This window comes from Hibiscus syriacus, unplaced genomic scaffold (genome assembly GCF_006381635.1).
Source record: "Hibiscus syriacus cultivar Baekdansim isolate YM2019G1 unplaced genomic scaffold, ASM638163v2 tig00110065_pilon, whole genome shotgun sequence".
NCBI classification, from domain to species: domain Eukaryota; kingdom Viridiplantae; phylum Streptophyta; class Magnoliopsida; order Malvales; family Malvaceae; genus Hibiscus; species Hibiscus syriacus.
The window spans coordinates 2,360,461-2,504,042 of record NW_024062585.1 but is presented as its reverse complement, the minus strand read 5'-3'; the positions used below and the strand labels follow the sequence as shown (position 1 = coordinate 2,504,042).

The window sequence follows — 143,582 nt, the reverse complement described above, 5'->3', positions numbered from 1 at the left end:
CACCAACGCCAAGGTCTTAGCTCCGAAATTGATATCTAATTCAGGACCACCTGAGAATCGGATTCCATGATAAGGCTCGTCTTTCCCACCCAAGGAGGTTCTTGGATACTTTTTTGGCCCTATAATGGTTGCATATAATTCAGTATAAACCGATCCAACACCTGCAGCAAGACTGAAACACACTGCATGCTGCTGCTAATCGAACAATTGCTCCATGGATCAACACAAACGACCAAACTTGTACCCAAACGAAAAAACCAGATCCACTTGATTAACCCCAGCAACCTTAAACGCAATTACACATTTGTTAAGAAATAGAAAATACCTCCACACCCCAGAAAAACATTAACCAGAGCAACCTTAGAAAATAACCCAGCAAGAATTGTGTCAAGCAACATCAATGCCCCAGACCTACCGATTGCGTAAGCCACCCATAAATGAACGAAAAAATTGTTATAATATTAGAACGATGATTATTGACAAATAAATAAACACGATCGAAAAGAAAAAAAACAAAGAATATCAGGATTTACGTGTAAAACCCAAAAGGAAAAACCACGGGCAGAGGAGAAGAATTTTACTAATATGAGTGAAGAAAATACAAGAGGATATTGGTGAAATAAAAGAACATGATTTCTAACTCTGACCCTTAGTATCTATTTATAGAAGTAGATATTTGATTACAAAGAAAAACTAAATAAAGTATAAATCTACTTTAATAAAATTTTCCACTTTTAATCAAAATGGGTTTCCTTCTTTCCTAATATTTATATATTAATTAATTTGTTCCAATTTGAATTCAAGCCAAACTCTATCAAATCTCCACCTTGACACGAATTCTGAAAGTGCAAAGGTTTCAAGACAAAACACTCAAATTCGATGTGACACCAAACTCAACAAAAATAATTCTTCACTTAAACGAACAAGTTTCCCACCTCTTCCACAACAACCCTCAAAGGGGTAATGTTCAGTAATGGACACCGATCAAGTCCAAGCTTTTTCTAGGATTGGATTTAGTCTTCACATCGACATGGTTATCATAAGTACCAACTTTGCTAAAAAATGTTTCACCACGAGCAATATCATGCACAACACGATCCTGATCATCAATGATAGTTCTATCTTCAAATTCATTATGCTCACGAAATTGAACTCTTTTGTGCTTCACATAACCGTTATTTGACATGGTGGATGAAAGAGCAACTGCATTATCTAAAACTGTTGAACCATGTAGAACATAAAACTTGGTTGTCTTGCTCTGCCCTTTCAACACAACAAGAGAGTCATTGTAAATTTTCATAGCTCCACCTTCACTGGGAGAATTTGTACCCTTTTGAATCTTGAGTACCTAATGAAATTAGATTTCTACTCAAATATAGAACATGTCTCACATTACCAAGTGTTCGAACAATCCCATCGAACATCTTAATCTTGATTATGCCAATACCTACGACTTTACAAGAGACATTATTTCCTAAAGAATAAATCACCTGTTGATACAACTTCATACATCGCAAAACAGTCACGGTTAGGACTCATATAAAAACTACTACTAGAGCCAAGTATCAACTCATCACTTGTTATAAAGTTATCTTCAGCCGTAATTAGGATTTCTCCATCATCGTACTCCTATACTATACACACCTCACCATATTTCCCAAAGTTATGCTCTTCAGCTTCTCTTTTGATTTTATTTTGCAACTTGTAACACTCTAATTAACATGACATTTCTTTTTACAATAGTGACAAATTTTACCTTGGTTGGAAAATTTTGATCTACCCCTTCCAATATTATCAGAAGAACGTTCGCATTTTCTCCCACTGTATGAGGTAGTCGATTCATGCATCACTAGAGAACCTGCCCGGGGCTTCGAAACCATATACAAGATGTTTTATTGTCTAACGAGTGCAAGCCATTGTAAACTTCTTCAAGAGTGAGTGTTTCGTGACTGTACAATATTGTATTTCTAAAAAAGACGAGTAGGAAGGAGGCAACACACATAGGAGGATCAGTCCTAAGTCATTTTTATCATAATTCACTTCTAAAGTCTCTAGATCAAAGACGATTTCCTTGAATGTGGTCAGGTTCTCTTCAAGAGACGAACCTTCCACCAACTTAAGCGAATAAAGACGTTTCTTTAGGTGCAACTTGTTGGTCAATGATTTCTGCATGCAAAGTTTCTCCAATTTTGCCCACAAAGATGCAACTGCTTTTTCTTTCAAGACATCCTGTAAAATTTGATTTGATAAGTGTAAACAAATTTGAGAAATAGCTCTACGATCCTTACGCTTTTCCTCATTCGTCCATTGTGTTACCAGCTTCTCATCAAATCCTTCTATTGCATCGTCGAGATCTAACTGTGAAAGAACATCCCAAATCTTCTCCTGCTTTGAGAACCTGGTGTTTCGATCCAACAACGGAATATCATACTTCATTGTTGTCATAATCTTAACCCGAAGCTCTGATACTAATTTGTTATAATATCGGAACGATGATTATCGGGAAAAAATAAACACAATCGAAAAGGAAAAACAAAGAACATCAGGATTTAAGTGGAAATCCCAAAAGGAAAAACCACGGCAGAGGAGAAGAATTTCACTAATATGAAGGAAGAAAATACAAGAGAATTTTGATGAAAGAAAAGAACTTGATTTCTAACACTAACCCTTAGTATCTATTTATAAGGATATATACTTGATTACAAAGAAAAACTAAATAAAGTAGAAATATAATTTAATAAAGTTTTCTACTTTTAACCAAACTGAGTTTCCTACTTTCCCAATACTTATATATTTAATTAATTTGTGTCAATTTGAATTCGAGTCAAACTCTAACAAAAACTAAAAATCAACATCAAACAGAGCAACTTACTTCAACTCCAGCAGCAAACACAAGAGTTCGCTCCAAAAGAAATGAGCTTCATATACCCAGCGTTAAAATTTAAAACCAGACCTACAAATTCCAGACTAATTACGAGCAGTGACACAAACTCCTCAAGGAACTTTAATTCATTCCCAAAAATATGAATCCCCAGTTTTTTTCCAAACTAAATTTTAACTCTGCCTCCCTAATCGTTGCTTGCCTCTTTGCCCTAAGATCTAAATGAGAAAGAGACCTCCTCGAAAGTTTCAAAGTCTCCAAATATTTTTTCTTCAGCTTTTTTTTTCAGAACTCGATTTCTTTTCCTAACCTCCGCTTTCGAAAGAACTTTTTCCAGAAGCTTCAAAAGAGACTTGTATTTCCTAACTTTTTTTATTCTTTTCAATTTATTTAAGTTAGGAAACGAAAATTTCTTGCCATTCTCCACCAAACTATACTTACTGGTTTCCCTCTTAGACAGATCCAAACTTAACTATTCATTTTGTGGAATAGATAAATTATCAAACCTCTCTACTACCTCATCCCAAAATGTAGTTTTCTTCTTGGGATCGATCCAATAAAAGGCCCAATTACACCAAATTACCCAATATCACAACGAAAAAGCTTAACTCCTTAGGGTAATCCTCCTTGCTAATAATATCATAAAAATGTGCTTCAAGCCTAAGGGGACTCGATCCATCAAAGCCTTCTACTCCTTCCAACCATTTTGGACTTACCACTTTCTCCCTTATGTCTACTAGCTCGTCACATTTTTCACTAATATTCTAAACTACTTCAAAACTAGTTCTAATGAAGCCTACCGTTCTCGGCACTTGGAACGCTTTGTCCTTACTTTCTAGGATGCTAGAGTCCACAATGGGATTTCCAATAATAAGTGCATTTAATTCCTCTATCACAAGATTATTTTCTCTTGTCGTTTCAAATTTCGACCATTCAACCTGGCTCTCATCCGATAAGGATTTCGATGAGTTTTCTGACATCACCGTTTTCTTCTCAATGGTCTTATCCTTTTTTTCACTACAATAGAAAGATTATCATAGAATCCTCTTTCTAATACTCGAACTAGATGAATTTTATCATCTAATTCAATCTTTACCACTTCCTCAATTCTTATTTCATGGTTCGTAGTGATTAGAATTGATAATTTTTCAAAGTCTAACGAATGGAAAGCATTCTCACCAAGAGCTTTAAAGTAGCCCTATAGCTCAACAAGCCTTGTACATGTTGCTTAAGTCCAACAATGTAGGGGTAATCTATGAATTTTAGTCTACATCTTTCTTTCTATCTGCATCAGTGAATCTTTCCACAAACTAACTTCTGTAAAATTCTCCTTCAAATAGGACCAGTCAAGATCCTCTAGCAACAAGGACGGAGCCAGAACTAGATCTCAATAGAGGCTTAATCTTTTTAACAACTTTAAGTTATATATATATAATTTTACCTTTATTATTTGTTTATTTCAAAATAATATAAATGATAACATCAAATATGCATAGTATATATATTTATGAAATAACAAATTAATAATTAAATTAAAGTAAATAATAAAAAATACAATTTTAAAAAGTGCAAAAGACATAACTATCACATAATCACAATAAAACGTGTCATTCCTTCAAGTCTCGAAATGCATCCACGAGCGATGTTGTACTAAAGCTCATTGCAATATCTCTTTCAATGTTGATAAGCATGCAACTCTAAAAAAAATCATCCTCCATTTTGTTGCGAAGTGTTGTCTTGATGATATTTATTGTAGAAAAAACTCTTTCAACACTTGTTGTAGAAACTGGGAGAGTGAATAGAAGTTTCACCGTTCGGAATATATATGGATAAGTGTTCACTTTTCTAGTATCCACCAACCACTGACTTGGTCAGAGATTTTCAACAATTTTCTTAGACCAAAATTCCAAGATAGCACCACTTCATAATGACAAAATTCTATTCGTAAATCATTCTTTTCAACTTTCGTGAAATCCTCCGGATAAATTTTATTCACAAGATTGTAAATGTCTTTAACCTTGAAAATTTTGTCACCATCTCTTGGCTCCAAAGCACAACCAAGAGTTAATAACTCGATCAACTTCTCATTAATATATTGTTTAACTCTTGTAGTTGAAAATCAACTGTAGCATAAAAAGATTCTACTTGATAATGATGTTCAACTGTAAAATGATCTTGTTGGCGACTAGCACGACCTACTCTGTCTATAAACAGAACTCATATATGGGATATCTATGTTGCAACTTTCACAAAATGAGATAACCTCTACAAAAAGATTATTCCATCCATCATCTCTAAATTTCTGCAAAAGAATCTTTGAACTCTCAACAAGATGTAGTGAATTCAAAATAACTTGAGATTTTCATTGTAATGATTGAGAAAGTGAATAATTGATTTCTAATATTTTCTTCATAAGATGTAAAATGAAGAAAAAGTTAAAGGAAGTCAAAGTATCTAAAGATGTCGCCGCTTCTCCATGTTCAGAAGATGTACTTCCTTCATTAATGATTTTATATAGAACAACACAAGTGGTACTAAACATTTTTATCAAGCTTGAAATTGATCTCAAGTAAGAACCCCATCGAGTATTACCTTCCCTCTACAAATTACTTGTTTGATTCAAACCATTTCTAGTTTCAAGTTGTTCTTCTTCAATTAAATGATTTATCTCGTCAGAATACACATTTTTTAGCTCATCGATGTGCTTATATTAGGCAATAACAATATTGATAATAAAGGATAACTTGAAAAAAATTGATAAACATGTATGACCTCTTTCGTTGCAGCTACTAGTACCAATTGTAAACGATGGGCAAAACAATGCACATAGTAAGCAAAATGACACTCATTGCTAACTAATGTTACTTGCACCGTCATAACCTTGGCCTCAAATATTCTTTATGTCAAAGAAATAATGAGAAAGAAAGAAAAATATATCATCTTTTAAAGTCATGTTGAAGTATTAGGAACATGAATAATGCTAAAAAAATGTTCCTTTACTAGACCAAAATTATCAACATACCGTAAAATAATAGCCACTTGTTGTTTATTGATACATCCCTGGTTTCATCAATAATAGCACAAAATTTTTCTTCACTAATTTCTTCACGAATTGCTCTCTTAATTTTCTCTGCAAGAATATGTAAAATATCCTTTTGTATCTCAGGCGAAGTGTAAGAAGCATTTTTTGGAGCATTTTCTAATACAACTTTTTCAACATCTTTATTATAAGAGACTAATTGTTTCACGAGTTCAGGAAAATTTCCTCGGTTAGATCAAGATTCACTCTCGTCACGATCTCTCATTGATAGCCCTTGTAAAGCTAGCCAACATAATGCATCTATAGAGTTTTAAAGTCTAAGCCTATTATTATAAATTTGTAATAATGTTTGCTTATGCAACACTTTTGGCAGGTGTCTAGACTGGTTGAGAAAATCCTCCAATTCTTGCTCAACAATTTTATGAGGTGAGTTAGGTTCTGAACCTACATGCATATTCAAATAACAACTTTTTCCGTTTACTTTCTTCCAATTTTGGAACCCATTCATAGTGAAAGTATTCTGTGATGGATAACTATCTGGTTTGTTTAAAAGAAAGCAAATAAAACAGAAGGCAACACCATTTTTAGGAGAATATTCTAACCATGAACAAAAGTTTTTGTACGAGGAAACTTGAAATCAGCGAGGGTGAGAAACATTTCCATATTTTTTGAATTCAGAGAGTACTGGTTGATATAAACCCTCAACAATATAAGCTCTTTGAATTACATTTCTTTCTTGTTCAGAAGGATTCCCATATTTGCTTGTGCTTACCAGGATCTCGCTCCAAGTAATTAGAGTTGGTACTTGGTTTCTGATTTCTAGCTATCTTTAAAGGTCTATATTCCAAAGGTGAAACATCAATAGGTGTACTAGTTGAAGTTTTAGTATTTTTACTTGTATTTTTCAAAGTTTCCCTGCTTTTTCTCTTTAAAAGCTCAATAATTGTTGGATTTTTTTCCAATGACAAGCTGCATTATATAAAATTAATCCACAAACATAAAAAAAATCAAATTTAGTAATCACCATTCACCTTAACAATTACTAGATTAACTAAAGAAATATTAAAGTTAAATATAAGATCAAATAATTATAATTAAAAAATTAAATATAATATTATTTAATTACGTACCTTAAAAAATTGAGTGTCGAACAATGGAGAATCAGATTAAAGCAATATTGGAGGAGCTTTAGTCGATGGGAGGGTGATTAACTCTAAGTTTTTCTATGAAATATTTTAATATTTTACTCTATTTATAAGCCTTTTGTCGGCTTCTATAATTATATTAATACTAGGGTAAAAAAAACATAAATATGGAGCCGGGGGCCCTTAGGCCCAAGGGCCCTCAGTCTCTATCTAGCAATATGAATAACGCATCATCTTCAATGGATATCAAGAACGTCTTCCCACCAATTCTAAATACTTTTATTTCGCCAGGATCCCAATTATTTAATCTCTCCAATATGCTACCGGTACTGCAAACCTTTTCCATCTCATGATCAAACATCTCTTTACTTTAATAGCTCTTCGGCATCAACAAAGCATGATATTTATTTCTTCTTGGTCCATTAAAAATGAATAACACTTTTCTTCCCTTATTTGATTTCTGCTATAGTGAGTAGCCGGTTGTTTCCTTCTAGATCTTTTCTCCTCTGTTCTCCACTCTCCAACTCAATCCTCCATTGATCTTATCTAGGTTTTCTCTAGTATGTCGTCCTAGCATTAAACTTTGCTAATGACACAAATAATCAAAATCCAAAGAGTGTAAAGCTATTCAATCTCTCTATCTCTCTAAATGTATATGTTCTGTTTGAAAATCGAACGAAACCAAACCGTTTCCCAACTTTATCCAACTTTCTTGTTATAAATGAATCAACCACATCACCATTTCTTCCAAAGTTTTGTCTCAATCTACTCCAATGGAGCTTTACTATAATGTTTGATCAAATAAGTCACCCTTGATAGCTTCACAGCAATATATGTTGTCTATGTAAATCTTAAATGTGAAAATAGGCGTAATTCGATCATGGAATGAAAAGAAGAAGAATATATATGAAAAGGGGGATAGGTTGGATGTCAAAAAAATTGATATGCTAAAATAAAATTCGAAATGAGATAGAAATAAGGCTAATGAGCTCAAAACAAGGAATCATCAATAAAGTAGTGAATTAATAAAATAATAAATACATAAAATAAATACAATAATAGATAAAACGAAATGTGACTTCCCTTACATATTTTATACTCTCCTACAAACAACCTTGTAATGCCTACTCCATTTGTATTTCCATCGTTTACTCACCTATAAAAAATGAGTTAGTTCGGTCAATCCTCTTATACCTTTTGTTAAGAATATAGAATAAAACGTATCTATGTAACTACAATTATATGACCAATCCTATATCAAATATATTATTTAATCCAAGAAAATACTTTTAGGATCATTTTTTGCAAATGAATTTAATAAGTTCAAATTTTGTTATATCTAATGTATTATTGTTACAAGTATAACAATTCGAGATGAAAAAAAGGAAAATAAAGAGATTTTTATTAATAAATAAAGAATACAATTTAGAATAAAAAAACACATGTATGAACAATCGTATAACAAGTAATATTATTTTATCTAGACATTTGCGTTGCCCACATCATACTAATGTGCCCTAACCCCGATTGGTTTGACGAGCTTTGATTTGCACCCCTTACACCTGTGCACAAGGCATAATCTCAACCCAAGTCATTCAGTTACTAGCAAGTGGGTTGGTGTATATAAACTATTCCCATGCTTATTATCACAACAATGTGGGATATGAGTTTTTCCATTTTTCTTACACAACACGATTAACACGTACCCTACTTTGAGTATCAATTTCTCATCCATTACTCATCCATTTTGAGCATATGAGATACTGTTGTAAAGATCTCATAGAGTAGAATATGAATCAGTAAATTCATTATTTGAATCATCACATTCTCCTTAGAAAATATGCCTCAAATTTGCTAGTTTATCACAACTTTTAAATAACCCCACATGAATGAAATTGATTATTTCATCAAAACATTTTGAATCGATGTGGTGATAGACCCTATAAACGATAGTTGCAAGGGATATATAGGTGTCCCCATTTGAACCTTCTCTTGTGACAGTATATTTACTTTATTGGCTAACCAGTAGACGTGATGTCCTAGAACTGTTCTATCATTTGTATAAATGATAATATACTTCACACATATGTCTTTCTAAAAAGTATATTAGTTCTCATGGGTATGTCCATATAGTCGTGAACATCGTTAGGTTCTACAAGAGTTTGAAAGAATTATAAGCTATAGTCTTATTGAAGCGACCCTTTTTCACTCTCATGTATGTGAATTATATTAATTGACTCACCGAAGCACATAATGGTCATTAAAAGCCTTGCTTAGTCTATACCACTTTTATCATTATTTACATCATAAGAATGAACTTGGGATTAGTAACCCTTACTATGACCGTACACAATTTATGTAATTCCAAGGATATCCTATCGAACAAGATAGGCTTTTTTTTTTACATAAAACCTTTAATTTTCATGGGCTTTAGTCCCATTCCTTTATATATTTTTTCTCAATTTGCTATCGATTTAAACCTTTGGTTGGCGGATCTGCGTTGTTTTCCTTTGATCTTATAAAATCAACAGAGATAACTCCATTTGAGATTAATATTATAATGATATTATGTTGACAATGAATATTTATTTACAATTATACATGAAATTTTGTGCTAAAAAATTATTAGTTGATTTTCACTGTATATACATATCGTGGGAACATGTTTCGACCATATATGCTCAAGAAAATATTGAATCCATTATGCTTATTCTCCATATTTCTATAGAACTACAAAATCATATTCCATTATAGATCGAGTTATAATAATTTATCTTGAGGATTTACATGAAACAACCCTTCTTCCCAAGTTAATACATATCTACTTTAATCATTGGTATGTTGATTATTAGATATCCAATTGGCATCGGAGTATTCTTCTAGGATAACAGGATCTTTGGAATAATGCAATCCATAACCTCAAGCATATCTTAGATATCCCAATATCCTTGTTTTCACTTTCCAGTGGTTTTCCCCTAGATTGCTTGTAAATATGCTTAGACTGCTCATAGTAAAAGTGATGTCCAATCTAATACAACTCATGAGATACATTAGGCTACCTATGACCCTTGCATATTCCACTTGGTGAACACTTTCACCATGATTTTTATATAAATGTGAACAAGAATCTATTATATTTATGACTATACATAAACCATTCTTGTTAATTTTCTCAAGAATCTTGTCCACATAGCGTGACTGAGTTAGTATGAGGCCTTCATATAACCTTTTAATTTGGATGTCCAAAATCATACCAGCCAATCCCATATCTTTCATGTCAAATATTGAATTTGACATGTCCTTGGTATATTTTACCATTTCAATTTTACTTCCAACAATGAGTATGTCATCGACATACCAACATAGAATCAAAAAGTCAATATTTATGGTTTTAACGTATACACATTTATCACACTCATTTATCTTGAATTCGTTTGTCATCAAGACACCTTCAAGGTTCTCATACCATTGTTTTGATACTTGTTTAATTCCATACAAAGACATCACCAATCTACAAACTTTCCTTTCTAGACCTGAAACTACATGACCCTCAAGTTTTTCCATGTATATTTTTTCACCAAGATCTCCATTTAGGAAAGCTATTTTAATATCCATTCGATGTACTTATATATTGAAAACATCAATTACAAGCACCATCTTATTGATTTCATTCTTGATATAAGAGAGTATGTATCAAAATAATCAAGGAATTTATTTTTTTATAACATTTTATAACCAATCTAGCCTTACACTTATCAATTATTCCATCTACTTTCATTTTTCATTTGAAAATCAATTTTAAACTTAGTGGCCTAATTCATAGATGAAGATCCACTAATCCTCATGTATAATTTTTCATTATAAAATCGATTTCACTTTTATTGGTTTCCTCCCATAAGGTTCCTTCTGAAGATCACATAAAATTACTATACGTTTGAAGTTCAATCACCAACATAAAGGTTAGGAAATCTGATCCAAAGGATCTTTGAACTCTTACTTGTTTACTCTTTCTTGGTTCTATTTCATTTTAAGCCTCTTATTGATTATTTGAAATATCTCAGGATTCTTTGATTCATACACAAGAAATCAATATGAATTGATATGTTCTGAATAACAATTAAAAATACAATCCATAGTTTTAGGACCTATTTTTATTTGCTTTGGTGATGAGGCCATTAACTTGACAGTCCACATTTTCAAGTGTTTGAATGAAAATTTTTAACCTTTTCCATAACTCACATGGTATCTTATCCATTTTTTGGTATGTTATTTAAAAGATAATTAAATGAGTGAACAACTTCCTTTTACATGTTCTATGATAACCCACAACTTCATAACAAAGCATTCATCATTTATAGTTCAATTTTTTCACTCGGCTACTCTATTAGATTAAGGAGAATATGGTGGAGTTACTTTATGAACAATACCATGTTGTGAACAAAAATTCTCCAAATGGTTTAACATATTCATCACCATGATCTCTACTCATCATCTTAATCCTTTTATTAAGTTAATTTTCAACTTCCTGCTTATAGAATTTAAATTTGTCTTTACCTTCACCTTTGCTCTTAAGAAAATACACATAGTAGTACTATGTACTATCGTGATGTAAGGCATTTGTACCTTAACAAATTGATTGTGGATCTAGGAAGGAAGAAAACAACCTGCACAAGTGAATGGCTCAAAGAGATGGCTAAGGTGGTAAACGTATGGGTGAAATAAGTAGGCTATTTAAATAATAAATGATGGAAGCGGAAGATGGTTGATATGGCTATGGTTATGGCGATGAAACAAAGGGATGGAAGTGAGGATAATATCTTGAAGAAGTCTCAAAGAAGAACCAATGCTATAGAGAGAAAAGACCCATACTTTATATTGCTTGTTCAAGGGGTGGTGTTAAGGACTTTAACCCCCTAGTTATAAGAACTAGGAACCAGAAGTATCAAGGTGAAAAGGGGTTGACGCCACAAGTATAAAATACTTGATAAGTCGATAAAAGTCACCAGGACTTAAGGAAGAGAATAATCTCACTTATATTATTCAAAAGGTATGATTACAAATGATATATGTTTTCCTATTTATAGGAAATAGAGAGGCATGGCCGAATAGTTACAAGTGGATTTGGCCAGACTTGTACCTTCCTATAGAGACATAATTTAATTACAAAATAGAGATGATGGTTCATTTTAAATGGAGGGTAATAACCCTTGGCCAAATAACTCTTGTGTCCTTTCATATTGGCGCCAAATTGGATGGGAGATGATGCTTGGCCGAATATGGAGAGGGCTCTTCATCTTGGCGCCTAAATGAGACCACATGCAAGGCACATGGGGGCTGGTCATATGTCACACACATGGGTCTTCTAGGGAACCTTGTGGTGCAGCCTTGTGCATGGAATGATTGATGGTCATGTGCTTCATCTTGGGCGTGCATGTGTCTCCTTTCAAGCTAGCTTGATTGTGGAACTAGCTAGCAAGCATGGGCTGTTTGTGAACAAGCTTCCTAGCTAAATCCTTGTGAGCTCCATAACAACATGTTCATCTACATTCAACTACCTTTGACATCACTTTTGGCAACTCAGTTCCAAATAGTCCAACTAGCTGAGTTTAGCTAGCCTTAAGCTCCTCCAGCTGAATCGAGCTTTCCTTAGTGTTCCATGAGCTGCCTTGTACTTTGTGAGCTGTTTGTGAGCTGCATATGACGTCTAAATCATCCACCAAGCTACCTCATCGTGCATAACACTCCAATGTACCTATATGTGCAAGGAAACAAGGTAAGTCCATGATATTGGGCTGTTATGAGCTAAATACCTTGCTACCATGTATGATTATGGTGATGTGAGCTATGTTTGAAGGTCATGAGCTAATTATATCATCTCAAAATATGTGTAAGATAAAACATGAAGCTTAAGAGCTAATATGAATGCATATGAACTAATGAAATGAATTATAATGATGTTGCCTTGATGTATATATGATAATCATGCTTAATATGATTATAAGACTATCCTAACATGCTTAAATATCAATGTGCATGTTGTGTTCATACTAAGTTATTCTTTAACTATTAAAACATTATATAACATAACATAGGAGGGTATTAAGTTATCAAATGAATCAAAAGCTTCAAGACACTTAGTTAGGAGAACTTCCCTGAATTGTTTGGCCTTTGATCGAGTAATAAAACCTTGTGGCATGACTTCCGGATCTGAGGTAGGTGTGATCGTATCATCCCCCTTCTTTTAAGAGATTTGTCCCCAAATCGTGTCCATCCTCAAAAGATGATAAGTCGGTGACGTTGAATAAAGCACTGACGCCACCAAACTCACTGGGCAACTCGAGTTTATAGGCATTGTCGTTGATCTTTTACACAATATGAAATGGGCCATCTCCTCGGGATAGTTATTTAGACTTCCTTTGGTTTGGGAATCTTTCCTTCCTAAAGTGTACCCAAACCCAATCTCCCACGTCAAAAGTTACCTTTTTCCTTCCTTCGTTTGCTTGTTGTTCATATTGTCTCGTTCTCTTTTCAATATTGTCCTTGACTTGTTGATGGAGTCTTTTAATAAATTCTGCTTTATTATTTCCATCTTTGTTCACTATTTGATCACAAGGTAATGGAAATAAGTCCAAAGGAGTTAAAGGATTGAAACCATACACTACCTTAAATGGAGAATATTTGGTTACCGAGTGAATGGTTCGGTTGTATGCAAACTCCATGTGTGGTAGGCATTCTTCCCAAGTCTTGATGTTCTTCTGGATGATGGATCTTAGTAGTGTTGATAAAACTCTATTGACTACTTCCGTTTGTCCATCTGTTTGAGGATGGCATGTAGTAAAGAATAGTAGTTTCGTGCCAATTTTACTCCACAAAGTTCTCCAAAAATGGCTTAAGAATTTAATATCTCTATGTGACACAATGGTTCAAGGAAGTCCATGTAACCTTATCACTTCTCGGAAGAATAAATTAGCAACATGAATAGCATCATCGATCTTGTGACATGGTATAAAATGAGCTATTTTGGAAAATCGATCTACCACCACAAATATTGAATCCTTTACGCTCTTTTTTTTTTGTAATCCCAAAACAAAGTCCATTGAGATATCTATCTATGGCATGGTTGGTATTGGCAAGGGCATGTATAATCCATGAGGCATGACTCTTGATTTTGCCTTTTTACATACTAAACACCTTTCACATACCTTTTCAACATACCTTTTTCATCTTTGGCCAAAAGAGGTGTTCCTTCAAAATGCTAAGTGTCTTTTCAACAACAAAGTGTCCCATGAGTCCTCCTTCATGCGCTTCTTTGGTTAGCACTTCTCTTGTGGAGCCTTGTGGAATACATAGTCGTCCTTCTTTGAAAAGATATCCATCATACCGATAATATTTGTCATGAGCACCTGTTTCATATAACTTATACCTTTCTCTAAAGTCCAAATCAGTAGCATAATGTTCCTTAATGAATGAAAAACCAAGAAGTTTGGAATCCAAAGTGTTAAGTAAGACATACCTGCATAAAAGAGCATCTGCCACAATATTGCCCTTTCCTTTCTTATAGTGTATGACATAAGGAAAAAACTCAAGGAATTCAACCCATTTGGCATGTCTCCTGTTGAGTTTGTGTTGTCCTTTGATATGCTTTAATGCCACATGATCAGTGTGTATCACAAATTCTTTTGGCAATAAGTAGTGCTGCCAAGTCTCCAAGGTCCGATGAGTGTGTACATTTCTTTGTCATATGTTGGATAGTTCAAAGTTGCACCATTCAGTTTTTCACTAAAGTAGGCGATGAGCTTTCTTTCTTGACTTAAAACAGCACCGATCCCAATTCCAGAGGCATCACATTCAACTTCAAATGTTTTCTCAAAGTTCAACAATCCTAATAGTGGAGCCTTTGTTAAACAACCCTTGAGTTCGTTGAATGCTTCATTTTGTTCTTTGCCCCAAGAGAAGTTCGAATTCTTCTTAATGATCCATGTTAAGAGGGCGACAATAGAACTGAAATTTGGTACAAACCTTCTATAAAAGCTGGCTAATCCATGAAAACTACGGACATGGCTAACATTGACCGGCTTTGGCCATTCTTGTATTGCCTTAATCTTTTCTGGATCCACTGATAATCCCTGTGAACTTACAATGAAGCCTAAGAAAGTAACTTGATTAGTACAAAAAGCACACTTCTTGAGATTAGCATATAAGTGCTCTTCTCTCAAAGTGCTAAGAATAGAATGTAAATGTTCAACATGATCTTTCAGAGAATTACTGTATAGCAGAATATCATCAAAATAAACAACACAAAACTTACCAATGTAAGGTCGAAGGACATGGTTCATCAAATGCATAAAGGTGCTAGGGGCATTAGTTAGGCCAAAAGGCATGACTAACCATTCATACAAATCGTGTTTAGTCTTTAATGCAGTTTTCCACTTGTCACCTTCATTCATTCTAATCTGATGGTAGCCACTTTTCAAGTCAATTTTGGAGAAGATACTGGCTCCACTAAGTTCATCAAGCATGTCATCCAATCGAGGTATAGGGTGTCTATATTTGATAGTGATCTGGTTCACAGCCCTACAATCCACGCACATTCTCCAAGTTCCATCTTTCTTTGGCACCAACAAAACGGGTACAGCACAAGGGCTTAAACTTTCATCAATGTAACCTTTGTCTAGGAGTTCTTTGATTTGTCTTTGTAATTCCTTTGTTTCCTCGGGATTACTTCTGTATGCTGGTCTATTAGGAATAGTGGCTCTAGGAATGAAATCAATTTGATGTTCAATTCCTCTAATTGGTGGCAATCCATCAGGAATTTCTTCAGGGAACATATTCTCAAATTCCTGCAAAAGATTAGAAATAGAAGAAGGCAAGCCTTTAGGAGGGTTAGTAAGTAGAAAACTTTCCTTATACATAAGTATAAGTATAGCCTTCTTAGTTGATAAATGTTTCCGAAAATCTCCCCTGCTGGCATATATACTCATTTTCAGGGTATGAATTTCTTTGGCCTTCTTTTCTTTCTCCCATTCTTCTATGCGTGACTTAAGGGTCACTTGACATTCATGAACTTGGTTTGGTAACAAGGGTGCCAATATGATTTTCTTTCTTTGATGCTGTAAAGAGTACTTGTTAGAGAATCCGTCATGGGTAGCCTTCTTATCATATTGCCAAGGACGCCCGAGTATAAGGTGGCTTGCACTCATGGGCACCACGTCACAAAGGACTTCATCTTGGTATCTTCTAATTGAGAAAGGTACAACAACTTGTTTTCTTACCTTGGATTCACCCACATCGTTAAGCCATTGAAGTTTGTAAGGATGAGGATGCTTGGAAGTCTTGAGACCCAACTTTTCCACCATGTGAGTACTTGCTACGTTTGTACAACTTTCTCCATCAATGATCACCACACAAACTTTATCTCCCACATGAAATTTGATATGGAATATGTTATCTCTTTGTTCATCCTCTTGACTTTGAATGTTCAAATTCCTTTTGACTACAAGGATGTTGGATGGAAGAGACATGTTAGCAAATAAGGAAAAATGAAATGTGTGTAGGACCTTACCAGAATGTACTCTCACAAAGCCTCACGAGTCACTCTAAGGAAACTTGAATGTCACTCAATCCACTCATGTTTGTACTCTAGGACTTAATGGCTTTTACTTGTCCTCTTCTGATCTCACACACGCTCCAGCCTTTTTCCTCTCAATTCTCTTGTCTCAAGTTTTAGAGAACTTTACTTAAGACTGTATCAAATAAATTTTTACTTGTTTGACATCGGCTACAAAAAGGTTAGTAGGAAGGGAAAAATAAATATAATGAAAGGGTGGCTTAGAAATAGAAAGAAGAGAATAAAAAGGTTTACTTACACAAAGTCACTTTACAACCTTCTATCACCACAATCAATTTAAAAGGCTTACTTGAATGGCTTGGTAATGAGAATTGTTGATGAGTGCTTCAACTTTTTTTCTTTTTATTTTCTTCCTTTTTGAGTGCTTTCAATTTCTTCTTTTGAGTGCTTTGAATTTCTTTGCTGGATTTTTCTTGATTTCTTTCACTTTGCACTTCACTGGCACTTCTTTTTGTATTTTTGTTGTTGTTGTTGTTGTTGCACGTTGCTTTCTTCCACCAAAGCTCTGATTACCGCTTGATGTACGATATTTGTACCTTAACAAATTGATAGTGGATCTAGGAAGGAAGCAAACAACCTGCATAAGTGAATAGCTCAAAGAGATGGCTAAGGTGGTAAACGTATGAGTGAAATAAGTAGGCTATTTAAATAATAAATGATGGAAGCGGAAGATGGTTGATATGGTTATGGTTATGGTGATGAAACAAAGGGATGGAAGTGAGGATAGTATCTTGAAGAAGTCTCAAAGAAGAACCAATGCTATAGAGAGCAAAGACCCAGACTTTATATTACTTGTTCAAGGGGTGGTGTTAAGGACTTTGACCCACTAGTTATAAGAACTAGGAACCAGAAGTATCAAGGTGAAAAGGGGTTGACGCCACAAGTATAAAATACTTGATAAGTCAATAAAAGTCACCAGGACTTAAGGAAGAGAATAATCTCACTTATATTGATCAAAAGGTCTGATTACAAATGATATATGCTTTTCTATTTATAGGAAATGGAGAGGCATGGTCGAATGGTTACAAGGGGATTCGACCAGCCTTTTACTTTCCTATAGAGACATAATTTAATTACAAAATAGAGATGATGGTTCAGTTTAAATGGATGGTAATAACCCTTGGCCGAATAACTCTTGTGTCCTTTCATATTGGCACCAAATTGGATGGGAGATGATGCTTGGCCGAATTGGGAGAGGGCTCTTCATCTTGGTGCCTAAATGAGACCATATGCAAGGCACATGGGGGCTGGTCATATGGAACGCACATGGGTGTTCTAGGGAACCTTGTGGTGAAGCCTTGTGCATGGAATGATGGCTGATCATGTGCTCCATCTTGGGCGTGTATGTGTCTTCTTTCAAGCTAGGTTGAGTGTGGAGCTAGCTAGCAAGCATGGGTTGTTTATGAACAAGCTTCCTAGTCGAATCCTTGTGAGCTCCATAACAACATGTTCAGCTACATTCAGCTACCTTTGACATCACTTTTGGCAACTCAGCTCCAAATAGTCCAACTAGCTGAGTTTAGCTAGCCTTAAGCTCCTCCAACTGAATCGAGCTTTCCTTAGTGTTCCATGAGCTGCCTTGTACTTTGTGAGCTGCTTATCAAGTCCAAATCATCCACCAAGATACCTCATCATGCATCACACTCCAATGTATCTATATATTCAAGGAAACAAGGTAAGTCCATGATATTGGGCTGTTATGAGCTAAATACCTTGCTGTCATGTATGATTATGGTGATGTGAGTTTTGTTTGAAGGTTATGAGCTAATTATATCATCTCAAAATATGTGTAAGATAATGCATAAAGCTTAAGCGCTAATATGAATGTATATGAAATAATGAAATGAATTATAATGATGTTGCCTTGATGTATATATGATAATCATGCTTAATATGATTATAAGACTATCCTAACATGCTTAAATATCAATATGCATGTTGTGTTCATACTAAGTTATTCTTTAACTATTAAAACATTATATAACATAACATAGGAGGGTGTTAAGTTATCAAATGAATCAAAAGCTTCAAGACACTTAGTTAGGAGAACTTCCCTGAATTGTTTGGCCCTTGATCGAGTAGTGGGACCTTATAGAGCATTCATCTTCAAGACCACAATACCCTTCCCCTTGATATTGAAAGTAGCAACATTAACCATGTAGAGCTTTTCCCCATTGTTGCAAGGTATCATTTCAAAAAGGGAATCCTTGTCGCAATATATATGATGTGTTGATCTAGTATCAAACCATTATTCTCTTGGGTTAGAGTCAACCAGGTTGGGTTCAAAGATCAAAGCACACAAATCCAGGTCCTTAACGTTCTTGACAATTCCTTCCATAATATTTGCCTCGTGAGCTTTGACTTTCTTTGGATGTCTGCATTCAATAGTCTTCTACCTATTCTTTCCACAATTATAACACTTTCCTTGGATTCTTTCCTTCTTGGAACTTCCACCATTATGTACCAACTTTGACATATTATTGGATTGTTTTCCCTTCTTGAAGTCCTTAACTTTTACCACATTTGCCTTAGCCTCTTTGTTGGTTTCTTTGTTGAGCTTTTTTGCATCCATTCTATTGTCCTCTTCTATTTGAATCCTGATAATCAGTTCCTCCACGATCATTTCCTTCCTTTTATGCTTTAGGTAATTCTTGAAGGCATTCCATCTGGGAGGTAGTTTTTCAGTAATAGTTACCACCTTGAGTGATTTACCTATGACCATTTTTCAGCAAGAATTTCATTAATAATCAGTTAGAGTCCCTCCGCTTGATTTACTATTGGTTTGGATATTTCAAAATTCTGGCAACTAAAAACTTTTTAGATCTAACTTATTTGGATTGATAATTGTGGTCCAATGCCTCCGACAATTTCTTTGACGTTTAATAGTCAGAGCATATTGGATAGAGTGAGTCCTGTAAACTATGATATAGTTCTGACATATGAAATCAAAATACTACCAAGCTTAAACCATATTGAAGGCGGTAATATTATCTACATATCATTCTCTTTCTTTAAACATGTGAGGATCTTTCTTCAAGAACATGCAATAGTTCACTGTGGTCAAATGAAACAACATATTTTATTTTCATGTCTTAAAATTCTGCCTAAATATTTTCACAGGCCTCTCGTTGTGGTTAACTTTAATTGTCGATCAATTCATATTCAAATTTGTATTCTGAAATGGAATTATCATTCTAATATCCACGTTAGGTAACCCCATGTAGTCTATTATTTCCATTGTTCTGTAAAAGAAATAGAACCAGAATTAATAATAATTCCAATAAATAAAAAAATAATTCTCGTTTATTTACAATTTTGTGATCGAATAGAATCAACATAATCAGTAGCCAAAGTTACTTCAACGAAAATTTCTGTTAAAAAAGATTTATCCACTTAAAAGCAAACCCGTTAAAACAACATGATAAATCCGAAAAAAGAATTCATTTTCTTTTTGTGATTTTCTCAAGATTTCTAAATCTTCTCGGATGATTTCAGAAAGGTAGATGATAAAATATTCTGAAGATTTTTATAAGTATAACAATCTGAGATGAAAAGAAAAAAGGAAAATAAAAAGACTTTTATTAATAATTAAAGAGTATAATTTAGAATAAAAAAACTCAAATGTCGATAGAATAACGATCTAAAAACTAGTCGAGGCATGTCATTCCATAATTTCCTTAAGACATATATTTTGTCACTCCTTGATGCTTGAGATCATTGGTTGCCTTTCTCCCTGTATGCAACAACGAGATGATCAGTGTACAGTAGCACAACTACGAAGATCACAAACCATACCTTGCCTAAGGCTATCACCTAAAACTAGAGAAGAAGAAAAAGGTTTTTTGAGTTGTGTTTAACCTAGTAGGTTTACATGATATTTATAGAGTTTCTCATAGGAGAATAATTGGAAAAATATACTCTAAAAAGTAAGGTCCTTAATTAGTATCTAAATAAATTCGTGAACTACAAGATTTACCATATTAATATTCGAATTAAAGTAAATCATATAGTATATTTTTAATTCATATTATTCAAAATTATATGTCACATTTAAGGAAAAATATTTAATTCATAGTGAATAAAATTTCTACAAGCTCCTAGAAGGTCCAATAATTTAGACATTCACATCACCTACATGATGCAGGTGCACTCCAAACCCTATGGGTTCAAGGAGCTTCAATTTACACCCCCTTGATCAAGCCATTCAATAACCAAAAAGTGGGCTGGTGTATATAAATGAAACCCATGCTTATTATCCCACATGTGGGATATGAGTTTTCTTATTTTCCTTACATAACATAATTCTCTTGTATCCTACTTTGAGCATCAATTTCTCATCCATCACTCAACCGTTTTGAGCATATAAGATATTGTTATAAAGATCTCATGGAGTAGAATATGAATATGTAAATTCATTATTCAAATCTCCACCTTTACCCTTAGAAAATATGCCTCAAGGTTCCCGATTTATCACAACTTTTTGAACAATTATAAAAAATATAAAATTAGTTAAATTAGAATTCAATTGATAAAACTTCACAACATTTATCCCTCTTAATTTAGGGATTGTTAAAAAAAATTGTTTGATAAGAAATTTTACTGTTGAATTATTACTGGCGCCTAATGGGCTATTTTTAGGAGACATCACGATTATTATTTCTTAAACAACTTGGGAAATTAAATGCACAATATTTTGTTTTTTGGAAGGTGGAACGACATGTTTCGATCGTTGGGGTGAATTATTTCATCCAACTATGTAAGGAGGATTTCAAGTAGCAATCGTAAATCTTCTTGTTGATATATATTTGTTTAAAAACATTGAAGATGTGAGTGAGTGAGTGAGAGCGATAAAAATAGAGGGAATAAGAGATTTGGCCACGTGTCTCCCCATGATTAGTATATTAGGGTACATAAATTATGACTATTGATAGACTTTGGTCCCTCTTATACTTAATGGGTGAATTATGGTAACCTTTCACGTTCCTTTATTTTTGTTATTTTTTAGGTTTAGTCATTTTTGCTATGAGATTTTCATAAGAGCTTGTTTCTTGTCATAATGGATAAGGGTTTTTATCGGGATGGAAGATGAGGCTTGAACTAATAAGGTGGAAAAAAAAACATCGATAGAGAGTTTCGCATACATTAATTCAAAGGTTACCTCTTGTTAAGGATAATAATGAGGAACTAATTGATGAGTCCTTGGAAAAATTCTAGGTTTTGTTGATGAAGGAAATAAGCTCGAGCATAGCTAGGTTCATGTGTTTCAAATCGCCTTCCGTTCTCAAGATATATCGAATCAAACGCCATAAAATTTTGGGTATTTTTCTAACAGAAATTTATAGTTTGACCCCTTTAACATTGTCGGGGAAACCTAGGAGGTGTTTAAGAAATATTTTAACCTATATATGTTCTAGATGAAGTTGGTTTAGGATTTTCCTCGAATCTAAATGCGAATATTCCTTTACGCAAAGATTTGGATGGCCTTGTCACTAATTTAGAAGACTCTATTGGTAATCCTCTAATTTAGCATTTGTAACAGACGTTGTAGTAATAAAATTTTATTTTTACTATCTTGCCTTTTTAATTGTTTTATAAAACTCAAATACTTGAATTTGTAGCAAACCTAACTATTCTACATATTCAACTTTCTCGAGCTCTTTGGCCTAAAGGGTAGTTACACATATTGTTACAAACCATTTAAAAGTTATAAACCTACTGAAGCATTTCTAATTTAGTTCAAATCTAACCATATTAAAATATTCCAGACAGCTATTATATATATTCACTCCATCTAGCAATCAAAAATAGTAGTAGGATATCATTAATGATACTATAAAAATTCTTTGAAGATTGATGTCAATTTCAGCTCCTTACTCCATTCAATTTTCACTGAGTGAAGCATATAAAATAAGGTAAGTCATTTAGAACAATGAAAAGATTATAAACAAACATAGTGCTACCATTGTCTTATAAAAACAAATAAAACTGATAATTCAAACCTTTTTCCTTAAATTGTAGTTGTAACCCGTAAAATTATCCTTTAGCATATATAAGGCATATAATGCCAACTCAGAATACTCAGAAAAACATTAGATTTCTTTCGATTCAAACAACATATATAGACACTTTATCACATAAAAGGCATACAATGCCAAATCATAGCACTTGGCGAATTCTTTACTATCGTTTAATCAAATAACGTTTGATGTTTACATATTCATATCATATAACCTACACTTTTCAATTTCATATAAGTATAGCCCAATGTACATTAGATGAGAATACAAGCTACGTGAATCAGATGAGTGTGCGCAATATACACTCAGAAAAACATTAGATTTCTTTCGATTCATACAACCTATATAGACACTTTATCACATAAAAGGCATACAATGCCAAATCATAGCACTTGGCGAATTCTTTACTATCGTTTAATCAAATAACGTTTGATGTTTACATATTCATATCATATAACCTACACTTTTCAATTTCATATAAGTATAGCCCAATGTACATTAGATGAGAATACAAGCTACGTGAATCAGATGAGTGTGCGCAATATACACTCAGAAAAACATTAGATTTCTTTTGATTCATACAACATATATAGACACTTTATCACATAAAAGGCATACATGCCAAATCATAGCACTTGGCGAATTCTTTACTATCGTTTAATCAAATAACGTTTGATGTTTACATATTCATATCATATAACCTACACTTTTCAATTTCATATAAGTATAGCCCAATGTACATTAGATGAGAATACAAGCTACGTGAATCAGATGAGTGTGCGCAATATACACTCAGAAAAAACATTAGATTTCTTTCGATTCATACAACCTATATAGACACTTTATCACATAAAAGGCATACAATGCCAAATCATAGCACTTGGCGAATTCTTTACTATCGTTTAATCAAATAACGTTTGATGTTTACATATTCATATCATATAACCTACACTTTTCAATTTCATATAAGTATAGCCCAATGTACATTAGATGAGAATACAAGGTACGTGAATTAGATGAGTGTGCGCAATATACACTCTAGATGCCTCATATATCAATTGCACTCGAAAGTGCCTTATCAGTAAAATGCACTCGAAAGTGCCTATATAACTTGCACCAACTGTGCCACATGTAATGTACACAAATGTACCTCATATAATATATCCAATGGATATCATATCATATAATCAGTCCACCTCAAGGTATGCCAATTGTACCTATGACTCTCAATGCACATACAATGGGATTTTTATGATAAAATCATATTTCATTCATATATCCAACATATCCATGAATACGCTATCAACATATCTAAATATCATATATTAAGAATTAGTGTGTTAGGCAGTTCGTACCCGAAATCATCTATATCCATATCTCAAATATCATATAGAATTATTTGGGTAGTTCATACCATATAATCTTTTCAAAACCATTTTCAGAAATTATTCAAATATTATTTAACAAAATATCATATAAAAATGTAATGAGTAATTGATAATCAAATCTTCTGAATATCAATTTATAAACAGTATAAAAATACATCATAATATATTTTAAATATTTTTCTCTTTAAATCATTCGAGGTTGGCTTATCACAAGCCGTCCTCATATCATATACGATAGTATAAAAACAATAATGCACTCACCTAGTAATGACTCACTATTGAACCTCTATTTTCGGTATAAGCCTTATTATTGTACTTTTCCTTCGATTTAAGGTTACTTGTATCACAATCTCGAGTAAAATCTACATGAGAGTCAATTACACAAAATGCACATTTCAAAGCACATATTAGTATCCTTACTAACATGATAGGTGAACATTAGCATAAAATGGCTAAAATTGCAATTAATGCATATTCCGTATAAATTCCATTTCACATTATCAATATTAACTTTAACACTTAAAAATACAACCTTAACCTTCCTAGTATTTGTATCCATCCGTAGTTCTCATATTCATCTAAATTTCACATTCTTGATCAATAAAATAAATTCTTTTAGAATTCACCCTAACTTTTCCAATTTATTCCAAATGGTCCCTTTTCCATTTCATTTTAAATTCATTACTAATCACCAAATTCAATATTATAGCAATGTATTCAAAATAGTACCTCAATATTTGCATAATTACCAAATAATTCTTTAATTTTCAAATATTTGCAATTTATTCCCCAAACTTTGTCAACTTTCCAAAATGGTAAAACTTAACCTCTAACATCAAAATCAACATTCTAACATTAAATTCTAGAATAGTACAACTATCTCAAGTTTCCCAAAATATATGAATAGGTCCTATACTTTCACATGTCCAAATCACATTTCAAAGCATGTAGAATCATTCTAATACCATTTCTAAGCTTAGGGAAATTTTTCAATATTTCTTCCTAATTTTTTCTTCGTGGCCGAATATAATAAAGTGTATCTAGCTTGCTTTTCAACTTGATTCAAACATCAATTTATCTTCTAAACATCATTCCCATGCAATTTTAATTATTTCCATATCATATACAATCCAAAATAATATTTCCTTCAAACTCTATCCTTAGCCAGAACTTTATACATGTATTTCAAATTGATTTTATTCATCACACATGCTTGGAAACAACTCAACAACATCTACTAAATCAAAATCCATCCTTAAATCATTAAAATCCAACTTGTTCTTCATCCAACCTAATAACCAAACCAATTATCCAAGCAAGAAAACCATGAAATATTAATACTAAATGATATAGAATTCGATATAGATTAATTCTCTATTTCACACCTTGGTCCAAAAACCTAACAAAATGGCTTAAAAATGAAAAATCATTTTTTCTTACGTTAGCTATGAAGGCCACAATTTTGAGGAGGAAGAAGAGCAAATTTCTTGGTTTTTCCATCAAACTATCATGATACACTTGTCTGAAAACTAATTAATATGAATTAAATTCATTTTATGCCAAAAGACCATTTTACCATTAAAAATCATGATAATTACTATTATGTCATTATCATGACATAATACTTCTTACATCATCTAATCAAAGTCAAATATGAACAAAAATATTCATTCTTTCCAACTTTGTCCTTGTAGTTTTCCTGAATTTACAATCTAGTCACTATAATACAACAATCTCGGTTTAACATGGAAAATCAATTTAATTCCAATAATCCATGCCACAGTTTTGAGGAGGTCTCTATGCATTTCATAATTTTACGGTAGTTATTATTCATATTATTCACTGGATGTATTACTTGCTAGCCTGATACTTGACTTGGTTAATTACTGAGTAGCGATGTCCTTATAGTACATGAATCCTATATCCATAATCTGATTAGCTTATCGTAATGCTTGTCGATACACCCTCCACAATGATCCTTTGCTCTCAATTACTCGTTAGGTGTTCAAAAAATGATACTTGGATGTATTACGTAAAATATGGTTACTTAGATCATAACCCACTTTTAAGAGTATCTCTAGGCACTATGAACTAAGTTCCTCAATTACGGGTCATCCTTAACTCTTACGAGCCTTAACAAAGTCAAATTTAACCATCCAAAATGAGTAGTATTGATACGCAACTTGTATTACTGATACCCCTTAGTCAAGTATGAGTATCGATACTAGATTTTATTTGCTAAAAAGTGGCCTAGTATCGATACTGGTATTATCCAGTATCAGTACCCTTTTCCACTGTTGGTATTGGTACCCTTTTTCAATTCCGGTATCAATAACCTTTTCCAGTGTTGGTATCTATACCATATACCCTCAGTGTCAATACCAGAGGGGCAATATCGATACTCCCTACCAAAATTACCTAGACTTCATCCCAATTCATCCAGTATCAATATTGTTCATCCAGTATCGATATTTGAACCCATAATTGCCTTATTTAAGCTCAAGAAACACCCAAAAATCATCTTAAAGGTCTTATTTTGATCTTAAAACATTTTCTAAACCTTAAAGGGGTTACTTAGGGTCATAAAGTTCCATAAAAACACATGTTTTACACCATAAACATCATCTATAGCATTAACCAATCATAAACCCTAAAATACTCAAATACATAAACCTTAACAAATCTTCATGCTTATGGAAGCCTTAGCACCAAAAAGGATTAGAAATGCACTACCTTGATACTAGAATCCCAAATTGAAGCTCTTTTAGCTAGCTACCACTCTTGTTAAACATTTGGATGATAAAACCCCCCACATTCTCTAGCAAAATAGGAAACCCAAAGATGGAATCTTTAAAATAAGGTTGTTGGAGGATTAGGGAAAAATTTAAAGATTAAAGTGAGCATAAAAGGTCTCAAGAAACTTACCCTTAGATATGGCACTTGGAGCGGAAGATAATGGAAAAGGGAAATGAGAATGAAGAAAAATAAAGATAAAAATATGAAAGAATATATAAAAGATCTTATATGTTTTAAAGAAATGGGAAAATAATACTATTGGTCCCTCCTCATCTTTTTACTATGCAAAATCTCTTTTTCTTGATCATTTGGGCTCAACGACTTAAATTACAAACTCTACAAGATCCACATACCTCTTAGGTAAACCCAAAACTATTAGCCAATAATTTGGGGTGTTGCACACATTTATTACGCTATTCCTTGTATACACTTATTATCATTCTTACTTAATAAAACTCGTAAATTCACCACAAGCCTCACATTAAAGGAAGTTAGACTTGATCCACAAGTCCATGTCTTGAAAAAGAAGACTAAAACAACATTAGACTTCCAGTGACAATATGAACAGGATCTAGGTGTCATTTGGTCGACATGTCTTCTATAGCTATGATCGAGTGTCTCTTATCTTTATAATGGTACTTGAATCACACCAATCCAATGTCGAAAACTCAAGATACACCAATTTTAGTGAAAATAACACATTCAAAATTTCCCATACGAGATTAATACTAGATTTTGTAAATATTACATATTTTCAATATTTTTTTGATTATTTATAATATAATTTAATATAAGATGATGCACTATCTTTTAGGATTACATTTATTATTTTACTACAAGTTGAGATAGATTTATCTCTAGTTTATTATTGAATAATAATATAATGTGAGAACATTTTTGCAAGTGTTGATAGCCTTGTGCCTTTGAAGTATTCTTCATCATAAGGTTCTTTAAGTCATTTGTGAGGGAGATCTTTACACTCAGATTTACCTCTTCATTGTGATAAGGAGGTCTAGTTAGAGTCAATTATCATATTTATCTAGTAAATTATGGCTAGAAGGGTTTGTAGGACATTTGTCCATCATCTTTATCATCACCATCATCATCTCACGACAACTACATCACAATATCCATATTCACGCCAAACTTATATGTACTAGAGAGAATTTTTAATTTGAGTTCTTTCATAACTTTATTTATCTTTTTGTAATTCATCTTACATATTCATCATATCTATTTTACTATCTTTTTCTTATTTGATTTTGTGTTAGGAACGATTCTTTAGTTAAGAATGCTAATTTGGCTAAGTTTTCCTATCTTACTTATTTTGATTCTTTATTCATCATTTGTTCTTGTTTTTGTGTTCCTGATTCATCATAACCCTAAATTATCTTCTTAATTGATTTTCTTAAAAATCTCCTTTCTAGAAGCATAACTTACGTCAAATCTACAATCTAATCTAATCTCTTTATTTGATTGAGTCTAAATCCATAGGCTTTATTCATCAACTTCAAGTAACATTCAACTTCGAGCAACCATAACTTTGGTGCTTAGTCCCATTAAACAAAGCTTAATTGTGGGTTGCTTTCTTTATTATCTTTTTTTTAGGTCCTTCGCCATCGATGCACCCAAGTTTCACAATAGATGGCAAGTTGTTGATTGACGTCCATAAATAGATCATACTACTTTAGTCAATAAACAATCGATTAGCTGAGTCCTAGACTGCTAGAGTACATGTCTCAACCATACGATAAAAGTTATATACAAAGTGTATTCATTCATTCATTTGAAATTAAAGAAACTAGCAAAGAGAATATGAGAAGTATTTTAAAATGATAAATTGGTAGTTGGCTTGGGTATGGAATCAAAAGACCTTTAAGATTTGATCTGAAATTTTAAGATAAGCATGATAAAATAAATTTGAGGTAATTTCAACATTTCTCATAACTTTAAGATGTTATAATTAAATTATTAAACTATTAATATTGTTTATAGGAATAAATTTGTCCCGTTAGTCATTTGTCTCTTTACGATTTTTTTCATTTTTAGTTTGGATGAAGAGTTATAGCAGGTGGAGACTCAGTTGTTGGTCGTATTTCTCTATAAGAGAAATGAAAGTCAAAAAGTGGAAAATAAAAGTAAAGATGATGTGATCCTACTGAGCACTAAACACAAACAAAACAAACTCACAACTTTGAAGTTCTTCCAAGCTAATTCTAAGGAAGTTATTCCCTACTTCATTACTTACTCATTTATGCATTATGTGTTACATAAGTATGCCTTAAACACATTTAAACCATGCTTGAATATTCTTATGTTGTCACTTATTTGCATATTTAATGATATTCATACATATTACATCTTTAATTAAGCATATGAAATGGTTATGTTATCTCATGCATTCATTCTTAGCTTATCTTAGATCATTTGCATACCCTAGTTAGGCATGCATCATGATTGATTGTATTTCTAGCTCATTATCCATTTAGTCATTTGTTTTCTTGCTCTTTATAGGTACATTAGAAGCTGAGGCAACTTATGGCAGCTCATGGATTGAAAACACAAGCTTTAGCAACTCATGTAGCTCAAAAAAGGTGTTAAGCTAGCTCACTTAGTTTAAGGGAGATTAACAGAACACAAAAGTTAGCTAAAGTTAACTGAAGATTAGTTGAAAGGAGTAAAGGCAGCTAAAGTGTTAGCTAGAGTGACACTAGCAAGCTACACTCACCTAGCTAGCTCATTAAGCGCTCATCTTGGTTCCATGAATGAATCACATACCTAGAAAGAGCATCCACCACCTTTTGGACTGAAGGAGCTAAACACATTCAAGTGCACAATGTGAACACATTATCAAGGCAATCTAAGGGATAATTCACGTCAGTCAGATTGTTTGCCATTTTTAACAAGTTACAAGTATTTTTGGGTTATAAATATTCTTGAGATTTGATCCCCTATCTCTTAGCTTTCCAACGCACTTTGAATCGCATCAATATAACATCGGGAGCTCGAGATAGTTCTATATTACTAAAGATAGTGGAGGTTGGAAATTCATACGGGATTTACACCCATTCATCACTTTCCTTGAATTCATGATTCAAAATTATTATTAAAAGATGAATGAATCATTCATGAATCAATATTCATAAACCAAGTGCATGAAAGGAGCCAAGAGTCATGTTCACACATGGTGCATGCATTCTAAAGGGGGTCAAACCAACATGGATACATTTCTCCAAATGTATGTAAGGAAATGAACCAACATGTTCACAGTAAGGGAGGATTAATTTGTCCATAAAGAGATTTAATTCATCTAAGGATTATACATATTCATTCATTGAATTAAACTAGTTCACACTAGGCATGCAGTGTACTTACTTAGGGATTGAACATTCATCTATGAATATTCATTCATTAAACCCTTGTATCGACACCATGCGTGCATTGTATCCTAGGCATCTTTAGGCTTATAAATAGCTTAATAAATTTCACTTTGTAATCAACCAATTGAATTTGTTTAATCAAATACTTGTGAGAGTTTCTCTCTTTAGTTCTTAAGTGAACTTTATCGACTTATCAAGATTATGCTAGTAACATCACCCCCATCTATTTCTACCCTAGTACTTGTGGTTCTAATCTCCATTATAGATAGTTGGTTCAAGTCCGTTTATACCACCCCTTAAAGAAGCATATAAAGTATAGGTCTTTGTTCTTTAACATTGGTTTTTCTTTGAGTCTTCTTTGATATATTACCTTCAAAACTCCATCAAGATCACCATCATACTTCTTCATATATACCTTCCAAAGCCGTCTTTAATTATCCATTACTTTATTTCTATTTAACCTTATATTTTGAGTTTTCTTACTTGTACAGAATCCTTGTTGCCTTCCTAGATCAAAACAATCAAAGGGAAACCTTATCTTCAACAACAACATCCGTTGAAGCTAGGGTGATCTATGTAAAAAAAAAAAAAAAAAAAAAAAAGTGGAGATGATCTTTTCTTTCATCCTTTTCTTAGGATATAAATACCTCAACTATAGGGTGGTTGGTGTTAGACCTATGATGGCGATAACTATTTTTAGGCTAACTTAAACAGATGATTATAACTATTAAAACATGTTTGACTTTGGTAAATCATGTATTGTCATAGGTCTAATCACGGAGCAATAACCACCCAATTATGGAACTCTAGATGAATCATGGATGGAGATATTATTTCCAGAGGATATCTCCAAAGGTATAATATTTGTGCCCTCTTGGCCGTGAGAATATCATAAAGTGAATTGATCTGACTTATGGTGGAAAATATAATGTTTATCTCTGGATTTTGTTCAATAGAGAAGGTATCTCAACACTCTCATTCTTGGAACCAAAGAAACTCGTTTTCTTTTCTTAGAATATTTCAATTGATAGGCCAAATCATCTTTATGTAGACAAAGGCATCTCAACACTCAATTTCAAGAAGATGATAATACCACTGAGTGTGATGGTAAAGGATAAGTTCAACATTATATAATGGTAGTGGATAATTTTCTACTGCTAGAGTGGAGGTATCTCGACTCTCTTGATCAATGAGATGCAATCAAACAAATTCCTAAGAAATCTAGACAATGAGTGGAGGTGTCTTTACACCAACAAAGGGATAAGAGCATCTCAAAACTTTAAAAAATGGATGATAATAGTCCTAGTTTATAAGAGAAATTATGAAGAAAATATCTCTGAAAGACATATTTAAAGGCATAAATTCACTTAGAGGATACAAACTCTTGTATAGAATGACATTTCTCGCATATCATAACATCTTATACAGATGATGACTTCTCTCTCAAAGGATACCATTGCACGTAGAGGTTTGCATTTCGACGCTATGGAGGGTAAAAGAGACTCTCAAGTCTTTTCGGATAGACGTTGATGACATTGGTAGATTCCCTATATAGAAAGATAGGGTTGAGGATTCTCAAGACCCTCAATCAAAGAGAAGGAAATGAGGAAAGTTAACTTTTCCCTTTGCCAAGACAAATGCATATTGACATCATGGCAGATGCATCTAAACTATCTTTGAAGACAACCTTGAATTGTATCAACAAGAGTAAGAGATATCTTAACATCTATCGGGCTTTCGAAAGAAACGTTGACATAATTTTTAGGGTAAAGTATAATAATGGTCACTGAACTTTTCTAAAGCTTTCATTTAGGTCCCTCAACTTTTAAAACTTGCAATACAGTCCCCTAATATTTAGTCTGTTTGTAATATGGTCCCCAATAGTTATGTCAGGGACCATATTGCAAATAGACTAAATGTTGAGGGACCATATTGTAAATGGACTAAATGTTGGGGGATTATATTATAAGTTTTAAAAGTTGGGGGACCTAAATGAAAGCTTTAGAAAAGTTCAATGACCATTACTATACTTTACCCTTATTTAAATCTAGAAAATTATGAATTGGGTATATGTATTTAGAAAACTCTTATGCATTTATGTAATGGTTCTTTTAGGATTCATAGATCACCCTACTTATGAGGAATGATAGTTGTGTAGTTTATGTTTTTGAAAGTTGAGTTATTTTGACACTTCATTGTTGTTGATTACAGCAATGACGTTGTTTTCTTAAGGAGATGAGTGAGGCAATAATTTGTGTCTATTATTGATGTGTTACCACAAAAATGGGTTTGCATTGTGACTATCAACTAATACTAGAGCTAAAGATTTTTAAATTGGTACTTAGATTCCTTTTTCATTTTCCTTTTTACATAGCATTGGACTCCAAGAAGCAACAGAAACCTGGAGAGGATGATGAAGATGAAAGTGATCTGCTAAATCAGGGCAGAGGAAAGAGGTTTAGATCTTAGACTTTCCAAAGAGCCAATGCAGTGTGATAATTTGGGTACTTTCGTTGAGAGAATTGGAACTATGGTGAACCATTGTGATACATCAAGGGTTGTAGGAAATAGACGCAAATCACGAGCAGTTATTAGGCTCTCTCTTAAAGCTCACGTGGAAAAACAGAAACAAGCAATTTAAGTATATACTTTGGCAGTTGAGACAACCATCGAAAGGCCACTTGGAGAAGGATGAATCGGGAGAGGTAGTGGCTCCTCGAGGAATAACGAGGGTCAAATAAGAGGTCGGCGAAGAATTTTCATTACCCCCGAAGCCTGTCTACGTCAAGCTTCCCTTGTTTACTTATTAGTGTGGATTATTGAAGGTTTAAACCCCTTCTTAATAATGGTTGAGGTATTTATAATTATTCTTACTTAGTGGTGTTAGACATAGGGTAATTATGATTAACTCATAGTTAGTAGATTAAATAGATCTAGTAATAGATTTTAGATTTCATTCTGATATGTCACATGAACTTGTCAGAAATCTTATTTGAGTCATATATTTGACTCAAAGGTCTGTGTCTGGAGCATGTAACTCTTTGGAGATTTCGATAAACGGAGAATCTATCTGAAAGTCTTGATAACCTATAGATTATTCTCTAGATGCCTAATAATCTCTAAATAATTCAAAAAAATAATTAAACCTCCATATCACAACATTAAACATCTGCGTAGTTTTTCTTCCTAAAATTATTTAAAAGTTAAATCAAACATACTTTTAGGCCTCATTTGGTGTGGCTTTTATTAGGAAAGAACAAAATTAGTTGTAAAAGGTAACATTAGGAAAGAAATGATGATACTAACATAAATATGAATTTAGGTTTGGTTTTGTGAAATCTTGATTAGAAATGTTTGGGTATTGAGAAATTAAGAGAGAATTGAGAAAATTTGATGATAGTGAACAAAAAGAAAGAAATGAACCAAATGGGATAAAATAACCGTCGGATTATCTCCAAAATGCCATACTTAAATTTTGGTTTTATTTCTTCATAAAACCATCATATCTTCTCCCTTGTTTTGTTTAGTCCTCCCCTTTCCTTCTAATTCCACTTTTTATTCAATTTAATCCTTACTTCCACCTTCCTGCTGCCTTTGTTGCTAATCAGTCCCTCTAATACTAGGTACTAGACCCGGGTGATTAATTCCCACATATGATAATTAATCATATATAACTATTAAGGGGTTGTTTGTTTACTTCAGAATGATTAAGCGCTGAATGATTCAAATGTTAAATGATTCAAATGCTGAATGATTCAGATGTTATGTATGAATTAACTCTGAATGTGACATGTTGTTTGATAATGGCTCTGAATCATTCAGAATGTACTTCTGTGCTGAATCATTCAACACTGTTTTGATGAATCAGTCAGCACTGAATCAGTCAGCACTGTTAAAATTAAAGATGTTATATTAATTTTTTAATGATAATAACGAAGCGACGTTAACTTAATGAATGATATGAGATTTAACAACTACAAACGATAAAATAAATGAAATAAAAACAAAAGAGGAAATGAGGAAAAAACATAAACTATATTAATTTAAGTTGTAGGAATACATTGCTGAATAATTATAGTTTTTACTGTATTTAATTGGTTCATAAATATTCTACGTTATGTCTTTTAAGGAAAAGGTAAGAGAAATCACAATGTCCAAAATAACTTACAAAATTAGAATAGGATAAAATATGCATTTAGTCCTCCACTTATTTATATAGTTCAATTTTGATCACTTATTTCTTAATTACGGATAATCAAAATAGAATAGAAATATAATGTTTAATATAATATAGAAAATAATTAAATGATTAAAATGGAATCAGCATAGGTTACTAAATATGTAGTTTACCCATTAAAATAAGGGTAAAGTATAGTAATGGTCACTGAACTTTTCTAAAGCTTTCATTTAGATCCCCCAACTTTTAAAACTTTCAATACAATCCCCCAACATTTAGTCCGTTTGCAATATGGTCCCCCAACAGTTACGTCGGGGACCATATTGCAAATGAACTAAATGTTGAGGGACCATATTACAAACAAACTAAATGTTGGGGGATTATATTAGAAGTTTTAAAAGTTAGAGGACCTAAATGAAAGATTTAGAAAAATTTAGTGACCATTATTATACTTTACCCTAATTTTTATGTCCAGTGAAGTGAAATTTGGCATGTCGATAGTTGTACAACAACACTTGAATTTTTTATATTTTATTTTTTAGGTAATGAATAGAAGTATTTTTCTCTCAATATACTTTTATACTTATGTATACTTACAACAAATATTCAAAATTTCTGACTAAGTCAATTTTTTTAACCACAAACATTTCGAATTGATAACTAAATTTCAAGCTTTAGAAATTTAGATGTGACTTTAGAATTTTGCGTTATAAATTTTGGTGTACAATGAAATTGTGCTATTAAGAAGGTATGAATGTTTCAAAGCGTGGTGGTTATCATAAGTTTCGAGGTCGTTGTTAAGGGGCTTTCGATTCTGACGGGGTAGATTTGCGTTGTATCCTGTTTAGCATGTGGAGACTTGGTTCTGATGTTGCTGTTTAGTTTTCTCCTCGATTGTGATGTACTTTTTTCCTCCAGTTACGTTTAGGAATGTTTTTAATGAGGCTCACCGTTCGAGATTTAACATTGTTATGTTGAAATGAAAAAAAATAAATTTTGCCAAACAAAAAAAAATTGGAATAACCTTATAAACTTTGATAATATATTTTAAATTTTAGTGTATCGTAAAAATTATTATATTATTACTATCTAAAATATCTAATGTCTACCAAAATTCTAAAATTTTATCAACTTTCCTATCACTTTAGGAAGGAGCACTCAGAAAGCTTTCCTTCAAAAGCTTTCATTAGAATTTTTGTACTAAAATAGTTTGGCAGTAAATTCAATCACTACACTGTATTGTTTGTACTTTTAAATTTAAGTAGCCAAAAATTTCATGCAGCAATTAAATTCAAGTTACTACTAATTTGTATACCAACATAATCAAGGAAGCCTTTGAAGGTGCAAAATGGAACGATTGTGAACTTAATGCAAAATTGAAAAGAATAAAAGGGACTTTGAAGACGTGGAATATAATATCGTGTATAAATTTGATTCATTAGCTAAGATCTTAGAAGGCAAAATCAACGAAATTGAATAGGAGGTGATCATGGTAGTTTGAATGAAGATGAGTGGGAAAAATTATTTCTATGCAAAAAAAGGTTTTGGGATATTCTTAGAGCGAAAGAAGATTTATGGCGACAAAAATCTCAAATAAACTGGATCAGAAGTGGGGATGGAAATACTGCATTTTGTCAAAACTAGAAGCAATAGAAGAATGATCCTCGCTCCAAACTTAGGGGAGGGTAGAGATGTTGACCCGGAGAAATTAATATCTAAAGTTTTTGACCACTTTCTTAATCGTTTTAGCTGCAACAAGAGAGCTTGGCAAGCTGTTTTCAAATATGGATTCAAATGCTTTGGAAGATCCATTTTCTATGGAGAAAATTAAAGAAACCGTTTGGAGTTGCGATGATTCGAAGGCACCTGGACCTAACGGTTTTGATTTGTTGTTCTTTAAAAAATGTTGGGAGATGCTAAAAAAGGATTTATTAAGGGTATTCCAAATTTTTTATAGAAAATGAGGCTTGGAAAAATAAGAAAATTTTAATTTTATGGCTCTCATTCCAAAAGTAAATTGCCCTTCAGATGTTTATGAATACAGGCCATAGGCTTTGCGAGTTTGATGTACAAAATAATTACGAAAGTGTTGGCTAGAAGATTAAGGTGGTGTTTGTTTTTGCAGAGGTAAAAGGTATGCAGTCTGCGGACCATATCTGCAGGCATCTGCAGCAGAAGAGGTAGACCAAAAGTCTGCAGTCTGTAATAAGAAGATTATTTGTTTTTTAACGTCTGCAGACTGCTAAAATAAACTGAAATATAAATAAATTGATCTTTTAATAAATTTAATAAGTAATTTATAATTTTTTAAACTTATATTTTAATTCTCAATTATTATCGATTCACAAATATATCAATACTCGATTTTATAATATTATTTAAATCATCTTAATTTATTCGAGTGGTACAATCCGATTCTAGTAACATCAAAAAGTATATATAATAATATATACTCCATATAATATACATCAATTATTATTTTTCTATTTAGAAAAAATATATTATTTGTTTTTTTATTTATTTATTCTGTATAAAGGGATATTCGTACTTTACCAGAATTAAATGATAAGAATCAGATTTTTTAATAGTGTGAATATTTTTTTATTAAATCATTTATTTTGGCTATTAATGCTAATAATTGTATATCCCCGTGATTTTCTAAGTTTTTATATATAAAAAAAAGTTTACTAAGTTTAATTGTATAATATTTTTTACTAAGTTTAATATATTTTTTCAAATAAAGTATATTAGATATCGTTGAGTTATATACAAATGATCATTTTCGTCAATAAAGTTTAAAAAATTAAAAAATACTTATTAAATTTATTAAAAGATTATAAAATTATTAATAAATTTATCTAAATACTATAAAATAATTATTATATTATCATACTTTTATAATTTATTACAACATTATAGTGACTATTTTGTAATATTTCATTAAATTTAATGACATTTTATAATTTTTAAAAATTAATAGCAAAATTGGTTCTTTGAAGAGGTTAGAAGACGTCTGCAGACATAAGGCAACGTCTGCGCGGCGCAGACGTTAGAAGAGCTTTTGTCTTCTAAAAAACAAACGGTCTGCGAAGCCCAATGTCTGTGCGTGGTCTGCGCATCGTAGACATAAGAGCTTTGAAGACCTTAAACAGTGAAAACAAGTACCACCTAAGTCATTGAGAAATCAATTAACGATACTCAATGCGCCTTCTTGAAGGGAAGACAATTTTTTGACGTGATTCTCATTGCAAATGAAGTTCTACATACCATGAAAAGTGAAAGGAATATAAAAGGGGGAGTGGTACTCGAGTTGGACTTTTCAAAAGAATATGATTGTGTGCATTGGAAATTTTTAGACATGGTTCAACAGAGAGTGGGCTTTGGAAGTAAATGGCGATGATGGACTTGGGAGTGTGTATCAACAGTTTAGATGTGACACTATTTCTTTTCATTATGGTTACGGAAGTGTTACATCTACTCTTGGAAAATACATTATCAAAAGGGTTGATTGAATGAATTTGGAACGTGGCCTCAAATCATTCAATCTCTCACTTGCAGTTTGGTGATGATAAATCTTATTCCTTCGGCCTGAAGTACGATTCTTGAAGAATATTAAAAAAATTTGAGATGTTTCGAGATAAGCTCTGGCCTTGGTATAAATTTTAAAAAATCTTGTGTTTCTAGTGTGAGTATTAAGAACAGTATGTTAGAAGAGTTGGACATGGCTTGTGATTGTACTGTGAGCAAACTACCCATCACTTATTTAGGGATCCCTTTGGGTCCGAATTCAAGGAAAACTTTAACAGGGGATCTGGTGGTGGGAGATAGATTAAAACTAGCGGGTTGAAAAAGTAAAACGCTTTCTTTTGCTGGCAGGGTGGTGTTAATTAATTCGGTCTTGTCCACATTGTCACTATACATGTCAATTTTTGCTATCCCGAAACATCTAATTATGTTTATCTAAGAAGAAAGGAGGGGATTCCAAGAAGCTTGATTGAGTGAATTGGGGCAGATTATGTTTATCTAAGAAGAAAGGAGGCGGTGGAGTTATTGATCTAAAAGTAAATATGGTAACAATGATCTAAATTGTAAAGTGAACATTGTTGATTCAAGAGAAGCTTCTATTACATGGAGAGGTATAATTAACAATCTGTCTTGTGGCGAAGTGGATAAATGGATGAATACGGATTCGTTTCGATGGAAGCTTCTTGTTCTGGGAAGATTGTTGTTTTGGAGAAAGACCTTTGAGGACAGAATTTCCTCTTTTATATAGAGTAGTGATTAAGAAATTGAGAACCATAGTAGATATAATTGTTGCATGGGATTGGGAGCATTGGATGGGAAGAAATTTTTGACAAACCTCTTTCGGAGCGAGAGGAATCAATTTTGCAAGAACTAGTTTTGAACTTAGTTTCTTAATGATTTGAACTTAAGTAATCAAGCTGAATTCCACTGAAGAACAAGAAATTACAACAAATAAAGAAGATAGAATGAGGGGGGAAAAGAGAAAAATAGAGAGATCAGAAAATTTAATGTGGATGGTTCGTATTCAAAGGTGGTCGCTGGTTGTGGAGGAGTATTAAAGACTGAGTTTGAAAGTGTGGTAGCAATGTTCTCCGGGCCGTTTACTTGTTCAGGATCAGACTATGCGAAATTAATTGCGATTAAGACCACTATCGAGCTTTTTATGAAACATAATTGGCTGAAATAATGGAGCTTGTAATTGAATCTGACTCGCAAGTAGCTTTGAACTGGGTTTCTTCAATCCTTCGGAGACCTTGGAGATGGTGGGATATCTTTGAAGAGATCGATTGATTGGTGCGCCAATTACAAAAGTTGTACTTTGGTTATTCTCCAAGATAATGTAATAGGATGACAGATTTTCTAGCTAAGGCTTGATTGTTCCGAAGCTTGGTTATAATTCTGCACAGGAGTATGTGGCTTTTGAAGAGGTGATTACTTACAGTTTTGATGTTTTGGAATTGCACTATATTTTACCTAGTTATTTTAGCTTTGTTTGATTGAAGCTTGTTTAATTCTTTCTTGGTTTGTGGTGCATTCTTTTTCCTTCTAATTTGATAAGATTAGGGAGATTTTTACGAAACTCACCAATTAGGATTAATCATCTTTTATGATTTATGAATAAAATCTTTTTGCCTAACAAAAGAAAACATAAAATATATCTAAAATTATGTTAAGCCTTCTAGCTTAGTGTTTTTCAGGCTGAATTAGGTGCAAAACGCCCAATAGTGGTTTCGAAGCATCTAAGGCCACACGTTCCCAAGTTTAAGGCTCCAAAGACGTGACAAGTGGTATCAGAGCGAGTTTATTACGGTAAACGACAAGTTTTCATGCTGGTTTTAAGAGAGATGGCATCATAAAACCAAGAGGAGGTCCCAGTTTCTTTTGTGGGAGTCGAGACTCATGCTACTGTTAAGAAGATAGAGGAAAGTCTAGGGATGCTATTTCATCCTTGGAGAAAAGGATCACCGGGTTGGAGAAATTGAAAATCCAATCCTAGGGGGGAGATGCAAGAGCTTCTCAATGAGTTTAGTGACAAGACGATTCGTGAGTGTGAGTCAATTAAGGCCGAGGTGGAGACTCTAAGGCAAGAGATGAGTGAAGTCAAGAGCACCATGGAAGATATGTCTCAACGCATCCTAAGGTTGGAGGCTGTCGATGAGGGACTCGGTGCGAAGACTCAATGAGTCATTAATGACATGGCCGAGAAGGTTGATGAGTGGACTAGGGGTCTCGAGAACATGTTATTGGCCATGAAAGCGGACATGATGCGAGAGACGAAGGAGCTCCATAGTGTGGTGTTGGTTTACAAGGCCACCGTGATGAATGGGGCGCTAAGAGAAGCACCAATGGAAAAACCCAAGATCGATGTTCTGAAGCTGAAAGAGTTCAGGGGAACCCTCTCGGCACATGAAGTTGACAAATTTATTTGGAGTATCGAGCAATACTTTCGAGGTATGGGTGTCGATAATGAAGCCACTAAGGTAAATGCATCTTTCAATTACTTAACTGGTGTTGCTCTATTATGGTGGTGACGCAGATGCTCGGAGGAGACGAACCAAGAGATCACAATGAAGAAATAGAAGGAGTTCAAAGTGCAGTTCAAGGAACATTTCTACCCCAAGAAGGTCGAACTTGAGGCACGAAAAAAGCTATAACAACTGAAGCATGATGGTTCCATCTAGGAGTATGTGAAGTGATACGTAGAACTCAAATTGTAAATCCCGACCATGAGCGAAGATGAGGGATTCTACGCCTTCATGGCCGGACTACAACAATAGGCTGAGATTGAGATCCAACAAAGGGATGTCCACGGCCTTTCTAAAGCGCTAACCGTAGTCAAGACCATAGTACAGTTCGAGACTGTGAAGAGTGAGCCAAAGTTGAGATACAAGGGCAATGGTGGGGAGATAGAGATAAGTCATCCAAATATGAAATCGAAGAACATTAAAAGGGCGAGGAAATGCCAAGGAGTGGAGGATCTATATAATTTTGTATGAAAGACAAGTTCAGGTCATCTGGTGACATAGACAGAGAATGAGAGAGAAATAGAGAACATCTCACGTGCTACCTTTTTTGGGGATAAGCACATGGCAAGGGATTGCCCGAAGAGGAACAAGTTGGCTACCATATTGAGTTAGGAGGATGAACCAGAGGTAGCGACACTTGGCACAATTAGAAGCATCAAGGCTGCTAAGCCGAAAAGAGAAGTAGAGCAACTGAGGTACCACCAAGGTGAGGGGTCACATGGTGGTAGGGATCGAGCCAAGACGTCCAGAAGAGAGGACAAGCCCAAAGGTGATGAGGCTATAAGGCTTGGCATGATGGTAGTTAATTCTATGAAGGCAAGTGGAGGCCGAGAGTAGAAAGGGTTAATGTATTTAGACATCGTCATTGAGGAACGGCCGAGGAGTGCTGTAGTAGACACTAGGGCAACTGATTTGTTCATGTCAAAGAGAGTTGTCTACATTCTTGATCTCTTAGTGGAGAAAGAAAATGGGACCATCAAAACCATCAATTCAAAACCATTGTCGATTGTTGTAGTGGCAAGGATAGTAGAACTACAAAATTGGTGAATTGAGGGGCCTGGAAGATTTCAAGGTAATCCTATTGGATGACTTTGACTTTGTTTTCAGGTTGAGTTTTCTTGAGCGGAATCAAGCTCTTATCATTCCCTGTTAGAGTATACCCAAAGACCAATCATATGATGATTGTAATAATATATTTATTTAGCGATTTTATTGAATAAAGGCATTGCCATTATTATTTTCAATTATGTGTATGTGTTTAACATAAACTGAAAGATAATAAAGTCCATATAATAACATTATTAAAAGATCCATAGTCAAGTATTATTATGGACATGGACAATAATAATATGCTTAAGACTAACATGGTATTGATTAATGACAAGGAGTTGTCATTGACATAGAGATGTCAGAATTGATACATGATTATATTGTTAGAGAACAATGTATTGGATTGACCCATCATGAGCATATGTCTTGGATTATTATGTAATGGTCATAACATTGCTCATGGTGATAACTATATGTATGATCCTCAGACTTGAGATCAATGTCATCCCAACATATATTGTTATATGTTTTGATACAGTTAAACATGCTCCGTAACTGGTTGAACTATAAATACTGTTATTGAATATATTTCGATATATGTAGTGGGGTGTATATGGTTAAGATAGGATTTGTCCTTCCTACATAATAGGAAATATATCACAGACCACTTGATTGAGTGAGACTAGAAATGCATGGTCGTGCTCGAATAAGTTGATATGTGATATCATATTCATTAATTATAGTTTACTCTAGATATCAAGAAACAGTAGATGGGCTATACAAGTGTGACTATTCTAAGACTTGTGTCTATCTAGATATAAAGGACAAAAGGATGTAATACATAAAAGATATGTCGAATCATAATTTCTTGTAACTTAGGTGACAATGATATATTGCTAGATGTCACTCATTGTATGCAATATTAGAATTGTTCTAATAATTACTACTAACGTTACAAGAACCTACAGGGTCACAAAATGAGCAAAAATATACAATTTGTTGTATGTTACTAAAATATATCTAGAGTTATGATATGTATATTTGATATACATATGATTTTAATTATCCCGAATATAGTAAGTAAGCATTAAAAGAATGTAATTTAGATTACAACTCTTTTAATTGGTATATATAATTCAGAATAATTAAATAAGTTTTTAAATAAACATTAAAGATTATAATTCATATTATAAGTCTTTAATGTATATTTAATTGAATTAATTAAATAATATTTTATCGTTAATTCGAAATAACTTTGAAAACCCTAAGTTATTACGGTAATGGATATAAAAGGGTGTGTTAGGTCTAGCAGTCGTTTTTCTCTCAAAACAGTTTTGGGGAAAACAAATATTGATCTCAATCGGGTGAACTGAGTAGAGGCTGAGACGTGATTTCGTGCAGGCTTACGATTCGATCCGATCTACACCACCAGTATTCACTGTTGTTCTTGTTGTTTTTCAAGGAACCCGCTGTAAGTATTCACATCTCTTCCTCCCGATTTCGGTTTTACGTAGTTGGATCCCTGGTGAGTCCGATTGTCCCAACATTCCCCACCAAGACACCATATATATCTTGGATCCAAAATTGGATATGTGAAGTGCCAACATATCGAGACAAAGGAAAAGGGACCAAGGCACTGATGGCCATCCAGGTGAATGAGGATGTTCCAAAGGAGGCGGACATCAAGGAAAGGACGAAGGGACCCAAGCTCTCGAAGGACATGGAGAAACCACTGATGGGTGAGGTGGTAAAGGCATCAAACTCCAAGGTGAAAGAGTCGATGCAACAAGGGGCACTGAACTTCAAGGGAGAAGTGTCGATGCATAGAGCATCAAACTGTAAGGATAAATGAGGGCTTATGTATTTTTAGGTGAATGCAATCGAAAGGGACAAGGTAAATATCAAACACAACTCTTTTTTTGTTAAGTCTAAATTGCCATCTTCATTGAGTCTAGGTCGAGGAGGACCTAACCAGAAAATAGAGGCAGTCAAAGGTTGGAAGGGACCAGGGGAGTCATCCAAGCCTTTGCCAAAGGATCGAGGCAGTCTGTTCGGAGGCAAGTATAGACGAGTAGGAAAGGGTTTGTACAATTGAGGTGTATGAAATAAGGCAAAAGAGTACAAGGTTACATGGTGACAAAATCCAAGGCAAACAGTCTATACGGGGACCACAACAAGCCAAGGCATCGAGAAGGAACCGAGATGGGCAAGTCCAAGTACATTCCAATGGTGCGACGAGGGTGTCGCTAGATTCGGTGGGGGAGAATGTCACGCCCCTAGAGATTAGGCCCGAGACATGTGTTCTTGAGATCGGGACAGAGGTTCTCAAGATGGTCTTGGGCGTGACTAATCCATCAAACTTGGCCCAAAATGTGGAAAGGACAAAAGAGCCTGAGCCTGTTCACACTGACTGTACAAACAAGGAAAGTGGCACCTTATCAGATTATATACACATAGGCAATAAAGATATGGCATGAGACAGAAAATCAGAAGATATTGTGGGGGAATCTTACCATATCAAGTGTGATCAGCTATCCAAGGAAAGAATCAGACTAATTGATGTGATGAGATGGTGGTTTGGGTGTCTTCCCTTAAATAGGGGATTTTAATAGTGATTGATAGAGTTTCCTTAGCTACAAAGACTTTTAATTAATAGGGCTTATCGTAGCCATTGATCTAGATTGATCTTAGTCACCCATTGTAAGGGGATTCAACTATAAATAGTGGTCTTCCCCAGCTCATTTGTACTCACTTCACTTTTCATTTCATTTCATGGAATACAAAGAGCATTCACCCAACTCTCTCTTGTTTGTGTGAGTTATATCGTTTCCAAGTTCTTTTGTGCTTCCGTGTTGTACTAGCCTTCTAGCTTAGTGTTTTTTAGGCTGACTTAGGTGCAAAACGCCCAAGAGTGATTTTGAAGCATCTAAGGCCGCATGTTCCCGAGTTTAATGCTCCAAGGGTGTGACAATATGCTTTAACTTAGGTTACATGTAGGTTGAGTGAAACCTTAGAGGAAAGATACAATCGAAAGCTCTTACTCAAACTTTAGTGATCATTTATGTGAGTTCCCTTAGCGATGGTTACAGAGTCAATTCTTGTTGCTCGACTGCTTCATAATTCTTGCAATAGACAGAGAATCGTTTAATTTGTATTTTGAGGGTCAATGGTCGTGATAAAAGTGGAATCGTGGTGATAATTATGTTTTAGGAGAACAAAATCACATGCTCAACCCTTTAGCTACTCATGATTGGGGAAAACTAACTGAGATTGTAGAGGTCATCAGATCCTTACCACTACTTGATTATCGAGTCTTTATAGATTCTTATGTACAATTCCATTTAGTTTTTATGATGAATCATACATTGCATTAATAGTTTTGTTAATTAGGGTAACAAGTCATCAACTTAGTTTACTTGATCATGTGTTTATATATATATACATAGATTTGATCCTCAAAATACTTTCTTTAAGATTTGTTTCATCGTAATTATTATCTGAAAAATAATATTGTATGCTTGTAGTTATCGAGTAAATGAAATAATGTTTGTTTAACCCTTTTTTATAAAAGAATACATCTTTTCCTTCATTTCTTAACCTTTTCTTTTATTAAATACTCCTAGAAAGTATAAGAATCAATTTGAAAATTGAGTTATAATTTAGGGATGTTGATTTAATTAACTCATTCAAAATATGATACGACAATTAGTTTATACATCAATTCCACAGCTTTCGTTCTCTTTCATTAAAATACTCCTAGAAAGTATAAGAATCAATTTCATGCTTTGATTAAAAAAGAATGCATGTATCATATATAGTTAAGCTTATAACACCTACAAAAAACGCATATATTGTAGAGAAGCATTTTCTCATTTTCCACTTCTTGCCTATGACACAAAATTTACAAGAAAAAGCTTTCTACCTTAAAAGTCGCTTTTTGCATAAAAATAGAATGTAGATGGAACAACAACAACAAAAAGGATGAATTGGGTTTCAGACTTGTTCTTCAAGAAACAATTGTGGGCTTCCTTCCCAAGTTACTCATCTTGTGGTTTGGTGCGTCGGAGCTTGGAACGAGCTTGTTGGAGCCTGGAGTTGCTTGGGGAATACGGGATCGAGTCGTCGTCGTTGTCGAACTCGTACGTCGACGGGCTATCCGGTTGCTGGCCGAACCTCGGTGAATCTACAAAGTTGACTCGGCTCAGTGTTGATGGCCCCCTGTTCCTCGCCATCGGACTCCGTAAACCGTTCGGAGAAGGTGGTGGCGGAATATTGAAACTTCGTTCCTCATACTTCTTACAGCTAGCTGGTTTTCCTTGATTGAACTTCGCAGTTTGGCCCGCAATGTATTGGAACATCTCGAAGAATTTTGCCAATCCCATTTCTGAGCAGTTTGCCCAGTAATGCGTAAAAACGTCCCATGCTCGAGCTCTCAGCTCCATGATCTTTCGATCCACTTCGGTTTCATGTTCCGCCATGTAAGGCCTCAAGAACGTGTCGTAAACAAAATTGGTTCCCTGCATTAGTGGAATACATTAATTTTTTGAGTCGAATCAAATAAAATAAACAGTGTTGTATGATTACCTTGGTTTTAGGGTACCATAGGTAGATAAATAATCCAAGCTTCATTTCGCCATACAAGGGCAACCAGGAAATGAATATATCTGTTATCCTCTCAATAACTGTAATGAAAGCAACGAGGATCCTGCAAAAATCCATAACCCACCATTGATTTTTTCCCCAAAATAAGAGTATTAGTGTTAATGTAATTAATGTAATGAAATGATAATGATTTTAATACCAATATTTACACCAAAATCTGAGTTCATCCATCTCAACTCTCTTCTTCTCCACCATTTTAAAGCATTCAAACGCTGGATATGCATATCCAAAGATCAACCTGAAATCGTAACACAATAAGATCATACTTGAGAAATATTATTTATTAGGACAAAAATGTACCTAAAACCCTAAAAAAGAGACTTACACAAGCAATCCGTTCAAGAAATCGCCCAACATCTTTTATTAATGAATTGTTCTTGCTTTGGATAAATGAAATAGTAAAGTGGCAAAAGCCTGCAAAAAAAGTAGAAGAAATGAATCGGAGGAAAAAAAAGAAACAGGAAATTTAAACAAAAGACGAGTTTTGTCGAAAAAAGATGAAAAACCTCTGAAACAAACTGATAAATAAAACTAAGAATGACCAGTTTGAATCCGAGGAGGAAAAAGAAAATGAAAGAACTATGAGAGAGTTTTCGATGAAAACTGGATCAGATAATGGATGGATTTATAGCAGTTTTTCATACCAAGTTTTTCTTTTCCTTGAATTCTTCCAACGTCTTCTTCCCGCTATTCTCGCCTCTTCATAAAATTACTACAAATTTGCAAACCCACATAATTATTCTCTTCAAAAAATAGTCGGGAGGGATTTTCTTAGGAAAAAAGTTAACATTTTTTTTAAAAAAAACATATTTCCCTCATAGTTTTGTCTTTGATATAAAAATTTAATTAATTATGAGTGAGCTGATGTCATTTTAAACTTAAAATAATCAAAAGTATTAATATCAGTATAGATTAGATAATAATAGTTAACCGTCTAGAAAATTAGTTTTTTTCCTTATTAATCTGGAGTAAGTGTAAAGTAATATTTGTTTAAAAATAATTTTCAATCATTTGACATTGAACGTTCACACCTCTGACATTCCGAATGCTCAAATCTAAGATCTTAAAAAATAACAGCAATTCTTTTACCAATAAGATTACTCGATTCGTGCATCTGGAAAATTAGTTAATCCTCCTACTTATGCTATCAATCATATATCTAAATATAATTATTAATATTTTTAATATATTTATCAAAATATTATTATGGAATTTTTTTAAAAGATTCGAAGAATTAATTACCTTAAATATTTTTTAATTACAGATATATTTTTTTTTTATATTTATTTGTTCACCATTTTTTTTTTTTTGGGTTACAAAGTTGGTCATTGGACTAGTGGTTAGTCATATCAGCTTGCAGTAGCTTAAGGATGGCATAAGAAGTTTCGAAAATCTTAGACAGCCTCGTAGACGCCTTCTTGCTCAACTTAGTTAAAGCATCAGTTTCTAGAGATTTAAATAGTGTTCGCGGTCACGTCGTGTTTCTCGTAATTACAGACATAACGGAAGTCATCACGGTCACTGCAGTGTCGCGGTTGTAAAATTTTTAAATTTCGCACAATTTATCCTAAAACATAATAATTATAATGTTAAGGAGTGACCAAAATAATAACAATCTGAAAGTTTATTGAGTAAGTTGAAAACTTTTAGAGTTCAATGAGTAAAATAAGAGATATAAGAAAGTTGATTGATGATTTAGATAATTTACCCTAATTAAAAGAATAGGAAATGAGAGTAACTAAGTAAGAGTTGAACGGCTTTTTCCCTATTCTCACTTGTCAGGGGTTTCTTACTCTTCTCAGGTAGGGTTTCATTTTTCTTCGATTTTTGACTCTTCGTCTCCTCCTTTGTTTCCTCTTTGGCCTCCACTCTTTAATCGCTTATTTTCCCAATGATTAAAGTTTAGTCGATTGAGCACATCTCTTTCTCTTTCTCTTTGGCCTCCTTTATTTTTGCTTGTTCTTTTTTTTAAGACTGTTGCATGGGAACAGCGTCCCATTCCCATTATCGACATTATTTACCGTTAAATGCTAAATTACGATCGCGATGAACCGTTGTTATCATGATTTCATTATTCACTGTGAATTTTCCAAATATCGGTTTCCAACGGTAATACTATCGCGAAATAACGCCGCTATTGCGGTTGCATTCCGCTATTGAACCCCTGTCAGCCACCTTATTGGCTTCCCTACGCACATGGGATATTTTAATACTCCGATTCCGTTGCACGAGCTCGCGTGTACACCGAATAACTTTTGGTTCGTGACGTTGGCCAGGGATAGTAAGAATTTTGACGACTTCGGAGATATCCGTCTCAAGTTCTCAACCTCAATTCTACGGATGTCGTGGTTCCAAGCATCATGAAGCCCATCCATCACTTACCAGAACTCAGCATGAAGGATCGAACATCGCCCAAGATAACGACTATAGCCCAGCAACCAATCTCCATTGGAATCACGAAGCACACCCCACACTCGAGGCCTCCATTGATGGGAGGTGAACAACGCCATCAGAATTTAGTTTAATAACTCCGGAGTCTCCATTTGCTGATCTTGGTAGCATATATCGTCGCTTTGTCGATGGTCTTAGGTCAGTTATGGAGCATCTGCGCCCAGGCTTTTGCCGAGTGAATAATGGCCTCCGTGGTCCAGATATTCCATTAAAATGAAACAACATCTTTGCTTCCAGAGTCTCCAAGCAAGAATCTCGAACAGATGTTTCCAGTGATAGAGATCGTTAGCCCGTGTAGGAAAAGAAAGATTAGATTGAAACTAATCCAAAAGATTATAGGAATAGAAACTCTGCATCTGTAATGGAATGAGTTGGTTCCAAACATTACAAGCAGCCGGGCAATTCCTCAAAGGATGGAGAATAGTTTCTTCACTGTTATCGCATGCGAGACACCTGGATCGATAGCAATGCCACGATGAGTTCGCTTCGAGTTTGCCATCAGACAATTCCTCAGCCGAGCCAAATAAAGCTTCGGATTCGTTGAGGGCCATCAAAGCGCCAAATAAGGTTCCAACGAGGCTGATGTCATTCCAACTATTCTGATGCACCATGTAATACACAGATTTCACAGTGCATCCATCTGAGGGGTCCAACGCCACATACGTTGGTCAGGTCTGTCACCAAACCGAAGAGGTGGAATGGCTATGATCTGTAGAACAAGCCCATCATCCAAAACCTGATGAACCTTCTTGGTATTCCAAGACCTGGAAGCAGTAACGAAATCACTGACGGGGGTATTAGAGTCGTACATCCCACTGTTAGTAAGCTGACTAATTAAGGGATTCTCCCCAGAAATCCAAGAATCCGACCAGAATCTTGTTTGTTTGACATCACCAAGGGACCAACTCACATTATTTTGGACAATATCCCTCAACTTAGAGAGGGACCTCCAAACAAATGAGTCGTTTCTACAATTAATGTGATCGTCTTAACCTTGTACTTAGAGCGACAAACACTTACCCCAATGCTTTTTGGGTTGCATAAGGAAGCTATAACCCAGCTTAATCAAAAAAGCTTCATTCTGGTGCTTAAGAGGACGCAACCCTTACCCTCGTATTGAGCCGACTGGCAATAGTCATTCCAATTAACAAGGCTAGCATTGGGGGATTCATTAGACCCACCCCAAATGAATCGGCTAGTTATGTTTTCAATTTGGTCGTAAATACCTTTCGGGATGGCCATAGTCTAATAAAGTAATTGGGAATAGCCATAAAAGTAGACTTACCCAACGTAATTCGACCGCGATGGAGAGCTTCAAAGCCATCCACCCGTTGAGCTTGGTACGAATTTTATCAAGCATGAATTGGAAGGTGTTCTTTGTGATTCTGTCATGGAAGAGAGGCATGCCCAAATACTTCCCAAGGTTCGAGGAATGCTGAAAGCCCAACGTAGCACAGAGATCGGTTATAATATTATCCAGGACATTCAAGGAAAAGAAGACCTTGGTCTTGCCGAATTAACCTTATGACTCGAGAACCAGTTGAATTTATCAAGAATAGCACGCATAAACCCTACTTTGTTTGCAGTAGCTTTACATAATAAGATCATGGCGTCAGCGGAAAAGAGATTGGAGAACGAGGGACCATCACGAGATAAAGTCATCGGTTCTCAAATGCCAAGGTTTAAGCCATAATGTATGCTCTGGCTCAGTTGCTCCATGAAAAGGACAAAGAGGTACGGGAAGAGGGGACATCCGTGACAGATACCTCTAGTGGGCTTGTACTCGTCAGACAGCGCACCATTCCACAGAATTTACATACTAGAAGATGACCAAGTTCATGATGATGCTATGTAAACGGGTAAGACAACCCATGTTCGTCAAGAATCTGACAGAAAATCCTAAGCCACACAATCACAATCCTAAGCGGTTTTAGATGCTGAGAACGTTAGGTAATGTGATACGATTATCGTGGACGTGATCTTTTTCTCAAAATTCATAATATCTAAAATATTATATTTATACATTTTATAATTATCTTTTAATATAACAATATTAATATACTCTTTTAATATTTTATTTTGAAAATAAAAATTTAATTTCATAGATAAAAATTTATTAAACAAATATAAACCATAGAGCTATCATACTGGATATGGATAATAATAATATAATGTTAATGAATAACATATAAACAATATCACTAAAATCATAACAATTTTTTTATATTGTAACATAAAAATGTTCATTTTACATAACTTAGAAAGAAAAAAAATACATAACTACAAATATAAAAATTTATACCTTACAGTTCACCACCAAAATAAATGGTGTGACGGAACTAAAGCATTTTCATCTTCGTCATTGTCTTGGTTTTGATTCATTCCTTTTCCAAGTGAAGAATACATCATATTATGTGCATCATAAGATGCATCATTGGTAGGAAACATGTTTTATGATAAATGATGATAAAAAAATCATAACTTGGATTTTGTTCAAGGTAAGGTGGATAACATGAAATTGATTGGTAAGAATGAGAATCATGAGATGATTCACTAATTTCATTATCATTTGTAGCTGAACTATATAGATGTACCTTGATCTCCATGAAAAACAGTAGAATAAATGTGTCCATATTCTGGTTGGTACGTACTTTCATTATCACCACCATGATCATCACAACCACCATTATCGCCGTCGTCGTCGTCATCATCATAACTTGACGTCGATAGTTGAATATTTTCCTCATTAGATGGAGTAGGTGAACTGTTCATATATTCACCTTGAGTTTCTTCACCAGTTTCATTAAGTAACTCCTCAAGTAACCATGAGAAATGTTGTTCACTATCAAGTGTAGCATTCTCTCTTTCTTCAATCCATGCATTTAGTTGGTCATCTTCTTCAAAAATATTTTCAAGATTAATCGTATTAAAATCCATTTCTAATTCTTATGCATTTTTTCTTTGCACGTGTCTCAGCTTCAACCTCATATTATAATGGACATAAACCAATTTTGAAGTTTTTTATGCTTGAGTCTATTTCTCTTCTTTGTGTGGATCAAACTACTAAAATACTTACTCTCACAATTTGAAGATAAAGTTGTTTGTCTCAAGCTTGACAATGATGCGTTAAAGTTGTGGTGCACAATTTCCATACTTAATCCACCATTCAGCTAAAAAAACATAAATATTAAGATATAATTCATAAAGTATTTATACAAATATCTTTATTATCTACAAAACTATAGAGGTAAATTCTTTTTCTTTACCATGATTAGTATTCAAAATTGCAGCTTCAGTTAATGTTGTTCCAAAAGAATTCATTTTATCTTGATATAGTAACAACTAAAAAATAAATGAATTAGTAATTTAAACATGATAATTTATTAGTTTTTTTCAAATAATTTAAGTATATAAAATACATACCTAGTTCATGCAGAATTTGATCATTCAAGTTGGGTTTTATCCTCTGTATGACATTTCTAACTCCATTCATAATTTCATGAATTTCACTTGTGGAATTGTCTCCGTATAGAAATTGTTGATTTAAAAAATATCCTACATAAAAAATAGCATAATAAATATCTAAACAAGGTATCACAATTTAAATTTAAAAGTTTTATAACGTACCAGCAGAATGTAAATCATTATGAAGTTGTTTACTTCATCGTCTACCAATTATTTCCCAATATAATAATAAATAAACATATAATTATGATACTTAATGTTAATATAAAAATTTATTTAAAATTAATCACTCAATTTATATGAGAAAATTTTAATTTAATTTAAATTATTTAATTTTAAAATAATGTTAATAAATAATTTAATTAATTCAAATTTAAGTAACTAATTTTAAACATAACTATTATGATTTTAATAATGATATATATTTATAATCAATTTTTAAGAATTAAATTAGAATAATTCATCTATGTAATTTTATATTTCAAATAATTTAAAGTTTGTTGCAGCGCAATTTATAGCATATTGCGGTGTTACGTAACGATTTTTGACGCAACAATCGTGATATGGTCCTTTATCGTGTTGCGCCGATATTACATCGCAATAACCTTAAAAAACGTTACGATGTGGGCGTTACGCTGCGTTGCGGCCACAATTTAGTACTATGGTCAAGAGCCTCTTTAATATTTGAGAGTTTCTTCTTCTTAATCTTCCGATTTTTCTGTATAATATGGCCAAGACATTCTTATTCCAAATTTTAAGGGCGTTTGAAAGATTACGTACAGTTCTGTGGATGTTGCCCTCATAAATCCAGTTCTCTTTCGTAAAAGTATTCAAGTTCGTGTGTTTAGTCCAGCCGGCAAGGAAACGAAAAGGGCGTTGGCCATAGCTGTAAGATGGCTCCGAGGTATGGAGGAGAAGAGGGCAATGATCCGATTTGATTCAGGGGAGGTGGTAAATTGAATAATAAGGGGCAAGAGTGCACCACTCATCATTAGCCACCATATGATCTAGGGCGCTCAAAGACACCCCAACAAGACCAGATAAATCGGGGTCCTTGAAATTCAAAATCTAAGAGTTTGTGACGATTAATAAAGTCCTAAAAAGGGTACAACCCACTCCACTTCGAGCTGCTCCTTTTATCCGAACCAGAAAGAATAGCATTGAAGTCTATTGCAAGACAACAAGGGGCCATTAACAACATGTAAATTAAGATCTCTCCAAAGCGCCTTCCTCTTAGTGGGGTGGGGTGGCCACAAATAGCAGTGAAGAAGAAGGGCGTCGAGGTAGAGCTTGTTGCGATTCTGACATGAATGAATAAAGGATGAGCAGCAAGAATCTTTACTGTGATGATCGAATTCCACAAAATCCAGCACATACTCTTTAAAAACTTTTGGAAATTTAATTCTACCACTGCCCTAACAATTCCAAGTTAAAAGCATAAATCCATAAGATAAAAAGAGGAAAAAGGTGAAGGAAGTCCTTACTGGTAAGGACCACTACCTTTCGTAGCTTGGTCATCTCCACCATAATAGAACTGAAATTGATTTTGGATGAAGGTAAGAACCCCTTCCATCGCAAGCTAAATGGGTTTCCTTGGAGTTGAAGAAGCTTTAATTTGAGGCCTTTATTACGAATAGATTATGGTGCTCCTCTCTCTTTGGAGTTTGGAACCCATTTGCTCTTATCATGCCCATGTAGGCCATTGGAAGCTGTAGCAGGGCCGTCTGGATTTTTGTTAAATCTAACTACCGCATGGATGTCGGGATTGAGGGAGGTTTTCACAATTCTTCCTTCAACACCCAAGATGTTATAAAAATGGGTTGGTCTTAGAAATAAATTTGAGCCATTAAGACTTACCAGTGTGGAGATTGTTGGATTTGCTACAGGAGAAGGGGATAGAACCGCGCTTGAACTGGGCTCGGAATTAGTAAACAAGAGAGGAGGGTTTGCATGAGAGTGGACGTGGCCATATTTTGCGTGGGGTTTTTTTCGACCTTGACGAGTGTCTTTACTTCGGATTTGAGGGTAAAAAAATCGTTTCGAATCTGGGATAGGAGAATCCTTAGTCATTTTTGTTGTTGGTAAATAGACTGTAAAACTACACTGTTAGTATTGACTGGAAATAAACAGTAATTAAGGACAGATTCGTAAACCGTGGGTATAACCACTGTCTTAGAAACGAATTTGCCCCGATGTGTGTAATCGCTGCAGTATGCGGACCGTCCCCCGAGGTTAATACAGTCGCTCGAATTCCGTACACCCGAAATCGGAGTGGACTGTCGGTGGTATGCTCTTCTTATCGGAAAGCACACAGAGAATATATAGAAAACACTTTGAGAGTGAATTCTGAATGTTGAGAGAGTGAGTTGAAAAGTTGAATATAACCCTCAATTTATAGGCTAGAAATAGGGTTAAAATCGTCTATAAAATTTCAGAATTAAATCTCTTCTTTTGTAACAGCTGAAACGTCTAGATGAACCTGACTAAAAAATAGTCCAGGTTCATTGCATCATTATTCAGCTGTTATAACTCCCGAAATTATATTATGTAACCCCTGGAATTAAATCAAATAACTCATGTACTCCTGATATTAACAGCTTGTCTCCTCTGTACAAAGCGGAAATCATTCAGATACATCTTACGTTTTTTATTTAATTTAGGAAAAGCTGTTTAATTTCTGATAACTCTCATAAACCAGTTGTTATCATTTGAATTTAAACAGTCCTCAGCAGCCTATAAATATCAGTTGAAATCTTTCACATTTTTCCATTTGTTTCTTTCAAAGAGAAATTCCTCAAGAATTTTCTCTAAAAAGATAGTATCCGCACGGACGTGTCGAAGACACGTATTACTACAACCACGAGCCGAGCCGAGTCGTGCCGTGCCGTGCCGTGTCGTGCCGAGCCGAGACGGACGGCGGCGGTGCGCGAGAGTCCCCCTTATTCTCTTTCACTCAACAAGGAAGTGGGAAATCCAAACCATAAATACCCATTCCCAATAGTATTTCCAATACTATGTGGGATTGAGCATTATCAACATTCCCCCACTAATGCGAAAGAATTCTTCTGAAACTCGAAAACAAACTTTCCAGAAGAGCAATAGCGAGATTAGTTACTTAAGCACTAGTGAACGTATCTGGAACTAGTACATAGTGATAATGAGCAATCCTTCTCTTAGATAAGTGAAACTAGTCTGGAACTTTCTAAGATGAGGGTAAACTCATAACACACAACTAACCCCTTCTACCTGAGTCCTCGATGTATAAGATATATATATATATATATATATACAAAAGTATGTATTTGGCCATCTTACCTCAGGATTCTAGTAAGTGTGCTAGAAAAAATGGCCCAACATTTTTCATAGAAGGCAGCTAACCCTTCTCACTTACATAGGTTATTTCATCAGTTTATCTTGATATAAACCACCCTTAACAGGGATATAAATATTAGAGCTTTTATAAAAGCTCAACCTCACAAAGAGTGTGGTGACTTCTTTAAGTTCATTATAAATGAACCACCCAAACTCTGGGCTAAGAAGTCATAAGAATAAATACTCAACCTCATTTCGGTAAATTCAATAAGTCCTTCTCACTAGAACCATCTAAATACTTGGATTTGAATTTATTAAGAGTTTAACAAACTCAACCTTTCTGTTGGTAAGTTCATATTTCCTCTCACTTAGGAATACCCATCAAATTGGGTTATGAACTTGTTAAGAATAGATTCAGCCAAAAGCGGTAAATTCATCAAGTCTTTCTCACTAAGACCACCCAAAGCCTGGGCTACGAATTTATTAAGAGCACTTAAGCTCATCCTGGGCATGCACATTATTCGTTATAGGGAGTAAGAATGTGCACTATGAGTCTTTCCATGGTTTCGTTGACCACATGGAACTTAGATAACTAAGTTGGGTATCCACCATGAATTCCACCAATGGGCTTGAGACACATCCCCTCGACGAATCTAGGACCAGCTTCCGACTTCCCTTTGGTAAGCGGATCTACTAGGTTCCTTTCCGACTTCACATACTCTAAAGAGAGCACTCCATTCTTTATTAGTGTCTAACTGATTCATGTCTTATGCGAATGTGTCTTTTCTTACCATTGTAATCTTGGTTCTTAGCCACACATATCGCAGCTTGTGAATCACACAATAATGAAACTGGAGGAGTCAGTCTTCCCTACAACAGAATATCTGCTAACAAGCTTCTGAGCCACTCGGCTTCTTTCCCAGGTAGGTCAAGAGCTATAAACTCTGACTCCATGGTAGAACGAGCAATACAAGTCTGCTTTGATGATTTCACGATGCTGCTCCACCCAAAGTAAAAACTACCCGCTCGTAGAGCTTACCTCATCATTATCAGAAACCCAGTTGGCATCACAATATTCCTATAGTACCGCAGGAAAGCCAACAAACTCAAGTTTCCAATCTAAACTACCCTTAAGATACTTCAGTAAGCGTTTAAGAGCAATCCAGTACTCACCACTCGAATTATGAGTATATCTACTCAGTCTACTCACAACATAAGCAATATCAGGCCGAGTATAGTTCATTAAGAACATTAAGCTCCCAATTAATTTATCATATTCAATTTGGGAAACGCTACTTCCTTTATTAACAACTAGATGTATGCTAGGGTCATAAGGAGGAACAGGGGACACATCAAAACTGTCAAATTTATTTAGCACTTTCTCTATATAATGTGCTTGACATAAAGAAAATCCCTTCTCATTTTTGGTAACTTTGACTCCTAAGATTACATCTACTTATCCCAAATCTGTCATCTCAAACTTAGTGGACAAGAAATTTTTAACTTTGTTAATGGACTCATTGTTAGAACTGAAAATCAACATGTCATCAACATAAACTTATGATAACACATTTAGTGTCAAACATCTTCGAATACACACAAGCATCCGAACCATTCATAACAAAACCAAAACTAAGAATAGTTTTATGAAATTTTTCATACCACTGTTTAGGAGCCTGCTTAAGTCCATAAAGTGAATTGTTGAGTCTACAGACTTTGCCTTCCATACCAGGTACTTCAAAACCTAGTGGTTGCTCCATGTAAATCTCCTCATCTATATCTCCATTCAAGAAAGCAGTCTTAACATCCATTTGATATACCTGCAACTTATGAATAGAGGCTACTGCAAATAATGCACGAATCGTTGAGATTTTTGTAACGGGAGAGTATGTATCAAAGTAGTCTAAACCAAACCTTTGAGTGAACCCTTTAACAACTAACCTTGCCTTGTACCGCTGAATCGAACCATCTGGCCTTAGTTTCTTCCAGAAGACCCAATTATTGGAGATTGGTTTGAATCCCTTAGGCAAGTCAACTAATTCTCAAGTATGATTAGACATTATCGATTCTAGTTCATCATTAACAGCGCTTTTCTGAAAACTAGCATCGATAGATTATAGCTTCTTCAAAAGTTTTAGGATCACATCTAAACATAAAAATTTGAGCTATAGGATCTGAAATGGAGTCTAAATCATTTATCTTAATAAAGGAAGTAATAAAGTCTGGTCCAAAAGAGGTTTCAACTCTTTGCCTTTTACTTCTTCTAGGCTCAAAATTAATTTGTTCAGAAGACCTAGCAGGATTACTAGAAGAAGTTGATGGAATATATTCTATTTGTGTTTCAATATTTATTCTTGGTTCCTTTAAAGGAAAAAGTATTTTCAAAGAAAACAACATCCCTTTACTCACAAATAGAATAATCTTGTAAAAGCATGAATCTGTATGCAGCACTATTCGTAGCATACCTATAAACACTGCATCAACAATTTTAGGTGATGGTGGACTTCTTAAAGTCTGGCAAACTCACTTTAGCCAGACACCCCCACACTTTCTAGTATTGTAAATTAGGAGCGTATCATTTCCACAATTCATATGGGTAGAATCTAATTTCTTATGAGGAACTCGGTTCAAGATATGAGTTGACGATATAATGGCTCCCCCCCCCACATGTTATCAGATAACCCTGAACTTATTAGTAAAGAATTCATCATCTCTTTTAAAGTTCTATTTTTCCTTTTGGATATACCATTCTGTTGAGGAAAATAGGGGGCTGAAGTTTCATGAATTATGTCATTCGTTTCACAAATATCTTTTAAGAAATTAGATCCATATTCACACCTCTATCATCTAACCCGTTTGATTCTCCTATCTAACTGTTTTCAACTTCTGCCTTATAAATAGAAAGAAGTTTTCAGCTTCATCTTTAGTCCTTATGAGATAAACTTTTGTATATCTTGAATAATCATCTACAAAAGTTATGTAGTAGTGTTTTCCTCTTTTACTTTCAGTGTTTCTAAAATCTGCTAGATCAGTATGAATAAGTTCTAACACTCAGTTTCTATTAGAAACAGTCTTAAGTGAGGTCTAGTATGCTTAGCTTCTACACAAATCTCACATTTGTTAAAGCTAGTTGTGTCTAGTTTAGGCAGAACATTCATATTTATTAATTTCTTTAAAGAATGAATATTCACATGTCCTAATCTAGCATGTCATATATCAATGGATTCAACAATATAAGCAGAAGTGGTAGCTTTATTTTCATTAAATTGAGTTTCTATGACAAATAAACCATTGCTTAAAAACCCTTTCCCAACATAATCACCATTTTGGGAAAGTACAAGTTTATCTGCCTCAAAAACTAACTTAATGTATGCCTTATTCAGAATCCACCACTTATCAAATTTCTACTCAAGGCATGTACATACAGAACATTATTTAAAGCCAGAGTTTTACCAGAGGTCAGCTTGAGTAGAACCTTGCCTTTGCCTAGCACTTCAGAGCTGCTAGAGTTCCCCATGTACACACGTACACCTACGTTCCCATCCTCGAATTCGGTGAAAAACTCCTTCCTTGCGCAGAAATACTTTGAAGCGCCAGTGTCAACAACCCATTTCGAACTGTTTTCCACCAGATTGACTTCTGAGACCACCGCAACAATGATCTCATCATCTTCTTCTACAACGTGCATCTATGGCTTGTTTTCATTCTGGCGGTCTGAGCGGTGTTGGCATTGGTAAGCTTTGTGGCCGGGTAAACTACAGACATAGCACTTGAGCGTCTTTCCTTCAGGTTTGGCCTTTCCTGACTTCTTGAAGTTGGTAGCCTTCTGAAGTTTCGTCTTCTTGTCTTGATTCCCACGTTTCATAATCTTCTTAAATTTAGACTCAACCAAGTTAGCTCTAAAAGATAAATTACTCATAGAATTAGTAAGCTTATCTTTTAAATGGTTGGCTTCTTTAATCTTCATATGGCCCACGTGCTCTTCAAGAGAAATTTCTCTCTTCTTATGCTTAAGAGAGTTGCGGTAGTCAGACCAAGACTTGGGCAGCTTCTCAATGAGAATATTGGCTTGCAGCACCTCGCACATTTGCATCCCTTCGATGATGATGTCAGCAACTAGGTTCTCATAGTCATGGACTTGATCCATTATCATCTTGTCATCAGTCATCTGGAATTTGAGCCATTCACCGACAACGTACTTCTTGATGCCAGCATCATCCGTACCATACTTTTTATCAAGAGTATCCCATATTACCTTGGCACTCCTTTCTCTAAGGAACATATCAAATAATTTATTTGACATGTGACTGAGCAGATGTCCTCGCATAGTTTTGTTTTCTTTTTCGTACTTCTTGTAGGTAGCGAGTGTAGTAGCGGCAGTTGCTAGGGCATCATCATTGAGGACCACATCAGTATCATTATCGGTAGCTGGGGTTGGTGGCATAGTAGGTGGTGGCTTGAGCAACACGTAGTCAAGATCAAGTTGCTCAAAGAATATCAGGATTCTTTGGGACCACCTTCTATAATTCTTTCCATCAAGTGCATCGAGCTTGGAAAGATCGGGTATCAGTTTGCTCAAAGGTGTTGACATGATTACAGTATATAGAATTCGTTTCTAAATTGTTGGTAAAATAGATTGCAAAACTACACCGTTAGCACTGACTGGAAATATAAACAGTAATGAAAAGGAATAGATTCGTAAACCATGTCGTGGTATAACCACTGCCTTAGAAATGAATTCGCCCCGATGTGTGTAATCGCTGCAGTAGGCGGACCGTCCCCCGAGGTTAACGGGGTAGCTCCGAATTTCGTACACCCGAAATCGAAGTGGACTGCCGGTGGTATTGCTCTTCTTATCGGAAAGCACACAGAGAGAATATTTAGAAAACACTTGGAGAGTGAATTCTGAATGTTGAGAGAGTGAGTTGAGAAGCTGAATATAACCCTCTATTTATAGGCTAGAAATAGGGTTAAAATCGTCTATAAAATTTCAGGATTAAATCTCTTCTTTTGTAACAGCTAAAACGTCTAGATGAACCTAACCCAAAAATAGTCCAGGTTCATTGCATCATTATTCAGCTGCTATAACTCCCGAAATTATATCATGTAACCCCTGGAATTAAATCAAATAACTCTTACAAAGCTGGAAAATCAGTCCATATACATCTTTCACATTTTTCCATTTGTTTCTTTCAAAGAGAAATTCCTCAAGAATTTTCTCTAAAAAAGATAGTATCCGCACATACGTGTCGAAGACACGTATTACCACGACCACGACCACGAGCCGAGCCGAGCCAAGACGGACGGCGGCGGCGGCGGTGCGCGAGAGTCCCCCTTGTTCTCTTTCACTCAACAATGAAGTGGGAAATCCAAACCATAAATACCCATTCCCAATAGTATTTCCAATAGTATTTTCAATAATACGTGATATTGAGCATTATCAACATTTGTAAATAAGGAAACATCACTGCTGGTGTTACCAACTCCATGATGAACTGACAGATGTAAATTGGGGTCATTCGAGTCTCCATTCAAAGCTGCAAAACGGGATCCTCAATTTTCAGTTTCCTTATCAGTGACAGTATATTTACCGTTATCTTTTTCGGTTGGTGAACTCCGATGACGTCGTTCGACGATCATCCAGGGGCCATAAAGATTGATTTTCGGGTTGTTCACTTCCACCATCGTGAGGTTGCTTCTCGTTGGATTGGTAGTATCTTCCTTGGGTTTATCGAGAGGGATCACCATAATGAGCTTCTTTTAGGTGGCCGAACCTTCCACAGGAAAAGCACATGAGGGGCAGGTTTTCGAACTCCACAGCCTGAACTTTGTTTCCACGCATAATCCGAGACACTAGGGGCTGCTTAAGATCTATGTAGGCAGCAACACGAGCAAAACATCTCCAGTTACTCGTATCTTTACGCCAATCAAGTTTCGAAACCCTGCCAATGAGATTACTAATACAAGTTAGAATTTTTTTGCTAAACATATATTCCGGTAAACCCGGAAAACGAATCCAAGCCATAACAGTAGTAGGAAAAGTTCGAGATGAGCTAAAATTTCTCGTCCATGACTGAACAGTGAGGTATTGGCCGTAGATAATCCAGGGCCCCTCAGTCAAGAATTTTTCATAGTCGTTTTCGTTTTGGAATTTCGCCAAGAAGTATACATTTTCCATATCAATGAGGTTGAAAGTTTGAGAAGGTTTCCAGAGTGCAAAGCTTTTGTTCGTAAGAGCATGCAACCCTATATTACGCCCCAAGCAGATTGAGAATGATCGTTTTGGACATGCTCTCTTCTATAATTTTATAGGCGCGTTTAGAGGATTGGATTGACAGTAAGCCCCCGCGCGTGCCAGTAATAATGTCCTCATCACTGAGATCAAAATCTCCTTCATCCTCCATCCTATTGTCAGGCGTTGTGGAACTGACGCGTAAGAAGTGGCAGTTTCATCTGGTTTATCTATCGTCATGTCGGCTTCATGATTAATGCTGATCAGGTAACGTATATGTATGGTCACTTAATTATTAGTAAAAAATTATTTTCTGTTCACTCAATTTTTAAAAATTTATAAAATAATCACTTATGTATTTGATCCATGGGATGATGTTGTAACATTCAAAACTGATACAATACCAAAATTATCTGAATTTGTTTTCAATAAATAATGCAACATATATTTTTATTATGCTTCTTAATTACAAGCCTAATTCAATATACATTTTATAAACAATTACCTAATTAAAAATGGGCTAACCACTAGTGGCACCATATACATCATTAATCAAGTCTCATTTCAAGAATACGTTGTAGACAGTGCCAAGAATATGGTCTAATTATTTTTAATATTATTAAGGTTTCAATTTCTTTTTCCTAATATTTATCATTATAGGCTTAGTTTTTTTTTTATTTTATTATTAGGGATATTCTTATAAATGATTTTTTCTAATATTGTATAAATTTCTAATTTTTTTCCAATATTTTTTCTAAAATTTTTCATTAAAAACTCAATTATTCAATACTTATTTTACAGGAGTTCAAATTTTTCAATATTTATTATTAGGGGTATTTTAAAATTTAATATATTTTTTAATATTTATTGTAACACCCAATTTAGGGGCTAAAATTTAGAAATTATAAAGTGGTGGATTTAACTGGTATTTTTGAAAGAAACGGTGGATTAAATTGTAAAATTTTAAAGTTGACAGACCGTTTTAAGAAATATATTAAATTCAGTAGCTAAACTTATGATTTGACCATTTTTCTTTATGAGTTAATATAAACCCCATTTCTCGTGCATTTTATGCAGAAAATGCTCATAATTCTTCTCTTCTCTCCCGGTTAACAAATTGCAACTCCGATCTACTCGTCGTCTGACCTCCGATCGACGAGCCGAAACCACCATCGTGTTCGTTGTCGACCAAGGAACAAAACCCCTCAAACCTTTCGTCGTTAATCGTCGCCGTTTGTCGTTAATTTGAGTCAGAAGTAGCGTCGGTAATAACTCGATTTCAGTTGGTTTTTCGTCGATTCACGACGATCTGATTATCCGTTTACGACACCTCCCGCACCATCGTGTTCCTTGCATCGTTCCGAGTCCGCCGGTGTCATCCTTGGTCTCCGTCGAAGGCGGCGCGTGAGGAGGTGAGACGGTCAAAGTTTCCGATTTGTTGAAATCGAGCTCTCCGCCGTTCAAAATTGTGAACCGAGCTTTGTAAGTATCTCGAAATCGCTCAAAATAATTTTTAGAAATTTTTACGTGATTTATAGGACATCGGAGGAGGTCCCACGCACCCCCACGCGTCGCCACTACGCGTGGGGATGGTCCAAATGACCGGTTTGACCGGGTTTTTTTACCAATTTTACCGGTTTGACCGGTTACAACCTGACCCGACCCGTTGACCGTTGATCGGCGTTGATTTTATTGACAAAAACTTTGACCGGCTTTGACCGGGCATTAAACAACCTTTGACTTTGACCGAGTATACCTATCTTGACATTTTTCGACGTTCCAAATCCGATTCTGCAGTCCGTTTTTCAAAATTCGGACCTGAAGGCCTCGAAATTTCCAGTAAAACCCATTGACTTTGATTTTTACCAAAAATTCCAAATTTTTGAAAAGTCATATTTTATGCTTTCGACGTCCTGAATCCGAATCCGAATTCCGTTTCGCCAAATTCAAACTCGGTAAGCTATTTTTCACTGATTTATCATCCGATTCGATCCGTTTATCTCAATTAAGCTCCGTTTCTGATATAATCTTTGTTGATATGGATCCGAGGAAATATTAGAAGATGATTTCAAGATTGAGGGCGTTCGAATGGAATATAATGGTCGATCAGTATATTGCATGGAAATCGAGGTAATACTTTACTACCTCTTTATGCTTTATGGAACATGTGAATATTGATAAATGCATGATTAAGATAATGTTAGTCTCATTGTGTAGTTAATTATTTTTTATACTCGATCTGAATACGGTAAAAAGGTTCAATAATTAATTATGGTTCAGATGACTTTTATAAGAAATTGAGGGATTGTTAGGATTAAATTACAAGTTATGTGCTTAGTGATAAAGAAATCAACATGGATCTATAACTTATAATTTATTTCATCAAAGGTTAAATGTTAAAGGTACTTGGATGAGAAATTATGAGAATACTCCGGTAGGGTAAAATTATGGAAATACCCTTATGTTATAAAAAGACAAGATTTGAATATGGAAGTTGGATAAGAGGTTTTTACAGACATATTGATCTGATAAAAATATTGATGTGCATAAGAAATGTTAGTTTTACTTGGAAATTATGGATAATCGGTTTTAATCCTAGGAGGGTTTGTGAAGGATAATAGAAGTCTGTTAAGAGAATCGTTTCAAGATCATATAGTGTTCAAGAAAGTAATTAATCATATGATCTCTAAATTATATTATTTTTCGTTAAGAGCTAATATCGAAATTATCTGGTTAAGAAATTACAAAAATGCCCTTCAGAGATAAAATAGTCTGAGTTGATCCTGAATGAGAAAGTACTTTGAGGATTTGTACTTAACTCGATTAAGTACGAATTTAATTGTTAAGTCCTGTCTTTGTACAGAAAAATTCATGATATTCTATTTGTAAAATTTGAGAAGGCACTTGACCCAAAAATATTCGAGTAATGAGTAAATACCTGAAGAATAATATATCGGGGGGGTATTTTGCTGTCAGAATTGTTCGAAATGACTGAAATAAATAATAAGATTGGATTTAATAGTAAGATCGGACGGAAGAAAAGTATTAAAATACACTGAATCTATAAAATGAACAAAATACCCCTGTAATGGAAATGACCAAGAATATCACCAAACTCAGGAATGAGTGGATATCTTCGAGCTCTGAAATGAATGGAATAAAACTGAATACCAAAATTACAAAAATACCTTTATGGCCTATACTAAGTAAATGCCTTGGATTAATTAAGGAATCCAAATAAGCATAGGTATTGGATTACCTTTAAAAGTCATGGAACACAGTTTAAGTGAGCCGATCAACCTTAATGATTTGGTAGTACCTGAACGGCATAGATATTACTTGAATGCGTGCTCGTCTACTCAAGTTTAACTCAATGATAATTTTGGAAGTATTCAGCTCAGCTCAACTCTAGATTGCATTCGGTACTAAGAATTGGATATTGTTCGACAAATCAACCACGAAGACCAAACTGAACTGAACGGAAGTACAATATGTATCCGAAATTCAGAAACGTCCAGAATTACTCTGGAAAATTCCGAAGTAACTGTAATAGACTTGACTGCTAAATGAACTAGGTAACCTCAAGGACTGAGGATTAAGTAAGAGATTGGAATAAGCCTGAAAAACTCGGATGAACTTACGTGATGTATCATCCCTATGGATTATGAACCATAAATCATGTACATCAGCATTTCCTGATACAGTTGAAACATAGAAATGAAATAAAGACCATTAGAATATATGTTCGTCTCCTTAAGATCTGTTCAGTGATGGCTCAGAAGATTATCTATGGATAAGAATATTTGGTATTAAAGAGTAAATACCTTGGAAGGTTATTGAATTTACAAGTAGACAATTATTAGTTTTGGAAGCTATTCATCTGGAGTTGTTCGATAAATTGATTAATCGACATAGATTGTAAAGGTCCTGAACCTTCATTTCTTCCCTATCAGCTCAAGTCACACTCTGAATAACTGATGATTCTGTCATTTATTGAACTCTTCCAATTGTGATTCTGAATTCCAATATTCTATCGGTATATTGAAGATCCGTGTTCCTCTACTTGTTAAGATTATCCAATATCTTTGAATACTATATGTAAATTCTGGTGTGTTCCCTACTCACATGAATATTTTACTTGATTTTTGATTTGATTACTGATCTGATACTTGACATGGATTCTGATATGATATCTTACATTGATTCTGATCTGATACTTGACTTGGATTCTGATCGAATACTTGACCTGGATTTTGATATGATACTTGATCTGGATTATGTTTTGATTTTTGATATATTCGTTTACGGACGGAACATGTTTTATTTGGGGGGTAATGTTGGAGGAAGTATACCTAGAGGCTCCTCGGCTGTGTGCTTAGGACCTTACTTACCGGCTCCTCGGCTGTGTGGTCAGGGCCATACTGGACTTGTTGGTGGGTGTATGGTTCTGGGGAACCTACATATTTTGGACTTGACGGATGGGGGTATATATATATGTTTTAAAAAGATCTGAAAAGTTACATGATTTTTGGGAACACACTAGAAAACCTATTCTGATCTCCTGAACCTAAACATCCGAAATATTCTCCATCAGAACTAAATATTATCTATTAATACCTGAAATATCAATGGGACCTCAGCTCAGCCAAAGAAATCTGTAGATATCTGAATCAATAATGAGATAAATGTTTATTTGTATCTGCACGTTCTTCAGCATCATCTGGTAGTTTTGTATTACTGAGCTTTCTGAAGCTCACTCTATTACTCACCATTGCAGGTTAAAAGAATTGTACCAGTGAAGTTATCGACATCAGTAAAGGAATTCTTCCGGCGTTGTTTCCAGAGAATGATACATGTGATTAGGGGACATGTAATTGTATTTTATTTTATATACAAGTCTGAAAATCTGTTTTATTTTTAAATAGTGACAAATGATTTTATAAGTTTACATGTTCTGATAATTTTTTTTAAAATTTCCGCTATTTTTACAGTGGGTAGCTCCGGTGGCCCTAATGTGACACTCGAGATTGGATCAGGTTACTCTTATCGATCTGAGGGGGTTACATTAATTTATTGTTATGTATTCATTTTGTTACCGGTTTTATCATATTTTTACCTGGTATATTGTTTTGGATCGATATATTTTTTAAAAGTATCGACACTTTTTAGGATTTAAAACTGCTTTTAAAGTTATGTAATTTATGTTTCAATTTATTTAATAGTGTTTCATGTTTTCCACCTACAATATTAATTTAATAATTTAATTTACACAAAATTTTATTTGATTGTTTTGATATTTTATAAAATATTATTTAGAATTTAAATTTAACAATATTAACCAAATAATTTAATAAATATGTTTTCAACAGTGAAATAAGTATGGACACTTTTATAAAAATGATATATACTTTTTTGAAAGTTATGTAATTTATGTTTCAATTTTTTTAATAGTGTTTCATGTTTTCCACCTACAATATTAATTTAATAATTAATTTACACAAAAATTATTTGATTGTTTTGATATTTTATAAAATATTATTTAGATTTTAAATTTAACAATATTAACTAAAGATAATAATAAATATATTTTCACAGTGAAATAAGTATGGACACTTTTATAAAAAGGATAGATAATTTACAATATAACAGGTAAAAATATGACAAAACCAGATTCATTATGACAAAACCCGGTAAATTTACTTGATATGTTAAACGTATGGACACTTTTATAAAAAGGATAGATACTTACCGATAACCAAAGTTTACCGGTTACCAAATTTTTTAATAGTTTTTCATATTTTCTACCTAAAACATTATTAGTTGTCAACATAATAGGTACCGCTAAACCAAATTTATTAAATACATTTTAATGTATCCGGTAATGCTGTATATTAGCCGTATATTAACCCGCCTTTCCTGAGACAATCCCTTGGGGAAAAGGAAGAGTTGCTGGAGCCGATTCCTCTGAACTCTAACTCTACTTCTAGTGATCTCCCCTTTGAGCTTTCCAGCGATGATTCCAGTGTCGCTATTTCTTCAGAAACCCGAAGCATTTTTTTTGGGGGATTTGAATTTATGAGATGTTCTTTATAATTGTTTCCTTTATTCTATTTAGTTCCTTGCACATTTTTTGTCAAAGTTAATAATTTTTTAACTTTTTTTTTCTGGCATTTTTCTTTTGTAAATTTTCTTTTTATTTATTTATGTTTAGGTTGCTCAACTGATCTGGCTATTGATGTCGATGTTAGCGACGGAGACAAGGGTTCTAAAGATTCAGGTTTGATATACTCACCTCTGATTGTTCTCATTTTCTTTGTCTGTGTTGTTATTAGTCATGTGGGGTGATAACAATGGGAGTAGTCTTCTGAATTAAACTAATTTTAAGTTATGGAATATGATTCTGACTTAAAAGTGATATCAAGTTTCTTGAAGTGACTTCTTCAGTGTTACAAGCATTAATGTGTTCCTATCGATACTGGAAACATGATCATTTTTAAATTCTTTATTGCATATAGGTAGGCACTAGGTTGGTGTGCTTAGGCAAGAATTCAAGAAGAGTACAATCCTTGATGACTAACAAGATTGTTGGATCATTGTCCTGGTTGAGCTCCTAGCTGCCATCTTTTTTTCTTTTGTTGCGAATTTGAGTTGAAACCTAGTTCGTACATTTTTCTTGATGTAGTATTAAGTGACTGTACATTGGTTGTTTCTTCAATTAGAACCCCTATTTTGGTAAGCATTAATATATTCTTAATGTTTTATCTTTATTCAAATTGATGTTCTATCATTTTTTGGTTTTGGAATTGGAATTCTAAAATTTTAAAATATTTATGTAGATCAAATTGTTGTTCTATCAGATTCTATATGATCTCAACACTGTGTGTTGATACTTGAAGATACTAATTTTTTTTACCCATTTTGATTTATTTATTATTATTATTACTATAATAATTATTATTATTATAATTATTATTATTATTATTATTAAATATATTAAATATATATATATAAATAATAATAAAAAATAAAAGCCCAAAAATCAAAGGCCCAATCAACCGGCCCAAACCAAACTAAAACCCTAAACATTTAGGGTTTCAGCTAGGGTTTCTAACCCTAGCGCCGCAGCCGCCTCTGCCTCCAGCCGCCCCACGTCGACGGTCAGCTGCCAGATGCTCGAATCCACTTCAGCCACGACGCCACCGCCTCGTTGAAGAATCTAGAAGCTTTGCTGCTTCAACACCCGCCGCCCACGTCGCAAGCTCTATGGGGTGAGTCACCACATAGCTCGGTGACTCACCGAACTCCACCTTTCGGATCGGTCCGAGATAAGCGCCGGTGATAGCTATAAAGCCATCACCCAACCTGCAAAGAAAGAGGACAGAGGTAGCCAACAGAAAAAAAAAAGAAGAAGAACGGAGAACAAAAAACAAAGAAAACCCCACAACACAGCAAGGAAAGGAAGAAGAGAGACTTACCGTGAAAGCCACCGCCTTGATCGGAGTCACCACCGGCCTCTAGACGTCACCAAAAACCTTCGAAAACCGAAGGTATTTTTTTTAGATTTACTCCGATCGGGAGCCGTTTAAAAGAAAAGACCATCGGAACCGTCATTAGGACGGTCCGATCTACGTTTTAATGTAAAAAAATTATTCCGGCCACCGAAGGCGGTGGCCGATGGCGGGATCAACGCCGGCGAGCGGCTGCCAGCCAGAGAGCTTCTCTCTGTTTTAGAGAGAAGCGAGAGAATTTTTTTCTCTCTTAGAGAAGAGAGAGAGAGGGAAGAGATGAGAAATGAACCTGGCCCTTCGGGCCAGCTGATTTTGGCTTTAAATAGCCCTTCCCGAACGACGCCGTTTCAGGGAGGGCTATTTGTGTAATTAAATAAAAGTTAAATCCTTTCCACAGTCATCCTAATTTATAAACTTTACATTTTAGTCACTAAATTGAGTTTATAATCCTTTTAATTCAGATCTTTAATTTTAATTTTATTTATTTTAGTCCTTTATATTAAAATAATATATTTAGGGTTTTATTTATTTTAGTCCTTTATATTAAAATAATATATTTAGGGTAAATAACATATTTAATTCTATAATTTTAATAATTAATATTTTAATCTGAATAGTATGTTTTAATTTATTTTATTCTAATATTTGAATTTTATATAATTTTATTTTAGTCACTAAATTAATAAATAATAAATAGCATGTTTAATCCCTATAATTTTGATTATTATGAATTAGGTATTTAATTTTAATTTTACTATAATTTAGTCACTAATTTTAAATCTTTTCATTTATTTTATTGCTTTTAAATATATAGTTCTAATTGTATTCTTATTGTTTTAATTTTACTTGTTTATATTTAAATATTTTTATTATTATTATGTAGTCATAAAATATATATAATAATATATTTATATTTTTTAAATTATTTTAACATTTATTTGTCAATATCGAAGAAAAGGGCAGTCTTAATATAACTGGATGTCCTATTATGATTTTTAAAATTAAATATTATAAAAAAATTATTATTTAATTTTATTCAAATTAATATTCATTAATCAAAGAAAAGAGCTGTCTTAAGGCACCTAGAAGTCATTTTCCGATATTTTTAAAATATTTTTTATATACTTTTAAATAATAGGATTATAAATTAAATATATTTTGAATTTTTAAATTTTTAATAATAGAGACAATTTATAATTAAAAGTACCAATTTTGGGCGTTGTAGGGGTGCTAATCTTCCCTAAACGTAACCGACCACGAATCCCTTTTTATTATTAAAAAGAACGAATTTTTGGTTATAAACGCAGATCAGTTCATTTTTAATTGATGTTTTCTTAAAACTCTTTTAAAAAAATAATTTTTTAGGTATTCGACCTACCTGACCCAAAAGGCCGATGGCGACTTCCAAATTATTTTCAAAACCATTATTCACCTCAATTTTCCCGCCAAATAAATATTTCGTACCGGACGAAACCGGTTACGACAGCTTGGCGACTCCGTTGGGGACTGGTCAACTTTAAAACCAATTATAAATTGTCTCTATCAGTTAGAAATTAAAATTCATGTATTTTAATTTTTAATTATTTTCTTTCAATTATTTTTTTATTTTATTTAGATTTTTTTATTTTATTTTTCTGTTTGTTGTTTGAACATTTCTCCTCACACACAACACTTGCATTGCATAACATAAAGCTCTAATTGAGTTTGTCCTTTTTAAGTGGGATTGAAAGCGACGTCTTCGTGAGAATTTATTCTCCGTGTCAGACCTAGCAAGTAACTTTCGGGGTTCATATGCTCTATGTCTTCGTGAGAATTTATTCTCCGTGTCAGTCATAGAGAAATGTGTCCCCTCGAATTGAACTCGATCCACTTTAGTCTGTGATGGATTAGGATTGAGGGTTAATAGCCCAAGGGGGCACTAACAAGGACAATTCGGGTACCTTTATTCTTAGAACTGAAACCTTACATATATAAACCCTAGAACTCTTCCGATTTGAAGCCATGCTGAAATTTTGTCCAAAATAGGTGTACACACAAGAGAAATGAATTCTAGCTTTCCTTTTAATTTATTTATTTTCTTACTGATTAATTACGTATATTAAATTATTTAAATTATGAAAAAGCATGTTTAAATAAAAATATTTATTAGATATTATTATTAAATTTCTTTATTATGTAAACTAATTCATTTCTTTTTGTGTGTTCTTTATTTTTTCTGTTTGCATAACATCATACAGGATAAAAGGCATTGATCCTCGTGTTAATTGTCTCATTGGAAAGCTTTCATCCATGGATAAAAAGTGTTCAATCAAATAATTCTAAACTCAGAAGTAAGACAGTGGCTGAGGACTTACAAAGACAAGGAGGAGACAGTCTGCAGGATGATTATGTATCTGACTTGGCCAGTTATGCTCCAGTTTCGCTAAAAAGAAATGATATGCAAGATTTGCGAAGCATTTGGGAAAGTTGGGATTCAAACAAAAAATTGCAGTTTTATCAGACTTACGGAGACATCCCATATTTGCTCTATGTCGAAGTTGATGATGAATTACTCAGAGCCCTAATTCAATTCTGGAATCCAGGGTACAATTGCTTCACTCTCAATAAGGAGGACTTGGTCCCTACTATTGAAGAGTACACAACTTTGCTACATATAGAAGGGGCTTTGGAGAATCGAATCTATTCAAGTCAATTAAACTCAACCCTTTCGAGTTAAATTAGCAAAGATTGCCGGGTACGAGAAGAATGGGTGGCATCCCGTACAAAACAAAAGGTGAAAGCGAAGGCATTGCTTGGACCAACATTAAAGAACTTATTCAGAGTCATCCAGACACTAAAGTACGATTCGATCTATTTGCTCTGAGTATGTATGGTATGGTCATCTTCCCAAAAGTATTGGGATATATTGAAGCTGCAGTAGTAGATTTGTTTGAACAACTACAAAAAAAGATTAATCCTGCCTCTGCAATTCTAGCAGAGACTTTCAGATCGTTAAATGCTTGTAGAAAGCTAGGAGGTGGACGATTCTCAGGGTGTACCCAGTTGTTATATGTTTGGATCCGTAGCCATTTTTGGAGGACAGAAAAGACTTCATACCGACGCTTTAATACGGATTATTCACCATTAAAAGAATTTCTGGAGCAAGAATGACCGAAAGAAATTAAGAAAGATATGTGGATTAATGCTTTTCGAAATCTGCAAAGCAATGACATTGTTTGGCAAACCCCGTGGCAAATCCAAAGGGAATTCTTTTATAAATGTGGTGATTACAATTGGATAATGCTGCTCGGATTATGGGGAGGAATTGGATATGCACCACTTCTGGTCATAAGACAGTATGAAGGTCGTCAATTTGTACCTGTCACCGTGGATTACATTCATCTGAGTTCGCATTCCACAGCAAAATTATAAAGAAATATCATGGAAGCTGTTACAGCTTGGAAAACAACTTTTTGTATCCGAGCTAAAGCAGCAAAAGAATGCTAACTCCTGATTATGAGGAATGGAGATCTGTCAGGAAAATGAAAATATTCCTCTACCAGATCAAAATGAGGATATCTCTATGGAAGATCGCATTAAGGTGGTTCCATCAGAAATTGAAATCCTGAGAGCTGAGTTTGAAGCAGAAAGAGAAGGATGGTCAAGAGAATTAGAGCAAATGAGACGAGATAAAGCTATGTTGGGTGTTGATATTGACTTTCATTCATCACAATGTGCAATGTTGAGAGAAAACAAAGAAAAACTTGATGGTGAATTTAGAGCATTAAAGAAAAATTACCAAGAGTTATATAAATCCCGGAAAGCATCAGGACCAAGCCAATCAACAGTACAGATGAGCAGAGAATTGAACATCGAGAAAAGTCGAGTTGAAGATCTGAAAGGAAAGAATAGCCGTCTACTCAAAAGCCTTGAGAAAGGAAAGCAAAAAATGGAAGATTTTGAGGTTGACAGAAGAGAGAATTATAAAACACAAAGCTGAACACCGCGAAATCATGAATGAAATACAAAGAGAAAGGGATCGAGCCAAAGATTTAGAAGAGAAAAATGACATCTTTGATAAATTTGAAGGTGAGAAAATATCATGTTCAAAGGATTTGAATCTGAAATGAACCATTGATTGCCGAACTTGAAGTCAGGGGCCAAAAGATTGAAGAGTTCAATATTGAAAAAGAAAAATGGGAGCTGGAAAGAAAGAATTTCAACACCAAACTTGAGGTAGAGCGAGAAATGGCTAGCAATTGGATGCAAAGATGCAGAAACAAGAATGTTCAAATCTAGAAGATTAATCAAAGAACGCAAGAAGCACGAAAAAAACTTGAAGAAGATCTAGATCAGTCTAGAAACAAAAACTCAGAGTTTAACGCTTACATTTTGCAACTTGAAGAATCATTATTTTAAGAAAAGGTTTGTCTAGGACCTAATGATCTCAAAGAAAGTAATGAGGAAAGTGTTTCACTACGAAGACGCATTAGAGATCTTAAAAAAATTCTGCACAATTGTCAAGTCAGAATCACTGAATTAGAGCAAACTCTTGAAGGAACTAATGAACAATGGCAAAAGTCAACTGATTTTATGTTGAAAGAAGTGAAGAAAAGTAATATGGTGTTCGAGGCCATGGTACAAATGAGCGAAGTTGCTAGATATGTTGGGGAACTAGCTGTTGAAGCTAAAATAATTGAGCATCACGTTGATCCAGTTTCTATGTTTGGAAAGAAGGTGTCATGGTTAATGAAAGAAATTATAGAGCTTAATAGGAAAGCTACGCCTTATCTGTAGTTATGAACTATTATAAAGAAACTTTTGTATGCCGATGAAAGTTGTTCTATGACAGTTAACTTTTTGGGATCAATACCTTTTTGCATACATGCATTTTGCATACATTCATTATTCATTTCATGATTTTCTTAATAGATATTTTTTTATTAAGATAAATTCATTAATTAAAATTTGGAAAAAATAATATCAAAAGATTTTTCAATCGCAGTTATTCTGGCCAAAGAGAAATACAACATCACTACGGTACTAGACAAGCTACTAAGAGAATTATGAAGGATAAAATACAACGTATTGAGGAACAGCATAATAAAGAACAAGCAGAAATGAGAAAGAAGCTGGAGAAAATTGAAGCCAGTATTGCAAATTCACAAGACATCATGATGCAGAAAATAGAAGACATGTTTAAAAGGCAGGCTATCATTGGAAAATGCATGAAATCCTGTATCTTTTCGACCAAGAACCTATGTATCCTCTAGGTTTTCCACCAGAACCAATTTATCACTCTGGTACTACACCTATACAAATTAATGCTCGCACTTCAGCATTTCAAGAAGCCAAATCACAGAAAATCGACAAGTGGATCCTGCATCTTCAAGCAAAAATCCACTTATATCAGATGTGAAAATAGGGGATTTTAATAATGAGCATTTAATCCCAGATTGAATGAGCTGAATGAGAAGAAAGTAAATGAAGAATTGACCAGACAGATCAAGAGCTTAGAAGAACGAATGAAATCCGTGGAAATAACTGAATCATTCTATGGGTTTGATGCTAGTGAGTTGAGTTTGGTTCCAGACTTAATCCTCCCCATCAAGTTCAAAGTTCCCGAATTTGATAGATATGACGGTACTACATGCCCTTCATCCCACATTACTATGTTTTGTCGCAGAATGGCAGGATATGTGAAAGACGAGAAGTTGTTAATTCACTGCTTTCAAGATAGTTTGACAGGACCAGCTTTAAAATGGTATACTCAATTGACCAAAGCCAATATTAGATCCTGGAAAGATCTGGCTAAAGCATTCCTAGAGCAGTACCGCCACGTAACAGACATGGTCCCTAATAGATGGACTCTCCAAAATTTGGAGAAAAAGAATAACGAAACGTTCAGACAGTATGCCTAGAGATGGCGTGACACAGCAACCCAAGTTCAACCACCTTTGTCAGAAAAAGAGGCCACAATAATATTTGTCCATACATTGAAAGCTCCTTATTTAAATCATCTAATGGGGAATGCAACCAGAAATTTTGCAGATTTGGTCATTTCTGGAGAACTCATTGCAAAATTGAATCAAATGAGGGGTCTAGTTCCAAAAGACCTATGTACCGAAAAAAAGAGAATGAAGTCAACAATGCAAACTCTTACAACAAGGATTCATCGAAAAGTGTTACAATAACCTAGCCAAGGGTTAAGAAAGAGGAAACAAACACTAATGGAGCAGAGTCCAGAGGATCTCGAAAGGAAAATGAAAGGTTTTCTTTTACACCTTTACCAGTACCATATGTTGAGATCTATGATTCACTGTTAAAAGCAGATGTCATACGGCCTTATCCTTTGGTTCCCATGCAACCACCATTCCCTCCTTGGTATGATATAAAGGCACACTGTGTTTACCATGAAAGAATTACGGGTCATTCTATTGAAAACTGTTTGGCATTCAAAAGGGTGGTTCAAAATTTGATCAACACTGGAAAGTTGGAATTCAATTCGCCATCTACATCAAATCATCCATTGCCAAATCATGGAGATAAAAACGTGAATGCAATTCAGGAAGAGAACAGAAAGAAAGCAAAAACTGACATTTATGAAATTAAATCTCCTTTTGTTTGGGTATTTCAACAACTCTCTTTAGCCGGTATAATTCCACAACAATTCAGGCCAAAACATAATGAAGGCAAGAATTATTGTGAATATCATCAAGAGAAGGGGCATGAAATTCAACTATGTCTTGAGTTTAGGGATTTGGTGCAAAAATTAATGAATAGCATAGAGATAGAATTCTTTGAAGAAGAACCAGGGAAAAAAGAAGATGTTTGCTCATCAGAGGATTCTAAACCTAGTCAAAGAACAAATGATCCTGTGATCATTAATGTGAAATCATCTACGGATTCCTGTACCAATAAAGCCGAAAGTAGTTATCACCACTCCTCTACCATTTCCATACAAGGATACCCGCAGGGTACCTTGGAATTATACTACCAATGTTTCAATGGTAGGAGGATATGTTTCTCTAAAAAAAACAGAAGAGAAAATACATAGTTTAGGTACAACATCGACATCTGAAGCAGTGAGTGAAGTCGGTTTCTTTACAAGAAGTGGGAGATGTTACTCTCCCGAAACATCCAATGCCTCGGAACAAGTGAAAACAAAAGGAAAAACCATGGTAATACCCCAGAAGGTATTTGATGATGAATCCCCTCCAGCATTCAATGAGCATGTGACAGAAAAACAAGCTCAAGAATTTTTGAAATTCCTGAAACATAGTGAGTATAGTGTGGTTGAACAACTACACAAACAACAAGCGAGAATTTCTATTCTTGATCTATTGATGAATTCAGAAGCACATAGAAATGCTTTGATGAAAATGCTCAATCAAACATTTATCCCTGAGGATATATCCCTCAATAACTTGACAGAATTGTGGGACATATACCGCTGACAATTACATAACGTTCACGGATGATGAAATACCTGAAGGCGGAATGGGTCAGTAAAAGCTTTGAATATCACGACACATTGTCATGGTCATGTGTTGCCAGGTATTGATTGACAATGGATCCACTCTCAACTTGATGCCTCTATCACACTTCAAAGAATGTCTGTGGATAAATCACACATGAAGAGCTATCAGAATGTAGTACGAGCCTTTGATGGTACTCAAAAGAGGTGCTTGGGAAAATGGAAATACCGTTGTTAATTGGACCAGTCGTGTACAATATTGACTTTGTGGTGATGGACATCCACCCTACATATAATTGTTTATTAGGGAGGCCATGGATTCATTCAGCAGAGCCTTCCTTCTTCATTACATCAGAAATTGAAATTTGTTGTTATGGACAACTAATATGCGTAGGAGCTGAAGAAAAATCATTGCGTCTAAAAGTGATGTTCCATATTGAAACCAATGATGATGATCTTGAATACTCTTTCCGAGCTCTTGAATTTGTAAATGCAACCTTTATTGCAGAAGGAAGCAAAATTCCATATCCCAGATTATCTGATTGCACCAAGATGACGGTACGACAAACTTTAGGCATCGGAGCTAAAGCTGGGAAAGGTTTAGGAAAGAATCTTCAAGGATTTCAGTTCCTGTAAGTAAAATGAAGAAAGATCGTTTTGGGCTTGGATTTAAGCCCAATTTTCAGCAAAAGAACAAAGAGATGAAAAGAAGATGTGAAGACAGAAAGGCAAGGTTGAAAGGGAAAGAAATCCTTTGGGAAAACATGTTTTTCCCACAGTTGAAGACCACATTCAGATCAGGGGGAACAATTAATGTAGAACAACAGCTTGTTGAAGCCTTTAAAGAAGAAAAGTTGACGAAAGATCAAAACATAGTTGAAGAAGCTATGAATGGATTATTTATCAACATGATCATGAATGACAACAAGACTGGCAAATACTTGGATAGGATTCGCCCATGTTTTCCTGGAGAAACACTCAACAATTGGACCACTGAAGATCTTCCTATAGTTTTTAATATTAACGTAGAGTAATATTCAGAACTAATCTTTATGTTTAGCTCAAAAGTATGAAAACTTTTTGTTATCTTGTAAAGGAAATTAGGTTAAATATAAGAAATTTTCTTTAAAATTTTCAGATAGCAATCATTCTTTACATTTTCTTACATTTTTACATTTATTTACTATATTTCTTTCGGAAATGTCCGACTTAAATTTGCAGGTGTCACCATGTTAATAGCAGTTTCCTAAATTTAATCAAGCGATAATTTAGAGCAACCCATATGTCTGGAAGAAATCAATGGGTGTGAGGATGAACTAGAATGTGATGTTCCTACTGAATTATTAAGACTGGTAGAAAAAGAAGATAAACAAATTCTACCTCACAAAGAAGAGATTAAAACTATGAATCTGGGAACAGATGAAGAAATAAAAGAGGTGAAAATTGGTACTACTCTGACCATCCAGATAAAACAAGAATTGATAAATCTCCTTCAAGAGTTCAAGGATATCTTCGCCTGGTCTTATCAAGATATGCTTGGTTTGAGCACAGATATAGTAATGCACAAACTTCCAATCAATCCAGAATATAAACCGGTCCAACAAAAGCTCAGACGAATGAGACCAGAAATGTTGTTGCAGATCAAAGAGGAAGTGATGAAACATATCAATGCAGGTTTCTTACAGGCAGCTAAATACCCAGAATGGGTAGCCAACATTGTTCCCGTACCAAAGAAAAATGGGAAAGTTCGAATGTGTGTGGATTACAGAGATCTCAACAAAGCTAGTCCGAAAGATAGCTTTCCATTACCCCACATAGACACATTGGTAGACAATACTGCAGGACACGTATGGTTTTCATTCATGGATGGCTTTTCAAGATATAATCAGATAAAAATGAATCCTGAAGACATGGAAAAAACAACATTTGTAACCATGTGGGGCACATTCTACTATAAAGTGATGCCATTTGGATTGAAAAATGCAGGGGCAACGTATCAAAGAGCCATGGTAACTTTGTTTCATGACATGATGCACAAAGAGATTGAAGTATACGTGGATGACATGATTGCCAAATCCCGAACTGAAGAAGAACATATTCAAAATCTGAGAAAGCTTTTCCAGAGATTGAGGAAGTATCAATTAAAGCTCAACCCCGCAAAATGCACTTTTGGAGTAACTTCCGGGAAACTTTTGGGATTTGTGGTCAGTAAAAAAGGAATCGAGATTGATTTAGATAAAGTAAAAGAAATTCAAGATCTTCCACCACCCAATATAAAAAAAGAAGTTCGAGGCTTTTTGGGAAGATTAAATTATATATCTCGGTTCATTTCTCAATTAACTGACAAATGTGATCCAGTGTTCAAATTACTTCGAAAGAACAATCCTGAAGTCTGGAATGATGAATGTCAAGAACTTTGGATATTATTAAGAAATATTTCCAATGCCCCCATTTTAGTATCACCAATACCTGATAAACCGTTAATTCTTTATTTGACGGTCTTTGAAAATTCGATGGGATGTGTACTAGGACATCATGATGAATCTGGAAGAAAAGAAAAAGCTATTTATTATTTGAGCAAGAAATTTACTGATTGTGAAATTCGATATCCACCAATATAAAAATTATGTTGTGCTTTGGTGTGGGCTACTCGAAGACTCAGACAATATATGTTATATCATACTACTTGGCTGATATCCAAACTTGATCCTTTGAAATTCTTAATGGAATCACCAGCTTTGACAGGCAGAATGGCTAGATGGCAAATGTTTATCTGAGTTTGATATTGTATATGTCAACCAAAAAGCGATAAAAGGAAGTGTCATAGCTGATTTTCTGGCCAGTCGTGTATCAAATGATTATCAGCCTTTGAGTTTCAATTTTCCCAATGAAGATTTGTTGTGCATATCCATGAATGAAGAAGTCAGAACAAATGATGCATCTGCATTTTGGAAGCTTTACTTTGACGGAGCATCCAATGCTTTGGGACGAGGAATCGAGGCAGTGTTAATTTCTCCAGAAAATATTTATTATCCCTTTACAAGTAGACTGGAGTTCTTTTGCACCAATAACATGGCAGAATACGAAGCTTGTGTCATGAGATTGAAAGCAGCTATAGAAAGAAAAATCAAATGTCTCAAAATATATGGAGATTCATCGTTAGTGGTGTATCAATTGCGAGGAGAATGGGAAACAAAAGATCCCAAATTGTTGGAATACCGAAATTTTACCCTCGAATTAGTGAAAGAATTTGAGAGAGTTACCTTCAATTATCTCCCTCGAGAAGAAAATCAAATGGCAGATGCTTTGGCTACATTAGCTGCTATGTTTCAGGAAACTAAGAAAGTTGATATGATGCCAATCAAAATGCAAGTATACGAAATTCCTGCACATTGTTATAATGTGGAAGAAGAGGTAGATGGTAAACCATGGTATCATGATATTCTGCAATATATCAAAAATCAAAGTTATCCACAAAATGCATCTGAAATTGATAAAAGAACCTTGAGAAGAATGGCTGCTGGATATTTTCTTGATGGAGAGATTATGTATAGAAGAAGCAATGATCAAATGCTATTGAGATGTTTAAATACCAGCGAAGCCCGAAGCATCATTGAAGAAGTACACAGTGGAATATGTGGAACACATGCAAATGGTCTTTCCATGGCCAGAAAAATAATGAGATATGGATACTATTGGGCTACCATGTACACAGATTGCATTGATTATGCAAGGAAATGTCATAAATGCCAGATATATGCAGACAAGATTCATGTACCCCCATCTCCTTTACATGTAATGACATCACCTTGGCCATTTTCTATGTGGGGAATAGATGTCATCGGTGCAATCACACCAAAAGCATCGAATGGACATTGCTTCATTCTTGTGGCAATTGATTATTTTACCAAATGGGTTGAAGCTGCTTCATATGCCAATATTAAGAGGTCCACAGTCTTCAAATTCATAAAGAAAGAGATAGTTTACCGGTATGGCCTACCAGAAAGGATAATTACAGATAATGCTCTGAACCTGAACAACAAATGATGACCGAACTTTGTGCACAGTTTAAGATCAAACATGCAAACTCAGTGGCATATCGTCCAAAGATGAATGGGGCAGTTGAAGAAGCAAATAAGAACATCAAGAGAATCATTACAAAGACCACTGAAACTTACAAAGATTGGCACGAGAAGTTACCTTTTCCTTTATACGTATACCGAACTACTGTTCGAACATCTACAGGGGCAACACCTTTTTCTTTAGTCTATGGGATGGAAGCAGTCTTACCAATTGAAGTTGAGATTCCATCGCTTCGAATTTTGAGAAAAACAAAATTGGATGAATCTGAATGGATCCAAGCTAGATTTGATCAATTGAACCTTATTGAGGAGAAAAGATTGAAAGCTATTTGCCATGGACAGATGTATCAGAACGGATGATGAAGTCATGACAAAAAAGTACATCCAAGAGAATTCCAAGAGGGTGATCAGTACTAAAAAATATTTTGCCTATACATAAAGATTTCCGTGGGAAATGGATGCCTAATTGGGAAGGGCCATACGTTGTGAAAAAGGCCTTTTCCGGAGGAGCGTTGATCTTGGCAGAAATGGATGGAAAAATTCTGAGAAATCCAATAAACTCGGATTCTGTCAAGAAATATTATGCTTGAAGAGAAGAAAAGAAAAAAAAAAAAAAAAAAAAGAAAAAAGAAAAAAAAAGGGTCAAGATGAAAACCCGCAAAGGGCATATTGTAACCAAAGGAAGGATTTGAGTTGAAAACCTGAATGGGCGGCTCAAATGCATGTTGATATTAGGCATCTGGCAATTGAACCCTCTTAAGATTTTGACAGTTTGGGAGAAACTTCACATCTACAAGCATTTTGACAACGTTTGAGATCTTCCAGACAAAAGCTTCATCATTACTCTAAATTGTGTCAATTTGATTAATTTAGAAATACTTATGCTAATAATTTGTTGAGACATTTGAATTTTTATCAATCTTATGCTTGTCATAACTTTGAATACAATTCTATCTATTTTAAGTTCAATTTATTTAAGATTCAATTTATTTTCGAAAATTCAATTTATTCTTCTATGAATTAACATAATTTTGAAATAAGTTAAAGATTTCTGAATATCACTTTATGTTAATACTTTTAAATGCATGGAATACAAAGTAAACCAATCATCATCATCATAAATCCATGAACAAATCATTATTTGCACTCTGGATATATAGGGTAACATTGGTTACAGTATTTCAAAAGTTGAAGATGACCAGTTTTACTATTAACTAAATCGTTCCATGATTTGAAAAGAATGGGATTGGAACAGCAAAGAGACAACTGTCGTAGCATTCATTGCAAGAAAATGCACCAACAAAAATCTTCTAGTTCATCATGATGATGTTTAATGCTTCCATCAAGATTGTTACACGGGATGCTACCGACAACAAGGTCGAATCCGCCAAATCTACTCATCAATTGCTCCAACCGATCATCATTCAGTTCTTGCACATATGTTTTCAAAGATATGCTAAGACAGTAGAAGGCGACCTCTGCAGCACTGATTCCAGCAAAAAGAAACAGGACATTGATATCACTGGAACATATCTCTAGCAGATCCTCCTCCTCGTGTATGGTTTTTAAGGAAACCTAGAAGCATTTCCGCCTCATCAGGTTCAAGTGGAGCAACTTTATTCCTTCCAACCCATACTAGATTCCATTTTAAGCACTCATCAAGAACATACTTCTGGACACTCGAAGGTGGCTCATTGTCATAAGCTTCAAGAGCCTTACAGATCCTTTCTGTCAATTTGGCACTTCCTGTACATGTTTATAACAGTTCAACTTTGTTCTTGGATCCCAGGAAGGCCTCATTTCTTGTCAATGGAAAAGCATCAGCATATGGAGGAAGCAGAATAAGAGAAAATCTGTTCTCAATTGGCAGAATTATGAATAGCCCTTTTCAGTGTAGTAGCATGAAAATGCTTCGAATCTACAAATTCTGGCTCTACATCGAATAAGTACTATGATATTCCAGTCCAAACATTAACTGGAGCAAGTGACATGTGCTCATAGTAGAAATAAGAAGACCCAATAGCATCTTCTGGAAGTGTTCTTTGAGTTATCTGATTTGGTTTGTTAGAACCAGTCATTAATTTTGAAGAGGAATGTGCTCATAGCATCTTCTGGAAGTGTTCTTTGAGTTATCTGATCTGGTTTGGTAAAATCAATCATTGAATTTGGAAGAGGAATGTGCTCATAGCATCTTCTGGAAGTGTTCTTTGAGTTATCTGATCTGGTTTGGTATGAACCACAGAACCATTTATTGAATTTGGAAGAGGAATGTGCTAATAGCATCTTCTGGAAGTGTTCTTTGCTTCTGATTGGTTTGATATAAAACCCAGAACCAATCATTGGAATTAAAGATGAATTGCATGATCGTCTTCATTAAGAAGTTTCTTTTCAAGCTTCTTTTGTTTATTCCTTTTCCAAAAATCATAGCCCAAGTTTCGCCTTTTCTTGTAATTGGGATCATTGCATAATGGCTTCCCATCTTTTACCGGAAGAAATGTGTCAGTAACCTTAGCCATTTGAGCAGCACATATAAAATTTGTCAATTTTGCAATTGATGAATCTGGACCACATCTCTCCATGGCTATTGAAGCTTCAGCCTCTAAGAATCCCATTTTTGTCAAGTATAACAGTTTATTCTCCTCATCAGAATCAGAATTCAAGATTTCTCGGTATTAAAAGAACTATCGATATCTATGAAATCATCTTGAAAGGTCACTTCATAATCAGATGAGTTGTTATCAGAATCAGAAATCAAGATTTCTCAGTATTAAAAGAACTATCGATATCTGTGAAATCATCTTGAAAGGTCACTTCATAATCAGATGAGTTGTTATCAGAATCAACATGTTGCATGAATGCAAGCTTTTCAAGAGTCTATACTATTGAGTTTTATTCTCAAGAGGTTTTGTGACATTATATCTACATCTACATTTGTCAAAAATGATAGATTCTCTGATTTGAAGAAGAAAGATCTATTGGGTTTTTACAACTGAAGAAATACTCAATTCACCAATCTGAAATCAAATAACTTAACATTCATGCATCATACTTAGGTGTTTGCAAAAATAGGTGCATTTTCATTCATTTTCATCCATGTTGAATTTTTAACAGGAATTTCAAAGATTTTAGCAAAGATTTAAATTCATCTCTTGATGGATAAACATTTGCCAGAAGTGTTCATAATGAGAAGAACTCATCTGAAGAAGGAAGAAGAAGTTCATAATGAGAAGAACTTGTTCAACTTTTTGCTCGAATTCATCTCTTGATGGATAAACTTTGCCAGAAGTGTTCATAATGAGAAGAACTCATCTGAAGAAGGAAGAAGAAATTCATAATGAGAACTTGTTTAATCTTTTGCTCGACGCTATCACAGAAGGAGATAGATCGGCATCAACTTTTCCAGAGAAAGTTCATAATGAGAAGAACTCATCTGAAAAAGGAAGAAGAAGTTCATAATGAGAAGAACTTGTTCAACTTTTTGCTCGAATTCATCTCTTGATGGATAAACATTTGCCAGAAGTGTTCATAATGAGAAGAACTCATCTGAAGAAGGAAGAAGAAGTTCATAATGAGAAGAACTTGTTTAATCTTTTGCTCGACGCTATCACAGAAGGAGATAGATCGGCATCAACTTTTCCAGAGAAAGTTCATAATGAGAAGAACTCATCTGAAGAAGGAAGAAGAAGTTCATAATGAGAAGAACTTGTTCAACTTTTGCTCGAATTCATCTCTTGATGGATCAATTTGCCAGAAGTGTTCATAATGAGAAGAACTCATCTGAAGAAGGAAGAAGAAGTTCATAATGAGAAGAACTTGTTTAATCTTTTGCTCGACGCTATCAGAAGGAGATAGATCGGCACCAACTTTTCCAGAGAAAGTTCATAATGAGAAGAACTTATCTGAAGAGGAAGAAGAAGTTCACAATGAGAAGAGCTTGTTCAACCTTTTGCATAGTTCTATCACAGAAGCAGATAGATTAGCATCAACCTTTCCAGAGAAGTTCATAATGAGAAGAACTCATCTGAAGAAAAGAAGAAGTTCAAAATAAGAAGCTTATTCAACCTTTGGAATGACTCCACAGAAGAAATAGGTCAACATCATCCCCACGGAAAGTTCATAATGAGAAGAACTCATCTGAAGAAAGAGAAGAATTTATTCAACATCTCCATCATAATCAAGTGGAGCTAAATGGATAAAAAAATTTTATCTTTTCGTCTTTGCCCTATTCTTGTTAACACAAGAATGAGCAAAGAGGGGCAGCTGAAGATACTAATTTTTTTTTACCCATTTTGATTTATTTATTATTATTATTACTATAATAATTATTATTATTATAAATATTATTATTATTATATTATTATTAAATATTTAAATATATATAAATAATAATAAAAAATACAAGCCCAAAATCAAAGGCCCAATCAACCCCCCAAACCAAACTCAAACCCTAAACATTTAGGGTTTCAGCTAGGGTTTCTAACCCTAGCGCCGCAGCCGCCTCGCCTCCAGCCGCCCCACGCGACGGTCAGCTGCCAGATGCTCGAATCCACTTCAGCCACGACGCCGCCGCCTCGCTGAAGAATCCAGAAGCTTTGCTGCTTCAACACCCGCCGCCCACGTCGCAAGCTCTATGGGGTGAGTCACCACATAGCTCGGTGACTCACCGAACTCCACCTTTCGGACCGGTCCGAGATAAGCGCCGGTGATGGCTATAAAGCCATCACCCAACCTGCGCTATAAAGCCATCACCCAACCTGCAAAGAAAGACAGAGGTAGCCAACAGAAAAGAAGAAGAATGGAGAACAAAAACAAAGAAACCCCACAACACAGCAAGGAAAGGAAGAAGAGAGACTTACCGTGAAAGCCACCACCTTGATCAGTCACCACCGGCCTCTAGACTCACCAAAAACCTTCGAAACCGAAGGTATTTTTTTTTAGATTTACTTCGATCGGACCGTTTAAAAGAAAAACCATCGGAACCGTCATTAGGATGGTCCGATCTACGTTTTAATAAAAAATTATTCCGGCCACTGAAGGCGGTGGCCGGCGGCGGGATCAACGCCGGCGAGCGGCTGCCGGTCGGAGAGTTCTCTCTGTTTTAGAGAGAAGCGAGAGAATTTTTTTCTCTCTCAGAAAGAGAGAGAGAGAGAAGAGATGAAAATGAAGCTGGCCCTTCGGGCCTGCTGATTTTGGCTTTAAATAGCCCTTCCCGAACGACGCCGTTTCGGGAATTCAGATCTTTAATTTTAATTTTATTTATTTTAGTCCTTGTATTAAATATATATTTAGGGTAATAATAGATTTAGTCCTATAATTAATAATTAATATTTTAATCTGATAGTATGTTTAATTTATTTTATTCTAATATCTGAATTTTATATAATTTTATTTTAGTCACTAATTAATAATAAGAAAATAGCATGTTTAATCCCTATAATTTGATTAATTATGAATTAGGTATTTAATTTTAATTTTACTATAATTTAGTCACTAATTTTAAATCTTTTCATTTATTTTATTGCTTTAAATATATAGTTCTAATTGTATTCTTATTGTTTTAATTTTACTTGTTATATATTTAATATTTTATTATTATTATGTAGTCATAAATATATATATAATAAATAATAATTTATATTGTTTAAATTATTTTAACATTATTTGTCATATCGAAGAAAAGGGTCTTAATACAATTGGATGTCCTATTCTGATATTTTAAAATTAAATATTATAAAAAATTATTATTTAATTTTATTCAAATTATATTCATTAATATCAAGAAAAGAGCTGTCTTAAGGCCCCTAGAAGTCCTTTTCCGATATTTTTAAATATTTTTTATATAATTTTGAAATAATAGGATTATAAATTAAATATATTTTGAATTTTTAAATTTGTAATAATAGAGACAATTTATAATTAAAAAGTACCAATTTTGAGCGTTGTAGGGGTGCTAATCCTTCCCTAAACGTAACCGACCACGAATCCCTTTTTATTATTAAAAAGAACGAATTTTTGGTTATAAACGCAGATCAGTTCATTTTTTAATTGATGTTTTCTTAAAACTCTTTTAAAAAATAATTTTTAGGTATCGACCTACCTGACCCAAAAGGCCGATGGCGACTCCCAAATTATTTTCAAAAACCATTTATTCACATCAATTTTCCCGCCAAATAAATATTTCGTACCCGGACGAAAACCGGTTACGACAATACTGATTGTTGAACACCATCGGAAATCCTTGCTATCTGTGAGGTGCTTCTTGCATTGATCATGGTTTAGGGTAGTGTTCTTACTAAACCAGTTACAGGTTGAATTGAGTTGTATTGTTGTGTGTATGTCTATTTGTATCTCTGTATGTTTTGTTTTTATCTTAGCTTCTAAATCTTAGGAAGTATGTGTTGGTGTAATTAGGCTCTTTTTATATGTTCCAAGCATGTACTGATTTGGAGCCTAGATGCCGTACATTCCAAGGGTTGGCCATGTGTACCTTTTTTTTCATGTAAATCAAGCATAAGGGTTAAGCCTAAAATATTTTAACATTTTTCATAGTAGTGCTTTCGATTTTCTTATTGCATTGTGACATGGGGTACATGAATTTTATCAAAAAGGAGGATATCTAATCCCTTAGAACATGTAAATACTATAGTCTTAAATGCGTTCTGCATTTTTGATGAGCGGCATTGTTGATGATATGCACTGTTTTGTTGGAGATTGTTATGGCCAACAGTTTTGGATCTTATTTGTGTATATATTTTCGGAGTTTGGGCAGGGCATAGATTGGTTAGAAACTCCCTCCAGCTTGTTCTAACTCCTTTCACCATCTACTGCAAACCCTCAACCTCTTAACCTTGCCTTTTACCACCATGAACTTAGTAATCAAAGAGGGAGGGTTAAACAATGTTGAAGTGAGGTAATAGAGAGCATTTGGTCATAGCAATGATCAGTGATAGTTGACTATCTTGCAGAAAGAGAAATGTTTCCGCATATGCGTTAAAAGGAAGAATTTGGTCCTTTTCCCTCCCTTCCAATCTGTTTTTTTTTTGAATGAGATATATTAGAAGTGGTCAAGTGATTGTTTTGAGCTTCATCTGTGGTCCTTCAGTTTATTGGATTTGAATGGCGAAATTCCAGCCATATCTTATCTCTTTTATGAAGTATGATTATACAAGTGATTGTTTTGAGCTTCATGTGGTCCTTCAGTTTATTGGATTTGAATGGCGAATTCCAGCCATCTTATCTTTTATGAAGTATGATTATAAGGTTTTCTGTTATCTTTTATTGTTTTGTGTTAGTCATCTAAGAACAAATCTGTTTACTTAAGATTACTTGATCTTGTATTCAATTTTTTGTTAAAATTCCAGCCACATCTTATCCTGTATTCAGTGTTTTGTTCAAATTTCATGTTCAGGCCTGTGATTGGGTCCAAGCCCATCTGCTTACTCATGGTTTTCAATGCTATAAGCATCAATTGTAAAGGATGACACTGGTCGTGTCATATAATCCGAGCCACATTTATGCTTGTCTTTTAGCTGACTGACCTAAGTTTTGTGGAATAGTTTATAAATTTGCGGTTTGTCTCTTAGTTCCTCTTTTAACTGAACTAGTATTGACTAGAATGCGAGGTTTGCATGAATTGCTTTTTGGGGGCATAGCAGTTGCTATATTTACAAATCAATGTTTGCCGATATGCCATTTGTTCAGGTCATTGCTGCTGTTTTATATATTTATATGATCAGAACAGAATGAGACTAGGTCTTTGTTGTGCGCTATGTCCTGTATCAGAACAAAACAAATCTACATATACATCTTATTCTCTAACTCAGTTCAAAATGTGTTTAAATGATCATCGCTTTTTCTTATTCACTTATATGACTGTGGTATATTCCTTGATTTACCTATATTTATTGTTGTTGCGCAATGTTTATATTCCACCATAACATGACACGGTTATGTTGTTTTTCCTGCATTAGGAATGGACCACTATACCATGCCTTTTATAATATTTTTAATAAATTAAATTATATCAAATAAACCTACATAATATTAATTATACGTTGAAATTCATTTCTAAAAATACGAAAGAATAAGCATTATGAAGATTTGAAACCTAAAATAGTGTATTTATAGCACAATCAACATAAATTATTAATATTATGTAAATATTTAGTTTAATGTACTTATAAAAATACAAATTTTTATAAAATATAATTATATAAAAAATAAAATGAACCTTTAATAAAACTAAAAGATGAAGAATAAAAACATATGGAATATGTATGTTTTTTTATATTAAAAACAGATTCTGAAAATTGTTTTCAGAAAAATTAACTAAACAGTGTAAAACATTTTACAATGTACCATCCAAACACTGTAAAATATTTTCTCGAAATGTTTTCCAAGAAATGTAATTCATTTTTCAGATTGCATTTTCCGAAAAAAAATTCAGTAAAATAAACGGACCCTAAATTTATAACCTGAATCTGAGAAAATACCTTAGCAATAGGCTGTGCTTTGAATCGATTAACCGAAACAATAGCATTCTGCTTGACCATAAAGAGCCATTTGTAACTGATGACTTTTCTTTTCGTCGGCAGATCATCTTGCTCATATGTTTGATTATTTTGCAATGCATCGTACTCAACATACATTGCTTTCCTTTATTCTAAATGTTGGAGGGTTTCATTCACATCAACAAGTTTTGGAACATATTGAATCTGAAATAATTTGGGTTTTTAGTGACCATGGGGTGCCGATTAATCACTTCTTCATCGCAAGTGATTATCAATGGGATTGAAGTGGTTGTCGCACATGGTAATGCTTCTGCTGTCTTAAGACCAGGGACTAGCGAGGTGAATGTCTCTTCCTCACTAGATGAGAAGTCTACTACACTAGCTGTCTCATTGTTGTTTGGTGTTTCTGTTACACAATGTGGTATAGTAGTTGTCTCATCTTTATTATCTATTGCTGCTGGTACAGTAGATGTCTCATCTCTATTATTAGCTACTGCTGCAGAATGTTGTACATTTGCATTATCTATTATTATTTTTAGTACAATAGATGTCTCACCCCTATTGTTGGTTGTTGTTGCATAGCGTTGCTGGTCATGAAGCGCACGAGGAAATAACAGAGACTGATAGGTAAAATGCTTAACTAAGGATTTTTTGCTTGATCAGTAAAGGAAAATCTTGATCTATTGAATTTAACATGCCTTGAGATGAAAACTATGCCTCGTTTGTTAAGATATTGATATCTTTTGTGTTTTGACGAATAACCCAAGAACACATACAGGTCCGTTGAAATGGAGAAACGCACGTACCCAAATACCCTCAAAAATTGATAATCAGAAACATAGCCATATATATATATATATATATATATAGCTTCTGATATGGTAGCCTATTGATTAGAAAAATTGCACTCAAGATGGCATATAAACAATATTGAAGAGGCTGTTAGGCTTGTTAAAGCAATGTCAATGCAATATCCACCAAATGCATATGTTTCTTTCCACAACCCCATTCTACTGGAGGTTGATGGTCCGAGGACAAGTCATTCTGTGTTGCACATCATTCTTATGAAATAATGCTTCAAGCGGATGAAACTCACCTTCATCACTAGTATGAACAGACAATATTTGCATTAAATTGATTTGCAACCAGTTCAGTGAACATTTAAGAGGCTACAAAAATGTCGGAATTACTTTCAAGTAAATAAGCGCCACAGTTCTAAGCATGTCAATGATTCAAATAGTAATGGAATCCAATAAAATGCAACGCGGCAGGTTCCCACAAATCCATTTCAATAAGCTCAAATGGTTTTGTATGCACTATAGTTGAAGAATGAAAAGCTGCTTAGCACGATGAACGCTCAACGCTTCTACAGTCATCGTGCTCAAAATATATTATTTTAATCATTGAGATCGTTTGAGTCCTTCTATTGTTACTCAATTTATAATTGTCTAAGTTAGGGCTATAAACGAGTCGAGTTCGAGTATTGCTGAGACTCGACTTAAAAACTCTGAAATGAAGCTCGAATTCATTCTAAAATTCACGAGCCTAAAATTTTCAAGCTTGACTCGAAATCAAAATCATGAACCGAAGCTCGTAAAAGCTCGAAATGAAAAAAAAATCTTAAACTTAACTTTATTGAAGCCTCAAGCTCAAACTCGAACCTGAACCTTAAATTCATGAAAATCTAACACATAAATGTTAAATTATTAAAATTTATATTATATTTTTTAGCGGCTCACGAGCTTTTCGAGTTGAGTATTAAGTAGCTCATTTCAGCTTGTTAAGAACTCGAGTCGAGCTCGAGTCAAGTCTATTCGACTCGTGTATTTATCGAGCTTTGAATTAATTAATCTCGAGTAGTTCGTGATCTGTCTCGTTTCATTTACAATCTTATTCTCACTACTCTTCCAGGCCCATTGCCTATTGGGTACTTCTAAAGGAGCTCACTTGATTCCATGTTTCAGGTTTCCAGCCCAACCACAATCCCCTTGAGATAAACAATCATTTGTTTTTCGTTTTTCTTATAGATTTACAGTAGTAACCGAGAGAAAGTGCCGTACTAAAAATCTACCCTCCAAAAAAAAAAAGTTGTGTGAAAGTAGTATCAGAAATGCTAGCTCGCATAGCTTCTCTAACAGAGAGACCCCTTTCATTTATTCGCTCCTTCAGTTATAGTAACAGGTACATGCGAATTGTTCATTTGATGATGATAGACTAATATTTTTTTGTCACCCCCCCCCCCAAGTGTTGTTTGTTGTATGCATTAACTTTATTAGGCTGTTCATGCATGTGGCTGTAGACTTGTTTATTATCAGCTTTCAAGCACTTACAAACAATGTCATAGAAAAAATGAGCACATCCCATTTCTTGACTGTGTTTCACTATGAGGCGCTTTTAATCCAACCCATTCTTTCTTTCTGCAGTAACCTCTCTTCAACTTTTAGGAGAATTGCTAGAATCCCAAATTCCGCCGGTAGAGTAATGAATTTTGAGGATTTGGATTTATATGCTACAAAACGTGTGAATCTTCGGTTGTGCAATGTCTCAGGGTATGTTGCGTTTATAGAGATTCTGTTCTTATATAAGAGGTTCATATTTATAGAAAAATCACGAAGAAAGTTGAAAATGAAACAAGGAATGAAATGAGCTGAAGGTGTTTGAGAAAATGATTACTAGAAAAACTAGAAGAAACGTTACAGAGCTGCTGAATAGTGATGACCCATTTTTGTTTATGTTAACACAAAACATCTATCATTAATATCAGTCATTATTTACACACAAAATTAGCTGACTCAGTTAACTGAAAAATGTTTTGACCAACTGCACTATAGAAAATAGAGAAAATGCTAACAAACATGCAAATTGACTGAAGACTGAAAAACTAAATTTGTTACAGCTGAACCAACTCGCTATGTCCACTAACTCTGCATTAGCTGCTTATGCTCTGATACATATCAATTCTCTTTTTTGTTGATCTTTTCTTGGACATTTTCACTGGACAGTTGCCTGACAGAGATACTGGAAATTTGTGTTGACCATCCCTCACTACATGTTGTGTTCTTTCCTGGAAATACTGGTTTGTTAATGTCACTGAGGTACTATTTTGGTATTAGTTGAATTATGAGAATTAGATCTCAAGTGCTTCTGTTCATCTCAGGTGCTATTACCTTTTACAAGGAATTTGTGGAATCATTGTTCGAGTTCCTCGGAGGAACTGCATCTGTATCAGGCAAAATATTGATAACCTTTTCCTTTTTTCTGAAAGATACTATCATTTGTTTCAATCATTAGCCCTAATATTGTACTTAATAGTTGCTTTCATATGGTTTCGATCAGCTGTTGGCGCTGCAGGTCATACAGAAATGGTACCTACAGCGATATTTTTGTAATCTATGTGCATCTCTATATGGTTTTCTAATTGTTTCTTTCTTCTTTAACCTCCGTTGAAGAATTGGGATCATGTGAGGTTGTTCTTGCAAGAACAAATTGATCATAAGGTAATCTTCTAATTATTTATTTGGCTTTCAGCAGATACTAAGAACTGGTAAATTTGGTAACTGCTTTGGTTCCTTCAGAGACCGCTTGTTTAGCCAATTCACCAGGCAAAATCAATCTGACCGCCGTCTGGATCTCCCTCGACGTAATCGTCGGCTTCTTGTTATACCTAGCCAATCTCGAAGCCTCCTGCGCCAGTTTCTCAAAGATATCATTGATGAAACTGTTCATAATCCCTATGGCTTTGCTCGAGATCCCGATGTCTGGATGAACATGATACATTTTGATTTATCATGTTTGTGGAACTGTTTAAAAATTCTCTATGATTGATTTTGATGTCCTGGATTGTTAATGAATATGATACATTTTGATTTATCATGTTTATGGAACTATTTAAAAATTCTTAAGAAATATGCTTGAGTTGAAAGACTAAATTTATTAAGGGTCAACTTGAGAGCTCAAGTTTTATGTTTTAATCCCTTGAAATCAACTTAACTGTTCTTGACGGTTGACTGTGCTTCTTTTTTCTTATTGAATGTTAATTTGATTGTATTGTTTATCCTTTTTACCTATTCGGAGCTTTCTAGTTGATGATGATCTTTAGTTTAGAATTATGATCTAAACCATTTTAGCTTACCAGTTCATCATACGAGGTTATAACTTTGCTTTAATTTTTTACATTGCAGATTGAGTTCCAGAAAATGCAAAATATCGAAGCCCCTTTAGTTCTGGTAAGACTAATTTCTGCCTCTGTTGTTTTACCTTCCTGCTTGTCCAAGAAAATAGTTTCTTCTTCCGAGTATATTACCTCTTGAAATGTCTTCCTTTTCCATGAAACGAGGAGCATAGGCCTGCTTAGCTATTTATGCAGCATGGTTGTATCAACAACAAGTTCTCGATCTAACATCTGATGAATTGCAACATCTTTATCTATAAATTCCTTTTTATTTGTTTTACTGTTGAAGGAGACATCAACTTTCATAAGGGAAAAGAAATTTTTTTTTGGAAAAGCACCAAAGTTCTGTCAAATTAAATATTCCAAAATTCTGACAGATGATTCAGATTTTTAAGATTAAACTCACGACAGGTGTTTAATTTTCCATGAAGGTAGGGTACTCTATCGGTTCATATATAGCGCTAGAAATTCTAAGGAGACTGCCGGAGAAGGTGGCATGATTATTTTCAACTAATTTATTCACGTAATTCTTCCTATTCTGTGTTTTAAAAAGCGCGCCTGAGGCGCTAGGCGAGGCGAGGAGAGGTGTTTAGAAGAAAGCCTCCGACCACCAAGGCGGTGGCGAGTACATGAGGCGGCGATTCAGTCGTCGGAGGCGGCGAGGCGATGCTTTTAGCGATTCACGTACAATGATAGTCAAAAAGGATATTTTCTTCGTTGTTTGGACTGTCAAAACAAATTCAGAAACTGCAATTCAATAAATAATAGCAAAACAAAACCAAAAATCAAATCAATCACCATTTCTATAAGTGAAAATCAAGACGACGATTTGTTTGGAATCGAAGCATGGCGGGGAACGAAGGAGGAGGAACGTTATCGGAAGTCTATCAGAGTGCCAGAAGGATACTTCTTCGAGCAAGGGACGGGATCGAACGGTTGGAGAGGTTCGAGAGCTCCGTCTCCGGTGCCGACTCACTTGAACTCTCCTTCTCCGTTAAAAAAGATATCTCTCAAATCCACTCCCTATGCACTGATATGGATCGCCTCTGGCGTTCCATCCCCGCCAAATCGCAACGCGATCTCTGGAAAAGGTATCTCCGCAAAAACGTCTACATATAAAATATCATTTCTCACTTTTTTATGAATTTTCTGGTTTTTTCTAATTACTTCCTTACCTGTCTCCATATTTGGTTAAATTTTAGTAGTTATTTTAATTTGCCAATTTGATCAAATATGTTTTTTATTGTTATTTTTTTATTCCAATCATCTTTAATCTTCAAAAGATTTAGGTCTTGGATAATTGATTAGTAATGGTCGTTTCTTTCCTGATTGTTTAAGTGAATCATTCATTCATCAATATAAGTTGAATTTTAGTTCTAGAGTGTTTTAGCTGTAGTTGTACTACTCATTTTATCTCCACTTATCCTTTATTATTATGCTCGAGAGGTGGGAGTGGGCGTGTTTAGCTTGTCGTCAAGTTGTCAATTATCCGTACGAATAGATTGATGATGGTGAAAAGCCCCGTGATTAAGTTTAACTTTCTTAAGGATGGTTCAATTGATGTTCTGGGTGACTTTAAGCAAATTTCAGTAAGACCATGGTGTGGAACTTGCAAATGATTCTAAGAGTAATAAATTGCTGTTGACGGTAGCTTTGCAGGTTCACTAGACATCAAATTTCATGCTTGCATTATTGATCTTAGACTCAAATCTCAAGCAGTGGGTTGTGAGCAAACTAAAACATCTTTAAGAGAGCGAACATTTAAAAGTTGTCCTGTAAAAAGAAAGCAACAGGTCTTTTTGAGATACAATATGACATATGCTACTTGGTGTTTTTGCTTATTAAGTTAATTATTAAGTTGTTTTGTGTTTGAGGTATGGTTATAAAATATTTACAAATGTTTTGTAAAATTAAGTGCCTCGCGTACGTGAATCCCTCACCTCAAAGCGCCTCAAAAATTGAGGCTCTCGGGTAGCTAATTGTCTTGGAGCGCCTCGCGCCTTTTAAAACACAGTTCCTATTTGTGTTAACTGAAAATATTGTTTTCTTGAAATTCTTTCTATTGTGTGTTAGGCAGTATGTTGCATTGGACTCTACCCGTTTTTATCCTTAAATCTGCAATCAAAGAAACAGGTGGTCATTGTTAAAGTGACTAGGTAAGGCATTTTCTATATCATTACTTTCCACTATACATAGTTTACAGGGTAAATATTTCAGTTAACTATTACACGGAATACTAATTTCCAGTATTCTGACCTCACACTTCTATGTGTTGCACCTGCGCCACATCATCAGGTACCGTTTTGTATAGCATGTTTAAATTTCCTTTCCCACTGTGCCTTATGATCCCTTAACTGCACAATATTTATAAAGCTTGTGCAAAATCATAATCCCATATACCATTTATTCCCTCATTTTTTTATAACCATAAGAAAACCATATCTGCTATGCTAGTACTAAATAGTATGGTACTGTTCTCTCTCTTGGATGGTTGGATTGAATTATATTTAGTTGCCTCTGTTGGAAGCTTGTGTTCATTAATTTTGCATTAAAATTTTGACATTCTATCATTCATTTGGAGGATCAAGAGAATCAGTTTGAGTTTCAGGTCCAGAGTACTGTCCACTATAGTCACGCTTTTTGTAGCGTTGTTGGGCTTGTTACCAAGACGGGTTTTGAGGCTAATTTCTGAACTTTCTAATGGGAAGTCATGGTCTAATACTGCCCATGAAGCTGCTTGCTCTCACTTACCACAGGTGAACTCCCGTTAAAATGACATTTATGTTCTTCCTTTTGCGGGTCTATTTGCATCCTTTGTTCATCGCTCTAGTGGTCTTTGTAATTGTACAATTGTATTCTTTTATATAACGTGTGTATGCATATTCTTATGACTAATATCAAATCAAGTGCATGTTTAATATTAAATACATTAATTTTTCTCCTATAATTTTTCATTTGCAGTATCATACCATACGCAATGTGCTATATATGGCCAGGACAGAGTTCATAAAGGTATACTTATGCTGACAACAGGAAATTGGTTCTGTAAGAGACTAAAATTCTATAAAAATTGTTACAACTTAAAACAACATTATTATCTTGTGTGAGAGCAACACAATGATGACACATTGGATTTTCGGATGCTTTAGTCATGTCATATTTTTGTTCATGTGCCTTTGTTGCAGTTTTATCTGTGCAACCTCCCTGCTTGTGAATGCCTTCACTTTATTTTTCTTGTGGATCCTTCAAAATTTCCCTAAATACCCCATTCAGATATCTATTTTTCTTGTGGCCTTGAAAATAAAAAAAATAGTCTTTGATGAAGTGTGCTAACGATAATTTGTCTTTAGTTTGAATAAGTTTTCAGGTTATAAATCATGATACTTCTTGCTTGGACTTGCATCATATCATTGTGTTGAAGAACTTTTAACTTCAAAAAAAGGATTGCAGCTTTCGTGTTTCCCACTTCATTTCTGTGGCATTACTTTTGTTTTTGGTTCAAGACCATTGCATCTACCCCATAATCCGTCCTGCAGAAAATATAGGGTCGTATCACTGAGATTGGACTGTAAACTGATATCAACAATCTTCGGGTCATTGCTTACTTTAATCCTATTCCGTTAGCTTTCAGAAACACCAGACTGGAACTTTATGAGAGAAAACCAGGAGAAAATTTCATTCTTGTATGGCATTGACGATCATTGGGGTCCATTACAAATGTTTGAAGAGGTAGAATCAACTCTCTTTCTTGAGTCTCCTATGGCTATGGCTTCTGGCCACTGAATCGAAATCATTATCAAAGATTATATATGCCTTGTAAAATTCCTGATAGAACAGAAAGCAGACTATGGTATATGTGCTTGGAGAAACCTGAAAAAACATGGTGTTGCTTAAACATCTTGCGGCTGATGTATCTGATAAAGGGAAATAAATGGGGAAGCTGGGATAGTGAATTATGGTGTTTCTACGTTTGTACTGAACTTTGCTGGGTCCATCTAACGGTTCATTCGGTATTTGCTTTTTGGTCTCAGGTCTCTAGGCAGGCCCCAGGCATTGGTCTATCAATTGAAAGGGAGGGCCACACTCATGGTTTTTGTTGTAGTGAGGCTGGCTCAATCTGGGTTGCTCGCCATGCTGCTGGCTTGATAAAGAACAAATTAGCAAGCTAATGCCAGTAAGATCAGTCTCGATTTTGATTACATTCATGTATAAGAAAACAAACTTGATCTCGACATACATTTACCTAATCTAAGCTTATGATATTCCTCGATTTAACGGATTACTCGAGAGCTTTGGCTTTCCCCTTCTCCTTTTAAGATTCCAACAATATCTTAATGTTCAAAACTCAAGAGCATACATAGAAGACATTTCAACACATCAAAATCAAAGCGGTAGGATAAACATGCATGGACTTCAACTTCAATTTATGGTATAGGAATTTCCTTAACGTAGAACTTGAAATTGATGGCACAAAATTATAGGATTTCAGGGGAATGTCTAAGGGATGACAATCTAATTTAAGGCGGTTAAGGAATGACAGGAAGTGGGTGCAACTGAAAATATTACAAATATCATAACATTTTCTGTCGATAGGTTACACTCAATTAAAAATGTTATGATTTTGTAATATTTTTTGTTGCACCCATTTCCTATCGATCCTTAACCTTAAATTAGGCTGCCATAAAGAAGTACTTCCTAAGATTTCAGTTATAGCTTTTATAACTTAACTTGGATAACACATGCACTTATGAATTTTGGGGACTTATGATTTTTTTTTCACTAAAATTTGAAGCATTTATCCATTACGTACAACACTTTGCAGAAGATGAAAGAGATGATCATCTCTCTTTCTCTCAATTCGTTTCGATGGAAGAAAAGGGGCAAGGCAATTTCGTTTGTCGTTTTAACTTCATTTATTTTGAAGGGTAAGCTACATGTTTAGGACATATTAAAAAATTAATAGATTTGTTGAGGTAATATTTTTTTTATTTTTTCAATGATGATATAATATTATTATATGGTGACACATCAATATCACTGTTAAGTTTTTAACGTCAGATATTAAAAACTTAAATTAAATATTATGCATGATTTAGAAAAATAAAGATTAGATATTAAACTAGAATAAAAGTAATAATTTAAGTACCAAACAGTTTACCGTATTTTTAAAATTCCAAATATATCAAAATACCTTACTAATCGTCCATTTATCAATTTCTATAAATAGCAAACTTTGCTCCATGTTGTTACTTTTGCATTATCATAAGAAAATGTTAATTATTATACGAATTTTTAAATAATTTAAGGAAAAAAGGAAGTGGAAAATAATATAACTTGCTAGAAAAAAATATATTACTAGAATAATTTAATAAATTTTATTTTCAAAAAAAAAAATATTTCATATACCTAATAATGTCAATCATATCAAATAAATGAAAAGGAAAAATAACATTCCCAACACATATAACATAAAATTACATTCTAAATATTATATTTTAAAAGATATTTTTATATTTCATCAATTAAATTTATCTTTAATAATTTAATTTTTTAAGGTTTCGGTCAAATCAATAGGCTTCGATTGCCAGTAAGCCATACAAAATGTAACAATGTACCCAATGGAAGCAGCCCTTTAGGTAAACTGCATGTATCTAAATTATTATTTTTGTTCTATTTTGATACTTAAATTTTATTTCTTAAAATCATACATAATATTTAATTTAAGTTTAATTTGATACCTCACCATAAAAAAACTAACAGAATTGTTGATGTGACATTTTTCAATGAAGTTGTAGTATTATCTTATAGTTACACGTCAACATCACCGTTAAGTTTTAATGGCGAGTACCAAAATGAAACTTAAACTAAACGTTAGGTACAATTTTAAAAAATAAAATAAAATTTGAATACTAAATAAAATAAAAATAATAATTTAAGTATTAAACGTGCAATTTATCCTTTTTATAGGTTGGCTTTGTTGCTTTAAAAACCCTACAATTTCAACGGTTATTTAACTTTCAAGATAATTTTTATTAGTTTTAAATGATTATAAAAGAGTGTTTATTTAAAAAAATTAATTATTAACAATACGTATATGTTTTATAGATGTAACTGTTCGAATTTAAAATTTTAAAAAGAACAACACCATCTAATCAAGGAGGAGTTTCGGCTTTCAAAATTTTATCATTAAAGATGGGTGTGGCTCAAATGAAAATTTATTTCTTAAATTTTTCAAATGTAATATTAAAATAACACCTGTTGAAACGGGTTTATCATTTTTAAAGTTAAAATATTTTTAAATCAATAAAAATGATTATTAAATATTTTCAAAGAACTTTCAACAGTATTTTTCTTGTATACTTTTTACCCATAATACCATAATTTAATTGGCTCTTGTTAATATCTAAAAATTATGAAATAATGCTACAATATTTTTTAAAAAATCAAAATTGATGTTCTCAATAACTTCGTATTCATAAATTATGACTTGTTTTTTTCATCATCAAACAAATGTGAGGGACGGTGTTGAATTTGAAGGAAAGAAGTGTTCACATTATATGAAGGTTGTAAATGAGTTGAGATAGATGATAGGTTATTCAAGTTTGATTAGTTTAAAATTTAGTTAACACTTAATTCAAATGAACTTAATTCGAGTTATATAAAGGTTGTAAATGAGTTGAAATAGATGATAAGTTATTCAAGTTTGACGAGTTTAAAATTTAGATAATATTTAATTCGAATGAACTTAATTCGAGTTCAACTTCAAAAAATATTATATTAATTTTTTATTTTTAAATTAAACTATTATTAATATGAACATTTATATGTTTTTGTCACACCTCAATTTAAGGGTCAAATTTTTTGTATTTTAAATATAGAATTAAATTATAATATTTTTTATATTGAATTAAATTTAAAATATGAGAAAATTTTGGAGGACTTGTTGAGTAATTATGCATTTTTCAAGTGAAGTGGATAAAACTCTCGCACTTGTTGGAAGCACTCATTTTTTTCTTCTCTCTCCTAGTTTCTTTCCTCTCCAACATTACTCTCTCTCTCCCTCTCTCCCTCTCTCCCCCCTCTCTCTCTCTAAGATGCTTTGTAAATGAGTTGAGATAGATGATAGGTTATTCAAGTTTGACTAGTTTAAAATTTAGTTAATACTTAATTTGAATGAACTTAATTCGAGTTACATAAAGGTTGTAAATGAGTTGAGATCGCTGATAAGTTATTCAAGTTGACTAGTTTAAAATTTAGTTAATACTTGATTCGAATGAACTTAATTCGAGTTATATAAAGGTTGTAAATGAGTTGAGATGGATGATAAGTTATTCAAGTTTGACTAGTTTAAAATTTAGTTAATATTTAATTCGAATGAACTTAATTCGAGTTCAACTTTAAAAATTATTATATTAATTTTTTTAAATTAAATTATTATTAATATGAACATTTATATGTTTTTGTCACACCTCAATTTAAAGGTCAATTTTTTTGTATTTTAAATATGGGACTAAATTATAATATTTTTTACATTGAATCAAATTTAAAATATATGAGAAAATTTTGGAGGGCTTATTGAGTAATTATATATTTTTCAGGTGAAGTGGATAAAATTCTCCCACTTGTTTGAAGCACCCATTTTTCTTCTCTCTCCTAGTTTCTTTCCTCTCCAACATTACTCTCTTTCTCTCTCTCCCCCAAGAAGCTTGTATCATCGTTTCGTCGTCGATTAGTTGTCGGTGAGTTACACCACAGGCATCATTACTTCTTTGTGTAGGTCGGTGTTTTTGGATTTTTCATCGTCGTCGGTGTAAAGAGGGGTGAGAAGAAGGAAGTTTCAACTATGGTGAATTTTTTTTTCCATTATCTATCGTAAAATAACACTGGTAAGAGAATCTCATACCTTTAAAATTCAATTCTAAAAAATTTGGTGAATTTTTGACATGACTTTGCAAGTGTTTGGGCAGGACTTTGACAAGTGTTTGAGCAATTTGGCTGCAGTTTTGAGAAGCTGTGAGGAGAAAAAATTAGTTTTGAATTGGGAAAAAAGTAGTTTTATGGCACAGAGGGCATAATGCTAGGACACCGAAATTCAAGCAGTGGCATTGAAGTGGATAAAACAAAAGTAGAAGTTATTGAAAAATTGTTGCCACCTACTAATGTGAAGGCAGTTCGAAGCTTTCTTAGTCATGCTAGTTTTTATATAAGGCTTATTGAAGATTCCTCTCGAATTGCTAAGCCATTGTGCTCATTGTTGGAGCAAAACATGAAGTTCATTGTTGATGATGAAGTGCTTCAATATTTTGAGACAATTAAGTTGAAGCTAGGGAATTCCCTTGTTATTACAACACTCGATTGGAGTTTTCCCTTTGAATTAATGTGTGATGCTCACAATTTCGCTATAGGAGCAGTGTTGGGGCAATAAAAGGATAAAATGTTTCACGCAATACATTATACAACCTAAGATATTTGTCGAGGGGGTGAATTGACTTTTTGATATTTTTAGAGAGTAAGGAGATTTAAAGATATAAAATGTTTGAATCTATATTCACGGTAAACAAAAATTGCTATGATGGAAATACTGAACCTTAATAATTCGAGACCTAAGGCTAGAGATTTACGAAACAATTACCAAAAAGATTATTTGATTTAAATCAAAGCAATCATATGATACTACATGTATCAATACAAAATCTTAGTGTTAGGATTTATTAAAACAAAACAAACCCTAAAAAATCAATATAATCATAAAATTGAAATATAGTACCAAATTATCAAATCCATAAAATCTTAAAAATAACTCAATTTATCCTCAATGACTCAACATGACGAGATTGTGATACCACTTTTTAGAACTAAAACATAATTAAACATAAAATCAAAATAGTATTTAATCATGTCAAATCATCAAGAATAAAATAAATACTAGATTGGTGGAAGTGTACCTGGATCTATTGTTGGAGATTAACTAGACGGTTGAGATCTTGAAGATTGCTTATGGTTGTGATCTTCCAAGAAGATAAAATTCTCTTAAGTATAAACTCTTTGATGTGATAAGATTAAATATGAGATGATCTATCTCTCAGGGACCATGAATCTTTATATACATGATTTAATAGTAAGTTATTGTTTGTACTTATAAATCTACCCCTTATCAAATTACAAATACAATTTTAATAGTATCTACACTTTTATTTCTATGACACTTCTAATACCTTATGACTTTATAATATAATTGGACACTTAATTTATGTCATATTTTATGATAACAATATACATAGAATATGTACCCATAATTATGGGTTTTAGTCTAACACTTAGGTGGTGTTTGTTTTTGCAGAGATAAAAGGTCTGCAGTCTGCGGACCACATCTGCAACAGAAGAGGTGGACCAAAAGTCTGCAGTTTGCAAGAAGAAGACTGTTTGTTTTTTAACGTCTGCAGAATGCTAAAATAAATTGAAATATAAATAAATTGATTTTTAAACTTAAAAGAGTTTTGCAATACTGAAATTTAAATAATCCATACAACTACAATAATAAATTTTTTAAAATAAATCAATCCATATTTTAAAATAAATTTTTTCATATTTTAAAATAAATCAATCCATATTTTAAAATAAATTTTCCCATATTTTAAAATAAATCAATCCATATTTTAAAATAAATCAATTCATATTTTAAAATAAATCAATCCATATTTTAAAATGAATTTTTCCATATTTTAAATCAATCCATATTTTAAAATAAAGCAATCCATATTTTAAAATAAATCAATCCATATTTTAAAATAAAATTTTCCATATTTTAAAATAAATCAATACATATTTTAAAATAAATCAATACATATTTTAAAATAAATCAATCCATATTTTAAAATAAATCAATCAATATTTTAAAATAAATCAATCCATATTTTAAAAATAAATCAATCCATATTTTAAAATAAATTTTAAAATAAATTAAAATAATTTTAATTTCTTTGAAGATGTTTGAAGACCTTTGAAGACATAAAACCATGTATGCACCAAAAAGACCTCGCGCAGACATTAGAAGAGCTTCTGTCTTCTAAAAAACAAATGGTCTGCGAAGCTCAATGTCTGCGCGTGGTCTGCGCGGCGCAGACATAAGAGCTTTGCAGACCTCACACAGTAAAAACAAACACCACCTTAGCATGTAACGGTCCGAAGAACCTCAGGTTGATACCAGGGATAGACCAAAAACAATACGTAATTTGATTAAATTAAATGGTGAAAGTATAACAAAAAGAGAAAGATTTATCTTATGATTAATTTTAGTAAAAAAATTCTAGAGTTGTCTCTAGAAGAGTGAAGGTAACTGTGGTATATAGAAAAAAATGGTTTATAGAAAAAGAAATGAAAAGAGAAAAAAACTCAACATTATCATCTTCATTCTTCTTTTTTATTCTATTATTCCATCTTCTCGTACTCTTCTTATTTGAAACCACATAAACATAGAAAAATATTAATAAGTGAGGGAAGAAGGAGAGCCTTCTCAAGCTAAAGTGAAGGAGAAAGCTTGAAGACGGAAGTATGAAGCTTTTTTCTTGTAGTAACCAAACCTAAGTTAATTTGTTTCTAGTTTTTGAACACCCATGTAAACCCTAATATTTGGATTAGTAAGTTAGAAGAATGTTGTATGTAATTAGTGCTTTGTTTTAGGGTTTTGGATATAGAAACCCATCAATTTTTAAGTTAGAAACATGTTTGTTTTAGGTTGCAACCATCTTTTAGGTTGGAACTTGTTTAGTGCAATCATATTTTAGGTTAAAAAAATCAAACCTTTGAAAGTAAGTATGTGAGCTTATTGCTAAAAAATGTGATATCACGTGGGTTAATATTGTTAAATGATTGTAAATAGTAGATGTTTTAAATGGTCCTTATGAATTCAACATTTGCAATGTAGTCTCTAAGGTTCATAAATTCTCTGAAATGGTTCTAGAATTTTAAATATGAAAGTGGTGATGTATTGTATGGGATACACACCCAACTACAAACAAGATGATGTATCGTAGGGGTATACATCTAAATATGAAAGTGGTGATGTATTGTACGGGATACAACCCCCTCTACAAGCAAGGTGATGTATCGTACAAAGTACACATCTAAATAAGAAGGTGGTGATGTATTGTACGGGATACACACCTAATTACAAGCAAGATGATGTATCATACAGGGTAAACATCTAAATATGAAGAGTGATGTATTGTATGGGATACACACCCAACTACAAGCAAGATGATGTATCGTACGTGGTACACATCTAAATATAAAAGTGGTAATGTATTGTATGGGATACAAACCCAATGATAAGCAAGGTGATGTATCGTACGGGGTGCACACCTAAATGAGTAACAAAATATTATATTTGTATATTAGTTGAAATAAATGTATGTCTTGGTAAGAGATCCATGATATAATCGAGAAAGGAGATAAATGAGGGATAACAAGTAAGTTGATAAGGTTAACAAAAGTTCGAGAACATGATACTCTAAGTACGAATAGAAATTTTTAATGACATTTGTATAACATTTTCCACTTACTTTCTAAATATATGGTTATATGAGTTTCATTGAATAGTCATACATTACTGGGCTGTTGTTGCTCATACCTTAGTCGTTTGCCATTTTTAGGATCCTGATAGCTGATAGTAGATCCAGGGAGCACCGTCGTTGAGAAATTCTAGCTTTTCGACTACATGAGTACAATTCTGAATTCTATTAGGGGTATGTGCATATCATGTGTACTTACGGTTGTATATATGTATTCAATATGATGTTTGGTTATATATTTTGAACTACTTTATATAATTTTTGGATTATGAAAGAGTGAGAGCTCCGTATTTTGAATACAAACTATTCCAAATGTTAAATATTTTATATTTTATTTGAAATCTATTTTTTTACGAAGTTCTAAGTTAACAAAATTTTTATTTTATGGATTTTTGGATCACTCTTGGGCCGGATTTGAAACTTTAAGCCTAGTGTTGACACATTGGGTTTAGGGTGTAACATTTAATGATATCAGACCTAGGTTGAGTCGGTTTTAGAACCTGCAGGTCAGAATTAAGTTTGAGTCCATGGATACATGCCCCATAGAGCCAATTGTACTCCTATAAAACTAGAATTCTGATGGTGCTTCTCTTTTACTCATTATTGTATGACTACAGATAATGCCTAACGACTCATAAAATAGCCATGATGCTCGAGATGAGAGCCAACCCTATCTTTCAAATGACTCAGTTTCAGACTCTAAGGAACAAGGATTCGTGGGAGATGCCGACGTGGATAAGGTGGTATACTTTTGAAACCTTAACTCGGTATTACGTAGAATCATGAGAGCGATTTCTAGAGTCCAACCTACTCATGCTGCTACCCCTCCTCCTGTGCATGTCCAAGAAACACCCATGGAGCGTCTTAGGAGGTACAAGACTATAGAGTTCTTTGGATTTAGTGAGGATCATCCTATAGCTATAGATCAGTGGCTGGGAGAGACCTAAAGAACTTTAAGACAACTATATCTGACTTCAGAGGACAACTTGGAGTGCATCGTATTCCTTTTAAAAGGGGATGCTATTGATTGGTGGGAAACAGTGGAAATGGCATTACACCTAGAGAAGCCAACATGGGAACTTTTATTGAGCGAATTAATACAAAAATACATTGGAGAGACACACATGGATGATTTGCAGTTGGAGTTCTTATAATTAGTTCAATGGGAGAGGTCAATACTTGAATATGAGAAAGATTTTCTCCAATTGATCCTTAAGATGTCTGAAATTCTTGGAAGGACTCCATATTGACATACATATCCAACTAGTTGCAAACCCTTCAAAAGCGTTTTCAAAATTAAGTCGGCAAGCAAAGGCAGTGGAGAGAGTTCAGAATATGAAGTATCAAGCAAGGCAAGAGTCTAATGCTTTGAACAAGAGAGCTTCAGACCATGCAGGAGTACAATAGTCATCAGCTATGAAAGCTCAAGAATTTAGAGGTTTGAGGAATTCTGCACCTACCCAGTCCCGTAAGTCAGAGTAAGGATCTGTATCTAGTAAGAGAAAAAGACCCCTACAAACCTATTCGATTATGAGTTCCAAGGAATCGACCAAAGTTTCCTCTATACCATAGTGCACATTTTGTAGATGAAAGCATGATGGAGAGTGTTGGCAGAGGACCAAAAGATGTTTTGGGTGTGGATACCTTGAGCATTTCATTAAAGATTGTCCGAGAGTTGAAAATGTTGAACCAGTTACTTCGAGAAGGTTGGCCACCTCAGTTCAAAGGGGTAGAGGTTCATTTCGTGCAGGAGCCAATGCTACCTCGGACCGACAAGGTAGAGATACAACAGGATCTATAGGCATATCAGATACTCAAGCACCTGCTCGTCAGTATGCGATCAAAGCTAGGGAGTGACACGTGTCGTTTTCACGTCAAAATAATTCCTTAATCCTAAAATAAATATAAAGAAAATATAGCAAGTGGAAAGTAAGGGTCGATCCCACAAAGACTCTACAGTTTCTGATTTAGTTATCTTTTTGTTTCTGAACGGTAGAGTTTAGATAGGGATGAAATTTAAGATAAAAAATAAATAAAAATATAAAAATAAAAGGTGAGATAAGAATAAGATAAATAGGGGGTTTTGAAAATTTGTTTGAAGATAAGATAAAGGAAAATAAAAACAAATAGAATAAAATAATAATTGGAGTTTGAAAAGAAGACTTATTGTAAAAAGTAGCCTCATGCTTTCAGCTTTGAATCAGTTTCCTCGGATCATCGAAATAGATATTTACTTCAGGATTCACGTTGGTCACTTGTCTACAAGGAAAAATCCTTGTGACTATGCTTTGTATACCAAATACCCAAGTGTAATCTTTAATATCGGTTTGTGGATTGATCTAAGCAACAACAATGTTGTAGATCTAAAAACGTTGAGGCTCGAAAAGCTGCTGACTCAGATTATGTTTTTTCAACAATAACTGGTTCTGATCTCAGTTTCCTTTTAGCAAACAATTTTGCTAAGCGTGTTCCCATGTCGAATATGCTTCAATAAGCCTACTCTTCCTCCCACATTAACCATAATAACATCCAGACCAATGTCGACTTTTCGGTTTTGAAAATCATTTTGATATGAAAATAAGCCTAGAAAACCAAGAGAAATATCTGAAGCAATTTAAGTACCTTACAATTCTCACTGTTGGAATTGAGCCACTGCTTTAGCCTTCGGCTTAAAAGAAAATTAGCTAAGCATGATCGAAGTCATACTTAGCATCTTTGAAAATAAAAATAAAAATAAAACAAAGAAGAACTTTGAAAATGAAAAGATTTTTTTTATTAAAAACTAGAGAAAGAAGAATGATTTCTGAATGTTTTCTGATTGAAGAGATGTGTTTTTAGGCTTACCCTGAGAGGGTATTTATAGCATTCAAATTCCTAAAAACAAGGAGACATAATTCCTAAAATAAAGAGATAAATCCTAAAAAAATACTTAAAACTATTTAAACTAAAATACTAAAAACAAAGATAAGATAAAATATAATATTTAAAATAATATCCTAAAACATGAGTTTAACTCAAATTCGAATTGCAGAAACGTGCAGCTGATTCATTCGTTCTTCTAGAAGCGTTGACTGGACCTTCTAGAAGGTGTTGACACATCGTCTCGTCAGATGCTTCATGCCCACTAACCCAACTTTGATTCCGTAAATATAAAAAAACTGCAGAATTATGCCCTTTAAGTGTATTTTCCAGAATCTAGTGTCCTGTATAGAAAATGAATCAAAATGAACAAATAAGCCACAAAAACCAATGATTAAGGAGCAATTTAAAAGCAAAATAATAATCAAATTAAGCACTTATCAAATTCCCCCTCACTTATTTAATTCTTGTCCTCAAGCATTCCTTAATTAACACATCAAAATCACAAGTTGCCATCTTCAGTTTCAACTTATTTCTCAAACTTCAAATCGAACTAAGTCCATAACAATTGCCGAATTCAAGTTACAATCAAGAAAAGACACAACTAAGAAAATTTAAAGCAAGCAAGATATCCCAATTAATTGCCAACATAAATGAAACATGACTCAATACCTCACATAGATTCACACATATCCACTCAAAGTGTTTGGGGTAAATGAAATTGCTCAAACCGGAACTAACCAAAATATTACCATAGGCTTGGAATCCAATCAAGTCTCTATTACTAAAAGCAAACATAATGCAATAATCAAGGGGTCTTTAATCTGGGTTGTAACGTGGCTAAGGTATGGGTAGGAAAAAGGCCAAAAAGAAAGATTTTTTAAATGTCAAAACAATAGATCAAAATAATTAGGAACAATCCATGAATTAACATGAAGCACAATGAAAAATAAAACAAGGAAAAAGAATAGATGAAAGGCAATTGAAACGATCGATTTTTCCTTTTTCTTTTTATTTTCATTTGAACAAAGTGTCTCTTTCTTTTTTTCTCTGCTGTTCGAAACAATGAACAATGTACTTTATTTTTTATGATTTTTTTTCATTTCCTTTTTTTTCGTGGTACAAGAATGATACCGGATCTCAAGTCTCGGCAAGGGTGTGAAAAGAGAGGAAAAATAAAAAGAAAAGCTTCAGGTTTAATTTGGTGAGTTGATAATCAAAGAAAGGGAAATAGTCTCAACTGTGGTTCACTAGTGGATCTGTAAATGGGTAGGCTTTTTGGGAAAAATGGGTTTATCCTAGGTGCCCCTATCACATTAAAACATTACGTTCAACATGTAGTCTCGATATGCAATGTGATAACAAGTTCTAGACTATCCTAATTAGTCTGACACACTCAAGTCAAACAATGTGCAAGAAAGAAAATGTATGCTTGTTTAGGCTCAAATCTTACAAGAAAAGGTTTATTTATACCGAGTCAAGTTAATCTCTATCAACAAAAGCATGAAATAACTATAGTTAACATAAATTCACCAGATATACCAATCACTATCATGCAAATTAAATTCGATCAAAACATGTTCACAATCCAAAATGAAGCAAGACTATAAAGTGAAGTTCAAGAATAGAAACCAATGATCCCAACACATCAATATTAGAATAACTCAATTTCAATAAATCAAACAAGTTAAGGAAAAATTTGACATGCTATCCTTCCTCTCCTCACTTAATCCTTTTGTTCCAAAATGTATATCAGATTTAAAAACAAAATGAGGGAAAAGGAATACTCCTCGATCTAGTGGCGACCACGGCCACGTACACGTTGAGATGAGCTCGGACGAAGGTAAGAAAGAACCTCAGCAAGGTTGGCTTCAATAGCATCAAGACGACCAGACACGCCTTGTATCTCATCTTGCATATCTGGTTGCATGCTGGTTGTCGGAGGTGGTTCAGTCCTCCTCATGTACACGTGCCTATTACGAGGTGTAATGGTGTTGGGAGGTACAATGTGAGGGGTAGCGGGAGTGCCTATGAGAAGTCCCATTGATTCCAAACACCTAGCATCAAATGGATCCATAACAAAAGCATAAGTAAAATTCACAGTGTCAAGGATCTAATAGGATGCTAAATGTGTAATATAAGGTCCAAGGATCAAGGGTCAATTGGTTCGTACAACTCGAGCGAAGGCTCGAGCGAACCAATATCCTAAATTTACATTCGTTTCGGTATGCATACACCATAAGAAAAACATTTCAACCTTACTTAAACAAGTTGTAGTATCATTACGACCGAAATAGTTATAAGCAAGGAACCATTGTATATAACGAAGAGCAGAGTCGTGAATGTGTCACGCCTTTGTAATACGTGCATCGAATTAAACGCCTGTCAATCCTGTAAGTGCTTAATAAGCCATATCAGTATCGAAGTCTTGTGGAATCTCACGTAAAGATGTCAGATAACCATGGTTTGTGATATCAGTCACAAACCCCATAGAGAAGTTAAAACCATTTAATGACATCCTAAAGTATTGCCCTAGCAGTCGAAAAGCAATAACATTAGGTGTATTGATAGAAACGACATGACACTGCAGAAAATAAAAGCGATACAAAACTCAAAGACTAACTCGTAATAAGTATCACGTCTAATATTTGAATAGAGAGTCCAACCAATTGCATCAAAATAGTGCATCACAGCAACATGTAAATATAAAGTGTCAAGTGTACGAGATGGGATATACTTACAAACTTGAAACCTATAGTGACGAATGCTATCAAAACTCCTAGCCTCGTCACTATTAAAATCGAGATAACCTTGCAGTATCTCATCGGGTGGTACAAAATAGGTTCGACCTCTTAGATTCCTTTCATTGAAAGGATCAAATGTTTCGTTTAGTGGCCCTTCGGTTTCATCCAAGCACGCGTCAAAGGATGAAGGTTGGGGTTGCCTGGATGAGCGACGAGATAAGGAAGGCTCGAGTCTATGTGAGGATGTAGGTTAGTAACAATTCAAATTTGACAGGTTCATAGTTTACCTCAGGTTGTTCAGGTGCTGCAAACGGCGGGAACGTGAAACTCGGCATGGAATGAAAAGTGGAACCCGATGACCTAGACTAGAATTTTGGGGTGGCCGGTGATGAAAGTCTAGATGTTCGTGGATTGCTCGAACAGAAAATATGATAGTGGAAAGAGATGGAACGTCCGGTGGACAGAAGAGCGACGTTGATTTCATACGTAGGTGCTGGGACTCTCGGTGGAGAGCCTTATGGTCGGCGTCCACTATGACGAGGAGTAGTTGGAGCGAGCAGTGAGTCAGAATCGCTTGGAACATCGACGATAGTCAGAGCGATGTGGCAGCAACGTCTTCCAAGGTTGAGCGGCGGAGGAACTCCCTGATTTTCTTGGTTGCGTGTTCGCACCATTTTGGAAAAATGAGAGGCAGTGGAGCTAAAAAAAGGAGGGAGGACGAGCAATGAGAACCGATGCTAGGGAGGCGACATCCGGCGATGTAGTTGATGGCGTGGGAACTTGAGAATAAATCGGTAAACCGATTGGTGCAAAGTAGAGGGAGACCCGTGTAACGTAAAGAGAAAAAGAAAGTTGGAGGGTTTTTGGCTTTTAGTGAGCATGTAAAACAAAAGAGGAAAAAAGTTGGAAAAGATTTAAAAAAAAAAGATTAGAATAAAAGTGATAGAATAAAAGAGTTTGGATTGGGGGTGGGTCTGGCCAGCTAGGATTGCGATAAACTTGGGGTTTGAGTTTTAAAATATTTGAAAAAGAAGGTGGGATCCATGAGAAGTTTGAAATATAGGAGAAAAAGGATAAAAAGAATTTTGAGGAAGATGGAAAGATTGGTCAGTCAAAAGAATTAGGGTATTGTGATTGGTTTAAAATGGTAGATAGGGATAAGTGAATAGATAAAGTGGGTCCCATCAAAAAAAATTTAAGCCCCTCAACTTAGAAGTTTTGATAGAGGAGGGAAAATATGATTTGGGGAATGCTATGGTCTGTCTATGTAGGGGGTGAGCTATGCTAACTTGCACCACCTTTTGTCTCTATATTTGAAACACTGCTCCTTGATTATATATTCGATTGAAATTCGATATGTTCAGTGAAAAATAAAATAAAATTAAGTATCTCATAAAATAAAATAAAATAAAATAAAATAAATTGAATGAAATAAATTATGCTAAAAGTAAAACGAAAATAAAATGAAATGGGTTTTCTTTCATCAAGTGCCATTGTTTAACGTCGTTAGCTCGACGTCTTGATTTTTTTTCAGACTACGGATTCCTCTAAATTGATTTCTTCGATTAGACCAAGATGAGCATTTTCATAATATGACTTCAATCTCTGACCATTAACTTTATATTGATCTCCTGAGTTATTTTCAACTTCAACAGGACCATGAGGAAATACTTGAGTCACTGTAAATAGTCCGAGTCATTTTGATATGAGTTTTCCTACAAAAAGTTTAAATTTAGAGTTAAGTAGTAAAACCTTTTGACCGACATAAAAAGTTTTAAAATAAATTCTACTATCATGAAATTCTTTTATTTTTTCTTTAAATAACCAAGCACTATCATTGGCATTTCTCCGGATTTCCTCAAGTTCTTGAATGTGTAATTTTCAAGCTTCAAAAACCGCATCCATGTCCATGTTACACTATTTAATAGCCCAATAAGCCCGATGTTCTAACTCAACCGGTAAATGGCATGGTTTACAAAAAATAAGCTGGTATGGTGACATCACAATGTGACCTTTATAAGCGGTTCGATATGCCCAAAGTGCATCAGTTAATTTTAAACTCCATTCATTTCGGTCCGATTTAACAATTTTTTCAAGAATTGTTTTTATTTCTCGATTCGATACTTCTGTCTGTCTATTTTTTATGGATGGTAAGCGGTAGTAATTCTTTGAGTTATTCCAAATTTCTTCATAAGCGATTCGATCACTCAGTTTATGAAATGTGTTCCTCTGTCGCTTATTATAGCCTGTGGCGTGCCAAACCTAGAAAATAGTATTTTTTTCAAAACGTTAATTGTAGTTTTAACATCATTATTCCGGGTAGCCTTAGCTTCCACCAATTTATAAACATAATCTATAGTTAAAATAATATAAGTATTTCCAAATGACGAAATAAAAGGACCCATATAATCGATTCCCAAAACATAAAAAAATTCACAAACTTGTACCATATTTAGCGGTATCTCATTTCTACGACTTAAATTACCTGTACGTTAACATCTTTCACAAGTTTTACAAAATATATAAGAATCTCAAAAGATGTTAGGCCAAAAGAAACCACATTCAAGAATTTTATGGGTTGTACGTTTAGACCCAAAATGACCACCACAAGAATAAGAGTGACACAATTTTAAAATTGAAATTACCTCATTTTTGGCAATACATCGTCGGATTACCTGGTCCGACCAATGTTTCCATAAATAAGGATCATCCCAAATATAGTATCGGGATTCTCTCTTAATTTGATTGATTTTATCTCTCGGTAAATCTAATGGTAACTTACTTGTGGCCAAATAATTGACCATGTACGCAAACCATAGAGTTATGCTTTGCGCCACAATCAAATTTTCTTCAGGAAATTCTTCTCTAAGTGGTGGGTTAGATGTGGAAAGGGGAATTCGGCTTAAGTGATCAACTACCAAGTTTTTACACCCCTTTTTGTCTTTAATTTCCAAGTTGAATTCTTGTAAAAGTAAGATCCATCAGATAAGCCTCGGTTTTTGTTCATTTTTGCTCATCAAATACCTTAAAGCTGCATGATCAGAAAAAATAATAATTTTAGTGCCAAGCAAATAAGATCTAAATTTTTCTAAAACAAAAATTATAGCAAAAAGTTATTTTTCTGTAGTTGAATAATTTTTCTGAGCCGAGTCCAAAGTTCGGAATGCATAGGCTATGAAATGTGGCTCTTTGCTATTTTTTTGGTAGATAATAGCTCCAACGCTAGTATCCGATACGTCACACATAAGTTCAAAGGGGTGATTCCAATCTGGTGGCTGAATAATTAGAGTTGAAATAAACTTTTCCTTTAATGAGTTGAAATACTCCTTGCATTTGAATCAAAATCAAAGCCTTGATACTTTTGGAGAAGATTGCATAAAAGTTGTGCTATCTTCGAAAAGTCTTTAATAAACTTGCGGTAAAATCCTGTATGGCCAAGAAAAGAAAGAATTTCCCTCACAGTTGTAGGGTAAGGAAGTGAGCGTATAATATTTGTTTTAGCTTTATCAACCACAATCCCTTTTGAGGAAATAATATGACCTAAAATTAACCCTTTATCAACCATAAAATGTCATTTTCATAGTTTAAAACAAGGTTATATTCTAAGCATCTTTTAAGCACATTAATTAAATTATCAAGACATTCACTAAAAGAATTACCATAAACCATGAATTCATCCATAAAGACTTCGATGCCATTCTCCACATAGTCGGAAAATATACACAACATGTATCTTTGGAAGGTGGCCGGTGCATTACAAAGGCCAAAGAGCATTAGTCTATATGAAAATGTACTGAATTGACAAGTAAAAGTCATTTTTTCTTGATCTTCTAGTGCTACTAGGATTTGAATAAATCCTAAAAAACCATTAAGGTAACAATAATGAGTTTTCCCAGCTAATATTTCAATCATTTGGTCTATAAAGGGAAGAGAAAAATGATCTTTTCGAGTAAGAGGGTTATACTTCCTGTAATCAATGCAGACTCGTCATCTATTTTGAACTCTTGTTTGCACTAAGTCCCCTTCTTGATTTTTGACCACTGTGACTCTCGTTTTCTTGGGGGCCACATGAATTGGACTTACCTAATTACTATCCAATATCAGATAGATTACGTTAACATCTAGGAGTTTCTGAACTTCCTTCTTTACTACTTTCATCATTGGTGGATTTAATTGACGTTGTCATTCTCGTGATGGCTTTGCTCCTTCTTCAATTTTGATCTTGTTCATGCAAGTCGAGGGACTTAATCCTTCAATGTCGGCAATGGTCCATCCTATGGCTTCTTTGTGCGAACGCAACATCGTTACCAATGCTTCATCTTCTTCTTCGGATAATTTATTTGAGATGATAACTAGTAAGGTTCCATTTTTGCCTAAAAAGGGATATTTCAAGTGTTCTGGTAACTGCTTTAATTCTACCTCAGGTGCCTGCAAAACAGAATGTAAAATTTTAGTTTTAGAGGAAGGTAAAAATAAATCAGAAATTGATTGAAAAATATTTTCAAACTCCATTTTTTCCTCTTTGTGACAAAGTTCAAGTTCCAGGGAAAGATTATAAGAAAAATTAGATTCAATATATTCATCAATTAAAGGATCTAAAATATCAACAAAATTAACTATTTCAACTCGATTCAGGTATTTCATTGTTTTGTATACATCAAATTCAATGATCTCACAATCAGATTCCATTATCAGTATGCCACTTTTAACATCGATCTTTGTATGCGTGGTAATTAAGAAGGGTCGACCTAAAACTACTTCGGAATAATTATCCGACCTATCATGTTCCATGTCAATGACATAGAAATCTGGAGGAAAAAATAATACATCAACCTTCACTAAGACATTTTCTATCATTCCCACTAAATAGATTATGGACTGATCAACCAACTCTATGGTTACTTCCGTTTCCTTCAAAGGCTCGTTAGTAATCATTTTATAAATAAAAAATGTCATAATGTTAATTGAAGCTCATAAATCACACATAACACATTTAATTTTAAAATTATCTATTTTACAAGGTATGACGAACATACCTAGGTTCTTCATCTTTGGTTGTTGAAAAATTGCGAAAACATGTTCTTCCAAATTTACCTTTTCGTGCCCCATTAATTTCTTCATTGTAGTTCAAATATCCTTTAAAAATCAAGCATACCTCGGTACTTGTGGAATTACTTCAAGATGAGGCATGTTAACTTGAACTTTTTGGAACACCTCTAAGATCTCATTTTCTTCAGCTCTTTTATCACGCTTTAACAATCTTGATGGGAAGGGTGGTGAGATTTCGTAAGAAGAAGAAGGAGTATGTGTTGCAGATGTGCCTTGTATTCATGAAGGTGACATTTCTTATTGTTACTCGAAATGTGTCTTTTTCTTCTGGAACTTCGGGTGAGATGACTAGTCCACTTCATAATGTGATGTCACTAACATTCTTTCTCGGATTTAACTCTGTTTAAGAAGGTAGTCTTCCTTGTGATTCCAATTTCCCCACAGTTTGAGTCAGTCAACTCACTTGTTTATCCAACTCTTGAAAACGTGCTTCGGTTCGGCTTTGGAATTTTTCATTGGATGCAACTAGCTTTTCTGGGATGTAACCATCTTTTTCTTGTGAAATTGCTAGCTTTTCTATGATTTCCTCCAATGATGGCTTTTGTGTTTGTTGTTGAGGAGGAGGTTTTGGTTGATAAGTTGGCCTTTGATTCATTGCATAGCTAAAATTTGGGTGGTCTCACTATCCCAGATTATAAATATTACTATATAGGTTGTATGGTCTCCATGGAGGACCTGGAAAGTTTCCTATGGCATTGATTTTTGTATTGCCTCCTTGTATCATCGGGCAGTAGTTCATCGGATGGTCCAGCTTCATGCATATCTCACATGCTCTTTTACCCCAGATTTTCCTATAATAAGTGAATTAACTACTTCAATTAATTCATCTAATTTATTTTCAAAGGAAAATGTACTTATCTCATGAACCCGATTGCTGGGTTTACTTGAAAACTGTTGAGAGTTTGCGGCCATGGTTGAAACCAACTCTCTCGCTGTTGTTGGGGTCATGTTGACTAATGCTCCTCCACTAGCGGAATCTACCATTTTCATTTCCATAGGTAAAAACCTTCATAAAAGTATTGAAGTAACGTTTGATCACTTAATCTGTGTTGTGGACAACTTGTACAAAGCTTTTTAAATTGTTTCCAATAGTCATAAAGTCTTTCTTCGCTCTTTTTCTAAATTGACAAAATGCTCATTCGTAACTCACTTGATTTGTTCGCTTGGAAGAACTTGTTAAGAAAAATACGACTCATGTAAGCCCATGAATTAACTGAATTTGGAGGTAAATAAAATAACAAATATTTAGCCAAGTCGGCTAAAGAGAAAGACAAAGTTGTCAATTTCGGCTAAAGAGAAAGGTAAAGCTATCAATTTAATTTGATCTTTGGTAACTCCCTATGGTTTCATGCTAGTGCAAACCATGTGGAATACCAAAAAGAGTTTGTGCGGATTTTCATTGAGAAGGTCGTGGAAAGTGGGAATAAGATGAATAAGTCTCGTCTTTAACTGAAACAGAGTCATGCTATTAGGAAGAGTGATGCATAATGGCATCTGAGTGACAGGAGCTGGGGATAGCTTTTGGATCGTTTGTTGTTCTTCTTCTTCTGCCATCTGGATTTATCTTCGTTAGATACGTTTGTTTCAGAGTTTGTTTCTAGATTTGATTCTATTTTTGAACTTTGTTCCTCTTGTCTTTTATTTCTCAAAGCGTTTGTGCGTGGATTCTTCGTGCTCGTGCTTTGATATCCGGGTCAAGATCTACTAATTCTCCCGGGTTTCTTGTGGTCATAAATCAAGAACAAAGAAAAATAAATCAGTATTTACAGTTAGTCCCCAACAACGACACCAATTTGACACGTGTCATTTTCGCGTCAAAATAATTGCTTAATCCCAAAAGCAATTTAAAGAAAATATAGCAAGTGGAAAGTAACAGTCGATCCCACAGTGATTCTGCAGTTTTCGATTTAGTTATCTTTTTGTTTCTGAAAGGTAGAGTTTGGATAAGGATGAAATTTAACATAAAAATAAATAAAAATATAAAAGTAAAAGGTGAGATAAGAATAAGATAAATAGAGGGTTTTGAAAAACTGTTTGAAGATAAGATAAAGGAAAATAAAAATAAATAGAATAAAATAATAATTAGAGTTTGAAAAGAAGACTTATTATAAAAGGTATCCTCAGGTTTTCAGCTTTGACTCAGTTTCCTCGGATCATCGAAATAGATCTTTACTTCATGATTCATGTCGGTCTCTTGTCTACAAGGACAAATCCTTGAGACTATGCTTTATATACTGAATACCCAAGTGCAATATTTAATATCAGTTTGTGGATTGATCTAAGCAACAACAATGTTGTAGATCTAAAAACGTTGAGCATCGAAAAGATGTCGACTCAGATTATGTTATTTCAACAATAACTGTTCCGATATCAGTTTCCTTTTAGCAAATAATTTTGCTAAGTGTGTTCGCAGGAAGTTGAATATGCTTTAATAAGCATACCCTTCCTCCTACATTATCTATAACAACATCCAGACCAACGTCGATTTTTTGGTTTTAAAAATTGTTTTGATTTGAAAATAAGCCCAGAAAACTGAGAGAGATATCCGAAGCAATTTAAGTGCCTTACAATTCTCACTTTTGGAATTAAGTCATCGCTTTAGCCTTTGGCTTAAAAGAAAATTAGCTAAGCATGACCAAAGTCATGCTTAGCATCTTTGAAAATGTAAATAAAATTAAAAAATAAAACAAATAAGAACTTTGAAAAATAAAAGAAAACTTTTATTAAAAACTAGAGAAAGAAGAAGAATGATTTCTGAATGTTTTTTTGAATGAAGAGATGTGTTTTTAGGCTTACTCTGAGAGGGTATGTATAGCCTTCAAAATCCTAAAAACAAGGTACAAATAATTCTTAAAATAAAGAGATAAATCCTAATGAAAATACTTAAAACTATTTAAACTAAAATACTAAAAAGAAAGATAAGATAAAATATAATATTTAAAATAATATCCTAAAACATGAGTTTAACTCAAATTCGAATTGCAGAAACGTGCGTTTAATCCATTCATTCTTCTAGAAGCGCTGATTGGACCTTCTAGAAGGTGCTGACTCATCGCCTCGTCAGATGTGTCATTCCCACTAATTTAGCTTTGATTCCGAAAAAACTGCAGAATTATGCCATTTAAGTGCATTTCCAGAATCTAGTGTCCTTCATAGAAAATAAATAAAAACGAATAAATAAACCACAAAAACTAACAATTAAGGAGCAATTTAAAAGCAAAATAATAACCAAATTAAGCACCTATCAGGGAGGAGTATGAGCCAACTAATGTGGTATCAGGTATTTTTACTCTGTTTTCTTTTCCAGTTGTTGTTTTAATAGATCCCAGCTCCACCCATTCATATATTTGTGAGGATGTTATTCGGGGGAGAGATTTTTTGAGTGAAAATGTGAAATTAGGGGTAAAGGTATCTATCCCTTTGGGTCTAGATGAATTAGTCAACACTATATACCGATGTTGCCCTATAGAAATCCTTGGTCAGATTTTCCTTGCTGATCTAATGGAACTTCCATTTAAGGAGTTTGATGTAATTTTGGGAATGGATTGATTATCGGAACATGATGCAAGTTTTAGGTGCAGAATTAAACAACTTAAATTGTAGAGACCAAGTGGACCTAAGGTAATTATGTCTGGAGGTAAGAAAAATCTGAGCACTCGTGTAATCACAGCCTTAGCGGTATATAAAATCATTAGGAAGGGTGGTGAAGCTTATTTGGCCTATATTGTGGATTCCAACTTGCAAGGCCCAAGTTTGGAAGATATACGAACAGTAAAAAAGTTTCTTGATTTTTTCTGAAGAATTGTTGGGTTTACCACCCAATAGAGAGATTGAATTCGATATAGAAGTGCTACCGGGCATGGCACCAATATCCATTTCACCCTATCGTATGGCTCCAACTGAGTTGAAAGAGTTAAAGATTAAAATCCAAGACCTAATTGATCGAGGATTTATCTGTCTGAGTGTATCATCTTAGGGAGCGCTTGTATTATTTGTTAAGAAGAAAGATGACACAATGGGGTTATGTATAGATGACCGACAGTTGAACAAAGTGACGATAAAAGAGTACCCGCTTCCAAGAATTGAAGATCTCTTCGATCAACTCAAGAATGTACAAGTTTTCTCAAAGATTGACTTGAGATCATGATATTATCAATTGATGGTTAAATAGGCTGATGTTCAAAAAACTACTTCTCCAACTTGGTATGGAAACTATAAATTTTTGGTAATGTTGTTCGGGCTTACGAATGCACCGACAACCTTTATGGACTTGATGAATCGTGTTTTTCAGCCATACATAAATCAGTTTATAGTGGTCTTCATAGATGACATCCTACTGTACTATAAATTAGAGGAAGAACATGAAAAATATCTTCGATTGTACTTCAAACTCTTAGAGAGAAATAATTATATGAAAAAAGTTAACAAGTGTAAATTTTGGTTGTCCAAAGTGAGCTTTTTGGGTCATATTGTCTAAGTAGAGGGCATCCGTGTTAACCCGTAAGAGATCCAAGTTATTGTTGAGTGGAGACTGCCTAGAAACGTTATAGAGGTTCGAAGCTTTCTAGGCCTAGCGGGGTACTATCATTGTTTTGTTAAGGGAATTTTGATGATCGCTGCACCGATGACCAATTTACTTCAAAAAAGGGGTACATTTCATTTGGACTGAGGAACGACAATGAAGTTTAAATCAATTGAACAAAATTTTAACTGAGGCACAATGCCTAACACAACCAGAGTGAGGAAAGGACTTTGTACTTTTTAATGATGCATCCTTAAATGGCTTGGGGTGTGTCCTTATGTAAGAAGGCAACGCGATTACTTATGCGTCGAGACAGTTAAAGCCTCATGAATGAAATTACCCTACTCATGACTTGGAGTTGGAAATAGTAATTTTTACCCTTAAAACATGGAGACACTACTTGTTTGGAGAAAAGTGTTATATATACACTAACCATAAAAGTTTGAAATATCTCCTTAATAAAAAAGAATTAAATCTACGAAAAACGAAGATAAATAGAGCTACTTAATGATTATGCTTGTGTTATTGATTATCACCTAGGGAAAGGTAATGTGGTGGTGAATGCATTGAGTCAAAAATCAATGTTTGAACTACGGGCAATGTTTACTAAACTACGTGTTTCTGATGATGGTGGGTTGATTACTGAGCTTAAGGTTGAACCCACTTTATCACCAGAAGTGAGAGAAGCTCAAAAAATCTGATGAGAAATTGGTTGCTAAGGTTCTCCAAGTAAAACAATGTGAAACCCCATGGTATGAGTTGAGAGATCCAGGGATCACCGTCGTTGAGGAATTCCAACTTCTCGACTACCTGAGTACAATTCTAAATTCTTTAGGGGGTAAGTGCATACCATGTGTACTTGGGGTTGTATATATATGTATTCAGTTTGATGTATGATTATATATTTTGAAATACTTTATATATTTTAAGGATTATAAAATAGTTGGAGCTCCGCATTTTGTATACAAACTATCTCAACTATCAAATGTTTTGTATTTTATATGAAATATTTTTTTAAGAAGTTTTAAGTTAACGAAATTTTTATTTTATGGATTTTTGGTCACTCTTAGGTCAGATGTGATACTTTAAGCTTAGTGTTGACACATTGGGTTTAGGGTGTTACATAACACCCTCAATCTATCCCTTACTGTCGACAGTCATTTTCGTCGAGTGATGTTTATTATATACGTTATTATATATAATAATAATAATATATTATAAATATTATTATTATTTATATAGCCCAAAGGTCCAATTGATAATTTGGGAGCCCGGTTACAAAGCAGGCTCACAAGCCCATATTACATCTAGGCCTAATAACCAGTTCAGGGCCAGATCCAGCAAGCCCACGAGAGAAGCCTGAGCAATCCTAGGGTTTTCTGCTCATCATCTTCAGCCGCCAACACGCCATAGCCGTACGATCAAAGGCAGATACAAGGGTCACCAGTTCATCCAGTAGAAACCCTAAGGTATCATTGCGAATCTAGGGCCTATTCCGGCCACCGCCTCCATTGCTCCAACCAGGCGCTTCCACGATGATCGCCGCCTCTCCAGAATCTGATAGAACTCTCCAGAAGAAGCGTTTTGACCGCACAACGCAACAAAGCTAGGGTGAGTCACCACCGTAGGTCCGGTAACTCACCCAAAAAGCTATCATTACAGTCGGTCATTTAGGCCTATATAAGGTCGATCATGCAAGAGAAACAGAAACACAACGAGAGAAAGGAACACAAAACAGAGAGAACGAAAGATAGAGAGAAACTGCCACAACGATCCACAACCAGTAGCAAAATCAAAGGAAAAGAAAAAAGAGAAAGTTTACCTAACATCGTCGGAGTACTCACGCACCTCCACGCGCCACCAGAGAGGGCGAAACGCCGAAGTTAAACAACCAGATCTAGGATGTTGAGTGGTTTTTTAGGGAAAAGTAAGGCCAGATCTAGGTTTAGGGAAAAAGAGAAAATATTTGATATAGTTTGGTGTTTTTCGGCCACCGTGGGTGGTGGCCGGACGATGGTCGGCCTCCCCACTATGAGGGAGTTTAGAGAGAAGAGAGCATATCTCTCCTTTGAGAGAGAAGCAAAATGAGGGAAATGGGAGAGATGGCCTCAAAGGGCCGATTTTGGGCCATTTATATCCTCTCCCGAACGACGTCGTTGTGAGGGAGGGTATTTTTGTAATTTTAGCATGGGTAAACTACACACGCGATCCTTCCATCTTTTGTAATCATTCCATTTTGGTCCCAAAATCAGGTTTTTCATATTTTAATTTTGTTTTCATATTTTATATATTTTTATTTTAGTCACTATTACGTGTATATATATAGGTTAAATTATGCATTTAGTACCTAAATATTAGTAAATTATATTTTAATCCCTTTTTAGTAAATTAGGGCAAATTATATAATTAATACATAATTATAGTATTATTTCAAATTGAGTTAATTAATTTCAATATTATATGTTTTAAATATAAAATTATTATATGATTAATTATTATTAGTATTTTAAGTTTATTATTATACATAATACATAATTTTATAATATAATTTTTATATTAAATGCTATAATAAGACTATTAATGTTTATGTTAAATATTATTTAGTATTTATATTATTTGTAAATTATTTTAAATAAAAAATCTATCATTTACTGCAAAGACATTTAATTAATAAATATCGGTACCAATTTTGGGCGTTGTGGGAATGCTAATTCTTTTCCATACGTAACCGACTCCCGAACTCATTTTTCTGGGAAGCAGACCCGAGTTGTACTATTTTAATATTATTCTTAGGATTTGTTATTAAAATAATATGAAATTTTGGTGACCAATCTCACCGAATAAAATATTGGTGGCGACTCTACAATTTGGTGTTTTATCTGATTCATGGAGGATAAGCACTTACTTTTTTGAGACTAGTTATACCGTATGGGTGTATTATTTGTAGTCTCTATCGCCAGGGCAGAGAAACATCTCGATAGCTTGGCGACTCTGCTGGAGATTTTTTTTAAAAATAGAGTCCAACCACCAATTTATTAACTATTTATCTTTGTAATAAATAATAAATTTGTTTTAATTTGTTTTTTATTTTTTTATTATTTTACTAACTTTTGTTTTGTGGTTTTTATGTGTACAGATTTAATTTTTATAAAATAAATAGGCTGTATATTATTTTTATTTTATGCTTTTCTTCACCCACTGTGCACTCCAATCATGACATGAGCTAAAACCCCACTCTTATCCTATTTAAGTGAATGAGAAACTACTCCCTCGTGTGGTTTTCACCTCTGTATGGATAGGGGACCATTCTTTGAGCTCACACCTTATGTTCCTCATGTGGTTTTCACTTCCGTATGGACTTAAGGAGGTGCGTTCCTCGAATTGAATTTAATCTAAAAGTCTGTAATGGACTAGGATTGAGGGCTTGGTAGTCCAAGGGGACACCAATAAAGGAAAATTCATTGACCCTTCTTACTCTAGAGCCAAAACCCAACATATAATGAAACTTAGAACTTAAAATCAAGCGGAACCCAGACCTGATTGAGTCTTATAAAATTAAGCACACAAGGGAAAGCATGTTGAGTCTTTTATTTATTATTATTTTTTGAATAAATACATGCGAACTAGAAATCATGCGGTTAGGTTATTTTTCCAAATAAAGCATGGAACTAGAAAGCATGAGGTTAGGATAAAATTTGTTTCTTACTAACCAGTTTTTGTGCATATTATGGAAATACACATATTAATTATTCTGTTTACATTTGCATAATCATAACATACCTAAGGGTGTTGATTCAAGAGTGATTATCAAAATCAAAGGCTTTCATTATGGACAAAGGGTTTCATGATCAAGTAAACTATGAAACAACCAAAGAAGGATATCTTGAGGAAGCTTTCAAAATAATAGATGGCTGTGCATATAAAATTCATGTTTGACTGGTGCCAAAAGCTTTTTATGGTAAGAACATCAATAGAAACAATCACAAGGGAGATAATTTTTATGAAGCCCAAGCCCGTTTCTGGAAAGATGAAAACAAGAAATTGAGCACAGAGGTCGAAGCCATGCTTGATGATTTTCGAAAAGTTAGTCAAACCTTCAAAGATGTTGGACTAGGAAATACTCCTAAAGAATGGATGAAAGAAATCATTAAACTGAAGAGTGATGTTGAGCATTGGAAAAGCAACATGAGGATTAAGAAAAGAAATTCTCCTATGACCTTCAAATTGCTGAAGAAATATACAATGCAACCATCACCAATTTGGAGAAATGTCAAGCTAAAAACCAGATATTGAAGAAGGATATAGCTAACATGGAAACATTATGTTTGATCCATCAATGTGAGATTAATGTTGAATTAAAATCCATCAGAGCTCAGAACCACACATTGCTAAAAATGGTGAGTGGCTATGGACATCTGGTACAAGAACTTCTTGAACATAAAGGTTCTCTTATAAAGGAAAATGAATAATATTGTCTGCAACTTCAGGAAAAGGTAGGTAAGTTTCAAGAAAAAGAAGATGACTTAAAGCAAGCTGCTGCTCAAGAAAGCAAGATGGCCCATAAGTTGGTGAATTTAACTGGTTTCACAAGTGAACTGAGGCAAGATGATAATTTGATTCTGGAGCATAAATGGAAATTAACTTGGCTTTTTAAGGAGATAGATAAATTAGGAGGAAAAGCTATCCCTTATATGTAATGGTCCTCTGGATGTATTGAAAAGCCCTTTTTTGTTCAATGGAAGTTGTTTTAAGATAATTACTCTTGAATTACACCTTTTCATACATGCATTTACATATACATTTTACATTCACAATCATGTTATGCATAGCATGATAACATGCATCAATCATGAAATGATGAGAGTAATCAGTGAAAGATTTTGGAATCAGGAGTTCTGAAAAATCAGGGGCAGGTCTTTAAAAGATTAAAAGCGATGAATAAAATATTAGCCCGAGTTGGAAGGATTGAGAGAATTCAAGAACAACTTAAGGAAATCCAACGAGAAATGATTGAAGAAACAAGAAGGTTCCAAATTGAGTCTAGGGAACAGATGACCCAGATAAAAAGTATGATGATTACTTTGCTATATGGGGAGAAAATGTCAGAAGACCCTGTTGATCATGAAAAGATGAAGGTCTCAGGAAAAAGTCTGGATTTTAATGATATGATGACAAATGACCAAGAACCTGTTATGGAATATAGAAATCCAAATCATTTTCACGAATCAGGAAACATGACAGATAGCATGGACATTGAAGTTGGTTCAAATAAGAGAAACATGGAACAAGTCCCATTGAAAATGGATAAAAAAGGCAAGAAAGAAAAATGTATGGCACATCTCTTTCCAATTCCAATTTTGTATTCAGAATTGTTACCCTTTCTCTTTGAAAATGGTCTTGTAACACCCATTCCTCCTAGTAGTTATTTGCACCCAAATGGGAAAAATATCAAGAATGCATGCAATTATCACTCTGGAGATTTTGGTCAATTTATAGAAAATTGCATAATGCTGAAATTAAAAGTCCAAAACCTTATGGCGGAAAGGTTGTTATTTTTTGAAAATGGGAAACCTAAGATCCTCAAGAACTCAAAGCTGATTGAGAAAGAGAAATTTCAAGTTGTTCATCTCAAGATGATGGTCGAAAAACAGACATTCAAGGCAAACGTCTTCAAGAAGGCAATAGCAAGGAAGCAATCATATTAAGGGAATCTCTACCCTGTTTTCCATCAATCTCAGGTGGCAAGTTATATGTCAAATTATATGAAGCCCAGCTTATTGCTCCATGTTTGGCTAAACCTTTAGTACCACCTTACCCAAGATGGTATAATAAAAGGGTCTTTTGTGAGTATCATGATGGAATTCGAGGACACTCCATCGAAAATTGTGGCAATTTCAAACAACGAGTTTAAGATCTTCTGATTCATGGAATTATAGAAGTGGATGTCAACAGTCAATCCATTTTGATTAAACATTTGGAAGTCGACCCAAGAATAAAGTTGATAGTGTCAATGGAGAACAAGGCAAAGCCAAGAAAGATGAAGTATGTATGTCAGATTTAACTCCCGATACTTCTTTTAAGCTAAAAAAAGATGCAAAAATGTGCAAAGTAAAAGGAAAGTTAATTCGAGACTGGCCTACAGGCTTAAAAAGAAACGAGATGGATACAATCTTGAAGACACCCATATCAGATCTTCTGAACTAAGAGAAACAGGGGGCAATTTAAAGAATGCTACTCTAGGTACAACTGTAAAAAATAGCCAGAATCAGGATACCACTATTGCCACCAAAAAGATTGGTTCTGAAATTTAAACAAAGCCCAATTATCAGTAAAAAAAGATGATGATAGGATTTGATCAAGAGATAACTCAGGAGAAAGTAGAGATTTGTGTACCTAAAAGCTCATCCAAAAACGTTACTCAAAAGATGATCAAGAAATGGGGGAAAATATTGACAGAGATCCTGGTCTGATTATAAACCCAACATCCAAAGAATAATGGGACAGTGGAAGTTGTTATCTACCACTATCGTACCTCTCATTTTGTAGCATCTTGTTTGAATATGTTTTTGTTTCTTTCTCCGCATTTTGAAATAAAATGTTGCTTTTAAGGTTATGAGCATTGAATCAATTTTACAATCTTGAAGTTCTTTGAATATTCATTAGATCAAAAACTCTTTACAATTAGAGTTATACATTTTTAACAAAAGTATCAAGATTGAAAGCTAGAAAAAAGGGACCCTGACCTTACCTCAGATGAAATATACCCAAACACTACCTTTTCGATAAATATGAGAGAGCTTTCTCTAATGAAAGGAATTGGGCAAAAGGCTTGGTGTTGATATTTAGAAGCTTACAACGTTGGGCATTTTTCATGACATTGCAAAGTTGACTAGATTATTTTTCTATTGATGAGGTTCACCGATGAAACTTTGACAAATCTAGTTTAAAGTCAGCTACTGGTGAATTAAAATTTCGTAATGAGATTTTATGACTTTAACCAAACACATAAACTATAACATGTTCTTTTAAAAAGTGAGAGTCATATATGTAATTAGCCCAATGATGGCTAATGTCAAATAAAGCTGAATTCAGTAAGCAAAAATGGCAAAAGAAGTTGTTATAAAGTGAAATAAAAACATGTTATAGTCTATTTCACACGTGTGCACATAGAAATCTCGTTATCAGATCGATGTTTTTACAATGTTTTGAGTAGAATCAAAGATTTTAGAGAATTAAAATGGAGGTATTCTAGAAGGTCTAGTAACTGTTATGCTAGATTGTGTCATTTTGTACGCATCCGGTTAAGATACCAAGTCAAGAAAGTGAGGCATGTGACAATGTTCTCAAAAGAGTAAGGCATCTTCACTAAGATGTAACCATAGAAAATTGGGAAGCCAACCTAAAACTAACCTATCAATCTTGATACTTGTCAAAGAACTATAATTCCGAAGTAGTAAAAGTTGTTGATTCTTTTGATATTCTTTAAAGTCATGCTTATGATTTGATTCTATTGTGAACCTGTAAGATACAATATTTTCCAATATTCTTTCATTCTTTGATAAGAAATGAAGAAGAACATTTTTAAATAGGATGATCTCAAACAAGAAAGGATCTTAAATCAAGTTGATGCATGTTCTAACCTTATTAAGAAAGAGAATTAGCAAGGCCAGAATAATGAAGTTTTGTCACATTCTTGAAAGCAAATAGCCTGAGAAACCAAGGTTTGGGGAATTGGACTTATAACATTCCTTTATGACGACCTGTTGAAGAAAAAAATGATCACCTCATTTGGAAAATGCACATATCTCAGACATTTCTGTCAAAAGAATTGGTCTCTTTTTAAGTCGTGACAACATGAAGAGAATTTCTCAAGTTGCTGGAATGAGAGCATTCAAGATCAAGAGATTTGACACCAAGAGAGCTACAAGTACTCACGATGGAACAATATGAAAGTTGAATCATGACAAACATGAATGGACATTACAACTTGGAATGTGGGGGCATGTTGAAGGCCCATTTCTGTCAGAAATAATATATGTGGGGCATACTGAAGGCCCATTTCAGACAAAAATAATCCAAACGGGTATTCCAAATGATCTCATCAATAAGAAGCAAATGTTGGGGCACGTTGGACCCTAATCCTGCTAAGGAAAAATCATTTCCTGAAGCAAAAAGGTATGAAGAATGAACATGGTGAAACAATGACAATTAAGTTGATCATACATCACTGTTTGTCCACCATGTGATCACATCATCCCCATAGAAACCACAGGAAATGATGAATGTATTGTCAAATGTTCCTTGATATGATGCTAATAGGTGCAAATATCCCATTTGTATTTTTACTAAAAGTATCATTGTGACATTAAAAGCTTCACTGGTTGAGAAATCTAGGCAAAAGCCACAGGAAAGGATGAATATGTTGTCAAATATTTTATGAACTAGTAATTATGGTGCTGAACCAATGTTAAGACCTAACATGAAGTTTGTCTTCAATTCCAAGAATCAAGAATGAGAAATGATGAAGATTTCTTTCCACGAAGAGATATTGGAACTTTAATAACAAGAAACTAGTAGAGCTAACTAAGATTGAACGATGGGTTGTTGTTAAGCCTCTTAACATGATATGGTTTGAAGAAACTTGTTTGAGATTTGATTAGATGTGAAGATATGAAAGGAATTAGGGTGAATCCTTCTTGTGATGTGTTTCAAGAGTCAAATCAGAACAGATGTGGCTGATATATTGATTAAATCTCTGATGAGTTTGGCATAGTTATGTTTACATTCTACAAGGATGATAAATTCTGTTTTTAAAGATGATATATTCTTTTTTAAGAACTAGAGCTTTACCAGATTTCTACTCAAGTTTAGATAGAGACAGTTGGTATTATCAAGAGAATTGGGGCAACCAGGTCATAATTCTGAGTATGGAAAAAGTCCCATAAATGAAACAGTTCTTTTGAAGGCAAAAGAAGACATGAAGATATAAGTTGACCAGATGGTTATTCATAAATGGAAATGGATGATCAAGTGAAAAAAGATCTAACTTCGGAATCAAACAAAGATTGATGCATTCATAAGAACATCATTTGTATAAAGATCATGCATTTCATTGATACATTTGATTACATTTGCATAAATACATTTTTTTACATGAAGATGCAGGGACAAAATACCTTACGGGTATAAGGTAAAATCTCGAATACATGAAACATGTTTGGAGAGGTAAACATCTAAAGAAGAGATGAACGCAATCCATACAAAGGAAGTATTGGGGCATGCCCAACCAACAAATTGTTCGAAGAATGAAAAAATGAATTTCAAAGTTTCTCATTCAATTTCAAGAAAATGAAATTTTTGAAAATATCTCAAGCAGAAGCAGAAACCAAATCAAAATTTAAACTCCACGGAAGAGTAGTGGAACAGGTTTTTCAGTAAAGCATGAAGCCTTCGTGAAAGAGTAATGAAGTCACGTAAATTTAGCCTTCACGGAAGAGTAGTGAAGCGAATCATTTTCAAAGTCAAGCCTCAGCCTTCACAGAAGAGTAGTGAAGCAGGAGCACGATCAGATCAAAATTCGATCTCCACGAAAAAGTAGTGGAATGAATTCCCAGCAAAGCAAGAAGTTCACTCGACGAAAACTTGTCTTTTTATATTTTCTTTATTCTTGTTTACACAAAAATAAGCAAAGAGGGGCAGCTGTCGACAGTCGTTTTCATCCGAGTGACGTTTATTATATACGTTATCATATATAATAATAATATATTATAAATATTATTATTTATATAGGCCGAAGGCCCATTTACAAGTTTAGAGGCCCAATTGATAATTTGGGAGCCCGGTTACAAAGTAGGCTCATAGGACCATATTACATCTAGGCCCAATAACTAGTTCGGGCCCAGATCCAACAAGCCCACGAGAGAAGCCCGAGAAACCCAAGGGTTTTTTGCTCATCATCTCCAGCTGCCACCACGCCATAGCTGCATGATCATAGGTAGATCGAAGGGTCACCAGTTCATCCAGTAGAAACCCTATGGTATTATTGTAACCCTAGGGCCTATTCCGGCCACCGTCTCCATTGCTCCAACCAAGCGCTGCCATGACGATCGCCGCCTTTCCAGAATATGGTAGAACTCTCCAGAAGAAGCGTTTCGACTGCACAACTCAACAAAGCTAGGGTGAGTCACCACCGTAGGTCCTGTGACTCATCGAAAAAGCTATCATTACAGTCGGTCATCAAGGCCTATATAAGGCCGATCCTGCAAGAGAAATAGACACACATCAAGAGAAAGGAACATAAAACATAGAGAATGAAAGACAGAGAGAAACTACCACAACGATCCACAACCAGTAGCAAAATCAAAGGAAAAGAGAGAAGAGAAAGTTTACCCAACATCGTCGGAGTACTCACGCACCTCCACGCGCCACCAGAGAGGGTGAAACGCCGAAGGTAAACAACCAGATCTAGGACGTTGAGTGGCTTTTTAGGGAAAATTAAGGTTGGATCTAGGTTTAGGGGAAAAAGAGGAAAAATTTGATATAGTTTGGTGTTTTTCGACCACCGTGGGTGGTGACTGACGACAGCGGTGATTGGCGGCGCATGGTGGTCGGCCGGTGATTGGCCTCCATCCGATGAGGGAGTTTAGAGAGAATAGAGAGCTTCTTTCTCCTTTGAGAGAGAAACAAAATGAGAGAAATAGGAGAGATGGCCTCAAAGGGCCGATTTTGGGCCATTTATACCCTCTCCCGAACGACGTCGTTTTGGGAAGGGTATTTTTATAATTTTAGCATGGGTAAACTACACGTGCGGTCCTTCCAGCTTTTGTAATCATTCCATTTTGGTCTTGAAATCTGGTTTTTCATATTTTAATTTTTTTTCTTCATATTTTATATATTTTTATTTCATTCACTATTTCATATATATATATATATATAGGTTAAATTATGCATTTAGTCCCTAAATATTAGTAAATTATATTTTAATCCCTTATTAGTAAATTTGGGTAAATTACATAATAAATACATAATTATAGTATTAGTTCGAATTGAGTTAATTAATTTCAATATTATATGTTTTAAATATAAAATTATTATATGATTATTTATTATTAGTATTTTAGGTTTATTATTATACATAATACATAATTTTATAATATAATTTTTATATTAAATGCTATAATAAGACTATTAATATTTATGTTAAATATTATTTAGTAATTATTTAGTAATTATATTATTTGTAAATTATTTTAAATACAAATCTATCATTTACTGCAAAGACATTTAATTAATAAATACCGGTATTAATTTTGGGCGTTGTCGGAATGCTAATTCTTTTCCATACGTAACCGACTCCCGAACTCATTTTTCTGGTAAGCAGACCCTAGTTTTATTATTTTAATATTATTCTTAGAAATTTTTATTAAAATAATATGACATTTTGGTTATCAATCTCACCGAATAAAAGATTGGTGGTGACTCTACAATTTGATGTTTTATCTGATTCATGGAGGAAAAACACTTACTTTTTCGAGACTAGTTACACCGTATGGGGTGTACTATTTACACTCTCCGTCGCCAGGGCAGAGAAACGTCTTGACACTTACTATTTTTTTTACTTTTCTCATGATGTCATTTTTATCCTTAATCATATTTTTGGGTTAGAAAAATTGTATGATAAGAATTTATGTTCATAAAGTTCAGGGTAGTTCTATGGTACAACAACTTAATTTAAGTTTAAGGAAAGGTGTGATCTAAAATGTTATAAACAAACATAACATTTTCGGTTGAGAAAAAATTAACATTTTAGATTGCGCTCAACCGAAAATGTTTATGTTTGTTTATAACATTTTAAGACGTGTATTTTCTTAGCCTTAAATTAAGTTGGTGCATCGTAAAACTCCCCGTTCATAAATGGTGAATGTTGATTTAGAATATAAGAGCCAAAACAGGTTTAAGCCTAATTGCCGTCTGGTTGGTGGAAGTTCATAACTTAGGTGGATGATTAATTAGTTAGGCCCCATTATCAAATTGCAACATAACATAAGAAGTCAGTCATGTGATGGTGGGCCAAAGTACAAAGAAAATGTAGCCCTACTGGGTCGATGGATCAAACTCTTTATAATTGATGAAATGAGCAATTCGTCACTGCACCATCATGGTTCATTTTCTAATAGGAAAAAAAGAAATGGTAAGGTATACCCGGGTCACTCAATCATTAAGTAGGTTACAAACGAGTCAACTTTTTTCTAAAAATTATAATTTCATCACTGAATTAAAAATATTCTTACAATCAAGTGCTTCTATTATCAAATATTAGACAAAATAGTAATGCAATTAGTATAATAAAACTTGTTTTCCTTAAAGTTTATATAATATCTTAATTTGGTTCTAATTGAAGTAATTCAATAAATTTAACATTTTATATTTTCAATTTGGTTTAAACTAAAACAATAGTACTTAAACTGCACTCTTTTTTTTTTGCTTTAAGTACCTAAATTAATTTTTTTAATCAAAATCAGTCCTTAATCTTTTATATGTAACAACTTTAAGTACCCCAACTATTTTTTGGTCAAAATACGTCCCTAAAATATACAATTCTTTTGCTTTAAGCCCCTAAAACATTTTTTTTGGTTAAAACAAGTATCTAATTTTGTGTTACGTGTCAACATCATATTGGTCAAAAATAATTTTTAACTAAAAAAATATTAAGACTTAAAATAGTTAAATATAATAGCTTAAGTAACCAGTTTAACAAAAAAAAAATAGTTTAGGTACCCAAAGCTAAAAAGAGCATAATTTAACTACTTATTTTTTTTACTTTATGCCTTTAAAATATTATCAACTCAATTTTTTATATTCCCAAATTATTTGTTATTCTCCTAAATTACTTATTATAATCCTTATATTACTTTCTTATTTCTTAGATTTACTCTCAATATATTATATGGTATTGAATTTAACAATGGGAGCTTCGTTTTTATTAATTTGTGTGAGACATTAGTTAGGAGAGTTGATTTTTTTTATATGATTATTTTGATGTATAATTAAAGGATATTCTTTTATATTTTGTTGATGCTTTCAAAGCATCGAGTGCAGTGTGTAATCAGGGCCGTGGTTGGGGACGCCACTATTTTTGCGGCTTTATTGATAAAACGCCATTATAAATGGATTTATTGTGGCGTTTGTCAAGAAAATGCCACTATTAATGCCCCGAAATCGAATATATCTAAAAAATAAGAGCCCTTTATATGAATTTGTACAGGGCTCCCGAAAACCCTGCCACGGCCCTGTGTGTAATGATCGTCGGCCGATCTCATCTTTAGATCATAAGTTTTGTTATACAAGTACTTTGATAGAATGTAATTATTCCACTGCTGTTTTGATATGATGTATTCATTTGATTTGATAACATCACAAAAATTATTAAAATGAGAATTTGTAGATATGAAGGGTTGCAATCGTTGAATTATTCAAAATTAGAACCAAATTAACATGATGTTTATATTTTAGGAATTAAAATTATTATTATAATAGGCTAAGTTAAACTTCTATTACTATTTTAAAGATAATAATATTTTAATTAGGTAATTAAATTATTTAATCCAATACATTACAAAGGAAATTATTTAAGGATCTACGATATTTATTACAATGACGTGACGAGTTCTAACAAAAATATTTTTATTAAATTTTTTATCTCGATATAATAAATTAATATAAAAAATATATATTTTTATTGAAAGTCCTCGCGTCGAGGTGACGAATTTAAATAAAAAGTATATATTATTTGGGTAAACTCACCCCGTCGTGGTGACGAGTTTACTCTACACTATATCATTTGTCATAGATTACAAAATGAATTTCAAACTACTCTATTTGATCAATTAATTTTTCCTTCTGACCTAATGTCCAAAATAACCAACTAATAACTAAGTGACCAGCCCAGAAAACAAAAGAATTAAAGATTGAAAAGGAACAAAAGAAAGCACGCGTACGCACTAGGCACACAACATTTTTCGCAGCAATATTGATATTCATTGCAGAGTTTTGGCAGTTGCAACTTGCAATTAAACCAGTTTACATAGTCTTCTTCGAGAGGGGAAGAAGCCCCAAAACCAGTCCAAAACCATATACCCCCATATTCTATGTTCCTATGATTAGATTTGAGGGGAAAGAAAGAGAAGATCACTGCTTGTTTGGTATATAAAGAAGAAAATTAAAACAAAAGTTGGAGGGGGAAATAACACTATCCAAGAGGGCTAATTGCCGTAATATTAAAATTAATTTTAAGATGGAACGTAGAGTTTATGTTAGGTGAATTTCTAAAATTTTAAGCGATGGTTGTCCTAATTTTCCTCTCGCTCATCCCGGAATTCAGTTGCTCTTTCTTGTGTTCGTGGAGGCAGTGTTGGCGGTGTCACGGAGGAAATCGAGCAAAACGGTGCTCTTGCATTTGGGGCATTTAGGCTCATCCTCCGAGAGCATAACGTACATAAGGCACCTTGGACACCCCACCAGAACCATCGATGTGGACGCCTCACCACTGTTACTGTCGACGTCCATCTCCGACGACACACACGAGCTCGGCGGCGATGTAGGCGACACTGTAGCCGATCGGCTTGGCGATCCCACTCTCGGGTTACGACTTGGTGGCGATAGGTTCAGCTTCAAATCAAGCTTGAGATCATTTGATCTTCGACTCATCTTTGTATTGTTCTCCTACAGAAATTAATCCGAATGAAACATGCATGTAACATATAACAAAAAGAAAAGGAAAAGCTTAATTCAATAACGGTTAAATTGTATTGAAAAAGATTGAATGTTAGGAGTTTACCTTGAAGGTGAAAGAAGCAACCAAAACAAGGTGAGAGAATAGGAGGTGGTGAGGGGATTGAAGAAGGAGCTAAATATATAAAGGGAGAAGTGGAGTGAGAGAGGAGAGGGGGTTTTACTTTTATTTAAAGCTTTAACTAAATTATGGTGGCGGAGTGGGGGCGATGTGCAGGGGAAAAGTAAGAGCAAATAGTATTGCAATCTACCAAAGATAAGAGCAAATAGTATTGCAATCTACCAAAGATATTCTACACATTTAACAATTTGATTCGTTTTTAGTAAAGTTAGCACCACCATTATTTGTATTTAGATAATTTTGAAGTTAATACATTCAAACAAATTTAGATTATTTGTATTATTCGGTTTTAGTAGGAGCACCGTGTTGTTTGTATTTAGTAAAATCCACCCAACGATTTTAGTGATTAAAATAAATGTTATTTTTATTTGAGGTCTTAGATTTCAACAACTGTGTCTATATAATGTATGTGCTGTCAGTGATTAAGAAAGATTTCGAATATATACTATCCTTATAATCATCCATACTATTAAATAAAATAAATTTAGACATGAGGGGTATGAGAGAGTGTTGAGATCGATACATTTAAACATTGACAATGCACACGCACCTTGTAGACACAATTACTCAAACCTATATTTTTTTAGAAAAAATAATACTCCTTTAATACTTTTTTTTAAATTCCCTTTTAACTTTGAAATCCCTTGATAGGTTCAGTTTAAAAACATCATTAATGTTCCATCATTTGGGTCATTTATATAAAAAATGTTTAAGAGTTCAATTGATTTAACTAGTAAGTTAAGGGGCCATAATATCATAATACCTAAAAAGACATTTTACTAATTAAAATAATCGGAATATAATATTTTATGTCACGGTATTAATTAATGAGACTAATTTATTTAACTAAAATTTACTCAAATCATACACTTCCTTTTAAAGGCCGAGTCATTAGAAAGAGTATAGTTTACATTCATTGTTTTTGCTTTAAATGAGTATAACCAAACCAAATCAGTATGGGGAAAATTTTGGAGTGTTAATATACAATAGGGAAAGAAACCAATCTATTTTACTTTTATGGATAAGAGTCAGATTTCTAAAGCAAAAGGACACCTAAGAAATTAATATCAAACAACCAGAAATTTAGTGGAAATGGAATTCAGATATAGCAGTTAAACCCAATTTAAATGTTCAACAAATATGAGATAATTAATGGCAATTCCACCAAAAATATTTCATAGGAAGCATAACATAGTTAAGGCGATTTCTCTCTCTCTCTATATTTCTATATTAAGTCTTATTTAGATTATGGTTAAAAGAAACTGTCCCCTCAATTTCCAGGGTTAAACCTTTGGCAGTGCTTTCATTCTAAGAAACTACATATTTGATCACCCAGAATATTTAATATACATATAATAATATAATAATAATAAAATTTATTGTTTTTATAATTATATTTTTTGTGTGTATTAAATTAATTAAACTAATTACATTTGTACATATGTTCGAGAAACGGCCAATTCGCATGAAGTATGCAACTATGCATGATTTCAATTCGAAAGCTGTCAAACCTAACAAATTATCTTCATGCATATAGAATAATAAAGGCATTGTGGGATTTTTTTGCACCCGAGTATACCCTTTTAAAATAATAATTATTAAATTAACATCTTTTGACAATTCTTCACACCCTAAAAATTTAGGATTGAATTAAAATGTTTGGATGTTTGAGTGCATGTTTGGAAACTTCTAAACATTTGGGGAGTATTAGGGAAATTAGTCAAAAAATAATTCAGGGCATTGAAATACCTACTTTTATTTTATTTGCTTCTTTCCTATCCCCACTTTGTGAAACTCTCCCGGCCGTTTCTTCTCTTTATTTTTCACCCAACAAATTGCTGTTACTATTTGGACTCGATTCACCGTCATCCGTGCCACCATGACTCTCACCAACGACTTCGTTGTGTTTGTCTTGTCGTCCCTGTTCGTCCGGTGCCCTTGATTTTTCGTTTACCGTTGCCTTTGGCAATCGGGGAAGGGTCAAACATTCGAATTTCGTTAAAACCCTATCTCCCTTTTTTGGAAACTAACATTTGTAAGTGACCTCTAGTTCCTTAAAATGTATCCTGGATTTTTCGTAATTTTCTAGCCATCGTAGCATGCCTCATGCACCATACGAGTCGTCGTATGTGTGTGGGATTGTTTCTACTATAAAACCGATTTCACCGGCCCTAGAACGGTGTGACTAAACCAGGCCTAAATTGGACTAACCTTAAACTAGTTGAATCATTTGACCAAACAAATCAATTTGTCTGAATCAAATCGATCTACCCAAACCAAAGTGGTCTACCCAAACCAAACAAATGAGTGTCATTTAGTGAATTAATATTCTATTTCTGTTTAGGTACACTACATCAAAATTGTTCTACAACAAAACTTTTCATGAATGGTTAGGCCATACGGTAAGCAACTAAATCATTCCACATACTTATAAATAATATATGTCTTGCTTTTTATATCGAAATCAATGCAAATTAATTCACCATTCATGTGTAATAGGTTTGGAGTAGGAGAGAAGTTAGTGAAGATGTTAAATGGCCTTCTCAAGGTCCGAATATAATAGTTAAAAGGTATAATACCTTCCTCGTTAATGGGTTCAGGTGCCACACGAAATATCGTGAAATATTAAGGAGGATACAAAATTGTGGAGTCGTAGTTACTTCGTCAACTACAAGTTATGCTAGTGTCAGAGACACTAATCCGCAGGAGGGAGATGTTGATTATTATGGAATTCTTACGGACATTATTGAGTTAGATTATTATGGAAAACGAAAGGTTGTGATGTTTCGGTGTGACTGGGTTGATGTAAACAGTAATCGAGGCATAAAAAGAGATAAATTCGGGTTTACAATGGTGAATTTATCTCAATTAATTCACACTGGTCAACACTTGATGGACGAACGATATGTATTTTCTTCTCAAGAGAAACAAGTTTTTACCGTCACGATCCAATAGATGACGGTTGGTATGTTGTGCTCCGTAATACCCCAGAGACTTGATAGACATCGGGGATGGAAGTAGAGATGACATTGAAACAAGATCAGAATCTTTACCTCTAGTAGCACAAAACTTAGATGAAACTATCACTAATACACCACAATTTCAATGGGTTCGGGAGGATGTTGATGAAGATATTTATGACAACTAATATTACATAAGAATGTCGTAAGATTTTATATCTTTATTTATTTATTTATAATGTTAAAACTTTTAACATGTTGTCCTTCAATATATTCATTAATTAAACTATTTTCTTACTAAAAATGTTGTTTGTTTATTACAACTATCATGCCAAGGAGAAAAATAAGTGATTTGCAGATTGTTCGAGCTTCTGAAGAGCATGAACAAACAAATAATGAGGAATCGAATGTTGTTGACTCTTCCAAAGTTCCTATAACTGTTGAAGAAGCTGTAGAAATTCAAGATAATGTTCGACACTTTATTTAATAGTTTGTTCATTTTGAAAACTTACATTTAATAATTTCTTATATAGTTGAAAATGTTGGAACACGCAAGACTAGAGGACATACAACATTGAAGGAATTATACCAACTTCCTGCTTGGCACCATGTCAAAGTTTCAAGAAACGATGTCGGTCAACCTAATGGCCTAGAAGCACATCTTCTATCCGGTTACTTAGGCATAGTTGGACGTAATGCTAATCTTTTACCTATCAATTATGAGTCATGGCGAATGCCTAATAGTAACAAAAATCAGGCTTTGGATTTTGTCAAGGTAATAATGTCATTATAATATATACTCTATAATAATTCAATAGTAATTTATACTTACTTTGAACACTTATTTGTTGTATAGGAGAAATCTTCTTTCGAGGTCTCTGACAATTATTTGAAGCAAGCCTTAGGGAAAAGATGGAGAGACCACAAGAGCTCATTAAAGAAAGAAATACTTCAAGAATGATCTCAGCCTTGAAGAGAAGCTACAAACTATCCCACCTGGAATGCTCAGGTACTAATGGGAAGATACTGTCAGATTTTGGAGTTCACAAAAAGGACATGTATAATGTATTTTTCAAAAATAATTTTAACGAATTATAATATTGACTTTATAAGTGGTTGTTTGAAATTATAGGACCAAGAGCATATTGGTGTTGCTAGCAGGCAACAACAAAAGTTTACGCACACGGCTGGATCGAAGAACTTTTCTTGTATATCTAATGAGGAGGTATTATATATTATTCACGTAGTTATTTGTATTCCATGTACATACTAAATCAAACTAATTATATTATGGTACATTGTAGGAAAATACATCTGGTTCTAAAGTTGGTCAAAACAAACTCTTCGACATGACACATACACAGAAGGATGACACTCCAATGACTACTGAAGCTGCAGAAATTATGGTACGTTTATTGGATAGAGGATTTGAATTATGTTTTACTTATATCTGTAGTATGACATTTTTATTTGAATTAATTATTTACTTTATTATTAGGAAAAATTGAGGGAGAAAAGGGCGGAGTATCAAGCTACGGCTTCGAGTCAAGGTCTTGTTAATGTGGATGACATTGAAAACCAAGCTATTAATGACGTTTTGGGTCCTGAAAGATATGGTCTGGTTCACTGTCAAGGATCATTCGTTACTCCCACCAAATATTTTGGATCCAGTTCATCTCAGTACATGTCATCTCAGTCTCAGTCTTCCCAATTAGAAGTTAGTCGGTTAAAAAAAAGTTGGCTGAAATGGATCAACAAATGGCTAACATAAAAGCCGAAAATGAAGCAAGTGAAATAGAGAGAGTAGCAGGGGAAGCACAGAGAGAAGTAGCATATCAGCAGAAATGTCAAAAATTTGAAAAGCGACTAGAAGCTATGATGTAGATGTTACAGAAAACGCAACCTCAGAATCCACCATCTTAGTCTTTTTTATGTTATATGTTTTGTTAATGTTATCATACAATGTTTAACTGCATTACTATTACGTTAATGTAAACTTTTATTTATTATAATGGATTTGAAGTTGGTTGTTATGGAAATAGAGTTTGCTGTTATTGATTCATATTTGTTGGATAATAGAACAGGTTGGAAAAACATATTTGGGGTAATCAAAGAAAACAAATAAATTGTTGACAATTATGTGTTCATTAGCGGTGTTTGTAAAAAAACACCGCTAAATAACCAAACAATATCGGTGTTTTGCAATAAAACGCCACAAAATGTTTAGATATTTTGCGACGTTTATATCCAAAAAACGCCACTATATACCTATTATTTTTGCAGCGTTTGTATCTAAAAATGCCGCTATATGCCAGACTTTTGGCGGCAATTTTATCCAAAAAATGCCGCTAAATATCTTAACCTTTTGCGGCGTTTATAGAAAGTACTGCTATATACATATACATTTTACGGCGTTTTTGGGAGAAACGCTGTTAAATCTCATCACATACTGCGGTGTTTTTTCAAAAAGCGCCGCTAAATATCTTGACCTATTGCGGCATTTTTTGTTATCAAACGCCATGAACTTTAGCGGCACTACTTAGCCTGACGCTTCTTGTGGCGTTTTTCATATCGCCGCAAGCGTTTTTAACGGCGCTTAAAAACGCCGCTGTAGGTAAAAAAACCGTAAATGCTCTTTTTTGTTGTAGTGATATATTGTTTCAGTACTCATATAGTAGTATGTTATTTTTAGGTCCTTATTCCGCATGACCTAGTACTACTGATTGTGAGAAGTGTAAGACTTAGTCGGTATTGATTAACTAATATAGGTATGTCACATTGACCCGTATGATATGTTTATTAATACTCTATTATACTATATAATTTGTACTGTAAGAATGTTCTTATTCTCGTTATATTTATCAATGACTTGTCCGATTTTTTATTATTGATGTATTATTTTTAATTTATATGTTGGTGTATTTCTGGAACTTCTTAGGATCTTCTATGTAGGGCAACATCCCATCCTGTTTTTGTTTAGGATCTTCTTCAGAGGATAATATCCTCATTCTGATTTCTATTTCTGATTGGGATCCTATTCAGAGGGCAGTATCCCAATCCTGATTTCTATATTCTAGTTTGGGTACCTCTTCGTAGGGTAACGTCTCCATCCTATTTATCTCCGATGAAAGGTAAGGTTTTGTGAATTTTTTTTATAATATTTTGATAATGAACTATTAATTTTTGGCGTAAAAAAGACAAAAAAATATTTTCACAAATGAAAACTGTTATTAGCACATATTTTATGCTGGTAACCATCTGAATGGGACCCACTATCACATATGAAATCAATCTTCTCGTATTTGTAGTGTACTTGGGGGTATGATGAGAATTTTTGGAAAAATTCCCTAACCACATTCCTTAGATTTATAAAGAAAAGACATCATTTTGGAGGATATATCTCATTCATCATCTTCTCTAACTATCTTTTCCTCGATTGACGAGCTGACTTTCTTTTTTTTCCCCATTAGTTTTTAGTGGTGTTCCTACATTGGTGAAGTTCGAGGGAGTGACGCTTGCACCTGAGAGGGCTGAGGTGTTGTGGTTGTTCGTGGTGGTTTGAAGGAAGTGTCGTCCGTTCTCATCTAGTGCTTTCTTCTCCAACCTTTTCTCTATTTTAAGATTGATCTTTGATTAGGTTGTAAGGAACGGATGAACAAATTGAGATTTTCCATGGTTTATTCGAACCCCACCATGAACTATACTACACTTGGTGGAGTTCATTGATGGATGCTTTAAATGGTTGATTACTGTTTTGTTTTTCTTATTACTTGTTTTGCTTATGAGTTCTTAATCTCTTAAGATTGTAGGAGGCATGAGAGTGTCCATTTCTTATGTAGAAGACTAGGTGTTCGAGAGAAACATAGTCACTAATTCTTTAGTATTCGAGAGAAACTAAAGTAAGATTTGCATAAGCAATAGGTTGTAGTTAATTACTAGAACCTAATCCCTTAGTATTCGAGTGAAACTAAGCTAGTATTTCAACAACTAAGAGGGGTAAAGCATAATCAATGGTTTAGCATGTCAGAACTCAGGTCGAGAGGAGATATTGTGGTATCCTATTCTATTAGGTTCTTAGACTAGAGATAGCATAGAACATCTTTAGTAAACTTCGTCGAACAAGTAAGGCACTAGAAGACTAGATCAACTTAAGAGATAAGTTTAAAACTTCCTAAGTGATTCCCCACCATTTATTCCTGTAGAAGCTTCTCGTGTGAGGATTATCAAGTTATTTCATTTATTTTGTATTTTTACCACTCTGCATTGCCTTGACATTTTCACCTATTTAGACTATAAACATCTCAATTGCCACGACATCACATTTGTTCACTCATTCATATTTCTTCACCATCATTCCACCTTATAGTCATGATTCCTTTACCTAGGCATCATCAATGTAAATATCATTACTATACTTAGATAATTTAGTGTATTTCTATGTCCAAACTCATAAAATCCACCAATACATGAGGACGATACTCACTCATCATTATATTACGTTTGCAATTGTGTATACTTGCATATTAATTGTGTATGCTTTTATAGTACTCATAACACGCAACAAGTATTAGTTGACATTTTTAGTACAACTGATGTTGGCTATTTTAGAATATTAATTTATATATTAAATTATTTCATAGGAATTTTTTCGGATTGATCCACTATTCGAGCTAACCGTGTAAGATGCTACGATCCTCTTTAGTTATTTTATCGAGATGTGTCTCTATCTAGTGTTATATACGTTCATTGATAATTGTTTGACTGATTGAAAAATGATTTAAAGTATGAATGTTCTATGATATCACTGTATTAAATACCATTCAGATAAATATGTTATGTGACACATGTTAATTATCGGCTTTGAAATTTATGTTATGCATTTAAAGTTTGAAACTGTGTAAATATTTTTTACAATCAGATCAAAATTTGGATATTTATCATTTTTTCATGTCATATTGGCTTGGTATTGAGAGGGGGAGTTTAATGTATTCACCCGACGAGGTGAATTTCTCTTTGGATTCAGTGGACCTTGATGTTTGTGGTAGACCCCTCTTCAAAAGATTTGATGTAGAGAGTGGTTCTGGAGAACCTAGTCTTCGGATGGTGTAAGGTGTTTGGGTGTATTTATATTTTCATATTTATTTGTAATATGAAAATTATGACTCGTATTGTGATTATGAATGTGACTCACTAGGAATAGAATGTTGAGCATATCATATAACAACTGTTGAGTCACTAGGCGGTTATGGATGATTTTGGAATGAGGACAGTTGGAATGCGAGCTATAATTTGGCTGAAAAATTACAAAAATTGTGGAATTCTGTCATTGGGCCATAGGCTTGAATTTTTTGGCCTATAAAAGGAGGATGAAGTCACACTTTTCACATTTTCTTATTCTCCATTCTCCATAATTAAATTCTTTGAAGTTGTCATGGTCGCCTATGTCCACTATCGGGGAGTGTAGCAGTAGTTGGAGAGCAGTGAGTGAAGATAATTTTAGTTTAAG

General features: G+C 34.0%; 3 protein-coding genes and 1 long non-coding RNA gene across 4 annotated transcripts; 2 read left to right on the top strand and 2 right to left on the bottom strand.

Annotated features, from left to right (window-relative positions):
- Positions 1-45,574: 45,574 nt before the first annotated feature.
- Positions 45,575-46,603, bottom strand: LOC120214468 (putative HVA22-like protein g). The gene is made up of 4 exons (XM_039212357.1): positions 46,540-46,603; positions 46,354-46,452; positions 46,137-46,257; positions 45,575-46,069 (listed from the first exon to the last, which is right to left on the bottom strand). Exons 1-4 carry the CDS (start codon positions 46,569-46,571, stop codon positions 45,590-45,592), a joined length of 732 nt encoding a protein of 243 aa, XP_039068288.1. The 5' UTR covers positions 46,572-46,603; the 3' UTR covers positions 45,575-45,589.
- Positions 46,604-61,170: 14,567 nt separating this feature from the next.
- LOC120214573 lies at positions 61,171-61,914 on the bottom strand. The gene is made up of 2 exons (XM_039212439.1): positions 61,779-61,914; positions 61,171-61,688 (listed from the first exon to the last, which is right to left on the bottom strand). The coding sequence occupies exons 1-2, from the start codon at positions 61,912-61,914 to the stop codon at positions 61,171-61,173; spliced, it is 654 nt and encodes a 217-aa protein (XP_039068370.1).
- Positions 61,915-91,305: 29,391 nt separating this feature from the next.
- Positions 91,306-97,607, top strand: LOC120214526 (lipid droplet-associated hydrolase-like). The gene is made up of 13 exons (XM_039212411.1): positions 91,306-91,411; positions 91,654-91,779; positions 92,233-92,306; positions 92,388-92,459; positions 92,567-92,595; positions 92,680-92,727; positions 93,412-93,456; positions 93,833-93,892; positions 95,475-95,557; positions 96,010-96,157; positions 96,363-96,413; positions 97,026-97,130; positions 97,433-97,607. Exons 1-13 carry the CDS (start codon positions 91,341-91,343, stop codon positions 97,568-97,570), a joined length of 1,050 nt encoding a protein of 349 aa, XP_039068342.1. The 5' UTR covers positions 91,306-91,340; the 3' UTR covers positions 97,571-97,607.
- Positions 97,608-138,815: 41,208 nt separating this feature from the next.
- Positions 138,816-139,015, top strand: LOC120214548. Its single transcript, XR_005524883.1, has 2 exons — positions 138,816-138,851; positions 138,933-139,015. It is a non-coding gene; the product is annotated as an uncharacterized LOC120214548 (long non-coding RNA).
- Positions 139,016-143,582: the final 4,567 nt, after the last annotated feature.

What these genes read in the sequence shown, in the direction of transcription:
- LOC120214468 (XM_039212357.1), bottom strand. Translation starts at nt 46,571, where the DNA reads ATGTTGGGCGATTTCTTGAACGGATTGCTTGT. An exon ending in TTCTTGAACGGATTGCTTGT is followed by an intron (nt 46,453 to 46,539) that starts GTAAGTCTCTTT and finishes TTACGATTTCAG; the next exon opens with GTTGATCTTTGGATATGCAT. An exon ending in AGATTTTGGTGTAAATATTG is followed by an intron (nt 46,258 to 46,353) that starts GTATTAAAATCA and finishes GGATTTTTGCAG; the next exon opens with GATCCTCGTTGCTTTCATTA.
- LOC120214573 (XM_039212439.1), bottom strand. Translation starts at nt 61,914, where the DNA reads ATGACGATAGATAAACCAGATGAAACTGCCACTTCTTACGCGTCAGTT. An exon ending in GGCACGCGCGGGGGCTTACT is followed by an intron (nt 61,689 to 61,778) that starts GTCAATCCAATC and finishes GGCGTAATATAG; the next exon opens with GGTTGCATGCTCTTACGAAC.
- LOC120214526 (XM_039212411.1), top strand. Translation starts at nt 91,341, where the DNA reads ATGCTAGCTCGCATAGCTTCTCTAACAGAGAGACCCCTTTCATTTATT. An exon ending in GTCATTGTTAAAGTGACTAG is followed by an intron (nt 95,558 to 96,009) that starts GTAAGGCATTTT and finishes TTTGAGTTTCAG; the next exon opens with GTCCAGAGTACTGTCCACTA. An exon ending in CCAGGACAGAGTTCATAAAG is followed by an intron (nt 96,414 to 97,025) that starts GTATACTTATGC and finishes CTATTCCGTTAG; the next exon opens with CTTTCAGAAACACCAGACTG.